At 39.8% G+C, this 107,914-nt stretch overlaps 2 protein-coding genes and 2 long non-coding RNA genes across 5 annotated transcripts; 2 read left to right on the forward strand and 2 right to left on the reverse strand.

Moving 5' to 3' along the window:
• Window positions 1–4,362: 4,362 nt before the first annotated feature.
• LOC131997821 (uncharacterized) lies at window positions 4,363–6,503 on the reverse strand. Its single transcript, XR_009398440.1, has 2 exons — window positions 6,413–6,503; window positions 4,363–4,745 (listed from the first exon to the last, which is right to left on the reverse strand). It is a non-coding gene; the product is annotated as an uncharacterized LOC131997821 (long non-coding RNA).
• Window positions 6,313–94,848, forward strand: LOC106093182 (myeloid differentiation primary response protein MyD88). Of its 2 annotated transcripts, none has more exons than XM_059369538.1 (6): window positions 6,313–6,711; window positions 11,129–11,587; window positions 18,348–18,607; window positions 18,669–18,837; window positions 66,196–66,400; window positions 94,166–94,848. In XM_059369538.1, exons 2-6 carry the CDS (start codon window positions 11,167–11,169, stop codon window positions 94,560–94,562), a joined length of 1,452 nt encoding a protein of 483 aa, XP_059225521.1. In that variant the 5' UTR covers window positions 6,313–6,711; window positions 11,129–11,166; the 3' UTR covers window positions 94,563–94,848. The 2 variants fall into 2 exon arrangements, with proteins under 2 accessions (XP_059225521.1, XP_059225520.1); XM_059369537.1 differs by having other exon boundaries at window positions 6,313–6,691.
• Window positions 38,846–40,850, reverse strand: LOC106093184 (uncharacterized). The gene is made up of 4 exons (XR_009398439.1): window positions 40,512–40,850; window positions 39,866–39,931; window positions 39,706–39,791; window positions 38,846–39,643 (listed from the first exon to the last, which is right to left on the reverse strand). It is a non-coding gene; the product is annotated as an uncharacterized LOC106093184 (long non-coding RNA).
• An 11,006-nt stretch (window positions 94,849–105,854) lies between the features above and the next one.
• Window positions 105,855–107,024, forward strand: LOC131997930 (uncharacterized). Its single transcript, XM_059369812.1, has one exon. It carries the CDS (start codon window positions 105,855–105,857, stop codon window positions 107,022–107,024), a length of 1,170 nt encoding a protein of 389 aa, XP_059225795.1.
• Window positions 107,025–107,914: the final 890 nt, after the last annotated feature.

Genomic DNA, 107,914 nt, shown 5'->3' on the forward strand with positions numbered 1-107,914 from the left:
CTAGACAACATTCATGCAGACACGGTAGCAGATGCGGTGAATAGTTACCGGGCGAATGTGGTCCTTGGAGAACGACCGCCTCGCATTGCACCTGAAAAATAGACCAACCCCGGCAAACCAGAGTAGTTCTGGCTCAATTACCATCCGGCAGATGCAGCCGTCTCAGTTCCCACAAAGCAAGGATTGATGTTAACGTGCAGGGTGTATGTCCCGATTGTGACCAGGGACCCCTCGATACACGTCAGCTGTTTTACTGCCCAGCCAGAACTACTCATCTTAGACCTAGATCCCTCTGGGCGCACGTCTTCTTAGTCGCAGAGTTCCTGGATCTCGACACTCAACAGAATCAAGCAGACGAAAGATAGAACAAAACACACTGCTACAACAACAACCAGACATGGTGAAGTTTGGCTAGCAACGAAAGAGTGAGCTGCTTATCAATTATATTATAAGTTGCAAACTGCCGATTTGTAATAAATGGAATAAATCGACCATTATTTACAGGCAGGAGGTACTACATGTTACCTTTGTATCACAGAATATCAGCGGAAGGATATATGACTGGGAAGTGTGGGAAGACAGAGGTTTCTCTGATAAACGTTATATTACTTTCAGCCTTGGAGAAAACATTGCAGAAGTGGTCCCTAGACTGAACAAACAAAAGGCGGCTAGGGTTATGTTCAGCACACATTCTGCACGACTATTCTCTCTAAACCTGAAAAGGAAGTGGAAAATGCGGAGCATATAGACATAATGACAAAACGTATCATGAATACCCTTAATGGCTCGCATATGTCAGCATGTCCTAGATCTACACCAAGATGCAAACAACAACTGTGCTAAGAAAATACAAGGGCGAACTGGAAAAGGCTTAGAACAAACCCTGGGTGGAACCCTGCAGAACCGTGGCGGATACATCTGAGGCACATAAGCCTAACCTAACCTAATTTGAAAACTTCCAAAAAATGAAGGATGGTCTATAAAATTTGGCTCGACAAATATAACATGCTTCTACTTTTGTTTTTGCCAACCGGTATAGAGTTATTATATAGGCAAAATTTGTGAACTAGAGACATTTTGGAGGGTCCTTTCGAATAGACACTTATTTGCGTTTACGTCTGTTTTATTTGTAAATACATATATGAATACGTCAATATGCTGTTTCTGTGTCTATATCTACAATACAATGCCAAAATAAAAGAATTCCACAATCCCATGGCAGCCGGTTGTATGTACCGGATTGACCCGATGAATTCCTTCATCGGCAAGGGCTGCCGCTTCAGTGTACCACACACTGCTACTACAACAACAAAAGAATTCCATGCTAAATTAAATTCCATACAATTGTCCAATTATAAATTCTCGTTTCAAGAATAGTTGGTTTCATTTTTTTGTCAAATACTGGGGAAAGCAATAGTGACATATATAACAAACAATTTTGTCATTCAGTCATTGGCAGTACCAACCAACATGCCATCAAGGAAGCTGCTCACATTTCAGTGGACCTCCATTTTATAGCCGAGTCCGAAAGGCGCGCCGCTTTGCGACACCTCCTTGAGGAGAAGCATAAGTATAAAAAAAGTATTATTTTAGTCGAATATATGGAAAATGGTATGGAATATTCGGCTCGGCACTTTAGTTGTCTTTAATAGTTATGGTATGCTCTTAGTACGAGGGTTGCCTTTTATAGATTGAGGTATCTCCAAAACATGCTTCGCAAAACGCATCAACCGCTTCTTCAGGTGTCGAAAAACGGACCCTCCCCTTACCCTAATTTTCAGAAACGTCAGGTCTCGGAGATGGGTTGTGCGATTTAAACGAAATTTTGTGTGCTCTCATATAGTACACTAAAAATAAAAATTTGGTATCCAAATTTCGGATGGGGTACCTAGGGGGCTGCCCCACCCTAAAACCTACCAAACATATATTAAGACCAATCACGACAATATGGGAATCAAATGAAAGCCATTTAGAATAAGAAAACGTATCTGATATCCAACTGTCGGACCAAGTGTTAGGGGGACGACCCCAAGCCCCAAAACACCCCTAAATCGGACATATTTACCGACCATGGCAATATGGGACTCAAATGTAAGGTATTTGCAAGTTGAATACGAATCTGATATCTAAATGTGGGACCAAGTTTCTGGGGGTCCACCCCTTTCCCAAAACACCCCCTAACATAACTTATTTACTGACCATTGGAATATGGGACTTAAATAAAAGGTATTTGATTATAGAAGACGAATCTGATATCCAAATATGAGACCAAGTGTTTGGGGGCCGCCCATCCCCGAGTACATCCCCCAAAGGGGACAAATTTACGACCATATCAATATGGGGCTCAAATAAAAGGTCTTTGGGAATAAAGCACGAATTTGATATCAATATTCGGGGAAAGTGTTTACGGGGCCACGCCACCCTAATAAGATTAGAAAACGAATTTGATATCCAATTTTGAGGGCAATGGCAATATGGGGTTCAATTAAATGATATATAGATATATGAGAATAGAGCACGTTGCTCATATATTTTCCGGATTTAGTGTTTGGGGGACCACCCCAATCCCTAAAACGCCCCTAAATCGGGCATATTTACCGACCATGTCAATGTGGAGCTTAAATGAAAGGTATTGGGGGTAGAGCAAGAATTGATACCCATTTTCGGAAACAATTTTCTGGGGGTCTATCCCTTTCCCAAAATACCTCACAAACAGCAATTTTTTACTGACCATCGCAATATGGGGCTCAAGTAAAGGTATTTGGGAGTAGAATACGAATTTGATATCCAAATGTAGGACCATGTATTTAGGGCATCACTCCTTTTCCAAAACACCCCCAAAAGGAAAAAAAAATTTCGACCATGCCAATATGTGGCTCAAATGAAAGGTATTTGAGAAAACGAATTTGATAACCTATTTTGGGGCCATGTGTTTGGAGGACGCCTCATCCTGTTAACTCTTCTTAAGCCAATGGCAATATGGGGTTTAAATAAATGGTATTTTCTGGGCCAAGTATCAGGGGGACCACCACTCCCCCTAAAACACCACTAAATCAGACATCATGAGAATATCGGGCTGAAATGAAGTATTTTAAGAATGGAGTACACCTTACATCCAAACTTAAATTCGTTGACCAATAAAGATCATATGATCATATGGATCATCAGATAAAGGTACTTATATTGTTAAACTGTTAGTCAAGTTAGCATGGTATTTCACTAAAAGATCTTTAATTGTCGAAAATAAATATCCCAAGAAACTTTTGTTCCATATAAAGTAAAAGAAGGCGCAGCGGAGCGGGCCCGGGTCAGCTAGTTGCATATAAAAGTAAACAAACAATGGCAAACATTTTAAATGTAATTCAGACTTTTTACATGTTTTACATGTACTTATTAAATCTATTGTCGATGGGACTTATTTTCCAAATAGGAAATCATTAAGTCCTTCATGTCTTTTCAAAATTGTCTTTTTCTCTAACTCCAACATGTATAGTTTTTCTTCCCATCTTTCTTGTTCAGCTCTATTCTTTTTATACCCACCACAGTAGAATAGGGGGTATATTCATTTAATCATTCCGTTTGCAACACATCGAAATATCAATTTCCGACCCTACAAAGTATATATATTTCAGATCGTAACGATGTCCGTGTGTCTGTCCGTCCGTCTGTTGTAATCACTCTACAGCCTTCAAAAATTGAGACATTGAGCTGAAATTTGCCATAGATACGTCTTTTTGGTGCACGCTGGTTAAGTTCTTGAACGGGCCAAATCCGATTTTCCGATAAAGGGTCTAATGCCCATAAAAACTTTATTTTTCATCCGATTTTGCTGAAACTTGAACAATGAGTAGTTTAAGGCTTCTCGACAACTGACAACTAATATGGTTCAGATCGGACTATATTTAGATATAGCTACCATATAGACCGGTCTCCCAATGAAGGGTCTGAAGCCCATAAAAGCTTTATTTATTACCTGATTTCGCTGAAATTTAAAACAGTGAGTTATTTTAAGCCCCCTGGCATCTGACATAAATAAATATTTAAATATAGCGGACTATATTTAAATATAGCTGCCTTATAGACCGATCTCCTCAAATTTGGAATAGTTCGCAGTTTAAACCCTCCCAACATCCGACCTTAATATGGTTCAGATCGGACTATATTGAGATATAGCTGCCATATAGACCAATCTGCCGATAAGGGGACTGAAGCCCATAAAACCTTTATTTATTACCCGATTCGCTGAAATTTGGAACAGTGAGTTTTTCTGAGCCTCACGATATCCGACATTAATATGGTTCAGATAGGTTTATAATTGGATATATCTGCTAAAAAGATCAATATTTTGTTCTACAAATTAAATAGTGGTATATATATTAGACAACTCAATGTCCGTGCCGAATTTGGATGCTTAAGTTATCCAATTTTTATTGGATTGTGACGAAATGGGGTTTACATATATACCCGAGGTGGTGGGTATCCAAAGTTCGGCCCAGCCGAATTTAATGCCTTTTTCCTTGTTCTTCCTTATGTTCTAATTTCTCGATTTTTTCAAATACATGTTCAAAATTTCTGTCCTGTTTTCTTTTTAGTACTTCGAGGAGTTGAAGAGGCATTATCCGAGGAGATAGCAGTGGATTGAGAAATTTCTTCAAAATCATTTTCCGTTGAATTTTTAAGTTCCAAATTCAAAAATTCCATCTCACTGTATTCCACAGGTTCGTTTTCTCATGGCAAGCTTGTGTCTGAAAAATAATTATTTCTTTTAATATTATTATATATTGTCTAAAAATGTAATGAAAATAACTTATAATGTATATAGTATAACTCTAATAATTTTCTTAATAAACAAATCCAAGTTTGAAAAATCAAAATATTTTGTTTTTCTTTTTTTATATCTAAACTTGTTCCGATTTCTTTAACGGCAATGCCGGGAGTTATAAAAGAAACATTTTTGCTAAATTTCGTGAGAATCGTTTAGCAAATGACCAAATTATTGAAATATTACTATTTTACAACCCTGATATCGTGTCTTCGACAACATCTTCAAGATTATGTATCCGAAAAGGGATAAGTAAATACATCAGAGTACATCACTGATTTTGACAGATAGTTCTCTCAATATTTTGTTGTTGGGCAACAGCCACTACCAGTAAATAAATATATCTTGGGTGATCCTCCAGTTGAGCCAATGGTGACTTACATAAGAAAGAGAAAATTCTTACTTGTTCTTATTTGTTAAATTGTGGAAATTTGTTTTAATTTCCAGCGTGGTTATTACTACAATTCCTTGAATCTCCTCCAACTCCTTTTTGATTTCTTCGTACACATGTGAATTTTTCTTGCGCCGCGTGGCATGTCAATTTTCGTTGTCCAGATTTCACATAAAAGATGCCACCTATTATTATTTCGCCATGGAGGTTTGTGAAATTTTATAGCAAATCTAGATTTGCGTTGCAGTGGAAACATATGGGTTGCCCAAAAAGTAATTGCGAATTTTTTAAAAGAAAGTAAATGCATTTTTAATAAAACTTAGAATTAACTTTAATCAAATATACTTTTTTACACTTTTTTTCTAAAGCAAGCTTAAAGTAGCAGCTGATAACTGACAGAAGAAAGAATGCAATTACAGAGTCACAAGTTGTGAAAAAATTTGTCAACGCCGACTATATGAAAAATCCGCAATTACTTTTTGGGCAACCCAATAGTATAAGAAAACGACTTGTTGCGCAGCGACAGTGGGTGTTCTCTTTTTGGGCGTTGTGAAATGTAACCTTTCTCTAGATGAAAAACAAGTTATAGCGAAACCATGGCGAAGTAATTAAAGGTGGTCTCATTTGTACAACAACCAAAATTTATATGGTGCAATCCGCCATCTTGCCATCAAGCGGATCGTCGTTTTGCCAACACACACAAAAAAATTTGTGTGCGTGTGTGTATGCTTGTGCGTACTTGGGCGAAGAATATGCGGGAAAGATGATAACAACAAAGAAAATGCAAACAAAAATCTGGCTTCTTAATACCGTCAAACCCGGCCTACTGTTCGCGTGAGACCACCTTTTTAAATCCACCTTGTAGCGAAACGATCACTTTTCATCAATATGTTCCGCTCATTATTTTTTATATGGAGTTTCAACGCGAAAAATGAAAAAAGTACCAAACATTACCTTTTAATTGTACCGTGCATGGTTACAGCACAAAAAGTCGACTTCGGTTTTTTTACACAAAAAGACGATTAATCGATTAGTCGAAAGTCGACTGAAGATCATCAGCTGTCCAAACAATATAGAAGCAACAAAGCAACAGGTATCAGGAGTATTATTTACAACATATTAAGTTATTAATTGGTGTTTAATAAGTTTCGTTTCGAAAACTGTGCTCATATGACTTCATGTATAATATTTTTACTTACAATTTATTGAATTTGGTTCGTTAACACTACGAGTCAATTAATAATTATCTTTTTGTGCGATAAAGTTGTGGCTATCTATCCAAGGTGCTGCTGAAACACATTTACGTCTTTAATTTTCAAATTATTTCCGTGCTACCGAACATTTACCGAACGACTTATATTCACGTAAATGCACAGAAAAGTAAAAAACTAAATATAAAGCAATTTTTGATATCTGTCAACGTTTAAGTGTTATTAAAAAAACTTACATGCCATCCCAGCAGTCAACGTTATAAATAGGTGAGTGAACTATTATTGAGGTAAGCTTGCGATTATAAAAACATTTTTTTTTGATATTTCATTTTATTTATTTCAAAGCATGTAAAGTAAAGCCAACAGGTCTATTGAACAATTAAACTACATTCTTATTTTCAAGTTCTCTGAAATCTCCAAGAGATACATAAGCCAACAAATATGGAAATAGGTTATTTTTTTGAGAGTGTTGAAGCAACTAACTTGTCAACAACAGTTTGATTTCCAAAATGGAAGTTTCTTGCATTGGAACAATTAACGTTCTTACAATATTCACCCACCTATTCCAAATGACGCCGCCTCACTGACTCACCTGGTTTCGCAAATATCCGTGCCGCTTTCTCTACAAATGGGTGATTGGTGTATGGGGTCCCGTTGTTGTTGTTGTGACAGTGTGCAGTGTTCAGTCTATCGTCTGCATGATTCTAGATTTTAGAGGTTCTCTCTTGTAGCGCTGAATCTCACGCTCTAGATCATGTAGATCCAACTTAAGGCTTCCGGGCGGTAGATACCTATCCACAAGATCATGATTTGGATGGTCACTGCGATAACATCCCAGAAAGTAGTGCTAAAACAGCATGTAATTATGTCTTCGAACGGGTAGGATCTTTGTCTCATGATGGAGGTGGTCTACATGAGAACTGAGGTGACAGCCCGTCGCAGTTCGAGTAGCGGCATTCTGACAGATCTGCGTGTCACAGAGCTGAAGGACAACACTGTCGCTGCATAACTTTTTACAGACCAGCAAATTGCTTTGCACGTGGTCAACAAGGTTTCTTTGTCAGCAGTTCACGTGCTGCCGGCAAGTGACTTAGGACCTTGTTTCCACTTTTGACTTTATGGCAAATTGCTTTGGTACGATCTCTATGCCGTCTGAGGAACTCTCTGTTTAACTCTACGGTTTTCGATTTCCTATCCCTAAAAATAAGCAAATGGCTAGCGATCACACTGATAAGCGTTTCAGGCCGTCCTATCACATGACCTGGGCTGATTGCAGCCACTACAAATGTGTGCGGTGATGGCATGCAAAGCAGTTGTTCTGGTATGAAGTCTTCGAAATCCATGCTGATGCTCGGCGAATGGAAATTCTCCAAAGAGGATCGTGTCCTTTAAGCGTGTTGGCTACTGGTGAGTGAACGGAGATCGGTCGGTACAACTCCCCCTTACTCGGCTCCTTTCCATCTTCCAGACGTCGGGTACTAGAAAAGTGTTCAAAGACAGGTTGAGGACCATATTGTTCATCATCAATGTGAAGATTCCGTCGGGCCCAACGCCTTGGATGACTTTGCGCCACGAACGATATTCGTAACTTCGTCCATGGTAAATTGTGATGGCTGTCCATCGGCTAGGAGACCGCGGATACGACGAATGACTCTCCTTCTAGCCCTGTAACTCTCGGGATGCACAATAAATGCACATGGCAGCCGGTTGTACGTACTGGATTTACCCTATGGAGTCCTTCATCGGCAAGGGTTGCCGCCTCATTGTACAACACACTGCTACAACAACAAAAATCAATTGACGTCGCCAAAAGTGACTGAGGTCCTGTCATCCCTTCTACCGGCGTTCGAGAATGACTTAACAGTAGACCACAGCTTGCCAACACCGGAACCTAAGTAACATTGCTGTTCCAGCCACAAATTCCGCTTACATTTGTTGAATACCCCGTTTATATAAGATTTCGATTCTGGGATAAGTGGGGTCCGTACAACGAATTCCATTACGCTCGTCTGCGAGTACCACTGCCTGCGCCGGGAAATTGGCCCGAACTTGGGGTATTCCAGCGGCTGGTATAAAGCGAGCGGCTGCTGCTTTAATGATGTCTCGGAATTTCTTTTCAGCTTCTAGCAAATTTGAGGAGGGGTGTCGGTTTACTGAAGCGGCGATTGGTGTATTCTCTGAAATCGACCCAATCGGACTTCTTCTGATTGATAAACGACTTGCCCTCAGAGGTTATAAAATCGGGTGGTCGGTCGATGGTAAGAATTGTGGGGTGGTGGTCTGAACGCAAAGAAATGACGGCTTGCCAGGATACGTCACTCGGGCAGGATCGGGCGATGCAATGGAAATGTCTGGCGAGCTGTCCTCCACCTATTGACGATATACATCAACGAACTTGCCTCTTATTTCGCTGCAAGAGATCTGAAGATATCCGCCACCAAATCTTCAGCCACATTGTTCACTACAAATACGCGTGAGGTGAATAATGAGCTGAATGTGATGGTCTATGGAGAAACATTCCGACCGTCAAGTGTCCCAAAATACTTTGTGTCATTCAATTTGCGATAATGTCAAAAGTAGAAACAAGGTCCTCAACTCACTTGTCGGGAGTGCTGGGGTGCTGGCCAGGGTGCACTCATAAGGTGAGGTCATGCGAACAGCTGAGTACAATTTTTCTATTTTTGTTTTGATTTTGAAATACATCTAAATATCAAATACTGGTTAACTCAGATGTAATTTTTTCTTAGATCTAAAAACGAGGTTTTATTTGATCCCATATTCCACACATAAACAGTGTTATAATGACGAAAATACAACTTTAAAACACATTTGAAAAAGATACATTGCAATTGCTTAGAGCAAGCATCATATCAAACGTGTCTCGTCAACATTCATGCAGACACGATAGAAGATGCGGTGAATAGTTATCGGGTGATTGTGGTCCTCGGAGAACGACCGCCTTCCATTGCACCTGAAGAAATTGACCTACCCCGGCAAACCAGAGTGGTTCGGGCTCAATTACGATCCGGCAGATGCAGTCGCCTCAACTTCTACAGAGCAGGGATTGATGCCGACGTGCAGGATATATGTCCCGATTGTCACCAAGGAGCACACGATAAACGTCACGTGTGTAACTGCCCAGCCAGACCCACTCGACTCGGATCCAGATCCCTGTGAACGCACCCCTTCTTAGTCGCAGAGTTTCTGGATCTTGACACAACAGAATCAAGCAAACAACAACAACAATAACGCCTGGTAGCTATAAGCTCCTCGCGAACTATTAGTCTTATTCTATTAATTGAACATATTGTACAATCAAATAAAACACAAAAAATTTAATTTTGAATTCTTGAAATTTTAATTGACTTTGAATGTTGTTTAACATAATCCGTAAACTCAGCTGAAATAGTTTTGCTTACAAGGAAAGCTGAGAATATTATTGACGTTTCTCAACCTTTTTTTTAATATAAAGTCTTTCTTACAAATCCGACTACTGGTACATGCCGAACTTAGAAGCACTTACTAATTCGCCGATGCAGCCTACTTATAGATACGCCTTGGCGAATTCAATATTGTTTTGAAATTTGCGGTTCCATCGTTATTAAATATACCTTGGTCTTGCTCTGATTGGTCGAAAAAAATTTGCCGAAATTTTGAAATGTCACGGTGAATCGACTTGTTTACAAATTTTTGCATATCATGTTCCCAAAAAACAGATCCAGGAACTATGCGGCTAAAGTGGGGTGTGTTCAGAGGGATATGGGTTTAAGTCGATTCGGTGTAGATGGTCAGTTAAACAAGTGACGTGTGTCGTGTGTTCTCTGGTCACAAGAGGGACATATGTACATTCCGAACGTTGGCATCTATCCTATCTCTGTAGGAGTTGAGGTGGCTGCATCCGTTGTATCGTAACTGAGCAAGAACTACTCTGGTTTGCCGGAGGAAGTCAATTTTTCAAGTGCAATTGGTGGCTGTTTTTCTTCAAAGATCACATTCACCCGATAGCTGTACACCGCATCTGCTACCGTTGTTGTTGGTGTAGCCACATGTCTATATTTGAAGGCGATCCTCGTAGCACTTTTCCCCGAATATTGATATCAAATGCGTGCTGTACTCCCAAAGACCTTTCATTGAGCCCCATATTGCTATGGTCGTAAATTTGTCGTATTTGGCGGTCGTTTTTGGGAGAGGCGGCCCCAAACACTTGGTCCTATATTTAGATATCAGATTCGTATTCTACACTCAAATACTTTTTATTTAAGCCCCATATTGCCATGGTCAGTAAATAAGGCCTTTTTTGGGGTGTGTTTTGGGGAGGAGGTGGACCCTCATAAACTTGGTCCTCCATTTGGATATCAGATTCGTATTCAGATCCCATATTTCCATGGTCGGTAAATATATCTGATAAGGGGTGTTTTGCGGGTTGGGGTAGTCCCCCTTACACTGGGTCCGACAATTGGATATCAGTTACGTTTTCTTATCCTAAATACCTTTCATTTGAGTCCCATATTGTCGTGATTGGTAGTTTTGGGGGTGTGGCGGCCCTCGAAAAATGTAGTACCCTATTTTCACCACGGGATAATTATGCACCATCGATGAAAATTTCATGAAACACACAAACAAACACAAATTGATTTTTATATATAAGATATGCATGCAATTTACACACATATTTCTACATACATACATATTTTACTATTTTAGACTCGTAATTCTGTGTTAATACTGCAAAACGTTCGAAAATGGTGCAAAACCTTGTATGTTCCATTTCAACTACACATCCGAGTAATATAAGCATTAGCGGTAGTCTCACTGCAATGAACGCTCCAACTTCATCTTCACGTCTAGAAGCTATCACCTTCCAGGATATACCGCTTTCGGCTTTGAGTAAGGGCTCTAGAAAGAAGCTCTCGTATTTGATGAATTCAAAAAAAATTTTACGATCTGAAGAAGGCTACGAACGGGATTGGCGAGGCCTTGCATTTTTGGCTAAACAAAAGAGTTTGTTCGACGAAAGCAATATAAGCAACGATGATCCGATGGAAATTGTTCTTAATCTGTGGTGCGCAAATAGCCCCACAACCGCAACTTTCGCCCATTTGGAAAAATATTTGGGCGTAATCGACCGTTGGGATGTTTGCGACGATATTTACGACAATTTGGGTAAGAGTTAACATAAGAACGACAATTTGGGTAAGTGTTAGCATAAGAACGTGTCTTAATTTCGTCGTGGTGTTACTTGCGGTTTCAGCAGTTTTTTAGTACTTGCAGATAATGGTTCATAGTGTTCCAATATAAATAACATTATGTTGAAAAATAACTGCTTCAGTTTTAAATGAAACTGTGTAAAATGGTGCTCGCGAATTGTTTGATTGCGGTTTCCAGTATCCTTAGTCTGAGCTCAATTCTCGATATGATTATTTGCCGAACTAGCGTGGTCGAGCATAAGGTCGGCAAGGATCAATCTTTGTTTATCATAGATTTGACTTATATTTGTCCTAAATTTTGAAAACGTCGTTATTAGGTGAAGATAAACAAAAAAGAAAAACAGAAGTCACTATCAAAATGTAAGTTTTTACGTCCTTTTGTATGCGAAAAAAGTATTAATAATGAAAATAATTGTTTATTCGTAATCCGAAAAGTTTACAATTCGTTTGAACATGTCGAAATCAAATGCCGTGATTAGGCCCCAGATCTGTCAAAATGCTGCTCTTCGAACTGCGACGGGCTATTCCTTCAGTTCTCATGTTTACCAACTCCATCAGGAGACAAAGACCCTACCTCTGCGGGGACAGATCAATGCCTTTGGGCTGTTATCGCAGCTACCATCCAAATCATCGCTTTGTGGATAGATATCCACCGCCTTAAGCCCTAAGGTAGATCTACATGACCTAGAGCGTGAGATTCAGCGCTACAAGAGAGAACCCCTAGATAAAGGCATAACAAGTGGTTCTTGACAACATTCATGCCGACACGGTAGCAGATGCGGTAAATAGCTATCAGGTGATTGTGGTCCTTGGAGGACGACCGCCTTCCATTGCACCTGAACAAATTGACCTCCCCCAAAAACCAGAGTAGTTAAGTAAATGGGCTCCAAATCTTAAGTAAATGGGCTTCTTGGGAGTAGGTGATGGTAGCATCATCGGCTCCCTGTTCGTTGGGTTGCATTCAAACCTCTGTCGCTGCGCTGCCTAATGTTTCAATATTAGTATCTTTACCTATCCCAGTATTCCGAATCTTTAAGTCAGTGATGGGTCCGTCGTCGGGTTCCTATTTGTTAGGCTGTGTTGGGTCTCTCGCCACTGCACTGCCTGATATTTTAGTATTAGGATCATTGCTTCTCCTAGTCTTTCCAATATTGAGAGATGCCGTGATTGTCTCGTTGTCGGCTCCCTGTTTGTTGGGTGGTGTAGAGTCACCTGCCACTGCACGGCCTGATGTCGCAAAATGAAAATTTCTGCCTATCCTAGTCTTCCCAATCTTGAAAATGACAGCTTTGTTCCCGTAGTACGCCATGCTTTTAGTCTTAGCCAAACTTGTCACGGAGACTTAATCAATGCCAACCACAAAGAGAGTTCTTCCTTCCTTCTCCTCCCTGTGGAAGACCTCCCACTTCTCTGCGGCCAAATCTTGGTTTTGCTTGCCCAAGAATTCCAACATGCGTTCCGTCGCAAATTTATTGTCCCATCCCTTGATGAAGACCGTAGTCTTTGTGAGCTGGGTGATATCCACCTTTCTCGCCAGGTCGAGCTTTGCGCCCTCCCAGGGAGCGTGAATACCTCTGACGAGCTGTTTGACGGTATCAATACATTTCGCCGACGTAAAGATCTCCCCTTTAAACTCGCAGTTAATCATTTGTATGGGTGGGCCCTCTAAAGAGTTCCACACATGTTAATAAATCCGATCGTACTCCACTTGGGACCGATGATCTGGGGGAATCCTTCCGGATGCACAGCCGATATTGATGACTACATAAGTCAACTCATCTCTGTTGTGCTTCCTTGCCACTTTAGCGTTAGAGTGCGTCTCCTTACCATTCTCAGCGACCATCTTCCCCTTCCGTGATGGCTGTGGCCTCCATGATGACTCAGTGGCCGTGCGCGCTTCCTTCGTTGCTGTTCCGACTTTGTCTACCTCCGCAGGACACTGTCTGGAGTCTCCGTTGCGGGATGGCTGGCTTGGTTTTCCCAGAGTTCTTGAAAGCGGGGAGCTCTTTTTCTTCTCCAGCATTTTAGCAGTATTATGCTCTTCGGGAGATCTGATTCTTTTTCCAGCTTCCGTAGAAGTGCTTGGAATGTCAGTTCTATCCCTTCCAGCATCCTGCACTTTGGCCCGATTACGCTGATGGTGACCGGATTACGATTAGGCTGATGGTGACCGGAGCGCCTTCAAACCTTAAGTCGCTGGTTGAAGCCGCTTCTGTAGAGAAGAAAAGCCTCATTGTAGGAAGTGATGCTAATGCACATCACCAGGTATGGAGAAGTTCGGATGTCAACAAAAGGTGTGAGCTGCTTATTGAATATATTATAATTTGTAATCTGGCGATTTGTAATAAAGGAGATAGACCGACCTTTATTACCAGTAACAGGCAGGAGGTTCTAGATATTAACATTGTATCGGAAGATATAAGTGGAAGAAAATGCGATTGGGAATTGTTGGATGACCACAGCTTTTCTGATCATCGTTATATTAGTTTCAGCCTTGGAGAAAATACTGAAGTAGTGGTCGGCTAAATAGAAGAAAGGCGGATTGGGATAAATTTCGGCACAAATTCTGCACGTCTATAGTGGTCAAGCGGATCACGAAGGCCCTAAATGACTCGCTTGTGTCACCATGCCCTAGTGCCAAGCCAAGGGGCAAACAGCGACCGTCATGGTGGACTCCAGAGCTAGTTGGTCTAAGGAAGGACTGCAGAAAACTCTTCAACAGCGCAAAAGCCACAGGAGCTCCACACGAATGGGACATCTATATGGCTGAGCTAAGAAAATATAAGGGCGAGCTTAGAAAGGCTCAGAACAAATCCTGGGTAGAATGGTGCAGCTCCGTGGAGGATATATCTGAGGCCTCTAGGCTAAAGAAGATTCTGTCCTCGAGACCTATTACGGTGGGGTATTTCCAGAAGTCAGAGAATGTATGGACAATGTCTAGTGAGGAAACAGAAAGCGCAAAATACCTGGGTGTTTTGTTGGACAGGAAATAAAACTTAAAATCCAATATTTTGGAAAGGGCAAGAAAGGCAACTCTTGCCCTATGCACCTGCAAGAGAGTTATTGGCAAAAGTTTGTGGTTTAGACCGCGCGTCATGCGTTGGGTATATGCAGCAGTTGTCAGACCTATAATGCTATATGGTGTTGTGGTCTGGTGGACGGCGCTTCAAAAGCCCACCTACTGCTCAATACTAAACCGGATCTATAGGATGGCTTGTTTGTGCATCACAGCCGCACTGAGGACGACACCATCTAATGTACTGAATTTAATGTTACATGTAATGCCTCTGAACATTGTGGTACGCAAATCGTAGCCACCACTGCTGTGAGGTTAAGAGAGCTTTCTCATTGTCCTTGATACAATATCCTATGTTCCTGGCAGTGTGTATTACACCCTACCTGAGCCCTTTTTGATAAAAATTACTGTACCACTTTTCCTGATAGAATCAATTGGAACTACGATATCCCTGGTAACAGAACTTACATAGACTTCTATAAGAATGGTTCCAAACTAAACGGCCAGGTGGGCTTTGGAGTGTACTCTAAAGATATAGATCTAGGTTACCCGACAACTGCATTGAGTATCAAGCGGAGATCCTTGCAATTAAGGAAGTGGTGGAATGGCTAAGATATAATGTCATAACGACGATTGGCATAAATATCTTCTCAGACAGTCAGACACCCATTAATTCCCTGGAGAACGTATTTCTGAACCCAAAAACCAATCTCGACTGTCGCAGATCTCTCAACGAGATGGTTGAGCAATTCAAAAGTCACCAGTTCTGGGTGTCGGACCACAGAGATATCCCATGGAATTGTAAAGCGGACGAGCTTGCGAGACTAGGAACTACCCTACACATTCCAGGGTTACTGGAATCTGTGGGTATGCCTCTAGCGATATGTAAGCTAAGTTTTCAGGACCAGTCCCGAAGGACAACGAATGATAGATGGTCACAAAGAGGAGGCTGTGAGCATTCCAAAACTATGTGGCCTAATCTAGACTTGAAGAGGCCTACCGCTTTGCTTTCACTGGCTAGAACAGACGTCTCAGCCATTGTGTCCGTCATGACAGCTCACTCTCTAATCGAAAAACATGATGACGGATTGAAGGTTGCCATCAACGACTTTTGCAGAAGCTGTGAGGACATCGAAGAAGAAGAAACTATAGAACACCTTCTTTGTGTGTGTCCCGCACTAGCAGCCAGAAGGAGTTCCATTTTAGGTTCTCATTTCTTCAAAAACCTGTCTGATTTAGCGGACGTGAACATTCGCAATAAATAAAAACACGTTTTAAATAATATGCTATTGTTTTTTTAACGATATGTTACTTAGATTGTTGTTTAATGTGAAAGAAGACTAAAAGATATGTGGCTTACGTCACAGCCCACGGTGCTTCTTCAATGCTGTTTTTTTTCGGACAGGCACAAGGAGAATAATATACATTTGGATAGAGTTAGAAGCTTTTCCTTAATCAAATATCCTGCTGCATTGAATTTAGTGGTTAAATGAAAAAATTTTTTGTTTGATCATGTCTGTTGATAATTTGGTTTGTCAATTTAGATTAATTAATTTTAATTTAATTTTTTAATTTTAATTTAATTTTTGTCCCAATTGAGGGATCAAAAATGTGAATATATTATAATTATTGTTTTATTTTATATCATAAATACTTCAGTGTTCTATTGTTTGTTGCCTGATTTCTGCGGATGCGGTTGGTGATCAAATTCTTCAGATGCTGCGGGATCGTGGGGTCGTTCTCCAGGGACCACATTCATCCGGTAGCTATTAACCGCATCTGCTGCCGTGTCTGCATGAATGTTGCCTAGACCCGCTTGATATAGAGGTTCTCTTTTGTAGCGCTGAACCTCGTGCTCTAGATCATGTAGATCTACTTTAAGGCTTCTGGGCGGTGGAAATCTATCCGCAAGATGATGATTTGGATGGTCTCTGCGATAACAGCCCAAAAGGTATTGCTTGGACAACATGCAGTTATGTCTTAACACGGGAAGTATCTTTGTCTCCTGATGGAGGTGGTCCACATGAGAACTGAGGAGACAGCCGGTTGCAGTTCGGAAGACGACAGATCTGAATATTATTCCATTGCGTATCGCAGAGCTGACCAACCTAAGTGCTATTTTTGACTTTATCGCAAATTGCTGTGGCATGTGGGGAGAATGTGCAAGACATTCACCCACGCGTATGTGTAGTAAACAATGTCGCTGATGATTTGGTGGCAGATATCTTCAGATTTCTTGCAGCAAAATATGAGGCAAGTTCGTTGCGGTAGATTTTCAACCTATCGCAGATGTCAACAATGGGTGGGGGGCCTGACGCCATTACCATGGTCCGCATGTGATACGATCTCTATGCCGTCTGAAGGGGGAGGATAGGTAGAGGTTATACAGTCCCCCGCCTTGGGGAACTCCCTGTTTCACTCTATGGTTTCTTATCCCTAAATTCCACAAATAACTGGCGACCACACAGATAATTCGCGACTCAGCGTTTCAGGCCTTGCTGGAGGGATGTATTGGCGATGCTACGATGACCATCCTATCTAAATTGTATATGATAATAGCTGCGGCGTTGTACAGACTATGTGCAAAATTTCAAGCCCGGGGGCCCATTGATGGACCTTCTAAGTTGATCATCTTGGCCCTCAAAATTTTGTTCGAACGCATTGATGGCCCGCCCGATTTTCAAAGAGCTCGAAAACCCCACAAAAACTTATTTTTGTGTACGGAATATCTTTTATAGTCTCCAAAAAAAAAACGATTTTTTTAAGGCGTTTTTAAACCGATTTTCAATTTTCAACCGATAAGGATACCTGACAAAATTTATCTTCTTCAGGCACAAGGAGAACAATATTCGTTAGGATAAAGTTAGAAGCTTTTCCTTAAAAAAAAATATATAAGAAATATTTTATAGGGCTTGAGAACCACTTTCGAACAATAGAGAAATTTTGGGAAAAGGACCACAAATGAAAATTTCGCTGCGCAAATAAAAATTGATAGGGGATTACTTAATAAGACAGCCCACGAATAGGGCCCTGAAATTTTGCATATCGTATAAGAAACACCTCCGCTCTATACATTTCAAATTTCATAAAGATATAAAGTCAAATATTCTTGGTAGGGACGAAGCAATGTAGTTAACAAAAAAATGTAAATCGGTTTGCCATCACGAATAACGAAAATTTAGAATACAAATTTAAGTTATTTCGTTGATACTGTTAAAGATATCCCGCACACAAAAGCAAAAATGCGCACTCAGCAAAAATGCAACCGAACAAAATTTTTTTGGCCCGGGGCCCAATGGTGGGCCTGGTTAAAACCACCTCGGCTATACCATAAAAAAATTCGTGAGGATATTTTTATGCCCAGCACTTTTACAGCAGAGTATCGCTGTAAATACGTTAAGCAAGGAGAGACATCGTCTTTGTGGTTCCCATTTCTTTGAGGACTTGTCTGAATGAGCGGATGTGAACATTCACAAGTTGTGCTTTTTAAAGCGATCTGTATGGAACCAGAATTCCTTCTCCTGTGGTATCACAATGTACTTCCACTTATACCTAAACGCGTACTGGATTTAGACAACAATAGTTCATTGTATTCTTGTTAACCATTCGTTTATAATATTGACATTTTACTTACTATTCTCTGTGTGTTAAATGTACCATGGCGTTTTTGTTACCACATTTTTTTTTTCTTTTTTTTAAGTTGAGGACACAAGAACATTCCACAGAAAAAACCAGCAGATTGAATCATCGCTTGACACTGGAGAGTTTTCTGGCGAAGTCGACGTTGAGTTCGGTTATGGAACTGACCCAAATATTTTAACAACTGATGACGTTATAAGAGCAAAAAAAGGCTTGCCACTTCAAAGATATGATGCCTTTGTTCTTTATGCAGATGCCGACTTAACTTATGTGACTGAAATGTTGACGAAATTGGAGGATAATACGGAATACAATTTTAAGGTGAGGTAGAATTATAGCAGTAAGCCTATTGAGGACCAAAGTTTTGTAATTCTTCTTACAGCTTTGCATAAAAGATCGTGATCTTCTGGCAGGCGTTGCATTTAAGCATGTCGCCTTAACACAACTCATCGAAGAACGCTGTAAATACTTAATTGTTATTTTGACAAACGCTTTTCTTAGTAGTGCGGAAAATAAATTCTTTGTGGATTTCACGCAGGCATTGCAAATAGGTACGTCCTAATTTTAAATTACCAACACTATGAGAATTTCAATCTATGGCAGCCTGCAATTCAAGCTATTTATGTTGAGGGCATTAAATATTTATTTTCGTCTAATTTATTTGAAAATTCCATTTTCATCTCATTTTGATCTTATAGAGGGAAAGTAGTTGATTTCGATGAAGTGGCAAACGAATCAAGTGACAACATATTAGTGTTTTTTGAAGGTGTAAATCTTTACTACAACGTTTCCTGTATCACATTCTTTCCCTACCGCCAAAAAGATGTATGTGCCAAATTATGCATATTCGCTTTTTAAATGAAAAAAAAAAAAATTATAAAACAACAGAAACGATGCAATGCACACGCCGAAAAAAATATTGGTTAAAATTTGACCGATCGTACACGGTATTGAGTATTGATAAAAATAACTTGACACTTTGTTTTATTAAACTTAAAAGAACTGCACTTTGAGAGACTTGAAAAGTGACTGACTGACTATTTACAATGAGAGACATAGAGGACTAAGATAAGTAAAATCATGCATGTTGTGTCGGGTTGCCATCACTTCTCCTAAACATGGATAGGTAAGGTTAGGTTAGGTTAGACGTTTTCGTCCATTGTGATACCACAGGAACAAGAGAAGGAAGATGCCTTCTAGTGTCTTCCGTTGAACCACCCAGATTGTTTTAAAGAGCCCAACAACTTGCGAGTGTTCACATCCGCAAAATCAGTAAAGTTCTCAAAGAAATAAGAACCTAAAGTCTCTTCACAGCACAGCAGCAGATGTTTTATAGCCTCTTCTTTCTTGACGTCCTTATAGCTTCGGCATTAGTCCACATAGTTTTGGAATGCTCACAGTGTGGAATGGAGGATAGGTAGAGGTTAAACAGTGCCAGGGAACTCCTTGTTTCACTCTACGGACTGGCGACCACACAGATAATTCGCGACCCAGCGTTTCAGGCCTGGCTGGAGGGACGTGTTGGTGATATCCTCAAATAGTTTGGCATGGCTGACCGTGTCGAATGCCTTCGATAGGTCCAGTGCCACGAGGATCGTCCTATGACATGGCCTGGGCTGAATGAAGCACGGCAATTGTGTGCGTAGATGGCATGCAAAGCAGTTGTTGTGCTATGCAATCTTCGAAATCCACGCTGATGCTTGGCGAATGGAAATTCTCCTCCGAGGCTCGGAAAGAGTAATGCCTCAAGCGTCTTGGGTACTGGTGAGAAGGGAGATCCGTCTGTACGACTCCCCCAAATTCGGGTCCTTTCCTACTTCAGTAGCGGGATCACTCTGCTAATTTTCCAGACATCGGGAACGATAGAGTGTTCAAAGACAGGCTGAGGACAATAGTAAGGCACTCAACTTCAGGTAAAAACAGATTGTTCAGCATCAGTGAGAGATTCGTAACTTCGCGCACGGTAAATTGTGTTGGCTATCCATCGGCTCGGAGACCACGGTTACGACGAATGGCTCTTCTCCTTGTCCTGTCAATCTCGGGATGCACAATCAATTGACGGTTGAACAACCTGGCGCATCTCTTCGGATCAGTCACGGTTACGTCGCCAAAAGTAACTCAGGTCCTGTCATCCCGTCTACCGGGGTTCGAGAGTGACTTAACAGTGGCCCACAGTTTGCCTACACCGGTGCCTAAGTTACATTGCTCCAAGTGTTCCAGCCACAAAGTCCGCTTATGTTCGTTGACTACCGTGTTTATTTCCAGATTCAACTCGCTGATTCTGGGATTAGTGGGGTCCTTACAACGAATCCCATCACGCTCGTCTGCGTGTACCACTGCCTGCGCCGGGATATTGGGCCGCACTTGGGGTATTCGACCGTCTGGTATAAAGCATTAATCATGTCTCGAGATTTCCTCTCGGCACCTAGCACATTCGAGGGGGTGTCAGTTCACTGAAGCGGCGGTTAGTGTACTCCCTGAAGCCAGCCCAATCGACCTTCTTCTGATTGATAAACGGCCGGCGCTCAGAAGTTATGAAGTCGGGTGGTCGGTCGATGGTGAGAATTATGGGGAGGTGGTCTGATCCCAAAGAAATGAAGGCTTGCCAGTATACGTCACCCAGTAGATCAGGAGATGCAATGGAAATATCTGACGAGCTGCTTCACCTTCTCGTAATCCTATTGAGGGCTTCCTCATTCACCGTGGGAAACGTGGAGCCTTTAATCGTGCAATGAAATGTCATGCACATTAAATTCTCTTAGAACCAGACGACTTGGCCATTAATTGGGACACGGCCACCAACCGGCGGTATATATACGTTGTATAGCTCTATCTCGGCTGTACCCGACCTGACTGCTACCCCTATGCACTCTATGCCGGAGAGTAATTTAGAGAAAATTACAGGAATAAAAAAAAACGATAGAAGAGTGATTTCCGAGTTTTATCCAATGTGAGGCACTTGCGCTAAGCTGTTAAAGGCACAAGTAAATTGCCCGCCCTACCTGTTTACCTAGAACCTACACCATCATCTTTACTTATGGCAAATCCCATCACGCTCGTCTGCGAGTACCACTGCCTGCGCCGGGATATTGGGCCGCACTTAGGGTATTCGACCGTCTGGTATAAAGCATTAATGATGTCTCGGAATTTCCTCTCGGTACCTAGCACATTCGAGGGGGTGTCAGTTCACTGAAGCGGCGATTAGTGTACTCTCTGAAGCCAGCCCAATCGACCTTCTTCTGATTGATAAACGTCCGGCGCTCAGAAGTTATGAAGTCGGGTGGTCACTCGATGGTGAGAATTATGGGGAGGTGGTCTGATCCCAAAGAAATGAAGGCTTGCCAGTATACGTCACCCAGGAGATCAGGAGATGCAATGGAAATATCTGGCGAGCTGCTTCACCTTCTCGTAATCCTTTTGAGGGCTTCCTCATTCACCGTGGGAAACGTGGAGCCTTCAATCGTGCAATGAAATGTGATGCACATTAAAGTCTCTTAGAACCAGACGACTTGGCCATTAATTGGGACACAGCCACCAACCGGCGGTATATACACGTTGTATAGCTCTATCTCGGCAGTACCAGACCTGACTGCTACCCTATGCACTCTATGCCGGAGAGTAATTTAGAGGAAATGACAGGAATAAAAAAAGATAGAAGAGTGATTTCCGAGTTTTATCCAATGTGAGGCACTTGCGCTAAGCTGTTAAAGGCACAATTAAATTGCTGGCCCTACCTGTTTACCTAGAATCTAAACCATCATCTTAAGTTATGGCAAACCCATCTTCTGTTATCCTACCCGTCTGTTCCGGCTCTTGCAAATCAAACGTCTCAGAAATTGAGTTTATGATTACAAAATAATCCATTTTATTTGAAAACAAAACTATAAAAATGCCTATTCTTACAATAACGCGAAATGTTGTTTTATTAATTATATACGAGCTATATGTCCCACTATAGGACATTTCTAAATATATCTAGCAAAATTTAAAATGCTACTTAAATCACGAACAAAATTGTAAAAATTGTATATATGCAAAATAACTTTCAAGTTGTGATATTAATTCAGCAAATTTTTCTTTTTCAAATAGACGTTATTATCATTTAAATTCGCAAGTGAAGTTTCAAATTTAGAGTAGCAGAAAAAAATTTAAATCGACTCTTTAATGCTCGCTTTTAAAATAAAAATTATCTTTGCTGTTATGTAAGTGTGTTTACTAGTTTTGTTTTTTCTTATCGCATGAATTCGATCAGCTGTGAGGTCACTAACCCTCACAGTAAAAATCTTTCGCTTTTGCACACAACAATTGTCTGTTAATTTCAGCAAGTTAATCTGTATTTAAGATCAATCTTGCAATGAATTATAGTAGCAGTAATTATAACGATTATTCAATCAAGCTGCAGGTGTTTTAAAATATGCCTTAAATTCAATTAATCTTTGCTATGCTAGTGAGCTCCACATCAAAAATTTAATTATATTTATTCAAAATGCACAATGTAAAATGGTTTTGTGCTAAGCCATTTTATAGTGACTTTTAAACTGTAAACACGTACAATCATATTTTAACACAGCTGTGTTAGCAAAGACCCCTTGGCATAACATATCAGTGGCTGTGCTCTACTTCAATAATCTTTTACGTTTATGTGGAGTAAATGAAAAGGACTCTTTGTATGAATACGAATGGTCATAAATTTCTCCATTTTTTATTACCAACTAAGGCCGGAATTTGTAAATTTTGCTTTAGAAAATTATAAATTAACAAAAACAAAATATCGCCCACTGCACTAAAATGTTTGTCTCTGTTTACAAAAACAAAACCGAATAGTGTCCTTTTTTCGTTAAATTAAGAATTCTTTCGTCTTACATTTGCATGTTTCACTTCCGAATGTTTCTATATTATTACAGATAAGAGTCTCTTTTACAAAAACTTCATCAACCGTTTAGTTGGCAATGCCATTAACATGCTAGGAAACTTTTTAGTGATTTTATAACTTTTTTCTTGTCTTCTTTTCTTTGGTGTTAAAAAAGCCATAACTTGGTACACGCATCAAATTTTAGTTTCTTTTTTAATATTAGAATCAACTAAGGCACTCCCGGGAAGGAAAAAAATCATTTTCCGACAGATTCTAACTAACTAAGGACTTATGTTAACGAAGCTGTGTTAAAATCTAATTGTACGTGATTACAGTCTAAAAGTCACTATACAACGGCTTAGCACAAAACCATTTTACATTGTGCATTTTGAATAAATAAAATTAAATTTTTGCAAATAGCTTAGATTAATTGAATTTAAAGCATATTTTAAAACACCTGCAGCGCGATTGAATAATCGTTCGAATGATCGAATTCATGCGATAAGAAAGAAAACAAGTAAACACACATACATATCAGCAAAGATAATTTTTATTTTAAAGCAAGCATTAAAGTGTCGATTTAAATTTGTTTGCTTGCTAAACTCAATTCGAAATTTCACTTCCGAATTTAAATGACAGTAATGTTTATTTTTTGAAATTGATAAGTTTACTGGATTAATACCACAACTTAAAAATTATTTTTCATATATAAAATTTTAACAATTTTGTTCGTGATTTGATTTAAGCAGCATTTTAAATTATGCTAGATATATTTAGAAATGTCTTATAATGGGACATATAGCTCATATATAAGTAATAAAACCACGTTTCGCGTTATTGTTAGTTGAAGACAACATGCTACGGCCTTATACCACCACCCCAGCTGTCGTGTCTTTGGAGTCGATTCTAAGCCTACTCGTGGACTCTAGGTCTGCCGCTCCACTGGAAACAGACGCAGATCATCAACCGCATATTGGATACCACTATCGTAGCTATCCCTGAGTGACTTAAAAATGTCTGCGAAAATAACTACCTATTACGAAGTACGGAAAATTCTTACGGAGCGAAATAAAAATACGTCCGCTCCACTCAAAGGTTCAAACGAATAGCTCTCAATATGGATGATTTGTTACAAAACAAAAAATTTACTTCAAAATTACTTTAAAGTCATTAATTGATAATTTTAATGCTGCACCCTCAGCAGATTCTTCGTCATCAGATCGGCCATCATGTCAGCTGTTTGACAGTACACCAGTTCGACCTCTTTTCTCTCTACCAGTTCCCGTATATGATGAAAGCGTATGTCGATATGCTTACTTTGCTTATGATAGATCCAATTTTCCTTCTTGGCTTGTTCCTTTGTTTTCATAAACCAATTTTATGTAGTTCGTCCCAGACATGTAACGTAAAATGTTAAACATAGCGGAGTCATGTGCTCCCTCCGAATTGCGCTCTGCCAGTTTAGTAACCGAATGTAAAATATTAGGCCTAGTACAAATTGCCATGCATGTCAATGTTCCAACTAGTGACTTGTCCTGTTGTGGCTTCTCGCAATCGCCCTTGCAGTCTACTTGGTAACCAACATCCAATGGGACTGAAACGGATTTGCATTGTTCCATACCATACTCCTTCAAAGCATCATATGTACTGAGTCTGGCTAAGTATGATGCTACCAGTTTCGCCATCGCGTTCTATCTCCATTCCCAAAAAATGACAAAGTTCGCTTTTGTCGCCGACATTAAAGTGTTCTCCAATTTTGGCCTTTAACTTAGTTATGATGAATTTATCGATGCACCCTATAATAATGTCATTTTCGCAGACCGCCACCAGAATTAACTTGCCATTTTGCATGGAACTAAATTCAGTCGACGAAGAGTTCAATCGATCTTTGAATTCCACTCTTTTTCGCTCTCTTTCAAGCTATATATCGCCGTATAAAGCCGTAAAACCTTGCCCTATTCTTCTTATTGTCAAAATTAGGGGACTGTTGCATATAAATTTAATAGGGCGGGGCGATTTGAACATCAAAAGAGGCCCTTCGCGTTTCTGATTTTTTGGATTGTACTAAGCAAAAAAGTCCACTAAAAAAACTCTAGTTTTTTTTTAGAAAATTTACAAATTTTCTTGGTCTTATATTTCGTAAACTATTTGAAAGTTTGACCTAATGCCATGTATCGCCTTATCGAGCCGTAAAACCTTACCTCTATTCGTCTTATTTTCAAAATTGAGGGACTGTTTTAGGACGATTTAAAAATCTAAAGGGGAGCTTCGCGTTTCCGATTCTTGGGATTGTACTGAGCAAAAAGGTCCACGAGACCATATGTCGAGCTTCCAGATTTTAACTTGTAGTTTTTCTCAGACTTTAGTTCTTTGGAAAATTTGCAAATTTTCTTGGGATCATATTTCGTAAATTATTTGAAATTTTGACTTATTTTCATTTCTCGGGCTACAATTCTCTGAAAATATTAATTTAAAAAAAACTTCGTGTAAAAAACTCAAAATTTTTTGCCTATTTTGGCCTAAAACAGCCAAACCATTGAGATTTTTGATACAATACTATAGTTAAGAACTCTTTGGTACATCGCAAAAGCATTAAAACGCTCCTTCATGCAGTTTTAATATTGTCAAAGTGCAGATTTTTTGTAAAAGTATTTGTAAATTACCATTTTCAGTTGTTCGTGCAAAATCATAAAAATTTCCTATATCTTATTCTTCCGCCTTTTTATTCAAAAATATGTTTTTTTTTTGATTTGTTCTATATTTATTTTTAAAATGATGAGAAATTCATTTAAGGATCCAAGTAATTGTATTGGTAGAGACAAGGTATGAATCAAGAAGAAAGCGATTATTGTTTTAAACGATTTTCAAGACTACTGAAGAGCGAGACACTGAAGATAGAGTAAAACGAACAAGTTGCTATTGAGTAGATAATCATGAAAACCAACCACCATTCTGTACTTGGGAGTATTTTTATCTCGAACTCATAGCCGCTACAGTGAGTTTTTGCCAAATCAACCACGTTGCCTTCGTACGAATTTCGTACTACGAAAGCAGACGACAAGAAAAATAGTACTTTATTTGAATCAAAATGTACCCGATGTACATGCATTGTACAACGTGCACTCACTGTTATCCGAATCAATCTTTCTTTTTGCTGAAGGGCTTATTTTATGCATTTATTCATCTCGTTACTTGGCGTCTTGTTTATCAGTTTTACTCAGTTCTCAATTGTCTCATACAATGTTGTATGTTTTAAACGAAGAGTTCAGTTCTTGAAATGGAAGGTCTCGTAGATTGAGGGCTTATCAATATAAGCAAGCAGCTGGACATGACGCTCCGTACCTTGAATATGACAAGCTATTAGTGCACGCAAAAAAATAATTCGTTTCACATAAAGGAAATTTTCGCCAAGTAAGCTTCTTTTCCGAAAACCGTTGGATTTTGTTTAGAATGAAAGTACATGTTGTTTTGCGATAAATGCTTGCAAGAGTTTTTACCCGACAATACCTTTAATTTTTGATATATAATATGTTATTCGGGATTTCAACTAGTTTTTCTTTATTTATAAAATAATTTAACGTCATGTTTATGTATTGGGTTGCCCAAAAAGTAGTTGCGGATTTTTTTTAAAAGAAAGTAAATGCATTTTTAATAGAAATTAACTTTAGAACTTTAATCAAATATACTTTTTTACACTTTTTTTCTAAAGCAAGCTAAAAGTAACAGCTGATAACTGACAGAAGAAAGAATGCAATTACAGAGTCACAAGCTGTGAAAAAATTTGTCAACGCCGACTATATGAAAAATACGCAATTACTTTTTGGGCAACACAATACATATATTCTTTTTAATTTTAAAATAAATTGTGTTGATTGAAAAGTATGCGAAGTTCAATTTAAGTTTGTAATTACTTCAAACTCAATATTTCGCCAATTATAAGCAGATCTCAGTTGGTAACTCAAACACTTTCCGAGTTTATTTGGATTTATTTGTTACGATATGATACATAGCTATATTAAAAGCTTTCCATTTTCGCACAGCTCCTTTATGTTTATGTTTTATGATCTGCTGTATTCGTTATGTTATAAATAGAACAAAAAATACTTATCGTAGTTGTTGTTTTCGTACATTTAAATACCTACTATGGGATGGATATTTCTTTGTCGTGTAAATGTTACCAAACAATACATAATGTTTGTCATTGGACATACCGGAGTACCGCACTCTACCGAGCTGCTCAATATACTTACTGTTCTTTGCTCAGTTAAAACAAAAAAGGAAAACATTTTGTATGTGAAAATGTGATTATACCAGTGATGGACACACACCATTGCAACTATTTGCAAGCCTATGGGCTTGCTTGGGATTTCTTGTATACGTACAACGTAATGTGCAATAGTGTGAGTATTTTTGCCAACCACTGGTTTATACTCGCAAATACTCCCTATTTCTCTCTATTAGGAGAGACACAAGAGAATAATTATTAGTCCGGCATACAAATAATAGTTCTGGCAATTGAAGCACTTTTGCAAATAAAAAGTTTTTGGTTTAACAACAACAGAAAGGTAATTTTACCGAAGACGAAGCTGCTCAAGGGTTTACAATAAACAAAGTTAGTTACGTTCAATAATGCTACGTTACAATAAAAGAAATTAAAAATTTCTTTACAATCCTCAAATAACATACTCAAAAAAACATTTCCACTGTGTGCAAAATAGGTATTATTTGGTATTACCCAACCCTGGTATGCTGCGCTGTGCCCTCTTTTACAATACACAAAACAAAAATTTCCTTATATTTGTAATCTAAACTTCTAGGTTTCATGGTTGCATTTTGGCTTCAAAAGTTTGTATACAATATAGCAAAAAAGTTACACTCAGGGAAATTTGCTTGTAAAATCAACAAAAACATTTTTCATATGTTAAATGTAACAAATTTTTTGAGAAGTTGTATATTTCACCTTAGGTTCGGTTGACAAGAGGGTGCAGATACTAATCTGCCCTATGCCACAATAGACATACACCTGAGCCAGTAAACGGCTTGTTGTGTACTCTTACAACGAAAAGTAACCTCGAAAAAGAAAATCTTTAGGAAATTCGTACTACTTACAAAATCCCTAATTGTTTTTCATACCACACCCCTAGTCCATGTCTGGTATTGGGTCCCCACCTAAGTACCGGAGTCTGTTAGCCGCGAAAGCCGGGCAATGACATAGGAAATGCTCCAACGTCTCATCATCTTCCCCATATGATGTCCTTGTAGCACCGATTTTACATAAGTGAGCTCGTAGTCCTATGTTTCCCGCTATGACCTTCCTACTTCCTTTCAAAAATAGCCTCGTCCTCTCACAATCCGGATCACGCCATAGGATTTTCGCAGACCTACGGAATGTTTCTCTGTTCCACAGTGTTACATGCCCGTTTGTTGTCCACGCTCTTAAATCCGACTGCATCGACCCGAAAAGCTTCGGGTTAACCAAGTTTATTCACGGCAGTCCTCTGGCCTTCACTGCCAAAAATTCTGCCCTTTTATTCCTCCTTACTCCGTTATGGCCCTGTACCCAAACGATGTGGATTTTGACATCCTCAGAAAAGGCGTTAATCTCTTCCTTACACTCCAAGACTGTTCGTTACCTTACCGTCCTGGTTGTTACTGCCCTTACGGCCATTTTACTGTTCGTAGATATGTTCACACTCGACGTCCTTGCGTAAGTACCACCTCACACATTCCGTGATCACCCGGATCTCTGCCCGCAGGAAATTATTATTTTCAGGCAGTCTAAACCAGTCCCTGGTTTCTCAATGTAGACCCCCATGCACACTCTATCCCCTAGCTTTGATCCATCCGTGTGACATGATCTTCCAGATGGCAATATTAGGGTTCCGTCGGTCCAAGACTGCGCCGCTGTCTTCAGTGCCCTAGTGGGTGTGGTCCTCATCGCTCCGCCTTTGCCAAGACAACATGTTCTCTGAATTTGTTGTATGATCCTCACGTTGAACTTTTTCTCCATATTGCTCTCCATATTGGTCTAATCACGCTTCTGGCCTTGGATTCAGGACCCATTTCGAGCCTACGGCCCGTCTACACAGTGCCCAACATCTGTGAGCCTTCTTAGTACGCTCCTGAATGTGACACTTCCAATTAAGTTTCCTATCCAAGATCACTCCTAAGTATTTGACCTTGTCAGATATCGAATCGTCTTATTGAGGAAACGTGGTGCATTGCATTGGCCCACCTACGACTTCCTCGTGAACAGACAAGTATATCTCTGTCTTCTCTGGGCTTACATTGAGACCTTTGGGTCTAGCCCAGTCATATGCCATATGCAAGACCCTTTCAGCCTTCTGCATAACTGGTTCGCTTCCTTACCCATAAGGAGTATTATAGCATCGTCTGCATAGCAGACGGCTTCAAATCCCTCCTCAGTCATATTTTAATTGGGTATGACAGAACATTTGTTCCACTAGTCGAACGTAGAATAGCGTTCCAATCGCCTCAATTTTCTGCGCTCATTCTAAAATCTCTGATACCAAGATTCGAGGTGTCTCCCACCACTTGATCTTTCCATCGGGTTTTTATTTGCCTTCAAAAGGCTTATTTGCTGGAGTTTCTTCATCCACTCTGACAACATAACCTAGCCAACACAACCGTTGTATTTCGATACGTGTAACTATGCTACCGTCGTCATACAGCTCGTGGTTCATACGTCGCCTGTATTCTCCATTAACGAAGAATCTTTCTCTCAAATACTCCAAGCACTGCCTCATCTGCTTTCACAAGTACCCATGCCTCAGAACCATATCACAACGCGGGTGGTATTAGTGTCTTGTATAGTGTAATTCCCTTATCTCAAAACTGGTGTCATTCGTGTCGGTTACGGCGGTGCCGAGGTGGATAAAGTTGCTGACTATCTCAACTTTTTCAATTTTCTTTATCTGCTAGGTTGTACAAGGCGTTTTAGGAGTTTAAATCATCCATTTCATCTTATCTCCATTTAGGGCCAGACCCATTTTCACTAACGCTCTTTCGATTCTTTTAAAGGCTGCAGTTAATCCTTCCGGTGACCGACCTGTGATGTCGTCGGCATAGGCGAGTAGCATGTGTTCTCTTGTGATTAGTGTGCCATATCTATTCACATCTGAATCTCGTATAATCTTCTCCAGCAGGATATTAAAGAGATCACACGATAGGCTGTCTCCTTGTCTGAAACCTCGTTAGGTATTAAATGGTTCGGAGAGATTCTTTCCTATTCTCACTGAGGAACGCGTATCAGTCAGTGTCATCCTGTAGAGTCTTATTAATTTTGCAGGGATACCAAACTCAGACAAGTCTTGAAATACCTTTGAAAGTAAAGGAGTATCGAAAGCGGCTTTGTATTCAACAAGGAAATGGTAGGTGTTGATTTGTCCTCCTGGGGTCTTTTCCAGGATTTGGGGCAGTGTGAATATCTGGTCCAGGGTGGATTTGCCAGGTCTAAAGCCGCATTGGTACGACCCAATTATCTCATTGACTTTAGGTTTTAACCTTTCACACTGTACGCTCAAGAGTAACTTGTATGCGATGGGAGGAGACTAATTCCTATGTAGTTGGCACATTCCGTCTTGTCTTCTTTCTTGTTTACGGGTCATAGTATGCTGAGGTTCCAATCATTGCGTACGCGTTCTTCTAGCCAGATGTCGCCTTCAACATCTGGCAGATTTCAGCAGGAAATCCGTCGGCTCCTGCTGCCTTGTTGTTCTTCAGTCGGGTCACTACTACTTGGACCTCATTCTGACTAGGAGGTAAACATTCTATACCATCATTATTGATTGGTTCTGCGGTATCCTCATCGCTGCCAACGTCGGACACTAGCAGTTGGGTAAAATGTTCTTTCCATATTCTCAGCATTCTATCTGTGTCAGTTACCACATTTCCTTCTTTGTCTCTGCTGGAGGATGTGACTGCACCAAAACCATCCGTTTGATGTTTAATTCTTTGGCAGAATTTCCGGACTTCATTCTGACTCCTGTATATCTTTATTCGCTCAGACTCACGTCTTACCATTTCCTTTTTCGATCTGCTACTGATTGCAGGGTTGCTTTATATGGCGCATTCTTGGTTTCTCGCATCTCGACACTCTTGGTTGTACCATGGGTTTCTTGGGGGAGGCTTCCGGTACCCAAGTACGGATTTCGCGGCATTTTCCATTGGAGTTGGTAATGGTTTGCCACTGCGCCATTATATCATCGGAACAAGGAGTGCTTTCATCAAGCAGTTGGGTCAGTCTATCACAACGTGATCTATTTGGTTCCTCGTACTTTGATCGGGTGACAGCCATGTGGCTTTGTGACTATTTTTTTTGCTGAAATCTGGTGCTACTAACTACCATGTTGTTTGCGGCGGCGTAATCTGCCTCAACCCATTACTGGATGTTATCTCGTGAGGCTAAACTTTCCGACTGTTGGACCAAAGATGTCTTCCTTTCCTCTAGGCGCTCGTAGAAAATATCCTTAGTCTGCTCGTTCTTATCTTCTGTCGGGGCATGGGCACAAATAAGGGTGATGTTGAAGAATTTGGCTTTTATGTGGATTGTGGTCAGCATCTGTAGTATGTTATTTATGGTGGTCACCCAAAGGAGTGGCTATAAAATGCCCCCCTGTGGCGTGGACTGTGTCACTTTCCCCCTTATATTCATGTCATGGGACCCACAATTTATGCACCTGTTCCTTAGCATATAAATTATCCAGTCTCTAAGGACCCGGTCCACCCGATACTGGTCTAAGTATTGGATCAATGTGTCGGTTTGCACGTTATTAAACGCCTCCTCGATGTTAATGCAAACCGCCAATGTGTACGTTTTAGCATCGAAGGATTCTTCTATTTTATGCACAACCTCGTGCTAGGCAGTCTTATCCGACCTTCCCTTGACATAGGCATGCTATTTGTATTTGAGCAGTTCGCTGGATGTCCTACTCTTCATCATGGTATCCACAATGCGTTACATGGTTTGGAGTAGAAAGGACGTAAGGCTTATAGGTCTGTAGGCCTTTGCTGTCGCATAACTTGCTATGCTGGGCTTGGGTATAAACACCACCCTTGCCTCCTGCCAGGCTTTCGGAGTATATGCAAGTCCTAGGCACGCTGTGAAAATAGTTGCCAGATGAGGATCCAGATAGTCTGCCTGTTTCTGTAGTAACGCCGGAAATATTCCATCTGGTCCGGTTGAATCTCCTCAAGGCTTCCTTGACCATAAATTCCATTATGATACACCTTCGATCAACCTTATTATTCCAATATTCCGGTGAGTCCAGCCGTATACTATGGAAAATTCGTTATTTCTGCTCTCACTCCCATGTCGTCCACTAAAGTTTCAGTTTGGACATGGGTTTTTGAGAGAAACTTTTTTACCTTGGCGGCGTCATTAACGCTATCGACCTGTTCGAAGAAAAGCTTTCAGGAGGCATGTTTTGCCGGTCTGGTAATCTTTTTGTATTCCTTGAGCCGTGTGTAATACACATCCCAGTATCCGATTTTTTATGACGTGCTCTGTTTAAAAGTCTGCGGACTTTTTTTCCCAATGTTGCGAATCTCCCCGGTCATCCAGCGCTTTTTTTGGGCTGGTTTCCTTTCTTGAAGAGGACAGCTATCATCGAAAGGCTCCAGTGCAGTCATAATCCAATCTAAATTATCTTGGCCCCGCTTATTAATGTTGGTACTACCCCACAAAATATGGTGAGAGTTCGCATCGCACTCTATTAGTACTTCTATTCCTGTCTATCTATTTTGTTTTCCTCATCAACCGTTTCAGCTTCGACGTAGGTGGGGGTGTCGGAAAGTCGAAATGCAGATAAAATGATGTCAGGTATGCTGCACCGTCTTCCTGTCCCATCACTGTTGCATTTGACTTTGACAACTCTGGGGAAATACATAATTTACATTTTTATGACAAATAACGCAGGTCCTCGCCTGAGTACCGGTGTTAGCATAGAATAATTGGTAGTTGATATGATTCAGTCCAGAAACAGTCCATGGCTCCTGAATTAAGGCAACATGAATCTTGCCCTTTCTGACTTTCTCCATTAGAGCGTGAGTAGGTGTCTCGCTCTGGTGGAGGTTTATCTGGGTGACCTCAATCATTGGTCCTCCATTAGATGGGCTTTTTGGGAGTGGGTGATGGTTTCATCGTCTGCCTTTGACTCTTAGGCTGCATTGAGCCCTGCCTGATGTTTTAATATTACGATCTTTGCATATCCTAGTCTTCCGAATCTTGAGAAAGTGTGTAATGGTTCCATCACCGGGTCCCTGTTCGTAAGGCTGTATTGAGTCTACCGTCTCTGCACTGCCCGATGTTCCAATATTAAGATCTTTGCCTATACTAGTCTTCCAAATCTTGTGTAATTATTTCCTGGGAGTAGATTGTGGTCTCATCGGCGGGTCCCTGTGCGTTAGGCGGCATTGAGTTCTGTCACTGCACTGCCTGTATTTCAGCATTAGGATCTTTATCCATCCTAGTCATCCCAATCTCTAGAAAGTCGTTGATGGTTCCGTCGTCGGTTCCCTGTTCGTTAGGCTGTGTTGGGTCTCTCGCCCCTGCACTGCCTGATGTTTTAGTATTAGGATCGTTGCTTATCCTTGTCTTCCCAATATTGAGAGAGACAGTGATAATCTCGTCGTCGGCCCCTGTCCGTAAGGCGTTCTTGGGTGTCGCCTGATGGCTCAATATGACGATATTTGCCTATCCTTGTCTTCCCAATCTTGAAAAAGACGGTCATGGCCTCGTAGTACGCCATGTCAAACTTGTCACGACGATTTGGCCCTGATCGGTTCAGATTTGGATATAGCTGCCATATAGACCGATTTTTCGATTTAAGGTTTTAGGCCCATAAAAGGCCTATTTATTGTCCGATGTCGCCGAAATTTGGGACAGTGGGTTAAGTTAAGCCCCTTGACATACTTCTGCAATTTGGGCCAGTTCGGTCCAGATTTGAATATAGCTGCCATATAGACCGATCTCTCGATTTAAGGTTTTGGGTCCTTAAAAGGCGCATTTATTGACCGATTTCGCCGAAATTTGAGACAGTGCGTTGTGTTAGCCTCTTCGACATTTTTCTGCAACTTGGCCCAAATCGGTCCAGATTTGGATATAGCAGCCATGTAGACCGATATCTCGATTTAAAGTCTTGACCCCATAAAAGGCGCATTTATAATCCGATGTCACTGAAATTTGACACCGTGACTTATGTTAGGCTTTTGGAAATCCGTGTCGTATATGGTTTAGATCGGTTTATTTTTAGATATGGTTACTAAAAAGACCAATCTTTTATTATACACAATTGAACAATGACTTCTACTTTTTAGTATTTGGTCCAAATCGAAATATATTTCGATATAACTGCTATGGGACATGAGGTATGCATTTGTTCAACGGATTTTGATGGAAGGTGGTTTACTTATATACCTGAAGTGGTGGGTATCCAAAGTTCGGCCCGGCCGAACTTATCGCCTTTTTACTTGTTTTTTTATAAAATCAGCAACGAGCTGATACCAGAAAACTTATTTATCTAAGTTAAAGATTTAATATTTTCAAGCTTTCATTGGTTCTTCTGGTTCTATATTCTTAAATTTTTTATAGCTTATCGTAAACCACTCCTCGAATTTGCACACTACCACCCTCTAATCCACACTCTAATGACTTTAATTTATTCGTTCGTACTCTACTCCTAAAACCCTTTTATTCGGCTTGTTGTGCGCTCTAAAAACTATAAAGTAACCTGTAAAATACAAAATCTTTAATTGTATTCAATACCATTAAGTTGGTTCGTGCTGGTATTGTGTCTCCACCTAAGTACCGGTATCTGTTAGACCGAAAGCCGGGCAATGACAAAGGAAATGCTCCAATATCTCATCATCTTCCCCACATGACCTACACATGCTATCAGTTGCTGCACCGATTTTACATAAGTAAGCTCGCAGTCCTATGTGTCCCGTTATGATACCAATAGCTATACTGACCTCCTTCTTGCTTCCTTTCAGTAATAGCCTCTTCTTCTCACAATCTGGTTCCCCCCATAGGATTTTCGCCGTCCTACCGACCGTTCCGCTGTCCTCTGGCCTTCACTGCCAAGTCGTCTGCCTTTTCATTTCCCCTTACTCCGTTACGGCCCGGCACCCAAACGATGCGGATTTTGTCATCCTCTGAGAAGGCTTTAATCTCCTCTTACACTGCAAGACTGTTCGTGACCTTACCGTTCTGGTTGTTATTACCCTTATGGCAATTTTACTGTCGGTAAATATGTTCGCACTCGACGTCCTCGGGTTAGCACCACACCACCTCTCGCATTCCGTGATCGCCCGGATCTACGCCTGCAGGACCGTATTATGGTTCTCAATGTAAACCCTCAGGCCCACTCTGTCCTTTAGCTTTGATCCATCCGTGTAACATGATCTTCCAGATGGAAATACTGGGGTTCCGTCAATCCAAGACTGTGCCGATGGCAGCAGTGCCTCGCACTCGACTTCAAGGTTCATCTCAGGTATCCAATCGGAAACCTCTTCCCCTCCTTCCAGGTATCCTATTGTCGCCTCGATTATACCGCTATGGTATGAGTTGCTCCCATCCTCAATCCATTCTCCCGTCGCCTTAAGTCTCATAGCCGCAGTGGCTGCCCCACACTTTATCTTTATCTGGGTTGCCCAAAAAGTAATTGCGGATTTTTTAAAAGAAAGTAAATGCATTTTTAATAAAACTTAGAATGAACTTTAATCAAATATACTTTTTTAAACTTTTTTTTATCTAATCACGCTCTTGTGGACTATCCTCGGATTCAGGCCCCATTTCGAGCCTACGACCCGTCTACATAGTGCCCAACATCTGTGAGCCTTCTTAGTACGCTCCTTAATGTGACACTTCCAATTCAGTTTCCTGTCCAAGATCACACCTAAGTATTTGACCTTGTCAGATATCGGAATCGTCTTATTGAGGAAACGTTGTGCGTTAAATTGGCCCACCTTCGTCTTTCTCGTGAACAGGCATATTTCTGTCATCTCTGGGTTAACTTTGAGACCTTTGGGTCTAGCCCAGTCATATGCCATATGCAAGACCCTTTCGGCCTTTCCGCATAGCCCGTTCGGATCCTTAACCTTTAGAAGTATTATAACATCGTCTGCGTAGCAGACGGTTTCAAATCTCTCTTCGGTCAGCATCCGTAATAGGTCATTTATGGTGGTCACCCATAGGAGTGTCGATAAAATGTCCCCCTGTTGCGTGCCCTGTGCCAATGCATACCGCCAGTGTGTACGTTTTGGCATCGAAGGATTCTTCCTTTTTATGCACAACCTCGTGTAGGGCAGCCTCCACCGACCTTCCCTTGATATAGTCATGCTGTTTGTATTTGAGCAGTTCGCTGGCTGGATGTCCTACTCTTTATCGAGGTGTCCACAATACGTTCCATGGTTTTGAGTAGAAAGGACGTAAGGCTTATGGGTCTGTAGGCCTTTGGTGTCGCATAACTTACCACGCCGGGCTTGGGTATAAACACCACCCTTTCCTCCTGCCAGGCTTACGGAGTATATGCAAGTCCTAGGCACGCTGTGAACATTTTTGTCAGATGAGGCGCTAGATAGTCTCTTTTTGTAGTAACGCCGGAAATATTCCATCAGCTCCGTTCTGCGTCGGCGGAATGTATTGATACCGTCAAACAGCTCGTCAGAGGTATTCACGCTCCCTGGGAGGGCGCAAAGCTCGATCTTGTGAGAAAGGTGGATATCCCACAGTTTGGCTAAGACTAAAGGCGTGGCGCAATACGGGAGCAAAGCTGTCTTTTTCAAGATTGGGAAGACTAGGATAGGCAGAAATTTTCATTCTGCGACACCAGGTCGTGCAGAGGCAGGTGACTCAATATTGGAAAGAAGAGGAGAAGCAATGATCCTAATACTAAAATATCAGGCAGTGCAGTGGCGAGAGACCCAACATAGCCTAACAAACAGGAACCCGACGACGAGATTCGCAATACTGGGATAGGTAAATATCCTAATATTGAAACATTAGGCAGCGCAGCTACAGGAGACTCAATGCAACCCAACGAACAGGGAGCCGATGATGGTACCATCACCTACTCCCAAGAAGCCCATTTACATAAGATTCGGAAGTCTAAGATAGGCAAAGATCCTAGTATTGAAACACCAGGCAGAATAGGAAATGGAATCCCAAAACAGCTTAACGAACAGGGATCCGACGATGGAACCATTACCGACTTTATAAAAAGTCGGAAGACTAGACTAGGCAATGAACCTAAAACGATGACATCAGGCAGTGCAGTGACAGGAAAGTCAATGCAGTCTAAAGAACAGGGAGCAGACGATGAGATCATCACCTACTACCAAGATGCCCATTTACTGGAGGACCAATGATTGAGGTAATCAAGATAAACCTCCACCGGAGTGAGAGCCATGGACGACACGGAACAAAGTCTCTGGACTAAACCATATTAAGTACCAATTATTCTATGCTATCACTGGTACTCGGCCGAGGACCTGCGTTATTTGTCATAGAAATTTGAATTATATATTTTCCTCAGCGTTGTCAACGTCGGATGCAACAGTGGTGAGACAGGGAGACGGTAGAGCATACCTGGCATCACTTTATCTGCCTTTCGATTTCGACAGGAAACAAGGTGCTAATTGGGTGTGATGTAAACTCTGTCAACATTTCGTGGGGTAGCACCAAAACTAATAAGCGGGGCCAAGCCCTGGCAGAGTTCTTGAATACTAACGACCTAATAACACTTAATATTGGTAACGCCGCTACCTTTGTTAATAGGATTAGGGAGGAGGTATTAGATATGTTCCGGAAATCTGATCGATGAGGTTCAGGATGATGAGATTCTTTGACCATCGCTACATTAGGTTTAGAATAGCACGGCCAGCGCCGAATCCTATAAGCTTCCGGAATAAGTTGAAAACCAACTGGACAAAATTCGGAAGGCTACTCAGAAGAAGACTTGGGCAAGATAATTTAGATTGTCCAAGCATAGAAGAGTTTGACGAAAATGGCAACAGGATAACGACTGCACTGGTGGGATCCTTCAAAGATAGTTGTCCTCTTCGCGAAAGGAAATCGGCTCAAGAAAAACCCTGGATGACCGGGGAGATTCGCAATATTGGGAAAGAGGTCAGAAGACTTTTTAACAGAGCACATCGTAAAAAAGCGGAAGTTTATTGGGATGTGTATTACACACACACGGTTCAAGGAATACAATCAGATTACCAGAGCGGCAAAACGTGCCTCCTGGAAGCTTTTCTGCGAACAGGTCAATAGCGTTGATGACGCCGCCAAGATAAAAAGTTTCTCTCAAAAATCCATGTACAAACTGAAACTTTAGTAGTCGATATGGGAGTGAGAGCAGAGACAACGAAGGACATGTTGAGGCTTTTTATGAAAACCCATTTTCCGCAGGATACGACGGGACTCACGGAGACACCGGAATCTTGTAATAATGACGTTGATCGAAGGTTTATAATTACGGAATTGATGGTGAAGGAATCCTTGAGGAGATTCAAACCATTTAAGTCACCCGGACCTGATGGAATATTTCCGTCGTTACTACAGAAAAAGGCAGACTATCTGACGCCTCATCTGGCCAAAATTTTCACACCCTCACGATAATCTCACCTAATAAAGGGCGATTTTTTTAAGAGCTATAGGAAAGTTTTTCAAAAAAACACAAATCTCAGAAAAATTAATGAAATTTTATTTGAATCGATAGTACGGTCCATATAATATAATGTTTAAATTATTTCATTCAAATGTTGACCGTGGCTGCGCCTCAAATGGTCCATCCGCTTAGTCCAATTTTGCCATACCCTTTCCAAAATTTCGGCCGGTATCTCACAAATAAATGCTCCATTGTCTGTATAGACATGAGCTTGAACATAGCTCCACAAAAAATAGTCTAAATGCGTTAAATCGCACGATATAGGCAGCCAATTGACCGGTCCGAACGTGACATAAAATGTTCACACCGAACTCGCCTCTCAATAAATCCATTGTTACGTGTGCTGTGTGGCATGTGATACCGTCTTGTTGAAACCTTATGCCATGCAAGTCAAGCTCTTGCAATTTGGATAAAAAAAGTTGGATATCATCTCACGGTTGCGCTCGCCGTTCACTGTTACATTACGATTCGGATCATCTTTGCAGAAGTACGGTCCAATGATGCCACCAGCCCATAAACGGTACCAAACAGTGACTTTCAGGTTACACTGGTAGCTCTTGCAATGCTTCTGGCTGACCTTCACTCCAAAATCGACAATTCAGCTTATGAGAAAAAATGAGCAAAAATGCGCGCGCGATGAACTTTCTTAACTGAGCACGGATTTTGATAATAAAATTCAATAATTTGCAAGCATTGTTCGTTTGTAAGACGATTCATGGTTTAATTGTGGACCAAACTGAAGATGTTTGACAGTGAAACAAAACACGAAACGTGCGTGAGCTGTTTAAACCAGTGTTGTCAAAAAGATAATAGCTAAAATCAAAAAAAAATCACCCTTTATATGGCGTGATATATGTATGTTGATAAACGCATACACGGCCTGAAAAAATATTCCACTGCTGTGGTACCATTCCGTCACAACCACCACGTCATAATCAGTTATCGCAGCATCACGGCATGCCTGCAATGCATTTAACAACAATGTCAATTTTGAATATATTTGAGAAAAGAAAAAACTTAAAGAAATTTGTTTACCTGTTATTTGATGGCGTCAACAGAATATTTGACAAAATGGGTGAAAGCATCATAAACACTTTAGGCCTAAATTGTAATTAAGGATTATTATGGTACTGCAAATAGCTATTAAAAACTCATTACAGATTTCTGTGGTATTTAAAGTACTATGTCCATATTTATATAGAATGTGTGCGAGTTTTTTATATACCACAACTAGCCATGAATTAAAAAACGATCATTGTTTTTTACGTCCTTATTCACAAAACTTAATAAAGCCTTAAAATAGGACTATTTGACAGTTTTATATAAGTTCTAGAAAAATGGAATAGCAAAACCAGTTTTGTTGACTAATATGGTAGGAAAAAATTTGTGTCTTAATTCATGTTTACACTAGAGCCCAAATCCACTTGATTTGAGATAATCTCCCAAACCCGTTTACACAACGATTCAAGTGATTTGCTTTTATAAAAAGGTATGTTTTTGACTGCGATATTATTGTGATCTACATTTTTATTGTGTTCAGCATATTAATTGTGGTAAGCAATTCATTTGTGAAACGATTTATTTAAATTTGACACAATTTCTTGATTTCAATAAGAAATTGTCAGATGTTAAGAAAAAGTGCTGCCCACAACTACCGATAATAACCGGTACTTTACTTTACTTTAATTGGCTACGACAGAATATTTGTTCCACTAGCCGAACGTAGAATAGCGGTCCAAGCGCCTCGATCTTCTGCGCTCATTCTTAAATCTCTGACACCAAGTTTCGAGGTGTCTCCCACAACTTGATCTTTCCATCGGGCTTTTGGTCTTCCCGGTTTGCGTGTACCACCGTGTTTACCTTCAAAAGACTTTGACGTGGTTAAGGGTGCAAAACGAAATAAAAGGCAAACAACAAATTTATGAATATTTTTAATTTTGCTTCCTGACACGTCACTTATATTTTTTCGAATGAATCAAATTTTTCTGTACAATGAAAAGAAAATGACAATCCAATGCCTACTCAATTTAACATATTTTTTTAAACTCAAAAGTGTTATATAAACTAACAAGGAAAATGAAAACTTAACCTACTTTATTAAAAAATAAATAATTTAAACGATTGAGAATAATAAATGTGGATACACCACAGTACCCCCTCCCTAGTGAAAACGAAATTTATACTCCAGAAGCAAATGATACTTTCTTTCCGCATCGTAATTTCATTGTTGACGTTCCTTGTGAATTGCTTGAAGTATCCGGAACTTGAATTGATTCTGATTCATTTAAGAGATAGGCGGGTTTGAGCCGGTCGATGGATATAACCTTTTCCTGGCCTCGTCTAATTTTGAATATCTTACTATTGTAGAGGTTTTCGAACTGCATCATTTCTTACAAAAACATGTGAGCATTTCAGTAGATCCATGGGTACAAAAATTGTATGCTTCCCATGTCTTATTCCAGGAGTTGGTCTTATATTTTGCATATTATTATGAAATTCATCGATCCAATTGTCTGAATATTTGGAGTTGACGTTATCAAATATCTCACCAGGAAGTCTGAGGTTGGTACCAAAAACCATTTCAGCAGAAGAATTACCAACATCTTGAATAATTGCCGAGTGCAAACCCATCATAACTACAGGAAAAATTTCTATCCAATTCTGCGACTTGTATGACTTGATAGCAGCCTTCATTGTTCTATACCATCTTTCAATTTGGCCATTGCTTTGCGGATGGTAAGGTGTCGTATGGGTAACATTTACTCCTAATAACCGCGAAAATTCTCGAAAAAGACCAGATTCAAATTGTCTTCCCTGATCGGTTGTAATAGATGACGGAACTCCATATCGGGAAACCCAGCCTGACAGAAATGCTGAAGCAACGGTTGTTGCTGTTATGTCTGTCAACGGTATAGCCTCGGTCCATCGGGTAAATCTGTCAATACAAGTGAGAACATACTTGAAATTTTGACATGGAGGTAGCGGACCAACCAAATCGATGCTGATGTTTTTAAAACGTTCCGTTGGTAACACAAAATTTCCAAGAGGACTCTTGACGTGGCGATTAGCCTTTGTCTTTTGACAGGATATACAACATTTGGTCGAAACATGCAGGTCCTTAGATATTGATGGCCAAACAAAACGAGTTTTAGTCATGCTTGTTGTTGCTCGAATGCCTGGATGGGATATTCCATGTAGTGATTCAAAAAGAGGCTTGCGAAAATGTTTGGTTATATATGGTCGTATTGCTTTTGTTGACACATCACAATAAACTTCAACATTCGAGCCAGGGACAACCATTTTTTTCAAGACAAGAGATGTGTTAACTTTTAGTAATTGTTGTAATTCTGTGTCGGACTCTTGCGAACGAGCCAATTCGTTGTAATCCAAAGGTGATGGTAATGATACTGCATCCAATCGAGATAATGCGTCTGCAACTGTGTTATCTTTTCCGGAATATGTCTTATGTCGACAGTATGCCGCCCTATGTAATCAAGGTGTCGCAGTTGCCGTGGGGATGCCTTTTCCGGTTTCTGTTTAAATGCATATATTAGGGGTTTGTGGTCTGTGCAAATAAAGAACTCTCTTCCTTCCAAAAAATATTAGAAGTGTTTCAGTGCTGAGTATGCTGCGAGGAGTTCTCTGTCATATGCACTATATTTCATTTGAGACGAGCTCAATTTCTTTGAGAAAAATGCTATGGGTTTCCACTCACCGCTAATAAATTGTTGTAAAACTCCACCCATTCCTGTATCCGATGCATCAATCCACAAAGATGTCGGAGCATTGAGTTTTGGATGAACAAGTAGAGCTGCATCAGCTAATGAGTTCTTGCATTCCTTGAAAGCTTCAAGTAAGTCCTCTGTCCATTGGATCTTTGCGTTCGTTCCCTTTTTATTTCCAGAACAGATTGCATGAAGTTTTGACTGTTGATGTACTGCATTAGGAATAAATCGTCTATAAAAATTTAACATTCCTAAAAACCTTCGCAGCTCTTTTTCAGTTTCTGGCAACTTGTAGCCTTTGATTGCTTCTACGCGGGATGGCAGGGGTTTGATATCATCTGCATTGACTACATATCCTAAAAATTCGACTTCTGCAACTCCGAGCACCGACTTGGAATAATTAATAGTAACACCAAACTCTCGAAATCTTGAAAATAATTTCCTGAGATGTTTTAAGTGCTCCTCTTTGTTGTTTGACGCAATGAGGATATCATCTATATAGGCGTAACAGAAATTCAAACCTTGTATGACCTCGTGTATGAAGCGCTGAAAAGACTGAGCTGCATTACAAAGTCCAAAGAAACTCAAATAACCCAAATGGAGTTATAATTGCAGTCTTAGCAATGTCAGATTCTTCTAAACTGCTTACTAAGTCCAAAGTAGCATCTGTTTGCCAGTATTATTATTCGCTTAATCTCAAAACTGGTGTCATTCGTTTCGGTTACGGCGGTGTCGAGGTAGATAAAGTTACTGACTGTCTCAAAGTTGTGGTTCCCAACTTTCTCCATTTTCTTTATCTGCTCGGTTGTGCAAGGCTTTTTGGGAGCTGAAACCATCCATTTCGTCTTATCTTCATTTACAGCCAGACCCATTTTCACTGACTCTCTTTCGATTCTTTCAAAGGCTGCAGTTACTACTTCCGGAGACCGACCTATGATATCGATGTCGTTGGCATAGGCGAGTAGCATGTCCTCTTCTGTGATTAGTGTGCTATATCTATTCACATCTGCATCTCGTATAATCTTCTCCAGCAGAATGTTAAAGAGATCACACAATAGACTGTCTCCTTGTCTGAAACCTCGTTTGGTATTAAATAGTTCGGAGAGATTCTTTCCTATTCTTACTGAGGAACGAGTATCAGCAAACGTCATCCTGCAGAGTCTTATTAATTTTTGCAGGGATACCAAACTCAGGCTTAAAATACCTTTGAACGTAAAGGAGTATTGAAGGCGGCTTTGTATTCAACAAAGAGATGGTAGGTGTTCATTTGTCCTTCTCGGGTCTTTTCCAGGATTTGGCGCAGGGTGAATATCTGGTCTAGGGTGGATTTACCAGATCTAAAGCCGCATTGATAGGGCCCAATTATCTCACTGACTTTAGGTTTCAATCTTTCACACAGTACGCTCGAGAGTATCTTGTATGCTATAGGCAGGAGACTTATTCCTCTGTAGTTGGCACATTCCGTCTTGTCTCCTTTCTTGTGTACGGGACATAGTATGCTGAGGTTCCAATCATCGGGTATTCGTTCATCTAGCCAGATTGCGCAGATAAGCTGATGCATACGCCTTATCAGTGGTCTTAAATAGTTTAGCGGGTAACCCGTCAGCTCCTGCTACCTTGTTGTTCTTTAGTCGGGTCACTGCTACTTGGACCTCATTCTGACTAGGAGGTAAATATTCTATACCATCATCAGGGATTGGTTCTGCGGTATCTTCTTCGCCGCCAACGTCGGACACTAGCAGTTGGGTAAAATGTTCTTTCCATATCCTCAGCATGTTATCTGTGTCAGTTACCAGATTTCCTTCTTTGTCTCTGCAGGAGGATGTGCCTGCACCAAAGCTATCGGTTTGATGTTTAATTTTTTGGTAGAATTTCCGGACTTCATTCTGAATCCTGTACATCTCAATTCGCTCACACTCACGTCTTTCCATTTCCTTTTTCTTTTTGCGGAATAGACGTTTCTCCTCTCTCCTTGTCTCCCGATACCTCTCCTTCATCTGTCGCGTTGCTACAGATTGCAGGGTTGCTCTATATGCCGCATTCTTGGCTTCAGTAACATCTCGACACACTTGGTCGTACCATGGGTTTCTTGGAGGAGGCTTCCGGAGGAGTGGGCAATAGTTTGCCACTACGCCATTTTATCATCGGAACAAGGAGTGATTTCATCGAGCAGTTGGGTCAGTCGAGTGGAGTATGCCGCTGCCAATTGTTGTGTTTGCAGCTTTTCATTGTCCAACTTCCGTGCAGTGTCAGATCGTACTTTCCTCGCCATGTTCAAACGGGTGCGAACCTTTGCTGCAACAAGGTAATGATCCGAATCTATATTCGCTCCATGAATCGATCGTACATCTAACACGCTGGTTGAATGCCTTCCATGTATCACAACGTGATCAATTTGGTATCTCGTGTTTTTATCGGGTGACAGCCATGTGGCTTTGTGAATATTTTTATGTTGAAATCTGCTGCTACTAGCTACCATGTTGTTTGCCGCGGCGAAATCTATCAGCCTCAAACCATTACTGGACGTTATCTCGTGGAGGCTAAACTTTCCGACTGTTGGACCAAAGATGTCTTCCTTCCCTATTTTCGCATTATAATCTCCCAGAACGATTTTAATATCATGGGCGAGGCAGCGGTCATATTCTCTCTCTGGGCGCTCGTAGAAAATATCGTTGGTCTGCTCGTCTTTGTCTTACGTCGGGGCATGGGCACAAATAAGGCTGATGTTGAAGAATTTGGCTTTTATGCAGATTGTGGCTAGCCTCTCATCCGCCGGAGTAAAGCTGGAGACAAGGTGTTTTAGTCTCCGACTAACCACAAATCCGCAGCCAAATTCATGCCTCGTGTTATGGCAGCTATAGTATAGTTCGTCACCGTTTGGTGTTGTAGTGATGCCATTCCCAGTCCATCGCACTTCCTGTAAGGCGGTAATATCTGCCTTGTACTTCTCTAATACATCCGCCAGCGCGTATACTGCACCTTCTCTATAAAGAGTGCGGACATTCCAGGTGCTGATCCGCAAATCATGGTCCTTTTTTCGTTTGCGTGGGTCGTCAACGTTTGGGGGGGGGTCCGTTTTAACTATTCCTTTGTTTCTCATAGTAGTTCTCAGTTTTCCGGGGGCGGGTTACTGGCCCAGCGCCCCAACCACATGGGTTTTGTGGGATTGCACACGTATCCCTCGTTGTGGTGAGCCCCTTGCTCCAAGATCCGACGCTCGCCTATAATAACCGGTATTCAATACAAACGCGGTGTTGCATTTGAATTTCAAAAAAGATTTGCTGCAAATCTCCTCAAATAAGTGGATTTGTTCACACTGAAATTGTATGGGAAACCACATTGCAAAAAAGAGATTTCCGAAATCTCGTCGCAAATCTAGAATTGATCCAAGTGTATATATGGTTTTAATTGAATGAGAATAAAAACATTTTATTCGTTATACCATTTTTCCACTTGGAGTTTTGCAACGAGGTTTCCCATACATCTTTAATGTGAGCAAATCTACTTATTTGAGAAGATTTGCAGCAAATTTCCTTCCAAATTCAAATGCAACACTGCGTTTACATTGAATACCGGCTATTATTGAGATTTTTGGGCAGCACTTTTTCTTAACATCTGACAATTTCATATTGAAATTATAAAATTTCGTAGTAATTTTATAAAATCGTTCCACAAACTTAATTGCTGAGCGCAATCAATATGCTGAACACAATAAAAACGCTGTCAAAAACGTCACTGTTGAGAAATAAAAACTCCATAAATCGTAGTGAACGGGATTGAAAGATTATCTCAAATCAAGTGGATTTGGGCTCTAGTGGAAACACGGCTTTAAGGTTTTATCATATCACATGTCTAGAGATGGGTATCTACCGGGTAGATACCCAACGCTTGGGTATTTATTGGGTAAATGAACAATAAATACCTTTTTTGGGTATTTATAATTATGCAGATATTTTGGATGTAAAAAAATTTTCCAAACAATTTTTGATGATTTCGTATTCTTTGTCTATAAACCTGACCTTCTGATCTCATAAAATCGGACTTTAGTTATTTATAGCCGCTATATAGAGCGATCTCCAGACTTAAAGTTTTAAGGCAATTAATTGGTAATTTTTCATCCGATGTCGATGAAATTTGGCACAGTGCGTTCTGGTAGACCCCTATCCATTTCTGTGAAGTGCGGTTGAGATCGGACTATATTTGGATATGGCTGCCCTATAGACCGACCACCTGAGCTCCCGATATAGGGTATTGAGGCCATAAAAGATCCATTTATTTCCCGAATTAGAAGAAATTTGGCACAGTGTATTCTGGTAGACCCCTACCCATTCCTGTCGAATGGCGTACAGTTCGGACCATATTTGGATATATACGGATATAGCTGCCATATATACCGATCTTCCGATATAGTGCAATGAGCCTATAAAATGAGCATTTTTCACCCTATTTCGATGAAATTTGAAACAGTGTGATTTGATAGACCTGTACACTTGTTTGTTGAATATCGTCCAGATCGCACTATATTTGGATATAGCTGTCATATAGACCGATCTCCCAATATAGAATATTGAGGAGATTTTGTAAGTAGCACGGAATTCCTAACTTAAAATTTTCTTTTTAGAGGTTACTTTATAGTTTTTAGAGCGCACAACAAGCCGATTAGTTGTTGTTGTTGTTGTTGTTGTAGCAGTTTATTGTGTACTATCTTTCGTCTGCTTGATTCTGTTGAGTGTCAAGACCCAGGAACTCCGCGACTAAGATGGGGTGCGTCCACAGGGATCTGGGTCTGAGTCGAGTGGGTCTGGCCGGGCAGTTAAACAGGTGACGTGTATCGTGCGGTCCCTGGTTACAGTCGGGACATACATCTTGCACGTCGGCATCAATCCTAGCTCTGTGGGAATTGAGGCGGCTGCATCTGCCGGAACGTAATTGAGCCAGAATCACTCTGGTTTGCCGAGGGAGGTCGATTTCTTCGGGTGCAATGGGTGGCGGTCGTTCTCCAAGGATTACATTCACCCGGTAGCCAGTTAACGCGTCTGCTACCGTGTCTGCATGAATGTTGTTCAGACCCGCTTGATATGCCGCTTGATCTAGAGGTTCTCTCTTGTAGCGCTGGACCTCACGCTCTAGATCATGTAGATCAACCTTAAGGCTTCTGGGCGGTGGGTATCTATCCACAAGATGATGATTTGGATGATTTCTGCGATAACAGCCCAAAAGGTATTGCTTAGACAGCATGTAGTTATGTCTTCGCACTGGTAGGATCTTTGTCTCCTGGTGGAGGTGGTCCACATGGGAACTAAGGAGGCAGCCCGTCGCAGTTCGGAGGGCGGCATTCTGACAGATCTGAATATTATTCCATTGCGTGTCACAAAGCTGACGTGACCACACTGGCGCTGCATAACTTACCACAGACCGGCCAATTGCTTTGTACGTGGTCAACAAGGTTTCTTTGTCTGCACCCCAAGTGCGAGTGACTTGAGGACCTTGTTTCTACTTTTGACTTTATTGCAGATTGCTGTGGCATGTGGGGAGAAAGTGTAGGAGCTGTCAAATGTGACGCCAAGTATTTTGGGACACTTGATGGTCGGAATCAATTCTCCATCGACCATCACAGTCAGCTCAGAATTCACCTCACGCGTATTTGTAGTGAACAGTGTGGCTGAAGATTTGGTGGCGGATATCTTCAGATTTCTTGCAGCGAAATATGAGGCAAGCTCGTTGAGGTAGACGTTCAACCTATCGCAGATGTCATCAATGGGTGGGGGGCCTGATGCCAAGATCGTACAGTCGTCCGCATATGATACGATCTCTATGCCGTCTGGAGGAGGTGGGATGGAGGATAGGTAGAGGTTAAACAGAGCCGGAGATATCACCCCGCCTTGGGGAACTCCCTGTTTCACTCTACGGTGTTTTGACTTCTTATCCCTAAATTCCACAAATGACTGGCGGCCACACAGATAATTCGCGACCCAACGTTTAAGGCCTGGCTGGAGGGACGTGTTGGCGATGTCCTCAAATAATTTGGCATGGCTGACCGTGTCGAATGCCTTCGATAGGTCCAATGCCACGAGGACCGTCCTATTACATGGCCTGGGTTGATTGAAGCCACGGCAAATGTGTGTGGTGATGGCATGCAAAGCTGTTGTTGTGCTGTGCAGTCTCCGAAATCCGTGTTGATGCTCGGCGAATGGAAATTCTCCTACGAGGCTCGGGAGGAGTAATGCCTCAAGCGTCTTAGCCACTGGTGAGAGAAGGGAGATCGGTCTGTACGACTCCCCCAAACTCGGGTCTTTACCAGGCTTCAGTAGCGGGATCACTCTGCCCATTTTCCAGACATCGGGAACTATAAGAGTGTTCAATGACAGGTTAAGGACAGTGGTAAGGTACTCAACTCCAGGTAAATCCAGATTCTTCAGCATCAATGTAGAGATTCCGTCGGGGCCCAACGCCTTGGAAGATTTGGCGCCACGGATGACATTCGTAACTTCGCCCACGGTAAATTGTGATGGCTGTTCATCGGCTCGGAGACCACGAATACGGCGAATGGCTCTCCTCCTTGCCCTGTCTCTCTCGGGATGCACGATAAATTGACGGTTGAACAACCTGGCGCATCTCTTCGGATCAGTCACGGTTAACTCGCCAAAAGTGACTGAGGTCCTGTCGTCCCGTCTACCGGGGTTCGAGAGAGACTTAACAGTGGCCCAAAATTTGCCTGCACCGGTGCCTAAGTTACATTGCTCCAAGTGTTCCAGCCACAAATTCCGCTTATGTTCGTTGACTACCCTGTTTATTTCCAGATTCAGCTCGCTGATTCTGGGGTTAGCGGGGTCCATAGCACGAATCCCATCACGCTCGTCTGCGAGTACCACTGCTTGCGCCGGGAAATTGGGTCGCACTTGCGGTATTCGACCGGCTGGTATAAAGCGAGCGGCTGCTGCGTTGATGATGTCTCGGAATTTCCTCTCGGCCACAAGCACATCAGAGGGGGGTGGCAGTTCATTGAAGCGGCGATTGGTATACTCTCTGAAGCCAGTCCAATTGGCCTTCTTGTAGTTGATGAACGTTCGGCGCTCAGAGGTTATGAAGTCGGGTGGTCGGTCGATGGTGAGGATTATGGGGAGGTGGTCTGACCCCAAAGAGATGACGGCTTGCCAGGATACGTCACTCAGGAGATCAGGGGATGCGATTGAGATGTCTGGCGAGCTGCTGCACCTCCTCGTAATCCTAGTGGGGGCATCCTCATTCACCGTGCAAAACGTGGAGCTATCTATCTGCTCTGCCAAAGCTATGCCACGCTGGTCGTTGCCTAGGGGAGAATGCCATGACGAGTGATGTGCATTGAAATCCCTCAGAACCAGACGACTATGGCCAGATAGCAACCCACTTATGTCGGGGCTGTAGGCCTGGCCATTAATCGGGACACAGCTGCCAACCGGCGGTATATACACGTTGTATATCTCTATCTCGGCAGTACCAGACTTGACTGCTACCCCCATACATTCCATGTATGGGTCATTAGCGTCAAGCGCAGGCGAGATAGGTCTATACTGCACGGAATGGTGTATAACGAAGGCCAATCCCCCACCTCCATTCCTTGAGCGATCCTTACGTAGCACATTGTAGCCGTGACAACTGTGCAAGCTGCAGGTGTTAGTCAGCTTTGTCTCCTGGATCGCTGCAACCGATATGCTTTTCCGACTCATAAAATCCACAATCTCATCAATCTTGCCTCGCAGTCCATTGCAGTTTAACTGCAGGAACGATACATTTCCCGACACTGGCCTGGCAATAGTAGGGCTAGGGTGCTGTCTTTGCATAAATTGCCGTACGGGAGAGGTCGGGGGGGTCACATAGTCCGACGACGAGGACGCCGAAGGCGACGACGGCGACGCTTGTGACCCACTGCTGGCTGTGTTCGCACAGCACCTAGCGACATAGCCAGTATGACTATACTCCCGTAGCGAAGTTAGGCCAGAGCAAGAACGGAAATGTACCCACTCCAAGCACCTGTTACACCTCACCGACACTGACCGATGATGAAGGCGGTTCTGGCAAACGGAACAGAACCAGGGTCCGGGGTTCTTTTCAATCCCGGCACGGACCAAAAGCATACGGAGAAGGCACTCCGGGATGTGCCTCTCCCATGACGAAAAAAGACGAACACGTACACTGAGGCGGCAGCCCTTGCCGATGAAGATTCCATCGGGTCAATCCGGTACGTACAACCGGCTGCCGATTAGTGGCTTAGGTGTATGTCTATAGTGGCATAGGGCGGATTAATATCTGCACCCTCTTTTCAACCTAACCTAAGTCTCTACAAGAGACTTGACAAATAAAATTATTGACATTTTGTTGACTTTCAACAAATTCTTTTGTTGAGGTAGTTGTTAAAATAGGAGTACTACCATGTGGAGCACAAAACTGATACACTTGTTTGTTGAATATCGTCCAGATCGGACCATATTTGGATATAGCTGTCATATAGAACGATCTCCCAATATAGAATATTGTGCCCATAAAAGGTTGAGAGGGGTGCCAAAACGCAATGTTTCAAATTTCATCAAAATCGGATGAATAATGCTCCTTTTATTGGCTCAATACTCTTAATCGGGAGATCGGTCTATATGGCAGCTATATCCAAATATGGTCCGATCTGGACGACATTCGACACACAGTTGTAGAGGTCTATCGAAACTCGCTGTTTCAAATTTTATGAAAATCGAATGAAAAATTCTCCTTTTATGGGCTTAATACTCTATAGCGGGAAATCGGTCTATATGGCAGCTATATATAAATATGATCCGATCTGGACCACGTTTAACACGAATGAGTAGAGGTCTGCCAAAATTCACTGTACCAAATTTCAGCGAAATTGGATGAAAAATTCTCCTTTTATAGGCTCAATACACTATATCCGGAAATCGATCTATATGGCAGCTATATCCAAATATGGTCCTATCTGGGCCACATTTAACGGGAATGATTTGGGTTAGGTATCTAGAGCCTGGGAGTTGGCTTAATGGCCTTTGACGAAGACACCTAGTTCGAGTCTCAAGGACAAGGCCGGACCTATTCTTTCTTCGCATGCCTATAATTTGCCTAGGCCATCGGCCTTCCCCGGCAAACCAACACGCTCTTTAAGAGGTTGGAATAATAGAGGACGCATTGCTCTCAGGTTTATTGAGAGGCTTGATGCGAATGATTTTTTTTATTTAAGTCTGTAGATAATATGGGGTTGCCCAAAAAGTATTTGCCCTAAGAATTTAAAAATAATATAATTTTCCTTTTTAAACTTTCTCGATTCTCAGATAGATCTATAATATTTTTCAGTTGATTAAATTGATAACATCGGTGCCGAAAAGGATCATTATTGACATACATAGTTGGTTTTATAATAAGAAATTTTCAAATATCTGGTAGGTCTGATAGGAACGTAAAAGAAAATTCGACTCAAAAGAAAGCAGGAGTCTATTTGGCCATGAATTAATTTAGTCAACGACGTTATGTTTAGCATGGTTCTACGACTTTTTAATGTAGGAAGCTTTATAAGATTAAATCGGTACTCATACGAAGGTAATGAACTTCTGTCCCACCCATTTCGACGGAGACAAAATAGTAGAAATTGTTTTTGAACTGATTCTATAAAATCAGAATGAATATTGTAGTACGGATCCCATACCACTGAACCGTTCTCGAGATTACTTCTAACTAGCGACGTATATAAATTTTTCGTCACAGAGAAATCGTTAAGTTCTTTACTCCAGCGTTTCATGAAGCCAAGAGCACTACGCGCTTTGTTTACAACCATTGAGATGTGTTGACGGAAGTTTAAGCGTTGATCTAGAATAAATCCAAGGTCTTTAAAGCTGAAGACTACTTCAAGTTTATTGGAACCCAAAAAGTAGCTAGTTTTAGGAGAGGTTATTCTTGAAAATAATATGTGTTTGCATTTGGAAATATTAAGTTCCATAAAGTTCTGGTTGCACCATTCGTAGAGTATCAAGGTCATATTGAAGATAACACTGTTCATCAGAGTGTCTCGTTGATCTGAAGGTCTTTACATCATCAGCATACATCAAAATATTCGAGTGCTTTAAAGTAAAAGGGAGATCGTTTATGAACAAACAAAACAGCACAGGGCCAAGGTGACTACCCTGTGGAACACCTGAAGAGACAACAATTGATTTGGAAACTGCAGTACCAAATTTAACTCATTGAGTGCGTCCAGTCAGATATGATCTGATCCACCTTAGTAAAGATGGACTGAAACCAATAAGATCTATGTTTCTTAACAGAAGGTTGTGGTTGACTTTATCAAATGCTTTACTAAAATTGGGCTCGGGAATTGGCTGCACAGGCTACCACAAACTGCACTGCAGTCAGCTAAAAGGCTGCGATCACCTGGATGGCATCCCATGTCCAAAAGAACTAGGGCGAACAATAGTAAGATGGGTCTATGGACCTTTGCTAATGTCACTAAGGACAGTTTGGTGATGGGATTTGTCGCAATGGAGAAGAAAAGGCTGCATACCTAGGAATAATTAGAGTGGGATAGTCAATGGACTGGCACAAATTCTGCACGTCTATCCCTTCTAGATCAGAAACAAATGTGGCAACTGCGCACGATATAGACAATGGTCAAGCGGATCACGAAGGCCCTTAATGACTCGCTTGTGTCAGCAAGCCAAGGGGCAAACAGCGACCGCCAAGGTGGACTCCAGAGCTGGTTGGTCTAAAAAAGGACTGCCGAAAACTCTTCAACAGAACGAAAGCCATAAGAGCACCACCCGATTGAGACACCTATAAGACTTAGCTAAGAAAATATAAGGCCGAGTTGAGAAAGGCTCAGAACAAATCCTGGGTAAAATTCTGCAGCTCCTTGGAGGATACATTTGAGGCCTCTAGGCTAAGAAAGATTGTGTCCTCGAGACCAATTACAGTGGGGTATATTTAGAAGTCAGAGAATGTATGGACAATGTCTAGTGAGGAAACACTAGAACTACTCGTTGATACACATTTCTCGGGAAAATTTCCAACGGACAGCGTGGCGCCAGAAGAGGTCCGTAGGGAAATGTTGTCTGAGCCGAAAATCCTTTGGCGCTAAAAAGTTTCGATTGCTTTAAATCACCAGGCCCTGATGATGTATCACCGGTTGAATTTCAAGCTGTGTCTGATAGACTGGTTTCTTGGCTTCGATAGATATACTCTGCTCGTATCAGCATGTCATATTTACCTGTGGGATGGAGGAACACGAAGGTCTTTTTCATTCTGAAAATAGGAAAACCTTACCACACGAAGGCGTCGGGAAAATTTCCAACGGACAGCGTGGCGCCAGAAGAGGTCCGTAGGGAAATTTTGTCTGAGCCGAAAATCCTTTGGCGCTAAAAAGTTTCGATTGCTTTAAATCACCAGGCCCTGATGATGTCTCACCAGTTGAATTTCAAGCTGTGTCTGATAGACTGGTTTCTTGGCTTCGATAGATATACTCTGCTCGTATCAGCATGTCATATTTACCTGTGGGATGGAGGAACACGAAGGTCTTTTTCATTCTGAAAATAGGAAAACCTTACCACACGAAGGCGAACGATTTCGGTCCTATTAGTCTGTCATCCTTTATGCTAAAGATTCTTGAGAGGTTGATAGTAACATATCTTAGAGCAATGATCACTGGAGATCTCCTGTCGCGGCAGCAGCATGCATATAGTAAAGGAAAATCCATTGAAACAGCCCTTCAGGACCTACATAGAGGGTTCTCTCGCTGTCGAGGAATATGCCAAGGTAGCATTTCTTGACATTGAAGGTGCTTTCAAATATGTAAAACCGACGTCAATCATGAAGGAGTTGGAGTTTCAAGGCATGAACTCTACCGCAGGAAAGTTTATTAATAACTTATTTACTAAAAGATGCATTGCGGCAGGCTTGGGATCTGTGGATCTAAAAAGAAGGGTCAGCAGAGCAACATCTCAAGGAGGTGTATTGTCTTCTCTACATTAACAATACACTATTGTCTCTGGAGAAAAAAGGTGCAAAAGTGGTCGCGTATGCTGATGACATAGCAATTGCGGTGAGGGGAAATTTTCCCAGCACTCTAAGAGATATACTTAAGGAAGCCCATCGTACCACAGCGAAATGGGCTACCGAAAGGGGTCTAGCTATAAAACCGTGCAAGACAGAAGCAGTTCTATTCTGCAGGAGATACAAGTTGACTACAGTGGCACCTGTCTCCTTGGGAGGAGGGAATGTTCGATTTACAGAAAGCGCAAATACCTGGCTGTTTTGCTGGAAAGGAAATTTAACTTCAAATTCAACATTTTGGAAAGGGCAAGGAAGGCTATTCTTGCCCTATACACCTGCAAGAGAGCCATTGGCAAAAGTTGGGGGTTTAGACCACGCGTCATGCATATTGCAGTTGTCAAACCTATAATGCTATATGGTGCTGTGATCTGGTAACGGCGCTTCAAAAGTCCACCTACCGTACCATTCTCAACCAGATCCAAACAATGGCTTGTTTGTGCATCACAGCCGCTCGATACCATCTGATGTACTGAATTTAACGCTACATCTAATGCCCCTGGACATTGTGGCTAGACAAATTCCAGCGACGACTGCTGTGAGGTTAAGGGAGCTTTCTCAGATCTCTCAACGAGATGGCTTAACAGTTCAAAATTCACCTGTTCTGGGTGCCGGGCCACAGAGATATCCCAGGGAATAGTAAAGCGGACGAGCTTGCGATACTAAGAACTACTTTACACATTCTAGGGAAACTTATATATATATATACATATATGTATATATATGTGTATATATATAAATATGTATATACATATATATATATATATATATATATATATATATATATATATATATATATATATATATATATATATATATATATATATATATATATATATATATATATATATATATATATATATATATATATATATATATATACACTTTTTTTTTAACAAGCAAAAAGTAACAGCTGATAACTGTCAGAAGCTTTTACAGATTTTTATGAAATTCCACCAGTAACATCGAGTCAAAAGTCTAAAGGAAATCCTTTGTGTAGATTTTCGAGAGAATCTGTTAACAAATGACTATTTTATTGCTGTAATACTGCAAATCGGACGAACATATATATGGGAGCTATATCCAAATTAACACATCGGTATACTTATCAATGGGTCTATCTCTCTTCCTATTGGGTGTTACCAACAAATGAACTAAGTTATAATACTCTGTACCACAGTAGTGGTGTAGGGTATAACGATGCTATGATATGCCACATTCAATTTTCGTCTACTCAGGGGATCACAATATGCGTAAAGTTCAGACCCATAGATTAAGACAGGTACCAAACAGGTTTTTGCCAAGAATCGTCGTATATTAGGGGGAGTAAAAGAGTGTATAAGTCATAAAGCACGTAACTTTGAATGAGTTCGTCGAACTACCTGCTTAATGTGGTTTGACCAATTAGTAATGAGTTAAATACTCCACCTAGCAAATGAAACCTTTGCTTTTCCAGCACCATGATCTCATGAATGACTCCACTTACTTTTAGATTCTAATGCAGAATCAAATCTGGTGGATTAATAATCAGCCTTAGCAAAATTCATTATACAACTCCGGCGTCTTGTAACGTTTCCACCTGTTATAAGCTCTATATCTATCGACAATATAATCTTGATAGTCGGGTCAAACCAGGACTTATTAGTTGTAGTAATACATTTAGATCTCAACGGAACCATATCATAATGTTCATAAAGTTAATAAACGTTTTGTTGAATAAATTGCGATTGAAGGTCAACGGAAGTCAAATTATAAATGGCATTTCAGTCGATCTGACAAAGTTTTTCCTCCAAAACTCTAGCCTGCTATAATCCCTACATGTGTAAATTTGTTCAGAAGACGCAGTATCAAACCTATATGTGAGAAATATGAGGTCCTGTTTGGAGAAGCACGGTGCCGAAAGTGTGTAATTAGTCTAGGAGAAGTGAGTGGGACTAGTACCTTTCACTGCATATGATCCTAACGCCAACATATTGTTCGCCAAAGCGGGTTCGATGAGTATGTTTGACTAGAAGTCGCCTATACTTGGAACCTGAACCCAGGTTTGCGTTTTCAAGGACGTCATGAAGAATGTCAAGGTCAATAGTGTTGTAGGGTCGATATATACAACCAATTAACATCTTGATATTGTCGATTTGACTTCGATGAATACATGCTCAATTACATCACCAATTTTTGATCTAGTAAGAGATCTAGCATTAATATTGTCTTTTGCAAAAATGGCCATGGCTCCTCTACGGCGTTCTCTATTTGACCTGAAAATTGAATATCCATTTTAAGAGACAAAGGCTTCAGGAATATATGAGCTAAGCCAAGTTTCCGATACACACACTATATCAATTCCTGAGTTTTCAAATATGTATTTAATTCATCGATCTTATTCATCAAACTCTGAGAATTTATAGGACAGATTCTCATACCTTATCTCTGCTTGCTAAGAATTCTTACTAAGCAATAAGCGACGTATCTGGAATTACTGCTTAATTAACCCAACTGCATTGGTACTATACGAAGTGGTATGAACGAGTGAGTAAACAGCCTCGTGTATGAATATAGAAAATGACTATAATAAAAAGGGGGAATAAATTAAAGGTTGTAATGAAAAATGAGTATAAATAAAAGATTGAGAATAAATTAAAGGTCCTAATAGATACAAATATTAGAAAAAGGTTTAAAAAATAAGTTTAATATTATTAAAGAGATATTAAGAATAAACAAATAATTTGAAAAATGTTGACTCCATGTTCTTGGGACGATTTTATTGCTGCCGATCTTGCGATTCCATACATAATCCATTTCCTGCGACACGAAACTGATCAATAACATATGGGCTCATTAAAATTCGAAATGTGTATGCTGACTGTATCAGACCTTTCTTCTTCAATTGTATTGCATCACGAAGAAGCAAATAGTTGGTGTTTGAGATATTTTCCTTGATATAGAATAAGAATCCAATGGAGTTAAGATAGAGCTTATTTTGGTTGGTTTTCTTGAACTTTGAAAGGAACTTCAGAAAGAAATTTTTATCAAAGGGCGAGATGAATTTCACTATAATGACTCCATCCGGAGAATTTACTTTCTTCATATTATTTCTATTTTGTAGACGACGAATATATTTGGACTGCGGAACATATTTGGACTGTTGCATCGAGCGAGAGATATTCTCGAAAACTTCTGATAAATTTTTAACTTTAACAAAGGGTATGCCGTTCTAATGTTCTTGTCTTCGGATTTAATGAGATTGCATTCACATATGTATATTGCGTTAAAATTTGAAACTCTAGACTGTAGGACGTATAATTGTTTGTTCTTCTAAAATTCTAGTTCTTCTAAAATTCTATTTTCAGTATCTTTTATCATACTTTTGAACTGATCCGTAAGTTGATCACTTAGCTTATGACATGTCGCTTTTTGTATTCACATGTAATTGAAAATGTTTGTCAAAATTGTCAATTTATGTCATTTTCGTATGACATAACCTAAAAATCTTAGCAAAAGCAGATTTTTTATGTGTAAAAATTGTTTATGTTGTAAAAAAGCTGGTTAAATCATAAATTTGTGAAAACAATTTAATTTGGGTTGGCTTTCATTCGACTGACAACAAAAACAACTGATTTCTTTATGTTTTTGTCAGAAGGAATAGAGCACGCTCTTATCAAAGAAAAACATTTCATGTGCTCTTTTGAAAGGTCATTTTCATATGTTATTTTCGTTTGTATCACACGACATGTATAACTCTACATGTGTTAAATTTGGCATGTCATAAGACAACAACATGTCGTGTAATAGAGCCTTTAGTGAGAGGTCATAAAGCATTTGGACCAAACGAAATGGGGAATCGGAAAGCTTCCGAATTTTAGAATAAGCGAACGAAGCTCTCTCAGTCTCTTTTAGGTGCTCTAGTTTAATTTACCACACATTCATTTTCAACAGCAAGATTCACATGTGCGACATCAGCTTCATTATTTCCACACATTGTAAATAAAAACGTTGAATGTACGTGAATTACTAAATGTGTAAAATACTTCTAGGCTCAAGTTGAAATAATGTTCTTGAAAAAGCTTTCGCTATATTTGAAGGGAGCGCTTTTATATGCATTAATTTGACAATTGGCGTGAGAGATATCTTTGAGTAAGTTACTCTCACTGTGTTTGTTCTCTTTATTATATGTTAAGTGCTCACTGTTTTTTTGTTGATGTTTATTATTATTTTAATAATGTCATAATTAATTAAACAAAGCTTGTTTAAATACTCTGGGGTACAGGGTGTATAATTGTATGTGCAGAATCGTCCTGCTATTATTTATAACGACTGTAGTTTAAATTATAAACTAGTATTTAGGAGCACAAAGGAAACACAACCACACGCAATGACAGTCAACTATTTTTGAAATGTAAAATGTATATTGATAATTTATATTTTGCGTTTTTAAGGTGGACTACCCGAATGCGGTGGATTTTGGGTTTAGGTTCTATCCCCAGTTATCAACAATTTAATAAATTAAAATTTTTGAGATGATCCATTATATGGGGGCATTGTGCTCATTTTAGCTTTCAACATTTTTCGGAAAATTCCATCCAGAGATGTTCAAACGGTACATGGCCATTCAGAAAAATTTAAATATCTCAATTTCTACAACGTTCAGTCAACATCCATACGTTGGCTGATTTTGTTTCCTTAAGGCTTTCATTTGAAAGGCACTTTTCTGTTTTAATCTTGTCCAGAAATGTCCAAAATGTGGCCCGCATATTTTAGGCAAATATAGGCCTCCATTTTGTGGGTATGTTTTTCAACTTCATAAAAGCTGATCACATGATGGAATCATACTCTCCTTTAGTTTTCCAAACATATAAATTTTTTAAAAAATTCCTTCCAGGGATGTCTTAATTGAGGTTCGCATGCCCATTCAAAAAAATTAAGTATCTCGATTTCTATAACGAGTTCAGCCAACATCAATACATTGAGGGATTCTGCTTAATTGGGGTTTTCATTTGAGGGCCACCTTTCTGTTTGAATATCCTTCAGGAATATCAAAAAAAGCATCCATTTTGTGAGTGTGTGTTTCAACTACATAGAAACGAATTAAGTGTCTAAACTGCGGTTCGTATGACCAACCTTAAAAACAAAATATCACTTTTCTTACTTTGGGGAAGACTGCTTCATTAGGGCTTTGCTTTGAAGGCCACTTTTCTGTTTTCATCTCCTCCAGAAATGTCCAAAATGTGCCTCGCAAAGTTTATAAAAATGTAGGCATCCATTTTGTGGGTGTGTGTCAACTACAGTAAAACTTACATTAAATTTTTTTTTGGAAATTCTTTCTAGAGGAGCCCAATCTGAAAAAAATATATTGGTGGAATCTGCTCCCTTGGGACTTTTGGGTGTCAGTTTTCTGTTTTAATCTCCTCCAGAAATGTCCAAAATGTGGACCGCAAAGTTAATACAAACAAGTAAAAAAGCGTAAAGTTCGGCCGGGCCGAACTTTGTATACCCACCACCTCGGGTATATATGTGAACAACCTTTCGTCAAAATCCAGTGAAAATGCATCAAACGATTTAGACCAAATGCTTATCAGTACAAGTCATTGTTCAACCGAGAGATCGGTCTATATGGCAGCTATATCCAAATCTGAAACCGATCTGGGCCAAATTGACGGAGGATGTCGAAGGGCCCAACGTAACTCACTGTCCCATATTTCAGCAAAATCGGATAATAAATTCGGCTTTTATGGGCCTAAGACCTTAAATTGGAGGATCGGTCTATATGGCAGCTATATCCAAATTTGGACCGATCTGGGCCAAATTGACGAAGGATGTTGAAGGGTCTAACACAATCACTGACGCAAATTTCAGCAAAATGGGATAATAAATGCGGCTTTAATGGGCCTGAGACCCTAAATCTGAGGATCGGTCTATATGGCAAATATATCCAAATCTGGACCGATCTGGGCCAAAGTGAAGAAAGATGTCGAAGGGCTCAACACAACTCACTGTCCAAAATTTCAGCAAAATTGAATAATAAATGTGGCTTTTATGGGCCTAAAACCTTAAATCGGAGAATCGGTCTATATGGCAGCTATATCCAAATTTGGACCAATCTGGGCCAAATTGACGGAGGATGTCGAAGGGCCCAATGTAACTCACTGTCCCATATTTCAGCAAAGTCGGATAATAAAAGTGGCTTTTGTGGGCCTAAGACCCTAAATCAGAGGATCGGTCTATATGGCAGCTATATCCAAATCTGAACCGATCTGAGCCAAATTGACGAAGGACGTCGAGGGGCCTAACACAACTCACTGTCTCAAATTTTAGCAAAATCGGATAATAAATGTGGCTTTTTTGGGCCTGAGACCCTAAATCGGAGGATCGGTCTATATGGCAGCTATATCCAAATTTGGACCGATCTGGGTCAAATTGACGAAGGATGTCGAAGGGCCTAACGCAACTCACTGTCCCAAATTTCAGCAAAATCGGATAATAAATGAGGCTATTATGGCCCTAAGACCCTAAATCGGCGGATCGGTCTATATAGGGGCTATATCAAGATATAGTCCGATATAGCCCATCTTCGAACTTAACCTGCTTATGGACAGAAAAAGAGTCTGTGCTAAATTTCAGCTCAATATCTTTTTTTTTTTAAAGACTGTAGCGTGATTTCAACAGACAGACAGACGTACGGTCATGTCTAGATCGTGTTAGATTTTTACGCTGATCAAGAATATATATACTTTATAGGGTCGGAAATGGATATTTCGATGTGTTGCAAATGGAATGACAAAATGAATATACCCCCATCCTTCGGTGGTGGGTATAATGAAGGCCTCAATTTTGTGGGTCTGTGTGTGTATGTTTCAGAAACCGAAAAGCTGATCTCATGGTGAAATAGTACTGCATCTTCCCTTTCCATACACACCAAAATTTAAAAAAAATCCTTCCAGAAATGTCGATTTCTATAACGATTTCAAATAATTTTTTTTTAGAAATTCTGCTCCCTTAAGGCTTTCTTTTGAAAGTCGCTTTCCTTTTTAAATCTTTTTAGAAATGCCCGTAAAACGCCTTTAAATTTTTTTGACAAAGTTGTATGTCAATTCACAGCTGTATAAATGAAGCTATAGAAGTGAAACGGGTTCTTTTCGCTTTAAGCTTTCTTTGGATGTCAAATTTTCCAAAATCCGTCCAAAATTCCCTAATATAAATTAAATTTAATTTTGTGTTTCAATCTCACCCATTCCTGGTACAAAACAACTTTAACTTCACACCCTTGTGTTCTGCTTGCGCGGATTCGATGAGATCGTCCCATAGGGTCGGGAGCGGATGAGCCATAGGAATGTTGCTCGAAGAATTTCAGTAGTTTTACCATCATAAAGCCATAGAGCCTAGTTCTGACTTCAATCACAGAAAATGCTTATTAAATTATTGCGAAATCCGATAGACTTATTCTTCACCACAACACAAACAAAAGGCAAACTACAACTCATAACAAAGACAATAACATTGAAGCTGAGTTGGTTGTTTTGGTTGTGCATTTCGTGACTATTTAATTAAATTTGCAAATAATTGAAGCAAAATTTTTGCTGATGCTGCGACATATTTCTACTATTTTGCTCATAGAACTCGGTACCACTTAAGCCTAAGTAAAAATTTCGCTTCAATTAATTGCAAATGTAATTAAATACTAACGAAATGGTCAACAATCAAATCTTCTTCGATGCTGTGGTCTTTGTTGTGTGTGTGTTGTTAGACTTTTGTTTGTGTTCCGGCGAAGAAAAGGGTCCGTCGGTTGCGCAATAATTTAATAGGCATTTTCGCTGAGAATGAAGTCAGTACTAGGCTTTTGGACGAAAAAGCGTTATGCACATAAAGCCTAGGAAAGAAAAAGGACCGCAAATGCCTGGGTGTCCGCCACACCCTCAAACAGAATATGCTTACCGAACATGGCAATATGGGGGTCGGGAGGGCTCCCAGACTCTTGGCAGCAGAATTGGATAACAAATCCGTGTTCTACTTCTATTGAGCCCCATATTGCCAAGATCGCTAAATATGTCCGGCTTATCGAGTGTTTTAGGGAGGGGCTTCCACCCAGACACTGATTCTGAAAATAGATATCAAATTCGTCCTCTACTTTCAAATATCTTTCATATGAGTCCCATATTGTATGCCTGTTTTTAAGGGTTTTTTGGGGAATGGCGGCCCCTAGATAATTTGACACAAATTTAAATACTATATTCGTATTCTGCAAATGCAGGGGCAAACTTTTCACTTAGTGCTGTCCAGTTCCATTTTAAGCTCAATGATAAGGTACCTCCTTTTTATAGCCTAGTCCGAAAGGCTAGCCGCAGAACGACACCTCTTTGGGGAGGTGTCGCTAGCATTAGGAGGGTATAACCACCAGGCGTTCAGCGTCATAGGCAGACATGCTAACCTCTGCGCTATGGTAGGCTTCGTATTCTACTCACCAATAATTTTCATTTGAGTTCCATATTGCCCTTATCGACCAATATGGGAGTTTAAAGGGGGGTTTAGGGTGAGGACGGCGGCCTAAACACTTGGACCCAAATTTTAATATTTCTATTTTTGTGTTACCTTTGGGTGCGATCCGTTTCCAATATCAAAACATGTAATCTCCTACTTCTTCCAGTTCAACCAACACAATCTGTGAAAATTTCAAGAGTTCTGAGTCTATACTGAACAAACAAATTTACAAAGCTACTTCCAATTCTCTTTTTTATATAAATCTCACATTGGCCTATTTGTATGTTTGGGATTCTTTTCAGTGCTGGGCGGCACCCCAGATACTTGGGTCCAAAATAATTTTGGCATCTCTTCCCCAATAACTTTCCCCATTCTATGGTGATGGATACAACAGAAATTAACAAAGTATTTAATAATAGGAGGCCCGTAGCGCAGAGGATAACATGTCTGCCTATGCCGCTGAACGCATGGGTCCGAATCCTGGCGAGACCTTAAACAAATTTTTTTCAACGGTGGTTATCCACTCCTAATGCTGGAAACATTTGTGTGGTACTATGCCATGTAAAAACTTCTCTCCAAAGAGAAGAGAAGAAGAACGTTCGGACTCGGCTATAAAAAGCAGTCCCCTTATCATTGAGCTTAAAACTTAAATCGGACTGCACTCATTGATATATGAGAAGTTTGCCTCTGATCCTTAGTGGAATGTTCATGGGCAAAATTTGCAATTTGCGATTTAAAAATATTCCCTTTGCAAGCTATAAGGCTTTATTCAATCAACATTAAAACGATTTACACCATTCGCTGCATATTCGTTGCCTTTGAGAGTTCTAGGTTTTCGTCATTTTCTGTTTCTATGAATATTGTTGAGTGCTGTTGTTTTGAAATGATATGTGATGACGACAATATGCATTGTTTTTACGAATGGATTCATAGGCAATGAAAATGACATTCAAACCGTTCTTTGAAGTGTATTTCCAACAAATAGTTCACAGAACATTGCGAAAACACAAAAGTTAAGAATATTCTTTAAATAAAATCTGATTGATGTGCATGAATTATAATGTTATTCCATTTTATTTTGGTATTTTGTCATCTAATTGGTAATGAATAGGTTGGATAAGTTTGAAAAGATGGTGCGGATATTAATCCGTCCCATGCCATTAAGGACATACTACTAAGCCAATAAGCGGCTTGTTGCGCGCTCTAAATACAAATAAGTAACCTCGAAAAAGGAAATTTTAAATTAGGAATTCGGCGCAGTTTACAAAATCTCTAATTGTTTCCATACCACGTCCCTTAGTTTGTTTATGTCAGGTATTGTGCTCCACCTAAGTGCCGGTGTCTGTTAGCTGCGAAAGCCGGGCAATGACATTGGAAATGCTCCAATGTCTCATCTTCTCCACATGCGCTACACATGTTATCACTTGCCGCACCGATTTTGCATAAGTGAACTCGTAGTCCTATGTGTCCTGTTGTGATGCCCAAAGCTTTATTGACCTCCTGCTTGCTTCCTTTCAGTAATAGCCTCGTCTTCTCGCAATCCTGATCTTCTCTTAGGATTTTCGCCGTCTTACCGACCGTTTCGCTATTCCACAGTGTGACATGCGCGTTCGTCGCCCACGCTCTTAACTCGGATTTCGTCGATTCGAAAGGCTTCGGGTTAATCAAGTTTGTTGGCGGCAGGCCTCTGGCCTTCACTGCCAAATCGTCTGCATTTTTATTCCCCCTAACTACACTTTGCCCCGGGAATTAAACAATGCGGATCGTGACATTCTCAGAGAAGGTATTAATCTCCTTCTTACACTCCACTGTTACACTGTTCCCATCGTCCTGGTTATTATTGCTCTGATGGCCAGTTTACTGTCCGTAAAGATGTTCACACTCGACGTCCTCCCGTTACCACCACACCATATCACACATTCCGTGATCGCCGGAATCTCTGCCCACAAGACCTTATTATGGTTAGGCAGTCTAAAGCAGATCTCAAACCCTGGGTTCTCAATGTAGATCCCCAGGACCTCTCTGTCCTCAAGCTTTGATCCATCCGTGTACCATGACATTCCAGATAGCTATACTAGGGTTCCGTCAATCCAAGACTGTGCCGCCGGCAAACAGGGGGCGCTAGATATGCCGCCGTCTTCTGAAGTAACGCCGGAAATAGTCGGTAATGGTTCCATCTTCGGGTGCCTGTTTGTTAGTCTGTATTGAGATTCCCGACCCTGTACTGCCTGATGTTTCAATTTTATGATCTTTGCCTATTTTAGTCTTCCTTCTTGTGAGAAGGTGATGGTTCCATCGTCGCCTACCTGTTCCTTAGGCTGGATTGCGATTCCTATCGCTGCGATGCCTAATGTTTCAATGTTAGGATCTTAAACTACCCTAGTCTTCCGAATCTTGAAGTCGGTGATGGTTCCGTCGTCACGTCCCTGTTCGTTAGGATGTGCTGAGTCTCTCGCCCTGATGTTTTGTTAATAATACAGATAAATTAGACAAGCTAAACGTTATTAGGAAAATTAACAACCGCTTTAATTGAATTTTTAAGATGCCATTAATTCTAATAGCAAATAGTTTTTCAATTGAGCGAATTAATTATTGGGTCTAATCGTAAATCCAAATAGCAAAAATAGTTATTCATTTGAACGATTTCATTAGTGGGTTTGATTTCAGCTATTATAAAAAAAGCTCATCGAACGAAATTGAGACTTCCTGGTTGTTATTTAGAAACTCGTGAGAATATGTAAATCGAATGGCATTGGAAATCAAAAATATATATTCATTTGTATAGCTTTCTACACCCCTTTAAATATATTGGGTTGCCCAAAAAGTAATTGCGGATTTTTTAAAAGAAAGTAAATGCATTTTTAATAAAACTTAGAATGAACTTTAATCAAATATACTTTTTACACTTTTTTTCTAAAGCAAGCTAAAAGTAACAGCTGAAAACTGACAGAAGAAAGAATGCAATTACAGAGTCACAAGCTGTGAAAAAATTTGTCAACGCCGACTATATGAAAAATCCTCAATTACTTTTTGGGCAAACCAATAGTTTATAAACGTTTATGTTATTCATTAACTTTGTCATTTTTTTATTTCTAGAACATAAAACACGAAAGATTATACCTCTACTGTATGAGAGTTCTATAGATATACCAAGAACTTTAAATATATACACTCATTTGCGGTACAGTACGAGTTCAGTGGGATTTTGTGATTATTGGACGAAACTTGCAAATTCAATACGAAATGTTAGTAAAGTAGAATCTATTTCAAGAACACCTGCCTTTGGGAGCGATATGCACAGGTAATAAAAAAATATATATTCTAATGAAAATATTTTACTCTTAACGCATTATAGCATTTAAGATATCGACTCACTGGGATACTGTTTTGAGCTACACTAAATTTGCCATGTAGGTTTTAACTACTATTAGCCGACCCAAGCACGCTCCGCTTTGCCGTCAATTTAGTACAACAATTTATTTATATTTGCAACCTAAACTTCTAGGTCCCATGGGTGTATCTTGGCTTCAAAGGTTTAAATATGCTCCGCATTGTTGACATATTAATATAGGCTTGTCAATTCCTCTTGGTTGACTACAATATTACAAAAAAGTTAAGATAAGACCACACATTCCAGGGCATAATACATATGTATTTTCTTCTGGGTCTACATTATTATACGTCTTTAAGGCTAATCGTAAAAAATCCATCAGATTCCTAATCTTCTCCCATATGCCATTCAATTGTGCTCCAAATTGCTATTACGAGGGCAGTCCTAAAAGTAGCCGACCTGTCTTATAGATGGCGGTAGTTTTGTGAAGAAATCAATTCTACTACAAAATTTCCCACCAACATTCCATTAAGGAACGGGGGATACTTCTCTCATATCAACGAGTGCAGTCAGATTAGAGTTTAAGATCAATGATAAGGGGTCTCCTTTTTATGCCGAGTCCGAACGACGTGCCGAATTTCGACACCACTTGGTGGAGAAATTTTAACATGGCAAGCCAGTATTAGTAAAGGGATAAGCACCGCTGAAAATTTTTTGAACCCAGGCGTTCGGCGTCAATGGCGGATATGCTAACCTCTGCGCCACAGTGTCCTCCATGAGGAAATCAATACTTTCGTAAAAAGTGGCAACCTTCTAAAACATATGTTTCAAACTGCTACGGTGCTGTTTTTTTTTATTAGACCACCATAAATAAAAAGATCTCAATGATTTTGTAAATATAGAAAAAATTGGTCACCGATATGTAATACAACACATAGGTTAGGTTAGGTTGGAAAGAGGGTGCGGATGTTAATCTGCCCCATGCCACTACGAACATAAACCTAAGCCTGTAATGGGCTTGTTGTGCGCTCTAAATACAAAAAAAATTTAACCACGCCCCTAAGTTGGTTCATGTCTGGTATTGTGTCCCCACCTAAGTACCGGTATCTGTTAGACGCGAAAGCCGGGCAATGAAAAAGGAAATGCCCCAACGTCTCATCATCTTCCCCACTTGCCGCACCGATTTTACACAGTCCTATGTGTCCCGCAGTCCTATGTGTCCCGTTATGATACCAATAGCTATACTGACCTCCTTCTTACTTCCTCTCAGTAATAACTTCGTCTTCCCACGATCTGGATCCCCCCCATAGTATTTTCGCCGTCATACCAACCGTTTTACTGTTCCACAGGGCTACATGCGCATTCGACGCCTACATCCTTTAATCGGACTGCGTCGACCCTTGGTTAACCATGTGTAGGGCATGCGGGGAAGATGATGAGACGTTGGAGCATTTCCTTTGTCTTCGCCCGGCTTTCGCGTCCAACAGATACCGGCACTTACGTGGAGACACAATATCAGACATGAACCAACTTAGGGGAGTGGTTGTAAGTAGCACGGAATTCCTAACATAAAATTTTCGTTCTAGAGGTTACTTTATTAGAGCGCACAACAAGCCGATTAATGGCTTAGGTGTATGTCCAGTGGCACGGGGCGGATTAATATCTGCACCCTCTAACCTAACCTAACCAAGTTTATTGACGGCAGTCCTCTGGGCTTCACTGCCAAACCGTCTGTCCATTCATTGCTTCTTACTCCGTTATGACCCGGCACCCAAACGATGCGGATTTTGCCATCCTCAGAGAAGGCGCTAATCTCCTTCTTACGTTGAAAGATTATTCGTGACCTTACCGCCTGTTTATTATTGCCCTGATGGCCTGTTTACTGTCTGTAAAGATGTTCATACTCGACATCCGCGCGTTAGCACCACACCACCTCACGCATTCCGTGATCGCCCAGATCTCCGCCTGCAGGATCGTATTATGGTCAGGCGGTCTAAACAGATCTCAGTGCCTGGGTTCTCAATTTAGTTTCCTGTGGCCTAGTGGGCGTGGTTCTCATCGCTCCGCCTATGCCAAGACAACATGTTCTCTGAACCCGTGTTATGGTCCTTATGATGCACTTTTTCCTCATAGCAGTCCACCAAACTACTGAGGCGTAAGTAATTATTGGTCTAATCTCGCTTCTGTCGAGCTAGTGAACTATCCTCGGATGCAGACCCCATTTCGAGCCTATGGCCCGTCTAATAGTACCAAACATCTGTGAGCCTTCTCAGTACGATCCTGAATGTAACACTTCAAAATAAGTTTCCTACTTAAGATCACTCAAAATCGTTTTATTGAGGAAAGGTGGTGCGTTAAATTGGCCCACCTTCGACTTACTCGTGAACAGACATATATTTCTGTTTTCTCTGAGTTAACATTGATACTCCTGGTTCGTCTACTAAAGTTTCAGTTTGGACATGGGTTTTTGAGAGAAACTTTTTTTTTCTTGGCGGCGTCATTAACGCTATCGACCTGTTCGCAGAAAATTTTCCAGGAGGCACGTTTTGCCGGTCTGGTAATCTTTTTGTATTCCTTGAGCCGCATTTAATACACATCCCAATACATTTCCGCTTTTTTACGACGTGCTCTGTTAAAAAGTCTGCGGACCTCTCCCAATATTGCGCATCTCCCCCGTCATCCAGGGTTTTCTTGGGCTGATTTCCTTCCCCGAAGAGGACAACTATCTTCGAAGGACCCCACCAGTGCAGTCGTAATCCTGTTGACATTTTTGTCAATGTCTTCTATGCTTGGACAATCTAAATTATTTTGCCCAAGTCTTCTTCTGGGTAGTCTTCCGAATTTTGTCCAGTTGGTTTTCAACTTATTACGGAAGATTATTGGATTCGGCGCTGGCCATACTATTCTTAACCTAATGTAGGGATGGTCACAAAAAGAGCGTTTCGTGGATACCCTCCAATTCTGAACCTTATTGATTAGATTTTCCGAACATATTGCCACATCTAAAACCTCCTCCCCAATCCTAGTAACAAAGGTAGCGGTGTTACCAATATTAAGTGTTATTAGGTCGTTAGTATTCAAGAACTCTGCCAGGGCTTGGCCCCGCTTATTAGTGTTGGTGTGAGTTGGCATCGCACCCTATTTGTACCTCCTTTCCTGTCTATTTTGCTTTCCTCACCAGCCGTTGCAGCTCCGACGTGGGTGGCGGTGTCGGAGAGTCGAAAGGCAGATAAAGTGGTGCCAGGTATGCTCCACCGTCTCCCTGTCTCACCACTGTTGCATCCGACGTTGACAACTCTGGGGAAAATATATAACTCAAATTTTTATGTCAAATAGCGCATATAGAATAATTGGTAGTTGATATGGTTCAGTCCAGTAACTTTGTTCCGGGTCGTCCATGGCTCCTGAATTAAGGCAATATGAATCTTGCCCTTGCTTATTTTCTCCATCAGAGCGTGTGTAGCAGTCTCGCTCCGGTGGAGGTTCATCTGAATTACCTCAATCATTGCTCCTCCAGTAAATGGGCATTTTGGGAGTAATCTCATCGTCTGCTCCCTGTTCTTTAGATTGCATTGACTTTCCTGTCACTGCACTGCCTGATGCCATCGTGTTAGGTTCTTTGTCTATTCTAATCATCCGAATCTTTATAAATCGGTAATGGTTTCATCGTCGGGTCCCTTTTCGTTAGGCTGTATTGAATTTCCATTCCCTGTACTGCGTGATGTTTCAGTACTAGTATCTTTGCTTATCTTAGTCTTCCAAATCATAATTAAATGGAATTCGTGGGAGTAGGTGATGGTACAACCGTCGGCTCCCTATTCGTTAGGCGTTAGGGTGCATTGAGACTCCTGTCGCTGCTGTGCCAAAAAAAAAATTTAAGCCCTTACGCCTGACCCTCGATTCCGTTGTCCAATTTTGATGAAATTGTATATATTCATAATTTGAAGAATATATATTGATGAAAATTTAAAGAATATATATTGACGAAGCAATTTTTTTAATATTTATATTCTTAAATTTGAATTGGCGTAAAATGGACGACTGAAATCAAAAATCAAACGAAAACATTTCTTAAAATTCTTAGGAATGAGATTTCTGGAATCCTTTTAATGACTTGTTCCATTTGAATGTTTCTATATTAAAAAAATAAATTAATGGCAACACTCCTACTTCTATTCACAGCAGGTACCATTTAACGCCCAAATCATTAAATCCAGCTTTCTTCGCTAAATCGTCATAAAATATTAAGAAAATGATTTATTTTGTTGTAGGGGCTTAAGGAATAGATTTTTTATTTTCAAAAATTTTTAAGAATATAAATATTAAAAAAATTGCTTCGTCAATATATATTCTTTAAATTATCATCAATATATATTCTTTAAATTATGAATATATACAATTTCATCAAAATTGGACAACGGAATCGAGGGTCAGGCGTAAGGGCTTAATTTTTTTTTTTTGGCACAGCAGCGACAGGAGTCTCAATGCACCCTAACGCCTAACGAATAGGGAGCCGACGGTTGTACCATCACCTACTCCCACGAATTCCATTTAATTATGATTTGGAAGACTAAGATAAGCAAAGATACTAGTACTGAAACATCAGGCAGTACAGGGAATGGAAATTCAATACAGCCTAACGAAAAGGGACCCGACGATGAAACCATTACCGATTTATAAAGATTCGGATGATTAGAATAGACAAAGAACCTAACACGATGGCATCAGGCAGTGCAGTGACAGGAAAGTCAATGCAATCTAAAGAACAGGGAGCAGACGATGAGATTACTCCCAAAATGCCCATTTACTGGAGGAGCAATGATTGAGGTAATTCAGATGAACCTCCACCGGAGCGAGACTGCTACACACGCTCTGATGGAGAAAATAAGCAAGGGCAAGATTCATATTGCCTTAATTCAGGAGCCATGGACGACCCGGAACAAAGTTACTGGACTGAACCATATCAACTACCAATTATTCTATATGCGCTATTTGACATAAAAATTTGAGTTATATATTTTCCCCAGAGTTGTCAACGTCGGATGCAACAGTGGTGAGACAGGGAGACGGTGGAGCATACCTGGCACCACTTTATCTGCCTTTCGACTCTCCGACACCGCCACCCACGTCGGAGCTGCAACGGCTGGTGAGGAAAGCAAAATAGACAGGAAAGGAGGTACAAATAGGGTGCGATGCCAACTCACACCAACACTAATAAGCGGCTTAATCATAAACTCATCTAAAACCAAAGTAATGCACATCAGACCAAAAAGTATACCAAAATCAAATATTCATATCATATATCACGACACAGAATGCCTACATAAAAATTGCAATGCAGTTAGCTTACATGACAAGTGCAATGGCAAATGCAGTACAGAACTCGAGCTAGTGGAAACCTATAAATACCTTGGAGTTCATTTGGACGACGGTTTTAAATGGAAAGTACATATACAGCATCTGCAAAAGAAACTACGACAATCAGCCTACGCACTATATCATCTCGGTAACTGTGCTCCATATCATGTGATAAAACAGGCCTATTTTTCATTAGTAGAGTCACATCTTCGTCATGGGGTCACAGCATGGGGGAATGCGAGATGTTGCAGGCTCATTCAAACAGCGCAAACCCGGATAGTGAAACTCATAAACAAAAAAATGCAAAACAAAACACAACAAATCAATACAAACTCAATAAAGCCAATCTTTCAAAATCTGGGAATACTAAATATAAAGGAAATCTATTGCATCACTGTAGTTAGAGAATTCATGGATGATGGCAGTTTAGCGAAGAAAATAAATCACAACCAAAATACACGAAGAAAAATCGAAGGCAAATATATGGTGCCGAAATTCAAGAACGATTATGGCAAATACTCACTATCTGTGACACTACCTACTATCATCAACGAAATTCCAACAAATATAACCAAGGAAAGAAATTACAATATTAGAACCAAATTAATCAAAGAATATTACTTAAATAATTAACCAAAAACAATGAAGTATACAGGCAATTTGGCCAACCTATGTAATAACATCACAGATCTTAACTTATTCTCACAAACAAGCTATTTAATGCTTCGTGGGACGTAATTTATAATGAAATGTAAAATTTGTTTATCTAATATCAATTTGTTTATCTAATATGAAATAAATAAACAAAAAAAAAAAATATATATATAACATATATATATTATATTTTCGTAGCATATATTTTCGCAGGACCGAAAATTCTAGTAGAAATTGGTTAGTTCTGTTGGCTTTCACCGTAGATTTGAGCATAGTGAAATATTATTTAAAACATTTTAAAATTTACTTTTTGAATTTTTGATTTTCTTCAGAGACAATCTTTTTACAACGGAAAGATTTTGCGATTAATGATTTCCTTATGTGTTATGTACGAAAATCTTTAATGAAATACGACGATTCAAATTGCATGTTTACAAAAAGGTGTGTATTAAATTCGTTCTTCATAGTGAGTTATCCACGTTTTTCACGATTACTTTTAGAAAAACTACAAAAATATCGCTGATAACATACAATTTTTATTAAAATGTTATCATTAATAATGACATCAGAAAATCTTTTCGCTTCAAAATTTTTAATCTTCAAAAAGTAATCGTAAAAAATGGTATTTTTCACTATGAAACACGAACTAAATATACACCTTAAGTGAGAAGATGCGTTCAAATAATGTTTGTCAGCAGGCTTTTATCTATGAGAGCAAGTTTTATATTACACCTGCGGTTGCCGCTAAGTCATTTGACATCAATTAGTGGGCAGAGAAGAAAAAAGTTTACAACTGCGTAGAAATCTCTTCGGGTTTCTTATTTTCAACATAGGATGGGGGTATACTAATTTCGTCTGTTTGTAACTCTGTAACTCTGTACTCTGAGACCCCATAAAGTATATATATTCTTGATCGCCATGTCATTTTAAGTCGATCTTGCTATGTCCGTCCGTCCGTCTGTTTGTCGAAGCACGCTAACTTTCGATGGAGTAAAGTGGTCCATAAACTGATATAGCTGCCATATAATCCGATCTGAGATCATGACTTCTTAAGCCTCTAGTGATCGCAATTATTATCCAATTTGGCCGAAATTTTGTACAACGACTTCTCCCATAACCTTGAGCATACGTGTCAATTATGGTCTAAATCGGTCTAGCCTGACACAGCTCCCATATAAACCGATCTCCCTATTTTACTTCTTGTGCCCCTAAAGGGCGCAATTTTTATTCAAATTGGCTGAAATTTTACACAACGAGTTCTACAATGGTTTTCAACATTCAGGCCAATAATGGTCCGGACCATCGGACCATAAATTGATATAGCTCCAATATCATAGGATTTTTTTTATCATATGTTTGCCTAAAAAGTGATACCGGGAAAAGAACTAGACAAATGCGATCTATGGTGGGGGGTATATAAGACTAGGCCCGGCCGAACTTAGCACGCTTTTACTTGTTAGTTCTACCACCTTTTCTTATTTTGTCTCCAATAAATTAGAAAAGCTTTAAGACTTATAAAGACATGTTGGAAATTATAAGCATATATAACAATAGTTGGATGTAATTCAATCAAAAACGAATTACCGATCGATTTTAATTAAGTTACAAGAATAAATTAGCGATTGTTTTCCGATTATACAGTGACCTGTCATGACGGAAACAATAACTGAGACGTTTGTTCTAGCCAGTGACAGCAAAGCGGTAGACCTCTTCAAGTCTAGATTAGGCCACATATTTTTGGGATGCTCACAGCCCCCTCTTTGTGAACATCTATCATTCGTTGTCCTTCAGGCCTGGTCCTGAAAACTTAGCTTACATGTCGCTAGAGGCTACCTACAGATTCCAGTATCTCTGGAATGTGTAGGGTAGTTCCTAGTCTCGCAAGCTCGTCCGCTTTACAATTCCCTGGGATATAACTGTGGCCCGGCACCCAAAACAAGGGAATTTTGAAGTGTTCAGCTATCTCGTTGAGAGATCTGCGACAGTCGAGGGCGGTTTTTGTGTTCAGAAATACGTTTTCTAGGGATTTAATGGCTGGTTGGCTGTCTGAGAAGATATTTATTCCAATCGTCGTTATGACATTATATCTTAGCCAGTCCACCACTTCCTTAATTGCAAGGATCTCCGCTTGATACACAATGCAGTGTTCGGGTAACTTTTTTGATATGTTTGACCAGTTCTAGATCTTTAGAGTACACCCCAACCTGGTCGTTTAGTTTGGAACCATCCGTATAGAAGTCTATGAAACTTCTGTTGCCAGGGATATCGCAGTTCCAATCGGTTCTATCAGGAATAATGGTACAATAGGTTTTATCCAAAAGCGGCTCAGGTAGGGTGTAATCCACACTGCCTGGAAAATCGGATATTGTACCAAGGATAACACAGTGTCCGTAGCCACCACATGATCATTGAGAAAGCTCCCTTAACCTAACAGCACTGATCGCTGCGGCATAAGATGTACCATTAAATTCAGTGCATCAGATGGTGTCTTCCTCAGTGCGGCTGTGATGCACAAACAAGCCATCCTTTGGGTCCGGTTAAGCATTGAGCAGCAGGTGGACTTTTGGAGTGCCGTCCACCATACCACAGCAACATATAGCATTATAGGTCTGACAACTGCAATATATACCCAATGCATGACACGCGGTCTAACCCCTCAACTTTTGCCAATGGCTTTCTTGCAGGTGTATAGGACAAGAGTTGCCTTTCTTGCCCTTTCCAAAATGTTAGATTTCAAGTTCAATTTCCTGTCCAGCAAACACCCATGTATTTTGCGCTCTCTGTAAATGGAAAAGTCTCTCCACCCAAGGAGACAGGTTCCACTGTAGGCAACTTGTATCTCCTGCTGAAAAGAACTACTTCTGTCTTGCACGGATTTATACCTAGACCATTTTCGGTAGCCCACTTTGCTGTTGCACGTAGAGCTTCCTGTCCCTCCATCCCACAGTTATAGATGCCATTCTGATACAAGCAGAGTATATCTCCCTAAGCCAGGGAACCAGCCTATCAGACACAGCTTGTAATTCAACCGGTGATACACCATCAGGGCGTGGCGACTTAAAGAAGTTGAAACTTCTTATTGCCCAAAGGATTTTCGGCTCAGACATAATTTCCCTAATAGCCTCCGACGAATGCATATCAGTGGCAACCTCTTCTGGCGCCATTGGTCGGAGAATTTCCCGGGAAATGTGTATCAACGAGTAGTTCTAGCATTTCCTCACTATACATTGTCCATACATTCTCTGACTTCTGAATATACCCCATCGTAATAGGTCTCGAATCTTCTTTAGCCTAGAGGCCTCATATGTATCCTCCACGAAGCCGCGGAATTCTACCCAGGATTTATTCTGAGCCTTTTTCAGCTCGGCCTTATATTTTCTTAGCTTAGTCTTATAGATGTCCCAAGCGTGTGGTGCTCTTGTGGCTTTTGCTCTGTTGACAAGTTTTCTGCAGTCCTTCCTTAGACCTACTAGCTCTAGAGTCCACCATGACGGTCGCTGTTTGCCCCTTGACTTGGCACTAGGGCATGCTGACACAAGCGAGTCATTCAGGGCCTTCGTGATCCGCTTGACCACTATGTCTATATCCTCCGCGGTTTCCAATTCCTTTTATAGACGTGCAGAATTTGTGCCGAGATTTATCCCAATCCGCCTTTCTTCCACTTATATCTTCCGACTCAAAGGTAATATCTAGTACCTCCTGCCTGTTCCTGGTAATAAAGGTTGGTTTATCCCCTTTATTACAAATCGCCATATTGCAACTTATAATATATTCAAAAAGCAGCTCACCCCTTTCGTTTACATCCGTACTTTCCTATATCTGGTGATGTGCATGAGATTCACTTCCTACAATGTGGCTCTTCTTCCCTACAGAAGCGGCTTCAACCGACTTAAGGTTTGGAGGCGGCATCTCTGAATCGTGTGTCATATACAGGGAAGCCAGTCAGTATTGAAACTTGTTTATTTCAAGGCTGGCTACTACAAAATCTTCAGTGCTTACGACGGAAGAAGAAAAATATTTAGACTACTCTTTGCAAGAATACAGGCTCTGTGTCTCCCATTCCCCGTACCCTTGAGAAATTTAAATCTCGGAATTCTTAGTCCACGAAACATTCCTCCACACGGCCATGGTTCCTGGATAAGAACCACGTAAAATCCCTCTGTCATCAGGAGAACCTTTAGTGCCGCCAAAGCGACCATAAAATGGTAGGGAGTTATCTGTAGAAACCGGACCATAGTCAGGATTCAAAACTTCCATCACCGTTATGTTAGCGTTGTCTTCTGATTTCACCAGGAGTTCATCCTAACAAGATTCGTTAGAACTTGTCATGATGACTTTCCGTACGCATCCAGGGGCAGGTGAGAAAGCTGTGGAACCGCTCTTCCTCAGGACACTGGACACTTGCGGTGTGGACGATTGCTCCTTAGATGATTCACTAGCAGCTGCTGTCGAAGTATTTTTTAGGTTTCGTCTTTTGCCGCTGTCGCACACCTTGAGCCCAGTCCATGCGGATGAGCCAACCACACAGGGCTTGTCAGGTCCCGTTTCGATGCCATCCCCTCCTGTCTCGATTGTGGCAGGACGATTTTCTGTCTCCTGTTTGTAAAGGAGGGGCGATATACAGTTGCGGTCAAAATAATGGAAGCGCAGCAAAATATAAATAGTTATTAATATTATTCCATAACGCAGACTTTTTTCAATCCAACTTCCTTATTTATCTTTGTTGTACGTCAGTACAAAACTATATACGCAAGAAAGTGTTGTTGCTGCTGTTGTAGCAGTTTGTTGTGTTCTGTCTTTCGTATTTCGTCTGCACGTCGGCATCAATCCTTGCTCTCTAGGAGTTGAGGCGGCTACATCTGCCGGAACGTTATTGAGCCAGAACTACTTTGGTTGTCCGGGAGAGGTCAATTTCTTCAGGTGCAATGGAGGTGGTTGTTCTCCAAGGACTACATTCACCCGGTAGCCAATTAACGCGTCTGCTACCGTGTCTGCATGAATGTTGTCTAGACCTGCTTGATCTAGGGGTTCTCTTTTGTAGCGCTGAACCTCACGCTCTAGATCATGTAGATCTACCTTAAGGCTTCTAGGAGGTGGATATATATCCACAAGATGATGATTTGGAAGGTCTCTGCGATAGCAGCCCAAAAGGTATTAGACAGCATGTAGTTATGTCTTTTCACTGGTAGGGCCTTTGTCTCCTGATGGAGGTGGTCAACATGAGAACTGAAAAGACAGCCCGTCGCAGTTCGGAGGGCGGCATTCTGACAGATCTGAATATTATTCCACTGCGCGTCACAAAGCTGACGAGACCACACTGGCGCTGCATAACTTACCACAGACCGGCCAATTGCTTTGTAGGTGACGCCAAGTATTTTGGGACACTTGATGGTCGGAATCATTTCTCCATCGACCATCACAGTCAGCTCAGTATTTACCTCACGCGTATTTGTAGTGAACAATGTGGCTGAAGATTTGGTGGCGGATATCTTCAGATTTCTTGCAGCGAAATAGAGGCAAGTTCGTTGAGGTAGACGTTCAACATATCGCAGATGTCATCAATGGGTGGGGGGCCTGATGTTATGATCGTACAATCGTCCGCATATGATACGATCTCTATGCCGTCTGGAGGGGGTGGAACGGAGGACAGGTAGATGTTAAACGGTGCCGGAGATATCACACCACCTTGGGGAACTCCTGTTTCACTCTACGGTGCTTCGACTTCTTATCACTAAATTCCACAAATGACTGGCGACCACACAGATAATTCGGGACCTATCGTTTCAGACCTGGCTGGAGGGACGTGTTGGCGATGTCCTCAAATAATTTGACATGGCTGACCGTGTCGAATGCCTTCGATAGGTCCAGTGCCACGAGGACCGTCCTATCACATGGCCTGAGCTGATTGAAGCCACGGCAAATGTGTGCGGTGATGGCATGCAAAGCTGTGGTTGGGCTATGCAGTCTTCGAAATCCATGTTGATGATCGGCGAATGGAAATTCTCCTACGAGGCTCGGGAGGAGTAATGCCTCAAGCGTCTTTGCCACTGGTGAGAGAAGGGAGATCGGTCTGTACGACTCCCCAAACTCGGGTCCATTTCAGGCTTCTGTAGCGGGATCACACTGCCCATTTTCCAGACATCGGGAACTATAATAGTGTTCAAAGACAGGTTGAGGGGAGTGGTAAGGTACTCAACTCCAGGTAAATCCATATTCTTCAACATCAATGTAGAGATTCCGTCGGGGCCCAATGCCTTGGATGATTTGACGCCACGGATGACATTCGTAACTTCGACCACGGTAAATTGTGATGTCTGTTCATCGGCTCGGAGACCACAAATACGGCGAATGGCTCTTCTCCTTGCCCCGCCACTCTCGAGATGCACGATAAATTGACGGTTGAACAACCTGGCACATCTCTTCAGATCAGTCACGGTTATTTCGCCAAACGTGACTGAGGTCTTGTCATCCCGTCTACCGGGGTTCGCGAGTGACTTAACAGTGGACCACAGTTTGCCTACACCGGTGCCTAAATTACATTGGTCCAAGTGTTCCAGCCCTAAATTCCGCTTATGTTCGTTGAATACCCTGTTTATTTCCAGATGCAGCTCGCTGATTCTGGGGTTAGTGGGGTCCGTACAACGAATCCTATCACAATCGTCTGCGAGTACCACTGCCTGCGCCGGGAAATTGGGCCGCACTTGGGATATTTATCCGGCTGGTATAAAGCGAGCGGCTGCTGTGTTAATGATGTCTTGGAATTTCCTCTCGGCCACTAGCTCATCCGAAGGCTTGCCAGGATACGTCACTCAGGATATCAGAGGATGCAATAGAGATGTCTGGCGAGCTGCTGCACCTCCTCGTAATCCTTGTGGGGGCATCCTCATTCACCGCGCAAAACGTGGAGCTTTCAATCTGCTCTGCCAAAGCTATGCCACGCTGGACGTTACCTAGGGGAGAATGCCATGAAGTGTGATGCGCAGTTCGTTTGTAAGACGATTCATGGAAAAATTATAGACCAAACTGAAGATGTTTGACAGTGAAACAAAACACGAAACGTGCGTGAGCTGTTTAAACTAGTTTTGCCAAAAAGATAATAGCTGAAAAATTACCCTTTTAAGACATATATTACCATGGTCGGTAAATTCGTCCGATTAGGGAGTTATTTTGGGCGGGACCTCTCCACAAACACATGGCTCTTCAAATGGATATCAAATTCCATTTTTTCTCTCAAGCACCTTTCGTTTTAGTTTTATATTGTAATGATTGGTCTATATATCGATTTGACGGGTTTTGGGCGGCCCCAGAGGTACCCGACCTCAACAATAGAAGCCATGTTTAGTTTTTGGTGACTGTAAGAGTGCAAAAAAATTTTGAACGAATCGCATTACCAATGAGAAGTGCTTTTTAGGGGAGGGATGACTTTGCCCTGAAAGTAGATATAAAATTCTTCCTTTACTCCTGAATACCGGTGATTTGAGCTCCATATTTCCATAGTCGGAAATGAAGTTCAGTTAAGGCGGTGCTTTAGGGCGTACCCCTAAACACTTGGCTCCAAAGTTGGATATCAGATTCGTTTTGTACTTTGAAATATATTTCCTTTGACTCCCATATTGCCAATTTTAGGTATTTTTAGAATAAAAACCCCACCTAGACCTGAACGCAAGTTTTGATGTAATATTCGTAATCTACTCCCAAGCACCTTTCATTTGAGTCCAGGCGACACCTCCCATTACATCGACCTATTTGTTTTTGCCTTATCTGTAATCTACGCCAAATACCCTTCCATATTAACATAACATGATCCAATAGGGCTGTTTAGGGGATGTGAGGACCAGATGAGTACTCATCGTCCCGATCGCAACAAATTTATTTTTGGATAGTACTTTTAGGATGAGGGGGAGAGTCGGGCCCCCTTCGATATCAAAAAATTATATGCGGAGGTTGAAATGACTTTAACATGTAAATTTCAAGTAAATAATGACGCGATAAGAAGTTTTACTCTGAACAGGTTGTCCAATACAGTAACCATTTTTAAGGACTAATGTATTTTAAGGCATTCATGCAAAAAAAAGAAAGGTAGAAAAAATTGTCTGAATTATAGTTAAGTTTCCGTTATAAGATTAGGTTGGGTTGAGTGTGCGGGTATTAATCAGCCCCATGCCACTATCGACATGCACCTAAGCTAGTAATCGGCTTGTTGTGTGCTCTAAGTACTAAAAAATTTACCTCGAAAAAGAAAATCTGAGTTACGAATGCCGTGCCACTTACAAAATCCTTAATTGTTTGCCATACCACGACCCAAACTTGGTGCATGTCTGGTATTGTATACCCACCTAAGTACCTGTGTATGTTAGCCGAAAGCCGGGCAATGACATAGGAAATGCTCTAACTCATCATTCTCCCCACATACTATAATTTGCCGCACCGATTTTGCATAAGTGAGCTCGTAGTCCTATGTTTCCCGTTATGATACCGAAAGCTATTGTGACCTCCTTCTTACATCCTTCTAGTAATAGGACCGTCTTCTCATGATCCGGATCTCCCCATAGGATTGCATGTATGCAGTCCTAATCGAACTTCCCTTGACAGATGTCCTTATCTTTAACATGGTATCCACAATGCGTTCCATGGTTTTGAGTAGAAAAGGCCTATAGACCTTTGGTGTATTGCAAGATTCCGTTGTCTCCGTGAGTAACGTCGTATCCTGTGGAAAATGCGTTTTCATCAAAAGCCTCAACATGTCCTCCATTGTCTCTGCTCTCATTCCCGTGTTGTCGACTATCGTTTCAGTTTGGACACGGGCTTTTGAGAGAAACTTTTTCAGAGAAGCTTTCAGGAGGCACGTTTTGCCGGTCTGGTAATCTTATTGTGAAGTACACATCCCAGTAAACTTCCGCTTTTTTGCCACGTGCTCTGTAGTAAAGAAAGACCCTACTATGCAGTCATAATCCTGTTGTATTTGTCATCTATGTCTTCTATGCTTGGACAATCTAAATTATATTGCCCAAATCTTCTTCTAATTTTGGCCATTTTGTTTTAAACTTATTACGGAATATTATCGGATTTGCGCTGACCGTGCTATTCTAAACCTGAAGTAGCGATGGTTAGAGAGGGAGTGCTCATTGAAAACCTTTCAATCTTGGACCTCGTCGATCAGATTTTACACACATCCTATTACCATAGGTAGCGGTGTTACCAATATAAAGTGTTATCAGGTCGTAAATATTTAAGAATTCTGCCAGCGTTTGGCCCCGCTTATTAATGTAGGTACTACCCCACGAAATGTTGTAAGAGTTCGCATGGCACCCTATTAGGACCTCATTTTCTGTCTGTTTTGCTTTCCTCACCAACCTTTTTTTTAAGACAACTGACGAGGTCCTAAACCGAGTACCAGTGATAGCATAGAATAATTGGTAGTTGACATGGTCCAGTCCAGAAACTTTGTTCCGGCACCTGAATAAAGACAATATGAATCTTAACCTTGCCGATTTTCTCAATCAGAGCGTGAGTAGTTGTCTCGCTCCGGTGGAGGTTTATCTGGAGACCTCAATCATTGGTCCTCCTGCTTCTTGGGATAGGGTTATGGTTTCATTGTCAGCTCTCTTTTCGTTAAGCTGCTTTGAGTTTTCCTCCTACTGCACTGTCTGATGTATTAAACCACCATAGACCAGATATTAACACTGTCCCAAATCCTGGAAAAGACTCGAGAAGGACAGGTCCACTCTTACCATCTCTTTTTTGACTACAAAGCCACTTTTAACAGACCTATACGTTCAAAGGTATTCCAAGCCGTATCTGAGTTTGGTATCCATACAAAACTGATGAAACTCTGTCTGATGACAGTTGCTGATATCAATACAAAACGAAGTTTCAGACAAGAAGACAGCTTATCGTGTGATCTCATTAATATCCTGCTAGAGAAGATTACACGAGATGCCGCTACTTGCCTATGCCGACGACATCGATGTGGTAGGTCGGGCACCGGAAGTAGCGAATGAGAGTTAGTGAAAAAGGGTATGACAGTAAATGGAGATAAGGTATCAACTCCCATAACGTCTTTTACGCCCGAGCAGCAGAACGATAATAGGGAAAGTTGGGAACCACAACTTTAAGAAAATCACCAAGTTTATCTACCTCGGCACCGCCGTAACACAAACGTTTTGAAATAAAGCGAACAATAATACTAATAAACTGATGCTACTTTGGATTCCAAAGCAGAAAGCAGTTTGGAAACAAGGCCGCCTCTTGACAGACGAAGATTACGCTATGCAAGACACTGATACTGCCCATGTTGTTACATGGTTCCGAGGCGTGGGTGATTTTTCGTAAGATTTATGGACCAGATTGCATTGATGAAGATTATCGGGGTCGTATGAACCACGAACTGTATGTCGATGTTAGCATAGTAACACGTATCAAAATATAACTGTTGCGTTGGCTAGGTCATGTTATCAGAATGAATTGAAGAAGCTACTGGGCAGAAGTCCGATGGAAAGATGAAATAGTGAAAGATATCTCGAAACTTCCTGTCAGGAATTTTTTGTTATTAATCTATAGATATTATAAACCTTACAGACTAGTTTAAATGCAATCACTGGTATTTACAAAACTTAATGTAGGTTTGAAATAGGTTTATTTGACAAATTTCTTTTATAGAACTGTCAAGAAAAACTATTTTAAGGATTCAAAACTTAGACTTAAAAACTACGAATTCAGCAAAAGTATGGGTTTCCTCTTTAAAGAATATTTTTTTCGCATAGATCTATTTTTATTATTATATTTATTAAATTCAACGTGTTTATGCGTTGGGTCTAAATGGGTCATTGTTCGCAAAATGCACAATTTGCCCATGAACATTCCACTAAGGAACAGGGGCAAACTTCTCACATCGATAGTACCAGTGATATATATAAAGGAGCTTTTACCTGGCATGTAGATGTCTTATGACATTGACATGACACTTTTTGTATTCACATGTTATTGAAAATGTTTGTCAAAATTGTCCATTTACATACAATATATTATTGTTCCTATTACACCTGTATGTTATTTTCGTATGATATAACCTAAAAATTTTAGCAAAAGCTAATTTTTTTATGCGTTAAAATTCTTAAAGTTGTGAGAACGCTAATTAAATCTCAAATTTTAAAAATTCGACTGAACAAAAACTGCTGATTTCGAAAAAAATTACATGTGCTATTTTGAAAAGTGATTTTTATGTGTTAGTTTCGTTTGTATCACACGACACGTACAACTCTACATGTGTTAAATTTGACATGTCATAAGACAACTACATCCCGTGTAATAAAGCCTTATGCTTCTCGTAACGATTGGATCCACAAACTCTTTGCTGCAACGCTTTACGAATCTTAAAAAGCCATAAGCTTTAAAGATATATGTGATCTATACTTTAGCCTTTGATCTAACAAGAAAACATTGATTGATTCCAAAGTCTCAAGGGGCGAACCATTTAAATACAGTCGAACCTTCCTAATCCGGATAGATGTAGTTTCGACCTTTGTCCGGGTTACTGAATTGTCCGGACTACAGTACCAAAAATGTATTAGCATCTAGTTAGGCTTTTTACATATATACCTATATGGAACGTTAAAATAAAAGAAACAAAAAATAAACAAGTAAAAGCGTGCTAAGTTCTGCCGGGCCGAATCTTATATACCCTCCACCATGGATCGCATTTGTCTAGTTCTATGCGCGGTATCTCTTTTTAGGCAAACAAAGAGTATTGAATAAGAACTATTATGCTATTGGAGCTATATACAGTTATAGTCCGATTCGGACCATAAATGAATGCAGATCATTGTAGAATTCATTGTGTAATATTTCAGTTCATTCGGATAAGAATTGCGCCTTGTAGCAAAATCGGTAGGTGGGTTTATATGGGAGCTGTATCAAGCTATTGATCGATTCAGACCATATTAGACACGTATGTTGAAAGTCATAGGAGAAGCCGTTGTAAAAATTTATGCCAAATCGGATGAGAATTGCGCCCTCTAGAGGCTCAAGAAGTCAAGATCCAAGATCGGTTAATATGGCAGCTATATCAGGTTATCGACCAATTTGAACCATACCTGGCACAGTTGTTCAAAGCCATAGCGAAACACGTCGTGCAGAATTTCATTCCAATCGGATAAGAATTGCGCCCTTTAGAGTCTCAAGAAGTCAAGACCCAAGATCGGTTTATATGGCAGCTATATCAAAACATGGACCGATATGACCCATTTACAATCCCAACCCACCTACACTAATAAGAAGTATTTGTTGAGAATTTCAAGCGGCTAGCTTTACTCCTTCGAATGTTAGTGTGCTTTCGACAGACAGACGGACGGACGGACATGGCCAGATCGACATAAAATGTCACGACTATCAAGAATATATATACTTTATGGAGTCTCAGACGAATATTTCGAGTAGTTACAAACTGAATGATGAAGTTAGTATGTTTCCCAAACTATTATAGGATCAGGTACGCATAACTTACTTAAAGAGTTTCATGAGTTTCAAAAACCTTTTTTTTAACTGCTATATTTCTTGTAGGAAAGAGACAAATTTTGAGACATGGCGAGAATCCGCAGGTGACGTGGTTAATTCAACAGCGTAATTACCATGTGCCAATTTCGTCAGATCTTTTAATAAGCAAGGCAAGATACTTTTACAGAAAAATTGTGGGACATGACAATTTTTCTGCTAGTAATGGTTGGCTTCAAAATTCTAAATCTCGAAGTGGTATAAAATGCTTAAAAATATGCGGTGAACCATTATCAAGTGATCTTTCAGCCGAAGAGTCGGGCTAAATTTTTGAAAACAGTCAAGGAAATGGGCCTTAATGAAGATGAAATATATAATGCAGATGAATCTGCTCTCTTTTGGAGACTGCTCCCAACAAAAACATGGGTTCACACAACTTTAGCACCTAGATTAACTTTTATGACATGTTCTAACGCAAGAGGATTGCATAAGTTGGCCCTGCTTGTAATTGGCAAGTGTTTAAAAATTTCGAGCTTCCTGTAACATACAAGGCAACTAAAAAAGGTTGGATGTCAACATATGTTTTTCAGGATTGGTTCAAAAACGTTTTTACTAAAAATGTAAAAAAGTTTTTGACCACCGCTGGCAAGCCGTTAAAAGTGCTCCTGGTATTAGATAACGCACCATCACACCCAAAAGAAAAGGAAATCAATACTGACCCTAACTTTCGAGCCTTATTTTACCTCCAAATTGCACGGCAATACTACAACCAATGGATCAAAATTTAATTCAGAACATCAAGGTACGCTACAGAAAATATCTGCTAAGCCATATTCTCAAAGAAAAGAATTCAAATCTTCGAAGCGTCTTAAAATCCTTTAACTTACGGAATACAGTTTCCTATTTAAACATGGCATGGCTTGACGTTAGCAAAAAGAATATAAACAAAAGTTGGTCGAAGCTGATGGCAGAAGTTTGCTTAGAACAAAGTTGGGACGATGACAACCATATACCTCTCTCTTAGTTAAGAGAAAAGTTATTACCTGTCAAGACTTAAATAGCATTCATAATACCATTTCGACTCTGAATCCTTCTGCTAACTTAAGCAGTTCCGATTTTTCTGAAGAAGATATTATTCAATCAGTTTTGCGAAATGAAATTGTTGAAGAAAATATGGACTCTGACAGCAGTTTTGACCAAATTGAAGAAGTCCAAGACAAAGTGTCTTATAAGGAGGCAGTCGAGCTGTTTGGAAGAGCAGTTTCAAAGTGTTGTGGGCTAAACAAACAAATGCGACTGAAAAGGAAATATTATTTCTAAGGAATTTAATAGAAAGACAGAAAAACTTCACAAGGACAAGTGTATTCAACCTAAAACAAATTTATATTTACGGCAATAAAATATATTTTTTTTAGTGGTTAATCCAATAATTTTTAAAAATGAATTAAATCTATGTTCACGAGTTTGTTATGTTATTATACCTTCCACCATAGGATGGGGGTATACTAATTTCGTCATTCTGTTTGTAACACCTCGAAATATGCTTTTCAGACCCCATAAAGTATATATATTCTTGATCGTCGTGACATTTTAAGTCCATCTAGCCATGTCCGTCCGTCCGTCTGTCTGTCAAAAGCACGCTAACTTTCGAAGGAGTAAAGCTAGCCCCTTGAAATTTTGCACAAATACTTTTTTTTAGTGTAGGTCGGTTGGGATTGTAAATGGGCCAAGTCGGTCCATGTTTTGATATAGCTGCCATATAAACCGATCTTGGGTCTTGACTTCTTGAGCCTCTAGAGGGCACAATTTCTATCCGATTGGAATGAAATTTTGCACGACGTGTTTCGCTATGATTTCCAACAACTGTGCTAAATAAGGTTCAAATCGGTTCATAACCTGATATAGCTGCCATATAAACTGATCTGGGATCTTGACTTTTTGAGCCACTAGAGGTCGCAATTATTATCCGACTTGCCTGAAATTTTGTACGACGGATCCTCTCATGATCATCAACATACGTGTTTATTATGGTCTGAATCGTTCTATAGCCTGATACAGCTCCCATATAAATCGATCTCTCTATTTTACTTCTTGAGCCCACAAAGGGCACAATTCTTATTCGAATTGGCTGAAATTTTACACAGGTCTCCAACATATAATTTAATTGTGGTTCGAACCGGACCATATCTTGATATCGCTCTAATAGCAGAGCAAATCTTTTCTTTTATCCTTTTTTTGCCTAAGAAGAGATGCCGGGAAAAGAACTCGACAAATCCGATCCATGGTGGAGGGTATATAAGATTCGGCCCGGCCGAACTTTTACTAGTTTTGCTTTTATTTCGAATATTGTCGATTTCGAAACTTCAAATTGTGCGCCCACTTGTCAGATTGATTTTCAACTTTCAATTGCATCTAATATTTTACATTTTCAGCCAATGTCAATGTTTTATGCTGGCGTTTATCAATAGGCGCCATAATTCACGTGTTAACACCACAAAGATGTAACAACACTAGGACAACAATCAAATTGACATTCCCCCTCCCTCACATTTTGTTATGTTAGTGGGTTTGTTCCTGGATAAACGGTAAACGGCACTATACTAAAGGGTTGATAACACACATACAATCTGTTGTACATATTCTAGTGTTTAAGTCTCAATACAAAGGGTACAATTGCTGCGGCACAAACACAAAAATATTACTGTCCGGACTAAAGAGGAAAAATTTTAAAAAGTGTCGAAAAATTGGGTTGTCCGGACTAGCGAGTGTACGGACTAGAGAGGTTATACTGTATAGTAATTTAGTTAGATTATTATTCAATCTGTAAAACCGATATATGTAAACATTTTTTTATGTTCAATTCCATAAGATTTAGTTGACACCAGCCGTATAATTGGTTAAGGTCGGATTGTAATTTCAGCTGATCTATATCAGTTTGAATGGTTTTAAAGAGAGAAATTGGCAATGGATGGAAGATCATTAATAAACATTGGAAACAAAATAGACTCAAGATGTCTACCTTGTGGAACTGCAGATAGAACATCAATAGATTTCGAAACAGAAATGCTAGCAATGAGAATGAAAATCACAGCAGGCCTAGTTTGTGTAATAGAAAATCTTATTGAAAGCCATAAACATAGAAAGGTTCCTGAGGGTGGGCTAAGCACCAGAAAAAATCAAATATTTTTCTTTCTTTTTAATCACATAAATCCAAAACTGAACAAGTAAGAGCATGCTAAGTTCGGCCTGGCCGAATCTTATATACCCTCTACCATGGATCCCATTTGTCGAGTTCTATGCGCAGTATCTCTTTTAAGACAAACAAAGAATATTGAATAAGTACTGTTATGCTATTGGAGCTATATCAAGTTATAGTCCGATTTATGGTCCACAAATGAATGCTGAACATTGTTGAAGTCATTGTGTAATATTTCAGTTCTTTTGAATAAGAATTGCGTCTTGTAGGGGCTCAAGAAGCAAAATCGGGAGATCGTTTTTTATGGGAGCTGTATCAAGCTATAAATCGATTCAGACCATACTAGACACGTATGTTGAAGGTCATGAATGAAGCCGTTGTACAAAATTTCTTCCAAATCGAAGATCCCAGATCGGTTTACATGGCAGCTATACCAGATTATGAACTGATTTGAATCATATTTAACATAGTTGTTGGAAGAGATTCCAAAACACCACATGCAAAATTTCACTCAAATCGGATGAGAATTGCGCCCTCTAGAGGCTCAAGAAGTCAAGATCCCAGATCGGTTTATATGGCAGCTATACCAGATTATGTATCGATTTTCGCCATACTTAGAACAGTTTTTGGAAGTCATAACAAAACACTTCATGCAAAATTTCAGCAGTATCGGATGAGAATTGTGCGCTCTATTGGCTCAAGAAGTCAAGATCCAAGATCGGTTTAAATGACAGCTATACCAGATTATAAATCGATTTGAACTCAAGAAACAAAATCGGGAAATCGTTTTTTTATGGGAGCTGTATCAAGCTATTAATCGATTCAGACCATATTAGGCACGTATGTTGAAGGTCATGAAAGAAGCCGTTGTACAAAATTTCTTCTAAATCGGATGAAAATTGCGCGCTCTATTGTATCAAGACGTCAAGATCCCAGATCGGTTTATATGGCAGCTATACCAGATTATGAACTGATTTGAATCATACTTAACACAGTTGTTGGAAGTTATACCAAAACAATACGTGCAAAATTTCAGTCAAATCGAACGAGAATCGCGCCCTTTAGAGGCTCAAGAAGTCAAGTCCCAAGATCGGTTTATATGGCAGCTGTATCAAAACATGGACCAATTTGGCCCATTTACAATCCCAACCGACCTACACTAATAAAAAGTATTTGTGCAAAATTTCAAGCGGCTAGCTCTTATAAAGTTGGCGTGCTTTCGACAGACAGACGGAGGGACATGGCTAGATCGACTTCAAATGACATGACGATCAAGAATATATATATATATTATCGCATATTGTTACAAACAGAATTACAAAAATAGTATACCCCCATCCTATGGTGGAGGGTATGAAAATAAAACATGTAAAAGCGTGCTAAGTTCGGCCCGGCCGAATCTTATATACCCTCCACCATGGATCACATTTGTCGAGTTCTTTTCCCGGCATCTCTTCTTAGGCAAAAAAAGGATAAAAGAAAAGATTTGCTCTGCTATTAGAGCGATATCAAGATATGGTCTGGTTCGAACCACAAATAAATTATATGTTGGAAACCTGTGTAAAATGTCAGCCTATTCGAATAAGAATTGCACCCTTTGGGGGCTCAAGAAGTAAAATAGAGACATCGATTTTTATGGGAGCTGTATCGGGATATAGACCGATTCAGACCATAATAAACACGTATGTTGATGGTCATGAGAGAATCCGTCGTACAAAATTTCAGGCAAGTCGGATAATTATTGCGACCTTTAGTGGCTCAAGAAGTCAAGATCCCAGATCGGTTTATATGGCAGCTATATCAGGTTATGAACCGATTTGAACCTTATTTGACGCAGTTGTTGAAAGTAAGAATAAAATACGTCTTGCAAAATTTCAGCCAAATCGGATAGGAATTGCGTACTCTAGAAGCTCAAGAAGTCAAGTCCGCAGATCTGTTTATATGACAGCTATATCAGGTTATGAACCCATTTGAACCATACTTGGCACAGTTATTGGATATCATAACAAAACACTCCATGCAAAATTTCATTCTAATCGGATAAGAATTGCGCACTCTAAAGACCCAAGATCGGTTTATATGGCAGCTATATCAAAGCATGGACCGATATGGCCCATTTCAATACCAACCGACCTATACTAATAAGAAGTATTTGTGCAAAATTTCAAGCGGCTAGCTTTACTCCTTCGGAAGTTAGCGTGCTTTCGACAGACAGACGGACGAACAGACGGATGAACATGGCTAGATCGACATAAAATGTCGCGACGATCAAGAATATATATATTGGGTTGCCCAAAAAGTAATTGCGGATTTTTCATATAGTCGGCGTTGACAAATTTTTCCACAGCTTGTGACTCTGTAATTGCATTCTTTCTTCTGTCAGTTATCAGCTGTTACTTTTAGCTTGCTTTAGAAAAAAAGTGTAAAAAAAGTATATTTGATTAAAGTTCATTCTAAGTTTTATTAAAAGTGCATTTACTTTGTTTTAAAAAATCCGCAATTACTTTTTGGGCAACCCACAATACTCTATGGGGCCTCAGACGAATATTTCGAGTAGTTACAAACAGAATGACGAAATTAGTATACTTATAACCTTCGCGAAAGCCACATAACCAATGAAAAAAAGGAGACACTGATCATAGCAATCGATGCACATCTTTCGTTTTTATATACAATTAAGTGAAGCTATAGGACGCCGTTTTTAATTTAAACAATTTTACGTTTTATCGATATTAAATGAAAAAAACATAATTTTTCATTAGAAATTCCATAAGACATGATCAGGAAAACGTGTATATAAAAAAACTAGCTCCCTGTGGCCTACTTCGTTAGCCCCGTTTTTGATACTCCCTTTTTAGTATAGAACTTTCAAAAACTAGGTAGTCATTCAGTTTAAAAGGTTATGAAGCTTTGTAATAATTGCATATAAAATTTCACAAATCTGTTCCCTTCTGTAAAAAAGTACCATATAGTATTAAGAATAACAATACATCATTGAGTCGCCCAATATATATTGTATAAGGTATAAATGAATCCCAATTTGAGAGCTTAAGATTAATCTGTAAAGAAAATACCATTTTGTTTGTTTTAGTACCTAAATGCAAGAATTAAAAAGAAATCTTCTAACCTCCCAATATTTACTGAGTGCTTTTGCTCAATTTGTAAAGAATGTAGCATTTTGTACGTTTTAGTACCTAAATGTACGATTTTGAATAATTTTCTGGTGACCCAAAATCAAGGTGAACTTGTATCCTAATTTTGAAAGCTTTATCTCACTCCGGTAAGAAAGTACTATTTTTTGTGTTTGAGTACCTAAATATACGTATAAAAAATATCGTCTTTTGCCCAAAATATTCTTTCAAAGGTACCAATTATCCCACAATTAGTACGTTTTCTTTCGTATTTTTAAAGACATTACGATAATGCTTGTCGAATTGCTTAATTTTAGAAGTCTTCGTTCGCTGTAAACGAAGATAAGCTATTTCGTACTTTTTTGCTCGTTTTGGTACCAAAATGTACGATTTTTTAATGGATCATTTAGTCACCCATTATGTATTTCCTTTTTGTACATGCATGCTAAATTTCAGACCTCTAGCCCCATCTGTAAAGAAAGTACCAAATGGTATCACAAATTACGAGGTGTGAATAGATTATTTGGTCACCCGTCATATTTTTCCTAGTTGTACCTGTATGCCAAATTTCAGACCTCCAGCCCCCATATGTAAAGAAAGTACCAATGGTACCACATGACAAATTTCAGACCTCTAGCTCCATCTATGAAGAATGTATCAAATTGTACAAAAATACATAATGTGGGAATAGTGAATAGATCTTTTAGCTACCCATCATATAGTTTTTAGTTGTACCTAAATGTCAAAAATTCAGACCTCAAGCTCCATCTGAACAGAAAGTACAAACTAGTACCAATATTAGTGCAAAATGGCGATGATCAGTCAGTCAGCAATCAGTCAGTCACTCAACTCTTTTATATATATAGATATTGCCGAAAAAGTTGCTGAGTTATATAAAAAGGCTAGGAAATATTTAATCAAATTTTTGCTTGGACAGCTTACGTTTTTCATGTATTAAATAAAAGGCGGTATGATTTGTGTAGCTCAAAGTAGTTTTTCGGGTTGTTACTAAGGTTCTTAGGGTTTCGTAAACTCTAATAACAATTTGGGTAACCCTTTCATATGAGTACTGCTCTTCAACTTGGTAAAAGGGAGAATTTTAGCACTATCGTCTATAAAAACAAATGATGTTGGTGATCCATACTTTGGGTATTCTTACGTTAAGCAAACACAAAATACCATGAGAAAGCACCCTAAAGACATTATGTTACCTCTTTCAGGATTTATAGCCTTTAAAGCATACTGAGGGTCAAGTTTACCGGATTGACCCGATTAAGCCCTTCGTCGACAAGGGTTGCCGCCTCAGTATACAAGACCCTGCTACACCAACAACATATTATTTCCACAGAGATGTAATCCCATGGCAGCCGGTTATACGCATCGGATTGACCTGATGGAATCCTTCATCGGCAAAGGCTGCCGCCCCAGTGTACGTGTTCGTCCTTTTTTCGTCATGTTAACTGCCCAGCCAAAATCACTCGACACATACCCATATATCCCTGGACGCAATCCATCTTAGTCGCAGAGTTCCTAAATCTGGACACTCAACTGAATTAAGCAGACGATAGATAGAACAAAACAAACTGCTACAACAGCAACAGAGATGTAACGAAAAATTTAATTGAAGAAGCTCAAAGCTGTCGTCCCAACGCGCCGTAACGCATGTTGTCCTCCTCTTCTCTAGGTGTGCCTTGGCACCTGTAGTCGAGAGTAATACTTCAAGCGCACAACTAGTCCTCAGTCTAATTAATGAGGATGAGACGGATAAACCAGAGGGATGTACAGTTCGTCCCCAGCCTTTAAGTAAAGATGGTGTTTCCGACTTCAGACAGTGTCAATGAACAGCGGGATGACAGCAGATGTGGGCGATGGATTTGCTAAGCTCACAAGCAGACCGAGAAAGCGATCCGGGGCATGGCGAAGGAGATAGACAGAGGAGTGTGTACCAGCAGCGCAATCGGGTGGAAGCGCATTGAACTGACATTCCAGGCACATCTACGGAAGATGGAAAGAGAATCAGATCTCCCGAAGAGCATAACACTGCCAAGACGCTGAAGATGAAAAAGAGCTTTCAAGCACTCTGGGAAGGCCAAGCCCCCCGCAATGGAGATTCCAGACAGTGTCATGCGGAGAGAGATAAATTCGGTACAGCAACGAAGGAAGCGCGCAAAGCCACTGGGTCTTCATAGTGGACCAGATCGTCGGTCCCAGGTGAGGCATTTGGTAAACGAACCGGTTATCGAGCATTAGCTTTGAAGGGGTCCACCCATCCGAATTATGAGCTGCAAGTTTAGGGCGGCATCTTAACGCTGCGTTTTGCATCAGCGGAATGTTTTGGTACCGTCAAAAAGCTCGTTGGAAGTGTCCACACTTCCTGGGGCGAAAAGCACGACCTTGTGAGAAAGATGGACATCCCACAGTTTACAAAAGCGACGATCTTTATCAAGGATGTGTGCGGTGAAATTGCGCCGGAACGCATGATGGAAGTCTTAAACAAACAAAACCAAGATTTGGTCGTGGAGAAATGAGAGGTTTTCCACAGGAAGGAGAGGAAGGAATATGCCCTCATGAGTATAAATATGCGCTTTAAGATGCATCCTTTGCTTTAGAGAAAGTGATATAGTGATATTGTTACTTTATTTAATCACAATCGGTATATGATAGAAATATGTAAACTTATTTGTTTGAGAATTTTCGAGCGTTTTCATGTGAATCGATTTTGTAATTTAAATACTATATCCTACAAAAAATTATTAGGTCAAAAGGTGACCAATTTAAGCACGTACACAGATTGGAAAAATGTCATAGACAAATTTGTAGTTTGTTCACCATTTTCAAGTTTAAAAGAAAACGAAAAATTAATTGGAACATTTGTTTTATGAAACTTTTATTTTTTTTTATTTTTAGCACTCCTGTAACTTACAGCCGGCAGATGTTAACCGGATCGCATGTAAAGCAATTGCCCTCATCGCCAGTAGAAATCCCCAGTATAAGTCTCAATGGTTGCGCCATTTCCACAACTAATAATGACCAAAATCCGAAGAAGGCCGAACATGCCAAGCTTCGAGCTTTGACGATGCGGCACAATAAAAGTAATAATGCCTTGAGTGGGCCATCATCGGTATTGCGAAACGCACACTCGACTGGCCAGTTAAACATGGGCTACGAAGGCGGCAATAGCGCAGTCAGTATGTCTAATATATCGGCAACTGGTGAGCAGAAAAGGAAAAGAAAATGGTCCAAACTTTTAAACAAAGTGTTTTCACGCAGTAACTCCAATCTGAAACAACAAACATCTGAATGACAAAATTTAACTGGCACATTGCCTCTTCCATGCGATTGCTACTTAAAATCCTTTAAAACCATTAGGTGATATTTTATTGTAACCGCACATAATTTCTAAAAATTTTTGATGTCACAGTTTGCTCTTCAGTCTTGTAACCTACATACTTTATAACCGAATTGCCACTCTATACTCCAACTCGTGCTAAAATACAATACTATTCAAATCTACATCTTTAATTTGTCCAGTATTCGTATTAAGGTAATGAAGTTGAAATTAAATAAAATAAGGCTGTTGTAAAATGAAATATGAAATTATTTTTTTGTGTTCAAGTGTATACCTTTATTATTTATATATTTTCTGATTATTTCAACTCCAGGTCATCGAACAAATAAATATTAACAAGTAAAAGCGTGCTAAGTTCGGCCGGGCCGAATCCAGAATCCACCACCATGGATTCTGCTAAAAATGTATACAAAATACATTTAGTTGAAGGGCATAATATCATTTTTTCAAAATCGAAAATTGTCAAAATTCTTGTTACTGTATTTTGCTCATAGAACTCGGTACCACTTGTTTGGAATGTGTTGGCATTATCTTCGTCACATTTTTTATAGTGCGTTTTGACAGTTGTTCGTGTGAAAAGTCGAAGTCGTACTAGGCTTAACGACGAAAAATACCCAAGAATAGAGCTTTCTTTGAAAAAATTCTAGCTCGAGTTAGTAAAGAGGTATCGTAATGAAATTTAGATTGGCGTTAAGTAGACGACTGAAACCAGTTACAACAATTTTTCCCGTCATGTTTTGGGGGAAAATTGGCTTGTCAAAAGTCAGCACTTTTTTATATCCCAAGAATCCAACGAAAACATATCTCAAAATTCTTAGGAGTGAGATTTCTGGAATCCGTTTTAATGTCTCCTTCATAAATTATTAAGAAAATAATTTTTTGTTTAGGGTAAGCCTAAGTAAAGTAAAAGATTTTTTTTTCAAAAATTTTGAAAGTTGAAAACTTAGGAAAAAATTGCTGCATCAATATAAATTCTCTGGATTATGAATATGCTAGCATATACCCGGTCGCTTCGTTGCCCCCGATGGTACACCCAATATCAAGATGTAACTGCCTTATCCGTAAAGAAATAACATTTTGAAAGTTTTAGTGCCTAAATGTACGAATAAAAAAAAACTCTAGTCGGCCGATAAATACTGTAAAGGTGTAACTGTATCGCAGTTTTGAGATCTTTAGCTCAATCCGTAAACAAAGTACCAGTTTGTTCCATTTAGTACCTTAATGTACAAATTTCAAAATTCTTTCAATAACATTTTTGAAAAGGCAAAGTCAAAATATAATCTTAAAAATTATTTCCTACAACATAAATGGATTATCAATTATATATTTATTCCCTTACTTTTTTGCGTATTTATGTAACCTCAATATATTAGTATTACTTGAAACTCACTTGGAAAAAGAACATACAATGAAGGCGGCGAAATACCTTCCACGGTACGATATCCAATGGATTCATGCAGAACGAATAAGCTGCTTTGGAAGAGGTATCATGGCTGGAGTAAATCTATGCGGTATGAATTCGGAACAAGAAATGGATTAACAACATTATATTTAACTACCACAAAACCTTTAATTTGTATTACGCCGCTTAATTTGAGATACGTGACAATACTTAGGACAATTTTTTCCAAGGTTCGAAGAAGTGGCCGGTAAACATAACATTGACAAATTGCACCTAGTGAGAAAATTTTCGAATTCATCTCTATTCAAGAATTATAAATAAGGGCAATGAAAAATTGAATAAAATAAAAGTAGCGCTACTGAATAAGGTGACCCAAATTTATGAAAAATGAGATGGCCAAATAGAAGGAGGTCACTGTAGAATATTTAGGACACTAAAAAAGATGAAAAGATGTCTTTATTGGAAAAACATGACTAAAGATGTAACTAAAAACATTAAAGCATGTTTAAAGTGTCATACTGCTAAAACAACAAAACATTTAAAAACTCCACTGACGACTACACCGACACCGGCAAGACCATTTAATACGGTATATGTAGACACCGTGGGCCCATTATCAAAGACAGAACAAGGAAATGAGTTTGCAGTCACAATGATATGTGATCTGACTAAATATTGGGTTGAACAATAAGTAATTGTCAGTAATATAGTAATAATATAGTCGGCGTTGACAAATTTTTTCAACGGCTTGTGACTCTGTAATTGCATTCTTTCTTCTGTCAGTTATCAGCTGTTACTTTTAGCTTGCTTTAGAAAAAAAGTGCGCGAAATTTTGTTTACATTTGTTTGTTTGGCGTCAATTTTAATATGGGTACCACATGTAAAGGGTGATTTTTTTGAGGTTAGGATTTTCATGCATTAGTATTTGACAGATCATGTGGGATTTCAGACATGGTGTCAAAGAGAAAGATGCTCAGTATGCTTTGACATTTCATCATGAATAGACTTACTAACGAGCAACGCTTGCAAATCATTGAATTTTATTACCAAAATCAGTGTTCGGTTCGAAATGTGTTCAAATTTTGACAAATTTTGTTCAGCGATGAGGCTCATTTCTGGTTGAATGGCTACGTAAATAAGCAAAATTGCCGCATTTGGAGTGAAGAGCAAGCAGAAGCCGTTCAAGAACTGCCCATGCATCCCGAAAAATGCACTGTTTGGTGTGGTTTGTACGCTGGTGGAATCATTGGACCGTATTTTTTCAAAGATGCTGTTGGACGCAACGTTACGGTGAATGAACACATTTCGAACCGAACACTGATTTTGGTAATAAAATTCAATGATTTGCAAGCGTAGCTCGTTAGTAAGTCTATTCATGATGAAATGTCAAAGCATACTGAGCATCTTTCTCTTTGACACCATGTCTGAAATCCCACGTGATCTGTCAAATACTAATGCATGAAAATCCTAACCTCAAAAAAATCACCCTTTATTAAAAGAAATTCATTTAACAAACCGAATCAACGATTGTGATATGCACCTTAAACGCAATGAATTCGATCCGTTTTAAAACGAATCATAATTGGAGATGAAAAATGGATTGTTTACAACAACGTTAGTCGAAAACGATCATGGTCCAAGCATGGTGAACCAGCTCAAACCGCTTCAAAGGCTGATATCCACCAAAAGAAGGTTATGCTGTCTGTTTGGTCGGATTGGAAGGGTGTGGTATATTTTGAGCTGCTTCCAAGGAACCAAACGATTAATTCGGATGTTTACTGTCAACAATTGGACAAACTGAATACAGTCATCAAGGAGAAGCGACCAGAATTGGTCAATAGTAAAGGTGTCATATTCCACCAGGACAACGCTAGACCGCACACATCTTTGGTCACTCGCCAAAAACTGAGTGAGCTTGACTGGGAACTTTTGATGCATCCACCATATAGCCCTGATCTTGCACCATCAGACTACCATTTCGATCTTTGCAGAACTCCTTAAATGGTAAAACTTTCAATTATATATTTGATTAAAGTTCATTCTAAGTTTTATTAAAAATGCATTTACTTTCTTTTAAAAAATCCGCAATTACTTTTTGGGTTAAATGAAGACTTAAATTTCGGACATGGGGACAGAATACAAAAATACCCTACTAATGGAGATATGCGATACTACTATCTATAATTGAGAAATGAACATCAACAGGTTATCACCACCCGACGAAATGGCCCATCGGCGATGACATTTGGTTAAAGTCAGAGCTGAATTTGGTACTGTCTGCCGACACACTATTTATAGGCCGATCCTAATCTTTCAAAGCCTTCAAAATGTGGCTATCTTGGCTAATATCTTAGTTTTATAGTGATAGTTTTGTCGAATCAGCTTCAGTATTTTGATGAAATTTTTTCTTTTCCTCTCATTTTAATTTGCTCTCAGGCTAGTTTTATGACTTCAAGGGGTTATTCTTTGTGTCGGTCAATGGCTTTTAAATTCCTTATTTCCATAAAATTTTACGCAAACACATTGAAAAATTAAAGCTAGTCTCATTTGAACAACAATCACAAATCCTATGGTGCAATCCGTCATCTCGTCATCATTTCAAAATTGGCATTATCAACACAACCAAAGAAACTTGCCCTCGTTTGTTTACGTGAGCAAGTAAAATGAGAAAAAGAGAAACCCACAAAGAGAACATGCAAAAAAATGGGGTAGTTTGCTGTGAATGTAAACACAGAACTGACGTCTTAATACCATCACTCTGGCCATCCGTTCTCAGCTGTCGCATGAGTCCATCTTGTTCTCCACCGAACTTTATTGAAATCGATCGAAAAGCCGATGTTGAAGGAAAAGACGTCCGGTAAAAATTCCATCCAACTATTATATAATTTGCATCATGTACAAAGACATGAAGTTTGCTAATTTATTGGAGATAAAATGGGATAAGGTAGTAGAACTAGAAATCAGAAAAACGAAGAGATTTGCACGTTAATGCAGTTGCAAAAATCCTCATCGTCATCTTTTCATTCAAAAAAAAAAAAAAAAAAAAAAAACATTTGGAAGAAAATCAATACTTCAAAAAGTAGATTTTTAAAATTTAAAAAAAAAAATATCAACGCATTCAACACTGAGGTCAAAGCCTACAGAACTAATGAATTTCTACTATAATCAATGGTGTTTGCTATTGACTGTTAGATGACGATCCTAACTCACAATGAGCTCCGTATCAATTGCCTTAAATACAGTATTGTGAATTATGAAATTCCAAGGAAAAAACGAAATGGCTTCATTTGATATAATTATTTTAAAATGTTAATGTGATTCCATTTGTAAAATGTAAATGATATTAACCCATTAAATACGAATGGGTAGAAAAATACCCAAGAATTTAAATGTAATTAAATCCACTTTTCTTCGCTTAATGGTCATAAAATATTAAAAACATGTTTTATTTTGTTGTAAATACATTGCGCAAATTCAAAAAGTACGAAATTTTTTTAAGAAATTTTTTTAAGAATGACTACGTCAGTATAACTCTAAATTATGAATATATGAAATTTCATCCAAATTGGATAAGGGAATCGAGGTCAATCGTAATGGGTTAAAATTTTGTCTTTGAAACAAAATTTATTGACAATTATCTATAGAAAAAATGTTAGGAAAATGTTTTCGTTTCATAAGATGTTATTGAAATTTATCGAAATCTTTCATTTAGAAAAAATAATTTCGAGGACGACCGGTCCTGAGCAACATTTTGCCTTTAGACAATCTATCATTGATATTTTGTCTTTAGAATAAAATGTCTTTCAAGTTTTATCTATACATAGAAAAAATATCATTTTGTATTATATTTCGTGATCTTTCATTTTGTTTAGAAGAGTATAATAAAAAAATTAAATGTGTGTTATTGAAATTTTGGCTTTACAAAAAGTTTGTCTTTGGAATATTTGTCACTGAAATATAGTCTTCAGAAAAAAAATTATTAAAATGTAGTCTTTAGAAAAATTGTTATTGAAATGAAATTTTGCCTTTAAAAAATAATTTCGAGGGGATCGGGCCCGGGCTGAAGAGAATGTAACGCTGAATTATAAAAACTTTGTACTTAGGAAAAATTGTGATGAAGTTTTGTCTTTAAAAATGCTACGCAAAAATTTTACCTTTAGAAAAAATTTCATTAAAATTTGTTTAGAAAAAATTTCATTAAAATTTTGTACTTAAGAAAAATAATTTTAAGGTGATCTTAGTCTGATCAAAATTTTGTCTCTGTGGAATATTATAAATATGAAATTTTGTCATTTTAAAAAGTTTTAGTTGTGTTTAGAACCAATTTATCCAAACATATATATAGGAGCCAGGCTACCTCCCTGGCTCCTATATATATACTTACTTACTTACTTTAATTGGCTATGAATATTTGTTCCACTAGCCGAACGTAGAATAGCGTTCCAAGCGCCTCGATCTTCTGCGCTCATTCTAAAATCTCTGATACCAAGTTTCATTCTAAAATCTCTGATACCAAGTTTCGAGGTGTCTCCCACAACTTGATCTTTCCATCGGGCTTTTGGTCTTCCCGGTTTGCGTGTACCACCGTGCATTCTGACAACATGACCTAGCCAACGCATCGGTTGTATTTTGATGCGTGTAACTATGCTATCGTCGTCATACAGCTCGTGGTTCATACGTCGCCTATATTCACCATATATTTTACGAAGAATCTTTCTCTCAAATACTCCAAGCACTTCCTCATCTGCTTTCACAAGTAAACATGCTTCAGAACCATATAACACCACGGGTAGTATCAGTGTCTTGTAAAGTGTAGTCTTCGTCTCTCGAGAGGTGGCCTTGTTTCTAAACTGCTTACTTAGTCCAAAGTAGCTTCTGTTTGCCAGTATTATTCTTCGCTTTATCTTAAAACTGGTGTCATTCGTTTTGGTTACGGCGGCGCCGAGGTAGATAAAGTTACTGACTATCTCAAAGTTGTGGTTCCCAACTTTCTCCATTTTCTTTATCTGCTCGGTTGTGCAAGGCTTTTTGGGAGTTGAAACCATCCATTTCGTATTATCTCCATTTACTGCCATTTTCACTCTCTCTTTCAATTCTTTCAAAGGCTGCAGTGACTACTTCCGGTGACCTATGATATCGATATCGTCGGCATAGGCGAGTAGCATGTGCTCTCTTGTGATTAGTGTGCCATATCTTTTCACATCTGCATCTCGTATAATCTTCTCCAGCTGGATATTAAGGAGATCACACGATAGGCTGTCTCCTTGTCTGAAACCTCGTTTGGTATTAAATGGTTCGGAGAGATTCTTTCCTATTCTTACTGAGGAACGCGTATCAGCAAGTGTCATCCTGCAGAGTCTTATTAATTTTGCAGGGATACCAAACTCAGACATGGCTTGAAATACCTTTGAACGTAAAGGAGTATCGAAGGCGGCTTTGTAGTAAAAAAAGATGGTTGGTGTAAATTTGTCCTTATCGGGTCTTTTCCAGGATTTGGCGCAGTGTGAATATCTGGTCCAGGGTGGATTTACCAGATCTAAAGCCGCATTGATAGGGCCCAATTATCTCATTGACTTTAGGTTTTAATCTTTCACACAGTACGCTCGAGAGTATCTTGTATGCGATGGGGAGGAGACTTATTCCTCTTTAGTTGGCACATTCCATCTTGTCTCCTTTCTTGTGTACGCGACATAGTATGCTGAGGTTCCTATCATCGGGTATGCGTTCTTCTAGCCAGATTGCGCAGATAAGCTGATGCATACGCTTTTCAGCGTGTCGCCTCCGGTCTTAAATAGTTCAGCGGGTAACCCGTCGGCTCCTGCTGCCTTGTTGTTCTTTAGTTGGGTTACTGCTACTTGGACCGCATTCTGACTAGGAGGTAAACATTCTATACCATCATCAGGGATTGGTTCTGCGGTATCCTCTTCGTTGCCAACATCGGACACTAGCAGTTGGGTGAAATGTTCTTTCCATATCCTCAGCATGTTGTCTGTGTCAGTTACCAGATTTCCTTCTTAGTCTCTGCAGGAGGATGTGCCTGCACCAAAGCCATTGGTTTGGTGTTTAATTCTTTGGTAGAATTTCCGGACTTCATTCTGACTCCTGTACATCTCAATTCGCTCGCACTCACGTCTTTCCATTTCCTTTTTCTTTCTGTGGAATAGACGTTTCTCCTCTCTCCTTTTCTCCCGATACCTCTCCTTCATCTTACGTTGCTACAGATTTCAGGGTTGCTCTATATGCCGCATTTCTGGCTTCAGTAGCATCTCGACACTCTTGATCGTACCATGGGTTTTTTGGAGGAGGCTTCCGGTACCCAAGTACGAATTTCGCTGCATTTTCCATGGAGTGGGCAATAGTTTGCCACTGCGCCATTATATCATCGGAACCAGGAGTGCTTTCATGAAGCAGTTGGGTCAGTCGAGTGGAGTATGCCGCTGCCATTTGTTGTGTTTGGAGCTTTTCAATGTCCAGCTTCCGTGCAGTGTCAGATCGTTCTTTCCTCGCCATGTTCAAACGGGTGCGAACCTTTGCTGCAACAAGGTAATGATCCGAATCTATATTCGCTCCACGGATAGATCGTACATCTAACACGCTGGATGAATGCCTTCCATCTATCACAACGTGATCAATTTGGTTTCTCGTGTTTTGATCGGGTGACAGCTATGTGGCTTTGTGAATATTTTTATGTTGAAATCTGGTGCTACTAACTACCATGTTTTTTGCCGCGGCGAAATCTATCAGCCTCAACCCATTACTGGACGTTATCTCGTGGAGGCTAAACTTTCCGACTGTTGGACCAAAGATGTCTTCCTTCCCTATTTTCGCATTAAAATCTCCCAGAACGATTTTATTATCATGGACGGGGCAGCGGTCATATTCTCTCTCGAGACGCTCGTAGAAAATATCCTTGGTCTGCTCGTCTTTGTCTTCCGTCGGGGCATGGACACAAATAAGGCTAATGTTGAAGAATTTGGCTTTTATGCGGGTTGTAGCTAAACTCTCATCAACCGGAGTAAAGCTGAAGACAAGGTGTTTTAGTCTCCGACTAACCACAAATCCACAGCCAAATTCATGCCTCGTGTTATGGCACCTATAGTATAGTTCGTCACCGTTTGGTGTTGTAGTGACGCCATTCCCAGTCCATCGCACTTCCTGTAAGGCGGTTATATCTGGCCTGTACTTCTCTAATACATCCGCCAGCGCGTATACTGCACCTACTCTATAAAGAGTGCGGACATTCCAGTTGCAGATCCGTAAATCATGGTCCTTTTTTCGTTTGGGTGGGTCGTCAACGTTGGGGGGATCCGTTTTTACTATTCCTTTGTTTTTCATAGTAGTTCTATGTTTTCCGGGGGCGGGTTACTGGCCCAGCGTCCCAACCGCATGGGTTTTGTGGGATTGCATGTATCCCTAGTTGTGGCGAGCCGCTTGCTCCAAGATGCGACTCAGGCACTGAGACTCTCCTTTCAGGCACTGAGACTCTCCTTTCGAAAAACGCTGACTGCCCGCGGCCGCATTTGCAGCTACTCCGCAACCTGTGAACTCGCCCGGTAGCTTTCAGCTAAGTTTCCCGTGATAACAATGGGCACCACAGAAGTCGCAGCTCAAAGTTCCAGCCTGTGTGGTGCTCATAGTCATCCGGTATATATATATATATATATATATATAGGCCGATACCGGATGGCTATGAGCACCACACAGGTTGGAACTTTGAGCTGCGACTTCTGTTCTATATCCAATTCTGAACAAATTTTGATGGACCTCGCCGAGCAAATATGTTCAAACTGTAATAACTACGGTTGACAAATGACAGCATTATTGCAAATTGTCCAAAATCTATATATATATATATATGTATATGTATATATATATATATATATATATATATATATATATATATATATATATATATATATATATATATATATATATATATATATATATATATATATATATATATATATATATATATATATATATATATATATATATATATATATATATATATATATATATATATATATATATATATATATATATATATAGGAGTATTCTGAACATCATCAGAGGACGGACGTGTAAAAGTAGGCTCCTTTCAAACGGCAAAAAAATAAGGTAAACAAGCCGAGATTCCCTTTGTTTCGCACTTCAAAACACACCCCTTCAAACTTGTCACCGGATTCATAAGGAAGAACCTCTTGTAAAGTTCGTGGTGAGCCGATAATTTGTTTTCTTTTATCAACAAAATTTTCATAAATATTGTCACTCAAAATACAAAACAACGAGTAGACAAACACCGACACAACAAATAAGCATATCAGCTGACCTTATCCAACCAAGTTTAGTGATGGTAATCTACCGATAACAACAAAGCAAAAGTTATCGATATCTAATCTACTGCGATCGACAGCATTACCATTCATTGGCAGGGTTCGGAAATATGCAAGATAATTTTCAAACACCCAAGAGGAAGCACAACGAAATATCATCGCCAGAAAAACCAAAGTCATCAACATCAAAGAAACTATTAACTCCAATTTAGACGAAAAGCTCAAATCGCTACCTACGAAAGAACATAGAAGACATAAAATGCGAGATAATTGCTATCAGCACCGATATAAATGCACTGAAGTCAGAGAATCAGAGTTTGAAAGAAGAGCTAAGTAAAGTGAAAATAGAAAATAGTCAGTATAAAAAGGATATTACTTGGCTTGAAAATCAAATCAGGTCAAGTAAGTTATTTATTAAAGGCCTACCAAGTGCAAAAAATCCAAAAGAAGAGGTGCAAAAACTGTTCAGAGAAAAATTAAACGTAACGGCAAGTACGAAAAATGTCCGCAAAGTTTTTGACCGTAACGGAAAAATGGCAGTTATAGCCGAACTTGAGAACGAAGATGCTCTACAACAGATATTTCGAAATACAAAAAAATTGTCGGGCTCTGATATCTCTATTGAACGTGATATGATACCAAACAAGCAACAGCACAAAAAGACTTTTCTTATTCTTCGAAAACAAATTTTAGCGGTTAGCAAACAGCATAAAGTTGTTGTAAGAGAAGACAAGCTAAAAATAAAAGACCGTTGGTTTAAATGGAATTCCGATCACAAACTTGTATCTGGCAACGCTGATGGAGGAAAAGAACTTGTCAAATTATATGGGGAGGATATAAAAACTATTTGTTTAAATTATTATCAACTTAATGATGATTCGTATCCAAAAAACTAATAAATAATACACAAGCGATTAAACCGTATAATATTTCGATTTTATCGTACAACATTAATGGCCTAGAAAATAAGTATTTGTACCCAACTTTTTTTCAATATATCAAACAATTTGAGATTCTTATATTATTGGAAACGCACCTTGAACCGAACAAAATAGAAAGAGCAAAATCATATTTCAGCGGGTTTGATTTATTTTGTAAGCATGCGACACGCATTCATAGATACGGCAGAGCAATTGGAGGCTGTTTGATCGGTATAAGCAAACATCTACACGATACTGGTATTTCGTATGAAGTTATTGATATAGGGGAAACCCCGCTTTTAAAATTGTACACAATGGAAAATACTTACAGCGTAATACCTCAATACTTAAGACCTGCCAATTGGGACAATGACTTTGAAAAACTGGCAAAGTATTTTCAAGACATAGAAATACAAAACCCTATACTCATAGGTGATTTTAATGTCCGAATCGGAGAAACAAACCAGAATATCGGAGAAATATATAAAAGTAGCTTTTGCTCAGGATATGATTGCAGAAAATCAAGAGATAAAACTGTAAATCAAAAAGGTGTTAAATTTATATGTACAACTACATATGTGATAATTATAACATGCTTATTTTGAATGGAATAACGAAGGGTGATGAGGATGGAAAATTGACATACATTACGACATTGGGTGAGTCAGTAAACGACATATGCGCGGTATCTAAGGAAATTTTGGGAAAGATTGAAGAGTTCAGAGTGGAAGATAAAGTATGGTCAGATCATTTCCCTATCCTGACGGAAATAAATATTGAACCCACTTCACGAACGGGGGGAAAGATGTCTCTATTGTCAAAATTGATATGGAAAGATGAAGAAAAGGATAATTATCAAAGAAAGATAAATGAAAGTATACGTAATATCGCTGGTGTAAATCACATCAACCTCAACGATATCAACCAAATAATAGTGAAATCCGCTTCAAAATTGATTAATCACAAAAAGCCTTTTGAGCCGAAAAATAAATGGTACAACAAAAACTGTAATAATGCAAGAATGAAAAGTTTTAAGCTCTTAAAGGTGTACAGGACAACAAGGAATTTGGAAGACAAGAGACGATATATAGTCGCACAAAAAGAGTACAAAACTGTATGCAGTACCAATAAATCCGTGTATTACAATACAATAGCCAACAAATTAAATAACATCAAAAACTCCAAAGAATGGTGGAAAATGGCGAAAGAAATTCGTAACCAATGTAACCTCGTGGGCTCAAATATTACCCCAGATGCCTTTAAATCCTACTATGAAAACTTATTAAATAAATCTCAAGAGACCACTCTTATTCACTATGCTCCCCCTTATAAAAATGATATGGATCTCGATAGGCACTTTACGATGTCGGAACTGCAGAAAATGCTAGTGAAAGTTAAAAGAAATAAGGCACCCGGCGAGGATAGGATACCATATGAGTTCTTCATAAACGGCACCGAAGAGTTTAATAGTCTGCTGTTAAGAATATACAATACCATTTATTCGAGTGGGGAAATTGATCCTGTATTCACAAAAACTATTATTTACCCAATTCATAAGAAAGGTGATCTAAACGAGCCGTCAAACTACAGGGGCATTTCATTTATGAATTGTGTGGCGAAGTTATTTATGGGTCTTATAAATGAAAGACTATATAATTGGGTTGAAAACTATCAAATTCTTACAGAATACCAAGCTGGATTCCGGAAAAATCATTCAACGGTTGGTAATATATACAATCTGGCCTCGATCGTCCACTTGTAATTGGCAGAGAGGAAAAAAGTATATTGTTTTTTATCGATTTCAAGGCAGCTTTTGACAATATATCAAGGCAAGCCCTTATATATAAACTATTTAGAATGGGTGTATCATATAAAATGGTCTCAATAATAGAGAAAATATACAGCAACACGCAGTCAGCAGTATGGAACGGCAGGGAGCTATCTGAATACTTCGAAACAACCAAAGGCCTAAAACAAGGATGTCTTTTATCGCCGTTATTATTTGCCCTCTATGTAAATGACCTGCACGAGTTCATCGAAGGTGGTTTGTTTGTGGAAAATATTAACATCCGACTTCTCTTGTATGCAGATGATATCGTTTTCCTAGCAGATGACATAAAAGTACTACAGAAAATGATAGATAATCTGGAAATATACTGCAAAATGTGGAGTTTGGAAGTAAACCTAGCTAAATCCGAAATTATGGTCTTTAGAAATGGAGGAAAATTAAGCAAATACGAAAGGTGGATGTACAACGGCAGAGAAATTAAGATCTCCAACGAGTTCAAATATCTAGGGGTAGTCTTTACTCCGAAAATGAAGTTCAACAAACATGTACAAACCAGAAACAATGAAGCAAAAAACGCTATTAATGCCACATGGAACCAATTCATTGGAAGAGCAGATATAGATATGAATTCTAAATGGAAATTATTTTTAGCCGTTTGTAGATCTATACAAACATATGCTGCCGAAATTTGGGGTTTTTCACACTTCGAAGAGATTAATGCACTCCAAAGATATTTTCTGAAGCGAATACTTAGGGTACCAAGTTTTACACCAAATTATGTACTAATGCTGGAAACGGAAGTGGAAGACTCACAAATATACACGCTGGGAAAACATTTAAACTATTTGGGGCGAATTTTGTAT

Source organism: Stomoxys calcitrans, chromosome 5 (assembly GCF_963082655.1).
Source record: "Stomoxys calcitrans chromosome 5, idStoCalc2.1, whole genome shotgun sequence".
NCBI classification, from domain to species: domain Eukaryota; kingdom Metazoa; phylum Arthropoda; class Insecta; order Diptera; family Muscidae; genus Stomoxys; species Stomoxys calcitrans.

What these genes read in the sequence shown, in the direction of transcription:
- LOC106093182 (XM_059369538.1), top strand. Translation starts at nt 11,167, where the DNA reads ATGGTGCAAAACCTTGTATGTTCCATTTCAACTACACATCCGAGTAAT. An exon ending in CGATATTTACGACAATTTGG is followed by an intron (nt 11,588 to 18,347) that starts GTAAGAGTTAAC and finishes CTTTTTTTTAAG; the next exon opens with TTGAGGACACAAGAACATTC. An exon ending in ATACGGAATACAATTTTAAG is followed by an intron (nt 18,608 to 18,668) that starts GTGAGGTAGAAT and finishes TTCTTCTTACAG; the next exon opens with CTTTGCATAAAAGATCGTGA.
- LOC131997930 (XM_059369812.1), top strand. Translation starts at nt 105,855, where the DNA reads ATGCTTATTTTGAATGGAATAACGAAGGGTGATGAGGATGGAAAATTG.